We start from the raw sequence: 144,179 nt of genomic DNA, 5'->3' as shown, positions 1-144,179 counted from the left end.
GAAAATTTCTTAAGTATTATAAAACTATTCTTAGCCAATCTAACATTTAATATTCTCAGTTATTGTTTTTCTTTATAGTGAGTAAGCACTGGAAATGTGTAAGGCATAAACCTAGTTATTAACAGGTTCAAAATATTTGTCCATTAAAGCCTGGTTTTGTGGCACTTGAAGAATTCATTAGAATATACAGAATCCAGTAAAAACAGATGGGAGTTAATACAGATTTGGAGAAGACTTAAGCCAGGAAAAAGAAGATATTAATCACTGAGTATCATTTTAGGATGAAGAAACAGACAACAATTCCTTGTTTATGAGAACATTCTTCCAGTCATCTATTTCTGAGAAAGAACAGAGTTTTTACTAAATGATTTTCAAATATTTTGGTTATCCTGTAGGAAACCATTAATGAGCAAAGACGGTAAATTATAGTATCACCATCCTTCACTGATCTTCCAGACTGACTTTCAGTTGAGACAGATTTAATGTTTCCTTCTGTCATAGCTGAGAAGAGAATCCCTTGGCTCAGTCAGGAGACTCAAACATCTGATTCGCATCTTAAAGATGATAATATGAAAGACACACAGCTTGCCCTTACAGTTTCACTCACTCTTTATCTGAGCACTCCCCCAAGTTAGCTGATGTCTGATACAAAGAATAACTATGTTACATGATTTTCAGAGAAATAGATGCATTCAGATATGCAACCAACTGCAAAAAACAGGATTGTTATTTTCAACACCAACCTGAGTTCCTCAGTTTCTACATCCCTATTTAAAGATAATTGAAAATGACTTGATTTTCACAGGTTTCTGCACCTGTTCCTAAAATCGGTTTCAATGCGTTCATACTTTTGAAACTGCCAACAACAGGCAGGAATGAAAAAGATCCAGTTGTAAATAGTCTATTCCTTGAAGATGACACAATGGGAGAGAGCCTAAGATTTGTTACTGTATCACTATAAATGATTGTGTTTATCATAATTGATATGGAAAATATTTTCTCTAAAATTAATGACCAACAAAAATCCCAGAAAAATGCCCATGACAAGATCATTAACACTCCATCAAAAAAGTGAAATGCATATTGAGTGTTTGTGCTCTCTCACTGGTTTGAATCAAATAATTATGTGCCAGCATTCCCCTTGGTCCATGGCCGATACACAGAAAACAACTACCCTCATTCAAAATGGCAGAGTAGACTGGTGGAGATTCAGCATATGAGACGACAAAACCCTCTGAATTAGAATCAGCAGTCAGCTTTCAATGATTGCTGATGACTCTCCCGTATTACAGGCTACCTTTCCCCAAATGACAGTCAGGGGTGGTATCTTGCTAATATTCCTGAAGCTAGAATCTTACTGCTGTTTTGCACAGCAACATCAAGATGGATCCTGAAGTGAAGTCTAAAAAGATGCACTCTTTGTGCCACTGCTAAGTCCCACTGACTTCAGCATTATTTGAGTTAACCGGGAAAAACAAAACACAGAAGTAGAGAAAAATATGAATGATAGCTAATGGCATGGCAGTGGTGACTCCTGTTGCTATAAATCTTTCTGAAGTTTTTTTTCTTTCCTGTTAAACTTGTTGAATGAATATTAGCTTGTTAATTAAAAAACACCCACAAACCTCCATTAAGAGGGAGTGTGTGTACTTAATTCTAGGAATTATCAGTATACTCCCTTTTTACTAAACAACTCCATGCTCACACTGGAACCTGCAATCTGGCATTACAGAATCTTTTAAAAACAATGGCCAAAATAGAAATGGCCTATTTCTTTAAATCTGTAGGATCTCTCATACCTTATCTGCAACTTCCCAAGTGTATTTTGCATAGTTACCTTGGACTGCTCCCTTTGGAGGTGAGAAGAACTAAGGTACTTACATCAAAAAGAATTCAGCACTATTGTGGCCTTTCCAGAGTTTTTTACTGTACTGTTTAATAAAAGCTTAAATACCTTTTACATCTGGTTACTATGCTCAGGAAGCAGTATAAGAAGCTGGACCACACTCCTAAAGGCAAAGTACAAATATTTATTGGTGAGGTGAATGTAACAGCTATCTGTGTCATGTTTGGTAAGAAAGCAGATCCCTCTGCTTTGTAATGTTTTGGGTTTTTTTTAAAAAATGTTTCATCGTTCAAAATCATATGATTGGGTTGCTTTCTTGAGCTCCTTGATATCTTATATTGAGCCATGCCCTTACATGGAGAAAAACTGAGAAAGTCCGCTCAATTAAGTTAAGCTATGCTAACTGACAGCAGCAGATGGTATGTAGTATGTAGACCCATAGTTTATCTCCGTGTTGCACAACACAAATTATGACCTGGCTTCAACACAGCAAAAGACTAATGGTGAGTTAGCTGAGTTTTCAGCTGCTGGTTCTTTGTGGTCTCTCTTGGAATACTGCATGAAAAACACCTACAACATTTTTAACTTGTCATGGTATTAGCAATTTTCATGGGGTTTAACACTAAAGACTTAAGCGGAAACCATTATGGTGGCTTTGAACAGTAATAAATTCTGATGAAATATCTCCCACCCCTGCAGACTACCTTAATCTCTTTCAGGCATGTACTGGATAACCTCCAGGAAGATCAGCACTCTGCTGGAGTACTGGAAAAAGGGGGAAAAACCCGTGAATGATAGTCCAGCTGAGATAAAACTCACCAACTTTCTTTGAAAATTATCTTAGTACACAAACCAAATAAAAATATTTTAAATGCTGGCTTGTCAAAGTACCATGTGAAACAAATTTCCACTTTCTATGCCAAGGCATGAAAAGATTGTGATCAAGAATCACCCCACATTTGAATGGGCAACTTAATGCCACGCTCCATCAGAAGAAGGAAATCACAATTTCTTGTAATTGGGGGAAAAAGGAAAACAGCTTCTTTTAGCAGGAAATAAAAGAATCATACAGCTTTTCATTATTTTAATGCTACTAAACATCTACTCTTCTTTTAATGCTTTCAAATTATTTCTTCCCACAAAAGCCCCAACTCTCTTTTTATATTAGCACAGTAGCAAAGCTAACTCACTTCTTGTTGGGAACTACTTCTCTAGCAGAAACCTCAAACTGAAAATTTAGATACAGAAATGCTTTAAATTAGAAACTCATTTCTTACATATAGTGGAGAGATCCTGTAATAACTTAAAAAATCTGCAGAGCCAGCAACTAGACTGACAGAAATGGCTCTTGCACTTCCTACTGTTCATCTTGTCCCATTTGCTTCTTGTGAATAAACACCTCAATAAATTAGAAGACAGGACGATGAAGCTCAATATTAAAAATATATGCATTTTAGTAATGAAGTCAAGTCAGGCTTTTGCACATCATGATCAGAGAATACCAGCAGTACTATAAGGCAAGCAGTGCCATAAGGCAACATGCAGTACGATCAATGGCAGTATTCAATTTCATTATTTCCACAGTACATACTTTTTGTAAAGATATTCACACCACAGTGCATACCTTTTAGAAAGATATTCCCAAGATATTGGGCAGTAATGCTTGGATAACATCACAATGTCCATATTTTACCATCCTCAAACTCTGTCTGTGATATTTAGTTCATAAGCTTTCTATAGAATGCTTGCAGGTGAAGTAAGCTAGTCTTTACTGATAAAAATGTAGTTTGCTTATTTTAAGTCCAGTACAAAACCCATGAAGTCAAAGAAGTTCCTTCCAATAGACAAAGATGTCATGCTGGCAATTACTGGCTGAATTGTAAAAACATCTTTCAAATTATTCTCTTACAGAAATTCCACAAACCATTTACAAATACAAAAGCCAGCAGATGTGTTTTGTCTGCTATTTAGTACACCACATAAGGCTATGGTAGGTCTCCATTACTAAAGACTAACAAGTTAGTTTGGATCAAAGAAAAATGCTAAAACCCTAGCACTACCTGGACTGGGACTTTAAAATATGTATAATGCCAATTATTCTAATGCCACAAAGTTGAGTGAAAACCAGGTTTTGTTTCCAAACTTTCAAAGTTTGGTTAGCTGAAACGAACAAGCAAAAAATCACACTTCTCCACACTTTGGGATCTCAGTTGGAAGTGGAAGTATCAAATATCTGCAAAAGAGACTATCTCAGTGATATTTCTGACATGTCTGAAGCCAGTATACTCATGAAACACCCTGATGCAAGAATTCCAGAGCAAAAGGTTAGGAGTTCAAATAAGCAAACGTTTTTTCCCCTCCAACTTCGGAATTACAAGAACAACCAAAACTATTCTGTTGTTCTGTAAGCATTTTTCTCCTCTGTAGTTCAGAGTATTATAAACATAATAATAAAAAAGCAGCTAGAAGTGGCAAGTGGATGCAATGGGAGTGACTTATTTGCTGCAAATCACCAATGTTCTACAGCAAATATATACATAACATCAATAATTGCCATGTAACATCATGAATTCTTCTGAAAATTCTTTTCAACTTCAGTTATTGGATATATAAGGAGCATTCTGGTTAGCAATCTAACTTCTCTGTTAAATTAATTTGGGGAAATACACAATTTAACCACAGTTAGTGCTGTCGCGAATGAGTGGTTTAGAGGCCGCTTAAAGCACACTCATTCGCGACAAATGCCTACAACTTGTAATGCATTATTGCAGGTTTCCTGTCATTGATTACTGACATTTACATTTAAAAATACAAGAACACAGGAAATGTCATACTGGGTCAGACCCATGGTCCATCTTAGTCTGGGATCCTGAACAATCGCAAAAGGAGATGCTAACTAGAGAGAATACACAAGCCTGGTCTTTATCTAGAGTCATTCCTCTGTTCTCCAACAATCAAAATCTCCAGATTAGGGATGTTAAAGAGTACCTCCCTGCCTATTCTCTTTAGTGTCTGTTTATGGAGCAGATGTTCATGGATTTATCTAAGCCCTTTTGAATCCAGTGATACTGTCTCTGCAGTCTTTTGTGGCAACACATACCAAAATTAGCTATTGCCTTGTTAGAAAGGATTATCTGTCTTAAATGGATCTCCTGTTAGTTTCAACAAGTGCCTTCTAATTCTAACACTGCCATGTTAGCAGCTAATTAACATTTTGCATTCATCTTATCTACCACCTTCATGTCTTTGTAAACCTTGATGATAATCCTGTCCCGCCTTCTCTGTTTCAAACTGAACAGTCCTGTTTCAGTTGCTCTTCATAAGGCAGATGTTCTATCCCCATTATCATTTAAGTTGCCCTCCTATGAACCTTCTTTACCTCCACTATCTCCTCTCCTCAGAAATCAGAAGTACCAACAGTACTTAGCATGTGGGCACATCAGGGTTTTACATAATTAGGCTCTCTGTCCTGTTCTCAGTACCCTTCCTGATAATGCCAGCAATTTATCAGCTTTTTTTGGCTGCTGCTGCACACTGAAATGATGATTTCAGAGAACTTTCAATTATGACTATGGATTCTCTTTCTTTAGATGTAACTGCCAGTTCTGATGCAGCTTCATGTAAGCACTATTGAATGATCTTTAATTTACCATATTGCATTTTAAATGATACAGTTACTCAGGACTCGGAATTCCTCTGACTAGTATCCATGAACACACACTTGTGTAAGAAAGCCCATGCCAACTTTCTTAGTGCGTTGTACGTTTCAAGAATGACCTCTGTAGAAACTTGCAAATAACAATGCTGCAAAGCATACATTTTTATAATAATCTTTTTTTTTCTTGCATTACTTCTTGTGGCCCACCATAGTTCCAAAGAAATAATAATCAAAGAGAAACGACTGGAACAATAACCACTGTTTTCCTCCTACCATGACGGTAGCAGCCTCCATTAAGATGGCTGCTCTAGATACCTTAGCTCAGAAGAGCAAACTAAGCAATGTGTCCGAGGCCATCATTTTTTGTTGCACTCAAGAAAACTTGCTACAAATCATGTTAGAGTACTACACTTAGGCCCAACAAATCACGTCAAAGATGTAATTTCATGCTACGTGTATTGACATTCATGGATTCAATTGAGACTCCTAATGTTATTTGACTAGTTTTCCTGTGGTTGACTTTTATGGATAGCACATTTTCCCTCCAGTTTTGGCCCTGGCAGAAACTGGGTTGACTAAAACCACACAGAATTCCAAAATCGGTAGCCCAGGTACCCACATCAAAGTGGCAGTAATTATCATACTGGTGGTTCTGGCCATACATCAAAGCCAGACCTTCTACACTTTATCATTCCTAACAGTAAATTTAAACCTATTACATCTTCAGTAGCTTTAAGTCAGCACTTGTTAAACACTTACTGTTTACAGTCCTTCTGGTATTTCTTTCAAATTTCAGGACCTCCTGGATTCTTTATTAGCCTTCCAGTTATTTGATTCACTCACGTGTTCTCCTGGATGAATTTCAGACACCTCTGCACATTAGATGCAGTGGATACATCTTTAAATTATTCTACTGAAAACCAATTCTTTTGTTACTATTCATAAAATAGGATTTTCAAATAAATATAATTACATCACAGTCACTTTTAAGATGAGAACGTCCCTTTCTAATGTGCTCAAAAGTTACTCTTTATCCGCTGATTCCTTCTGGATTTGGCCACATGATAAGCTAAAGCCAGGGACCTTTTTTTAATGGGGACAGACAGAATATCGAGCAAACTTCACTCTACAAAATGGTTTAAGCCTTCATCTGAAGTCTCTAAGTTTGTCATGCATTAAGGCCCTGTAGAGAAATCTGGTGCAGTCCTAGACCATAATGCAACGAGATGGATGCACAGGAGAAAATTAAAAAATATAAACCATTCTTCACCTTCAATACCTAATGATAAGCACAACTGTTTGTAGGTTGGTGCCTTCAGGTGTCTAACTGCTGCCACCACCTTCTTTCTAATGAGCCACTGATAATACTTTGAAGGGATTTTTCTTTTGCTTTCCTATCCCTGGTAGTAACCAGACATACTTCAAGCTAATAGAAGGATTAGGTTGAATCTGAATATTTGGACTGGGTGGAAGATGCTCCCTAAAACCTATGTGTCCTGCTGATAAGGTTTAAATCATTTAACTAACTTGACTGCAGTTCCTGCAGTAACTTAAAAGAGCCCAGGAGCTCAGCAGGAACACTGAAGAAGCAGAGGTAGGCTGACAGACATGGTGGCGGATATTATACTGTTTCTTACCACCAACATAAGACCACCAGAGCAGTACAACAGACCCAAACAGAAGGGACAGAGCAAAATAAAATAAAGAAACAATTCTGAATCAATGCAAACATTTGAAAAAGACTTGGAATTAGTCTGTAAACATTCTAAAACAACAGACTGGGTTTGTTTGTTTTTCTAAATCAGTTCACCCTCTCCTGATTCATTTAAGACAAAAATGTCTTTGGAGGGTTACCTCTGCAGAAGTGTTTTGTACATCAGCCATACTGTGCATGCAACGTGGCAGGGCTCTGAGTGCACTAATAGGCCTTAATGGCCCTGACCAGTCTCTTCTGGGCCCATACTCACAAACTCTGCCCATTTTTCATTCAGAAGAACAGAAAATGGTACCTGGAACCAGCATTCTTTGTATTCACCTTCAGCAAGAGGTGAAGTGATTTAATAAGAAATTTGTCCCCATAGGCATCATCAAACTTTAAAAAATCCATTAATTAGTTCCTAGAAACTCCTGTGAAAGCTCTGCCTTCATTACCTGGATACCTGAATTTAGGTTCATTCTGAAAGGTTAACAATAAGTTAAGTAAAACTACCAAGAGAAACAATGGTAATAATGAACATAGCCCACAGTCCTCCTCGGCCTTTAAGACAATCAAAATAAAGTAAATTAAAAGCCAGTTTATATTTAATCACAAATGTCAGATATGTAAGTTGTTAGGAAAAAAGTTAGTAGGAGCCAGGTTCAAAGAAACTAACCAAACAAAAAACAAAAAAGAGGTTATTTTTTATGCTGGAAGTAGTAATTCTACACAACTCCTTGCCAAAGGATGTGAATGCAAAATGTTTTTTCATGGACTTAAAGGAAAACTGGATAAGTACTTGAGCGAAAGATCTGCTGCAGGTAACTAAACAGACAAGTCACATCAGGCTCACAAAATCCCCTGAGCTAAAAATTATTGGTAGCTGAAAAAGTATTAGAGGGATCACATATGTTCCTACTGTTCCTGTTGCTACTCTTCCCTAGTCGCTATCTTATAGCTGACAAAAACAAAATACTGTTGAAATAACTGCTTGTGTTGGAAGCAGAATACTAGACCAGATGGACCCTTTGCTCTGAACTGGTAAACTGTTCTCAGTACTTACTGAGTAAAACAAGGAAAAAAAATTGTAAGACACTTTCCCCTGATATCGAGTTTTCTTCTAATGACAGGTCTTCCTTCAAGAAACTCAACGATACACCCACAGAGATGCCAGTGCTTCCACATGTTTGGGTTTTTTAATTTTTTTTTTTTTTTTGTATGCTAAAGGTAAACCCATCTACCAATCATGCAATCTTTGAGAGAAAAACAAAGATGCATTCCTTTAAGACCACCTGTTTTAAACACAACTCCTCATGGATGGCCACACTCTAACCTAAGGACAACAGCTGGCCCAGTTTTGTGCTCCATACTGCAGCAGAAATGGTGCCTTCTGTGGCCCCGGCCCCTTTGCAAGACAGGTAGGCCACAGCCAGCTGCTTCTATTTGTTCTATCATTTTCACGAGTTACATGAGACAGAGATAGGAGGGGAGCCCAGCACAAAGCAGAAATAATAGTGTGTTTTGCGCCAAAAGGAAATGTGGGATAAGAACTATAATAAGACTGAAAGGGTAAGCAAAGAGTTTGCGGCTTAAAGCGGTGCGATGTGTCAGCGAGAGAACAGCAGCCTCGCTGGCACCGTTGCAGACCAGAGCCTTAATCTGTAAATCACTGTGCAGCCAACACGTCAAAAAAGTTTGGCCACCCCTGGTGTACAGGCATCAGGCAACAAAATAACCTACTGTGCTAACCTCCAGCGGATAACCCGTGCAAGCATGCAAAACACCCAGCAGTCCAAGCAAGAGGAAAAGTAAAACTGCCAAGGTCCAATTACTTTTAATCAAGAGGCCACAAGTGATGAGAGCCTGTCCTATAATCTTAAAGGAGAAAAAAGTCTCAAGAACAGTAGTCTGTAAATTTCCTCATCTCCATTTGGGAAAGCACTCTAGAATTTTTGGCACTAAGATGAGAAGTCAGTAGCAATTTAACTGAAATGTCAAATGTTACTGCCAAGTGTTGGTAGCTATTTCAAGGTATAAATCCAGGTTGCCCTGAAAACCTAAACTGCTACCTTCTTCCCCACTATCACCACTAGTATCTTACAGGAATCATTTAGTCACGCCAGAGAGGTTCAGATTTTTAAACAAAACTAGAGATTTGCAAATTTAAAAGTTCTTTCCTCCACTCCTGTAGCCAGGCCAAGTTATGTTCTCTGAATCATCACATCTGGAAGCGACACACAAGGTGGGGTGCAATCTCCTATGAGAACTAGTGAGTTGCCATGGTGAAGAACGCAGCATGCCTCATTAGGGCAAATGCCCTAAATCACACTGAGAGATAAATATTGCATAGAACCAGTCAAGATTTCTTTTTTCCTCCTCTCCTTTTTCCATGCCTCCCATAAATTTTGGTTTTCTAACTCAGAATATCCATGCACCTAAACAACAATTGCTCATGGAAATGTATCAGGCTTTCACCAGGAAGTTCCATCCTGGCCAGACAGAAATTTCCAGCCAAATCTAAGGTCAGAAACCTCGAATTTGCACTTAGCCTGGAGGCTATGGACTAAGACAGGACGTGGGACACACAGATTCAAATTTCTGCTTTATTTAATTTGAAGTAAGAACATAACTTAGATTTCTCAGAAGAACATACTAACTACTGGGACACCGAATCAGTCCTTCCTGACAAAATTATTTCACTTTTTTGGGAAAAAGCTAGTACTTATTAGGACACAGAAAAAGGAAACAAACTCTATGGTCTAGTAGCATGGGAACTTTCTTTGGTTGAAAGAACCCCAAACTGATGCTCATGTTTTCATTGAGAAAATGTCTCAAACTTGAGTGCCTATCATGTCAGAGACCTACTTAATAACTGGTTTGGTATGAATCACTCTCCTGTGTTCATTTACAATACATACTGAGAGCTCCTGTTTCTGTTTTGTACTATGAAAAACCTCCTAAATCTTTGAAATTATTAATAACAATGTTTCTGGATAATTTTAATATTGGATTGCTGAACCTGTCTACCAGCAAAAGCAATAGTAACTCCTATGCCTGCTAAAGAAAACAATCTTTGCAACCGGTTCACAAGTAAGGAAACAGAAAAAAACAAAGTGTGGAAATAGTGACACAAAATGGCAACCAATTTCCCCACTGGCCTCTCATGGGAAATCTTTATGAAACTTTATTTTAGCTCTGACAGTCTTTTCTCCGATATATACTTGCTAATCTTTATTAATGTACCTCTACTAACCTGAAGAGGCAATGACTTCAAGGAATCTAGAAAGATGGCTCTTTATTACATGATTTGCAAACAAAAAATGTAAATCTCCTACTGTGACTTATTCAGAGTTGTATTTTTTGTTGCCAGACATGTATTGGTTTCATTTGTGCCATTTACAGAAGTAAGTGCAAACCTTCAAGAGTCAGGCTAGAATTACTGAGGCTTAATTACTGAGATTACAGTAGTGCTGATTTGATTTCTGTTCTTAAAATAACCAATTTCCTGCTTAAGAAATGCTTTATAAAATGATAGCACTTATTCTTTGAGAACCTGTTTTCTGGATATTTACATGGGAATCCCTTAATCGGCTGATGAAGTAAACGTTCTAAAATTTGACCTTTTGAGAAACAAAGTAGTCCTATAGCCTGAGATCAAATAAGAGGAAGACACCCGCATTAGCTGCTCCATTTTATAAGGCTTCAATGTAAATGCAAATGTGTAGTTAAAAGAATTATCTTTCAGCATCACCAACCTCCAAATTTGTCCTTGTTACAGGCTTTTATTATGTTCCTTCCCAGGGGTGACTTGTTTTCTCTATTAACAGATGACTGCCTAGTGAAACGGCAAGGACAAATACAGTTCCACTTTTCACAGCAGTTCAGGAAAACGTAAACACCATTACACTAGCATAACAGGGCATCCAGTACTAATTTGTAAATGAGATGAGAATCTAACACACACTAAAAACCCAGTAGTCACAGATTTTAGGCTTTCTAAAACGTATGTGTCGTCAAGGTCACAGTAAGCACACAGCTGCCTCGCAGTGCTAGTATCCCAATAAATACTTTTAGAACTCTTTCTTTAAAAAAATTGAAAAGTTATTCTGTTCAAAGATAGCACATATTAATAATATTGAGTGAATGTAATTGCAATAGAACAGACTTTTTTTCCATGCCAACTGCCAAACATTTATTAAGTCAGGTTCATACTGGCATTAAAATGACTTTAAAAAATATAAAATAAATAATATTCTTTGAAAATTTTGTAACACCCCAACATTTTGGCTGGAATGCAAGTACCCATAAATGAGTCAGACTTTGTTTTCCCCCTTAGGAGATATTGCTTTAACTTAATTGACAACCGTAGCAGAAATTCCATGAGGATATGTCATTTTGCTTAATTTCAATATAAGAAAGGGATATTTTAAATTAAGGACCTGAGTTTTCAAATCATTTAACACATAGTGTTTTTATAAAAATTGACATTTCATAAAGGTCTTCTCACTGAGAACTCTACTTCATTGCAGTTAAGCACAGAACCAAAAATGTATTCTTCGTGCTTCATTTTTTCCGTCAAATTTGGAACAAAGATGTTGAACTATTCAAATTTCCTCTGGTACAAATGTCCTCTTTCTTGGTCACCTCTAAATGAATCTATTAATTAAATTAAAACACTGCCAGGCAGAAACTACCACTGACATTTATCTGGGCTTGGCTTGAACCATAAATCTTAAGCTAGACAGCTACCAACATAAGGTACTAATTCTCCAAAACTCCTATTTGAACACTGTTAAAGAGAACTATGAAGAAAAAAAAACTAGGAAATTGTTTTGTGTCCAAAGTTTATGACTGAGTCTAAATGGAGTCATTAAAGGGTTCTCTTGGCTACAGTTCTATTTCTTTTAGTAGCTGTGTCAGAATTCAGGCTCATATTTACTGGCTTGAACCAGCAGTTTTCATATCACTAGGCTTTATTTGTCTATACTATCAGCTACATCCACATGGGGCAGGGCTCCATTTGGGTTTACCACCTGTCTGTAACACATTTGTGCCTGTATACGTCTACCATTTCCCAAAGGACTGTAATGATATTAATGAAAGGGACTCTACTACATCGTAATAAAAGCTCTAGTAGGCCACTGGGGCCTTGTGTGGACAATACAATGGGGTATATAAAGGATTGCCTTGTAATGAGAATTTGGGCCTCTTCATCCTGGCCAGACTGCCATAGACAGCAACATTAGTGGGCAGCAATTTGCGTTGGACCCAATATACACATCCGCTTTCTGGAAATTGTCACACATCTCTGGCTAAACAAGAGTATCTCTCACAGGCTCTTTAACTAAGTTTCTAGTTCCTACAAAGTGGTCATACGGCTTTTGGATTGTTAGAGGAAAAATGGAAATCTGCAATAGTTGCACACCTGGGCACTGGTATCTCAAATACTGTACGCATTCTCATAGTCTGTTTCACGTTCCCCTAGCACACTAGGCCATTTGACCAAAACCAGCGCCAGTAGTAAAGATTCCTAGGGTACCATCATGTAGTCCAACGCCTCTGGAGGCAGTGGTCTAGCTGCAAAGGAAGTGCAGTCTACGAGGCTGAAGTTGTCTACATTGCCCCAGATAACTGCTACAGGTACTTAGGTAAAAACCTCGTAGGTCATCACGCCCTGAAGCATTGCTTCCTGCCAGTCTTTAGTCATTTCCTTCTCTCTCTCCCTCAGTCATTCACCTCTTACATTCTTTCCTTCTGTTCCAGCTGCCATAAGCAGTGGTCTTTTTCCTCTAGTTTCCCCTGAAAGAGACAGTTGCTTTCACCAAAGTTAAAGAATGCAACTGCCTCTTGGTCATCTGGGAAGGCTTGGCTGCACCTACTATGACTTAGTAGGTGTTTATGGTAGCATGAGCAAAACCCAACTTGTTTCTTCAGAGCTCTTGATCTTGCTTAATAATCTTTGGAAAATAAGGCAAGGCAGCTAACGATGCCAATTAGGTGTTGGTTATTTCCATACTGCTGCTAAGAGCAGAGTTTGGACTAATTCCCCATCACTGTGTACATTTCTCTCCCTTTTAAAGTGAGTCAGAGTATGATCCAACATGAAAACATTGTGGACATTTGCAGTTCAGACTAAATGACGGACGTTGATTTTTAATGGTGATCTTCTTCCATTGTTAATGCTTCTCTTCCCTCCACAGAGATTACTACAGAATGAATCATTCAGCCTCCTTATCCACAAACTTAAAATTCATGTGCCTTCCACCATTTTTTGTGTGTTTTTTTTTTAAAAATCAACTTTCAGGTTAAAACTTTCTCTTGAATACTTACTGCTTGAAAAGGCAAAAATCATATGCCATCTTACAAAAAGGCTATTGACTGCATTGCAGATATAGGATAAGCTTACTTAAAACAAGCCAGTGTGAGAACAGATAGCACTCCAAAAATGGCAGTAAAGGAATCAATGCAGGTTAATTTAGACATAACTCCAAGTAAAGCATCGTATTCAAGTTTGTCAAACATTCTATTCAGAAGAGCCATGTGAACTTTCATAGTGTAAGAAGCTGTTCTTAACACACAATTATTATAAAATACACAATCTTTGAAAATAAAGTTTTGATTAAAATTAATGTCTTGCTGGCTCTCAAGTCAGCTAGCTGCCTGAAAAAATGATACCTTTTGGGGCTATATTAGCTATATGGAAGCTTAGCTAAGAGACTGCAGCTAATTTCTATCCTGCTTTAATAACGGTTTAACAAAAGAAGTGCTTAGTTCCCACACTGCTTCTACAGTGAATATAGTCCAAACATTTCCCTCCCTGGGCCCTGTCTTTTTTTGCAAACACACAGCAGTGGCTACAAAGCATAAATCAAAGTGCAAGTTCTCTTCTGAGCTTGGCTGCTCAATGTGTTTTTTCATTGCTAGACCTGCCACTTTTGTTGCTCGTCCCCTTATTTAGGTTTTCCCCTATCTACCTTGACAAGATAGAAACAGAGTTTCTTTTATACCCCCGTATTAAACCAATAGGCCTAGTTGGTCTAATGGCAGCATGAGTCAGCAAACCCACCTTCATCTCTGGGTAGGGTCCTAAGAATACTTTGTATTCCTCAAATAATAATTTCTTTGTATTATTAAGCCAGTTTGATTGATTGCCCAGTGTTGATGCTCAGTATTTTATGGTATATTGTGTGGCCTGTCACAAAATCTGTTACTTGTCAACAAGTAGGCCACCAGCAGCAGCATGCCAAATGCTGTGGAATGACAAACGTAATTACAAATGGTATTCTGAAATGCATCTCACAGTTTCGATGTAGAGCAGGATTACTAGTTTATTCAGTATTCTTAGAATAGCAATAGATAGGCAGGGAAGGAATCTGGGAACATCTGAGTTCAACTCAGAATGTGAAAGGGAAGCCCGTTACAGTTTAGAATACTTATAATCACACTCTAAGATAATTCACGAATCAGCTGGCACATGTGTGGTAAGGCATTCCTAGAAGCACTGCATAGCTATCCATTAACATATGAATATGCTGAAATTCTGCGGAGGAAATAGTAGAGAGCAAGGGGAAAGGACTAAGGGTATATGGACAGTGGATGGAAAGCACACTGCTTTCAACTACTAGAAAGATGAAGCATATTACAGAAACAAATTGTGTGGGCAGACAAAGACATGATGAAGGAGAAGGAACATCAAGAGCACAAAAGGAGGGGCAATAAGAGGTCATAAAACCAAGCGAGTCAGATGCAGAGGTTCAAGCTATTGGGGAAACCCAGAGGAGCGACTGGAATGTGCTTAATATATTCCATGTGAATATACGTCTGCCAGCTCCCTTTCACCATCCTCTGTTCCCACAACCCACCACACTTCTCCTGTGGAAGAACCTGCTTTGAAAGGCCTCAGATGGAGGACTTCCCACACACCCTATGTGCGTCTTCCCACATACCGTATGCATAACTCACTTCACATATCTAGGGCCTCTTTACAGAAACTGGGATGAAGAAACAAAAATCTTTATTAAAAAAGAGGGAAAGTTGAACATATGTTTCAGTGAAGTCCACTAACTCCTGTAAACAAGTACTGTGTGTACTATTCCAAAAGTATTGTCCTATGAAAACCCTTAAATTAGAAATATCTGGAACGCAACAGTAACAGGATCTGTTCCCTCTGGCCCATATAATCCTTCCTAGCTTACACCACCCACTCAATTTAATGTTGCTCTGTCATAAAATTGGCAAAAGTATATGCAGAGGTCAAGATAATATATTGCTAGAAGATTGTTTGAATCACATTTCTTATTCAAAAGTCTCATTTCCTAATAAATATCCTAGTGATCTGTGGTTTTGACTCTTGCGTGTAGTTCTATGAATACTAGTAAGAAATTGTCAAGTGCACAGTGAAAACTGGGTGGGCAATAACGAGTGATAATAGATCTAATGGCAATCGGGAACTAGCTGGAGCACTCTTTTCATTCCTAGGTTTTCCTCATATTTGAGGTTTTAGAAGTGTAGATATTTTCAGTGTGTACATTGCTTTGGGTTGTTGGTAGGGGTCCATTAAAAAACTTGTGTTTTTTTCTGACCACCACCAACCACTGTTGTTCTCAGTGTTCTGCTGGCTGAGAGATGTGGTCCCAAAAGGGGAAGTGCACAGTGCTGTTGGGGTGGTCAGTCAGAGAGATAACGAAAGGTACTCCCAGAACAGCAGAAGCACATCATGGGGGATTGTTTCTGTTCACTAAAGATGATCAAATCCAGAACATGAATTTGATGGACTCTAGGTATCATTAGCCTCTTTTTTATTCTTTCTGAGCTGTCTCATTGAATCTAACTTGTTTTTCACAGTTCCTCTGCAATGTCTCAGTGGCAGTCATTATTACTTCATATGGCGGAAAATACCTGTATGTTAACATTATCTGCCATCCACAATGAAGAAATAAGTTGTCATGATACGCCATGGCTTTTCAACTACATGACCTGGGACAGCATCCAGCCAGCACAGAATCAACATTTAAGAGGTACATTGATATAATTAGAGACAAAAAGGAAGAGATCACCATGGTGTTACTTGAAAGCAAAACCAACCCATCAATCTCTCGTTAATGGATAATTTAACCCCTTGTCTCCAGCCAAATTTATAAGCCATGATTGTGGTCAATCTCATGATATTTTTTTTCACACACAGAAACAGTGCAGTATATAACCCATTATTTCCTGTAAACAATACCTTATTGATATGTCATTTCATTTTCATTGCTCTCTCAATCACAGCTAACTTGCCTTCTTTCCTAAGTGCTATTTTCAACCAGATCCCTCTTCAAAATTATGCAAACAGAATTCAGAGTTCTTGTCCAAACCAGTCATTATTGCAGATTTCTTTGACTGCTAAAGACTGAATTCAGTGATGGCGTGAAATAATTATTTTAGATTGCTGAGACATAGATCCTTTTTTTTGCCCAGTAGTTTGATACAAAACTACAAAATATTTTCATTAAAACTTAATAAACACAATATTGATTACACAACTAGATTTACAGTACACCATTTGAGGAAATCAGCATGTTCCTTAGAAAAAGCAAGGAAGACTGTAATTTGAATCATTTTCCTGTTACGTCACAGGTCTTGCATCAAAACCCTACTGGAATTAGTTGCCATGAACTGAACAAACATATAAAGAAAGGCATAGGGACTGGTCTTGCTCCTATTTAACCATAGCCACTTTTGAAAACTGATGGGTTGCACAAACGTGACAGTAAGCTGAAAATAGATTACTGAGTCAGTCATGCTCCCTGCAACATGCTGCAACGAAGGACAACAGTCTACGCAAGGACATATGCAGTCCTTTGAAGAACGCATTCTGGCAAGCTTCCAGCTACAGCTGCCTTTCCCTCTGAAAATCTCACCACTGCATGGCATTTCTTCTTTGTGCTTTTTTGGCAACCCTAGGCCCAATGTGTTGTAAAACTGCTGGCATGTCACTGATTTTAAATTGTTGTGTCAGCTCTATTTTTTGCATCATAGCAAATCATGTCGCAAAATAAGCACCAGTGAGATACAAGATATGTGGTCCTAGCACTTGAAGAATTATAAGCACATGGCCAATAAAAATAGAATTCCTCATATCAATATTTTTCATTGTAAAATTATTTACAATACATTGCAATTCTGCACAGACAATAGTGAGAGACAGTGGTTCCGTTTCAGTTATCTCTAAAACTGGGATATAGAGGTGAGCCGTTTGTACAAGCGATACACTTTAAATAATTATATTGAAATAGGCTGTTTCACAGTATCACAGTACAAATACCTCAAAACCAGACCAAATTTAAATTGTCCAAATTCCAAATCTAAATACTTCAGCATTACCTTAGAAGCCTGTTGTATTAAGCAAGTAAATATAGGCTTGATTTTAGTGACATCAGTGGAGCTACTCCCATCCTTACGTACATGCCTCATTAAATAGTCTTGGCCAGTGCTGAAGAGAGAACCTTGGGTATTTCTCCAGGAAGTATTAAAGCTAGTAGTTTTAATTCTGACCTTTGATACCTTTGGTTGAAATACAACTATTTGACAGAGTCACAGGAAAGGCTGAGGCTGTATACTGCAAAGAAGAGGAGGTACTTCTCTAGGCCTTCAATCTTTTATTACTCTTCAGTGTGGAAATCCATATAGTCCAGTGCCTGATGGATGAAATACTAGAAATAAAAGTATTATGGGATTTGTAAGTCATGTGTTTCTTTCCTATTTCTCCAAAACACGCATCCCTGTTTTATATTTGATTGTAAATATTTTGGGTAAAGAATATGTCTAGTACTTTGAAAAAAATTAGCATCCTACACGAAGAAGCAGAAGTGCATGCTATAATTCTTTAAAATAATAATCTGAACTCTTACTATTTTGCTAAGTATTCCGTGATACAAAACTCACAGTTCTTAGTGTGAATTTTGCTAAAGTCGGGAATTTAAAAAATAAACAAACTGAAAAGTACTTCAAGATTTAATTAAAAAGAAATAATTAATGATGAAACTGTAAAGTCTAAATCCTATAAAACCAAGCAAACTTCCATTAAATTCAGTAGTGGAGTAAAAATTAGATGAGCAGGCTTTACTAACACCTTAAAAACTAGTATTTTAAAATATATTTTCCTAGAGAAACACTATAGGGGAGTGCAGTAATCCAGGAGCTTCTGATTTCTGAGAGTATTTTTGCTTTACCTCTCAGTTGGCCTGCATGTAGAATTGCAACAATTCTATACTGCTGCTCTGTAAATGTTTTATAGCCTTTTTCAAAGAATTGTTTTATAGCAACAGAATATTACCTTAGAGCTGACAATTAGTAAAGCCCATTAGAGAGTATCTTACACCATGCCTGTCGTACCCTACTGCCCTTTTTTCCCCAAAAACAATTACTTTTCATATGCATAATGTATGTTTAAATGTTTTTTGGAGCATGACCAAGAAATTAATAAATGTGAACTCCATCTGGGCAAATTCCAGAACCAGAATCCTTCAAGTTGCTAACTGTTTCTCCTTCATGAAAGGCTAGATCCTGCTCTTTTTTCAGCTCTGAGACTTGTTTGATGAAAAACAAATGGACATTGAAACACTTTTATCTCACATGCTCCTGTTATTTGGAGAAAGTCAGCAAAGGATGAGAGGTGCTGGAATGGCAAAATGGCCTTTATAAATTGAATCCAGTATATTACTTTCTTCTTTGAAACTCAGTGGTGTATTGCTTGCTTTTTTCTTAAATTAAATAGATGTATGGGCATTAGTTTGAGTGAAATCATTCCCCAGTACAAAATAAATTTGCATAATCCATGACATAATCTACATGATGGCTGTAGAATGGCATTCTGCTTTTCTCTTTTATACTTAAAATCAGTGGTGGAGCTACAGGCAAAGAAAAAGTGATCACTGGATTCAGCAGCCAGGATTTAGACAAGACAGTATAATTTCACTCCCTATCTGTCTTCTGAGATGGAAAAACAGGCATGAAATGAGAAACAAACTGAAAACTAATAGGATGACTATGTCTTCCTACAGGATGAAAAGATAGTACAAAGGCTAGAAAAGGTGCATAGCCACATGGGCAAAGATTGCAGATCCAAGAATATGAAGATGGAAATTTGAAAAAAGAGTACCTTTATTTTCCTAAGAAAGTTTAAAAAAATATTGTTTGGACAAATATTCATTCTCCAACTAAGTCTGGTTGTGAGAAATTAAATTATAATCCTGATTCAGCAAACTTGTTAACTTTGAACATGTGTGCAAGTTATTCAGCAACATTTACTAAATATGTGATTAACTTAATATAAGAAGATTAGAATTAAACCTCATGCAAGTTAAGGGGGGACACTATGATTCTTGACAAAGGCTAACTGATTAAATTGGCAACATATCAATATGCAGAAACAAAAACAAAAAACCCACCATGATTACGTCACGGATGGAAAATTTTGCCAAGCAATGACACCTTAATTAGTACCACTGTCAGCTGCAAAAGGTCATCTATTTTCAACTGCAATAGCAGCATTGTACAAATTATGGTTGGCAGACTGGTATCTCCTCAATCAAAATAAAACATAAAGTGATCCTTATTGGACCAACTGCAGCTGTCCAATCATAATAAACAAAATTCCTTAGTTGATTTCTTTTTCTCAATCTATGTTTTCTTCACCTTTTCCAAAAATTAAATGGATAGAACAGAGATGAAGGAAAAGACATTTTAGGCTGATTTGTGTGTGTGTTGGATTATCTGAGATACACAGATAAATCTGGGTGTTAGCCTGAAAATTGAGCAGTGTCAATTTCAAAATAAATAATGTTAATGGCATTTTCAGGATCAGCTTTTTTTTTTCATGTTCATTGCCAAAGCATTTAGAGTACCCTGTTGTACTCATAACATAATGTGGGAGGTGAAGAGAGTTACCTCTACACATCTGTAGTTTCTAGAGAACCTATTGCATGTTGCTGTAGAGCACTGAATGCAAAAATTAACATAATTAACCTCAATGCTGCTATAATGCAAAAGAGCACATTAAGCAAGGCACTTAAAATAATGGAATTAGTAATTAAATACTGAGTTTGAAATGTTTACAGTAATTGGCCTAAGGAAATGCTGTAGAAAGAGCAAATAAAGTGTGTTTTTTCCAAACCAAATCTGTTTGGGTTAAAAACTGAAAGCCTTAGTAACACGATAGCAATTTACTCCACAAGTCCCATAAATTTACCTGAAGAAAATACAACCCAACCATGACATGTCATCAATAGGCTTAAGTTTAAACACAGTAACAATATCATAGTTTCTCACTGGAAGGATCATTGCATGCTAAAGTTACGAACAGATGAAAAAGCTTTGAAGGTGTAGTACGCAAGTGCACTTTTTTTTATCATGAAACAAATTATGGGTGTGCACAGTTAGTTCCTGTGTCACAGATCAATACCAGTAATTTTCAACTAATTTCATGTGACTTTCACTTCTCAAACTGCTCTATCAATTATTACATGTATTTGCCTAATTTTACTCATGGGTGATTTGTGTAAATCTAAGAAAAACACCTAAGCTATTACACAATGTGAGGTATCAGACTCAAACAGTATCTATTAAACACAGTGTTTACATTCTACAACATTCAGTATACGTTCAGTACCGAATGTACAACAAAATACAAAAAATCCTGCCTTTAACGTCTCAGATCAGCAGAACATGATCTGGTCTAGTGTAATCCAGTAAGTGATAACAATAAACCTTTGATACCCATTAAAAATGTGTTATTACATTATGAATGGCATTCACCTCACCTAACTCTAATAACTGCATCTAGACTAAATTTACAAGCTAAACTCCATTTCTAGTAGATTCAGAGAGATGGGCACTTACACAGGATGACTTATCCTACCTCAATTTAAGATCTTAGATAAGACTATGATTAAACTTAAAACACAGGCAAAATTTTCCTTCAATCCACAAAGGCCTGACCCCAACTTAAGCAGAATGAAATCAGTGTAATTGAGAATAGAAAGAATGCCTATGGAGTATTTGCTGGTTTTAAGAGTTTTTAAGTTATTCTGTACCTTATTTCAAGACACAGCCTCCAGTCACAGGTTGTCATTGTGGATCTCCTTTAGAGTGATTTAATAAACTTTTACTTATTATTCACAGCTAAGAAGTAATGACTAAATTAATTTCATAGCAGATCTCCCTTTAAACCTCTCAGGCAGAGAGAAGTTTTATTGCAGATCTTAGTTTAATCCTCCTTCTCAGAAGCTACTGGGTTTTATGCTCTTTGATCTTTTCCTCAGCATCATCTTCCCAGTAGTCCTGTGTCTAGCACCCTTAATGGGTGAGCCTCAAGTGTTCTTAAAGTCCTTTCCTGCAGCCTCCAATACAGATCAGTAAAATTTCCCAGTGGGTAGCAACTCTGTATTCTGCCATTTCTCAACCAAATGCTGGCAGTCAGTCAAATACTGATTCCATGGTGATTCCTAGCAACCAGCTGGGCCTTTATGGAAGCTTTTGATGATAAATACCAACCACAAGTTTCATTTTCCACAATCCTATATATAAAAATATGATTAACTCACCACTTTACCTAATAGTTTTCTCACTTTGCTTTCTAATGTACATTCGTTCAGTTGCCAGATGCTCAGCAATGTATTGGCCAAGTAGCTGCACGTCAGTAACAAGGTTTGATAAAGATTAGTCAGAACTCAGAAAAGAAGTATGATATAGTGAAAAGAACCTAAAATCATGATTCAGCAGACTTACATTCTAATCCTAGCTCTATACCTGATTCGCTAGATGGCCCTTGTTTCTTGGCTCCCTCTTCCACAGTTTGTCTAGAGCATAAGTTCTGTACCATGCTTTAAACAGAAAACACTGATTTACCTGGCTTTTCAACTTTTCTACTGTTTCCAAGTTTGCATCCAAAATGGCATAGTGTAAACAGGTCACAAATGAGTGGTACAAGCTACAAAATGAGGCAGTAGTCATTGGAAGAGATTGGTACTGTCACAATTGATCTTATTGCCCGAAAGGAAGGAAATTTTTCAAAGGGAAGCTGCTAGAGAAAGAACGATCAAGGTGAGGTAATTCCATAGGACTGATTAAGCCAGTGGAAAGAGTGCTGCACTAAATGTATTTCTCCATATATTCATCAAATTCCACAAACACAGACTTCTCAGGGTTAGGTAATGTCTGTTTAAGCCAATGGTTCTCAGTCATTTTAGATGTGCAACATACTTCAAATAAGCTTAAAATGCTAAGGCATCATTTTCCTGATTTAACAGTCTTCCATCAGAAAGAATCTTATTTAAAAGCAAATGCCTTCTCTAACTTCCAGAAAGGCTGTAGGAAAAGCTACAAAAACACATATGAAGTAAATGGATTTATGTTTCAGTCTGATATGTCTGTTGATCTTCTCCATACAAAAGACTCTTTTCATCCTAGTGAGTCAGGAACTGCTCCCAAAAAATCCACAATTTCTTCTGCATGGAGATCTCCCAGAAGCTTCTGCTATTTGTTGCACAGCATTTTAATAACTTATTTTCTTGCTTATATTTTTTCAATTAAAATTTATATTTACACTGAAATTATGAAAATGAACATTTTTATCTGTTTTCAGAGACAACAATCTTCATTAAATATTATTTCATTTTTCTCTGAAATATACTGCTGAAAAAAGATCCAGTTAAACAAAATTTGAAGATAACTAATAATCTCTATTGATGAAAGTGCGCAAAGAAAGACAAAAAATCTTATATTTCAATTGCTGTTGTCCTCATGAGGGAGAAAATATTGGTGATACAACCCCTTAGGTGGTTTCAGAAAAGCTGACTCTTAGGAGGCTTTTTACAGTATTGTTTAATTCCACAATGACAAAATAAGCAATTGTTAAAATGTGAGAGAAGTTTTAGGGGAAAAAAGATAAATTCCACAATTACCTCTAGATCCTGCTCCTGTAAATGTTTGTAAGTTTAATATATTTACATCTATAAAATTTTTCTTTATACCAACCACAATAAGTGTATTTGCGAAACAACTTCATTGGCCTGACGGAAGCTGAAGTCACCGTGGAGGTGATGCTAGATGTTTGGGAGGGAAAAACAAGATTCCATTGCACTTGAGCATGACCTAGTGGCTGGTTCATTGAGTGGCATTTATGGTAGAAACAGAAAAGACTACTTGTCTGCTCTCCAAGCGTCAGGGTAATTAATGTGCATGCAGCTGCTCATTGAGGATTGGATAAAGAGAAAAAATAGTGGCCTGGAATGAGGTGTGTAGATGAAAGACCCACACTCCCACACAAATAAGCCAGTTGGGACTCATGTGCCTGGTACTTGGACCCACCAAATACACTCTATTTTGTGACTAAACAAATGTTCTAACAGATTTGCACGGAGGATCAAAATCTGTAAACTTTCTCATTCTTTCCCAAGTATTTAGTATAAAGCCTATTTGAACTATATAAAGGCTTAATGGGCTAAAAACATAGACTTAGTAGCACACAGTTAGTATCGCTATTAAACCAGAGGTTGATATTTTTTATATTCTGTATTTAAATTGTATATGATTCCAGTTAGACAACAAGTGAAAACTCTGCTGGTAAAATAAATGGTAAAAGAGTATATAATCTATATTGTTTACATGTTCAAATCATATCTATAGTTTCTCCAGAAAGACTGTATACTTATTCTTTAGACCTATGAAACCTAAGTTAGCCAAACTGTTATTTAACTTGAGTACCCTGGATAAACTATCTGGTATATGAAGCAACTGACATCTGTGCCTAGTCAAGCTTTATTGATGCTACTTACATCATAAAAATTTAATGTGATTGCCTTCAATTTGGAAAACATTAGTTTGTCTTAACCATGAAATATCCCATCCATAGTATAGTCTACACGTTCAAGGCAACAAAATACAAAGCTGTTTGACCTGTACCAGCCAAACCAAAATGCTAAATGGAAGTATGTATTATGTTTTCATTACTAATTTTTAGCTAAATCCCTTGAAATGTAAAACAAACTCACATTACTGAAGCTGAAACAACTTTAATACTGCTGTGTCAACAGAATCTGAATGCCTGTTGATGATGACTGACAGATAAAGATAGGTATTTCCAACATAAAATGTTGTAAGCCCCCCCATCCTCTTTACCCATGTCCTACGACATCAAACAGGCTTCTGTACCTCTTCATTTTAGTGGTCAAAACATTTAGACTTCCAATCATTAAAAAAATTACTTACATGGGCATTACATCGAGCTACTTAATCGCCCCAGCTACTCCTTGACAGTCATTCAACCACAAAACATTTACCTTGCTATCCAGATCTGATCCACAATGAAGATGAAAATCTCTGATCTACACTTTCATTCATTCTGCTGTCTTCTCCCTTAATAAATCCAGAGCATTCAAAAACGGAATAAATTTAATGGTTCAGTCACACTTGTCTATGTTTCAGCAAGATATAGCTTGCCCTCATGTTGACCCTTAGTTCAAAAACTCACAAGCAAAGGGAGTAGGTATATAATTCTGCTTGTAAATCATTAAAGCCTGGACCTACTACTTTGACTGTGAGCTCAGATTTTAGTCTCAGAATTTTCTTGCAGGCTGCCAGAAAACACTTCATATTAAAGCAGAAAATATACAATTATAGTGATTGCTATATTCCTTTCTGAGTAAACATGTGTCACTTTAAGAAGGACAGAACACATTTGGAGTGAGTAAATATATTCCGAAAAGAACTAAAATAACATTGTCTTTGGTCCTGATTCCTGAATGGGACATACTGAAAAGTCTGGAAAAAAAAATCATGCACTATGTCATCTCCTGTTTAACTAATGAAAAATTATTCTTAGTTGAGATAATTCTTCATAACACCACCCTACAGAGTTCATAAGTCAAATTTATATGCAGCCTTTTTGGATGAGCAAACTGCACAAGGCTACTTACTGTACACAGGCTGCAAATACGTCAACCAAGGGAAAGGCAAGCCTACTGCACAAAGCCACATATGAAAGAGGAGAAACCTCCACAACAGGAAGTTGTGGAGCTGCCTGTGGGGTGGAAAGCACATGGAACTAAGCTCCTTGCCACCCACACACTCAAATTTTACTGGAGCCAGGTACAATATCTTGTATGATTTCCTTCTGTTTCAGTGCTTCAGTAACTTTCCTGCACAGGCCTGCATGCATAAAGGACCTACTCTGTTAATTTGCTTAGGGGGTGAAGAGAAAGTGAAGAACATTTTGTGGTAAGGAATAATGCCTTACTTTCCCTTCCCTCCCTCCCTCCCTCCCTCCCTCCCTCCCTCGTTCCCCAACTATCATTTTGTTTTAGTTGGATTTGTTATAATGAAATGGCCAATATTCTTCTGCACAGAACATCCACAGCTATGTAATCATCAGGAGTCTCCAAGTTTCATATGAACAGAATTAGATTGAACCAGCAAATCCATCTCACAAAACGAAGCCCTGGGTACCTGTAGTGACAGACGTATACTGACATTTAGTCATTACGTAGCTGTTTTTAACACATACACCTGTGTTACCCGTATTTTTGCCCAGTACCTCCAGATGTTAAAGTATACACTAATTTGCTCTTTGAACCCACACTTAATTTGCAGTTGGTGGCAGGAATTAAAGCCCACACTGTGCTTTTGCTTGTGCTGGACCCCCACATCTGCAGTAAGAACAGCCTTTCAACACCTTTTTCACACTTCTTACCAGAAGACATACAGGTTCTTCTGCAGTAGAGCTAAATAACTGCAAAAGAATCCTAGCGTGTCCACACAAAACCGAAGAGTTGTGTGGACTGCACAAATAAGAAGAGCATATCAGTGCTTTTGTCTAAATGGATGAGGCCCAGCTAACTTGTTCTATAGACCCCTCACAACTGATACTTGAGCAAGTGCTTAGCTAGGCAACTATTGATGGCTTTTTGCTGTAAAAAGACAGTAGGAAAAGAAAGAGGATGAGAAGAAAGCAACCACAAGTGAGCAAAGAACTCTGATTCATGAATGAGAAAACACTGATCTTGGCAGAGTTACAAAAGTAATATTTTCACTAGAATGAACTGTTCTCAAACAATTTCTCCAATATGTTAGATACAAATAAGTTCTTCTTCAGTATTAGGCATGCATGTCTTCTCTTTCCACCTCTTTTTTTCAGTTCCAAACCCAAATTTATTGTGGCCAAAAGTCCTCAAAAAAATCCCAGTCTCTGTTTGTATTTTAGCTGTGTTTCTCTCTCATGGTATACCAGAGCAATGACGCAGTATGGGATCTCGTTCCAGAACAATATTTCTTTTTCTCTATCCTTCTCTTTTAATAGTCCCTTGCCATAGAGAAACTACTAGCATTTAGTGAGTTTCTATGCCAGTAGTACTCGGTTTTGGAAATGAATGAGATTTTCTTTGTCTCTCAATGATATTAGTAACTCAAAGAAATACTAATGCTTTGACAAACTCATAGTAACCAATAACATGTTATGGATTACTTAAACCACAAGTGAAACATAACTGCCTGTGGGAGGAAATGTGGCAATTGTTAAACAGTGGTTAGCTTCAGAAACACTTTTAAAGTTTAGACAAGAAGCAAAGTAAGGAACCAAACCTAACTGAAACTAAAAAGGAGATGCAGACAGGCGAATCAAACCTGGAGCTTGGCCACAATTAATCCCCCTGCTTTTGTAGATACAGTTTAATAACTGCACATGATGAACACCACCAGTTTACAGTTCTGATGAAATCCAAATCAGCTGCTATCTAAAAGGATGCAATTCCAGCCGTTTTTCAGTGGGAAACTGAATACAGTCTTCTAATTGCAAAAGCACTGTATTAGGGGACTGACTTTGCTATCGATTCAGATGAGAGACCTGAAATCAGCACTGCTGCTCACAAGGGCAGCCTGGGGGGATCTCCACTTTAAACACAGATTTTGTGTGTGAAAATTACGTACTATTTCTTCATCGCCCTGGGAAGACAGTGGCATTAGCAGCAAACAGCTTTCTGCTGGATATCATGAGTGTGGATTCCGATTTCATCTTGGGGTAAGGACAGGGCTAGTGGGGAAGTGCTCTTCCTCTACTGCTTTCGCTACATCTTCCCCGCCAAGGCATTACTAGAAACTGAACTCAAGTTGCATTAAGGTCTAGCACTGCAGACAGGGTTCAAATTATTTTGTTATAAGGGAAAGCAATAGCTTTATCCTCCCTCCCCAGAATGACAGTACTTACTGTTACAATATAAAATACGTAACTTAGAAAGCTAGCAATAAATAAACCCAGTAGTTTAATTTTACGTGCTCAAAAGAGCTGAGCTGACATCCCTGGCCTAGTGTTGTTTTGTGTTATGCCACCTTACAAACAGCTTTGTTTTAATACTAAGATTTTTGTTAGTTGAAACTCTAAACAAACCATTGCATTACTTGTTTTAGCATTTTTTACTATGGGTAAGCTTTCTACAATGTTTAAAAAATGGGTTAAATCCTGACACTGATAAAATTCTAAATATCAGAATTATGACACTGAAAACTTGCACTCTTCTGAGATCACACAGAACCATCTGAATTAGTTTCCTGATTTCCAGATTTCTGAGATTCTTAGACGTTCCATAAAGCATGAACTTTTACTGAGTATGAATCTTATAGTGTCCTAAAAAGTATGACAAGAAATTGGTTATAACCCATTATATTAAACTGACTGCCAAAGCCTCTTTTCAGTGGATGTAATTCCTATTTATTACTTGAAAAAGTTAGAAGCTAGAGAAAAGCCTTAAAACATCTCTTGAAAGAAGACAATATTTCTAAAAATATTTTAGTATAGTATAGTGTTGTGAACACTTGGTTTTCATTGCAACTTCAATTCAGCTCTGTCCCTATCTTTATCCATATCAATATTATCTTTAACATGGAAAAAACTGGTGTGTGATGTTTTTGCAAGAAAATGACATGTTTCAGCCATGGAAAGTTCATAGATTTAAGCCCCAATTATGTAAATGATTTGGAGCAAGAAAATCCTTACTCCAAAATACTCTGTGAAGTAACAGTGAGACTTTGTGTTTGAACGATGGTCTGTCACATCATGGATCTAAAGTAAATTTTTGAAGCTTTAAGAGATTTGAAGAGAACAGGGCATGGTTATGGAAACATATGGCTATTAGAAAAACAGATGAAAATAGGACTAATGAGCTACTACACACATACAACTTGAGCATTTTTGTTTGTTTTTTTACATAGGTATAAGTCTTTTAAATATATTTATCTGAACAGTGTCAGGAAGTAAAACCTGGCAGAGGACAGTTTTGGTGGCAGTGACTTCAGCACTGGGAGATTAACTGAAAGGAGTAAAAGGTCAGAGAAAAAATCTGAGTGGATTAACAATGCAAAGGAATGCACAGTATGAAAATAGGGTTTTAGATAAAGATGTCTGCTTGTCTGTCAGTGAATTTACATTGTACCTATCACCATAAGATCCCCAATGCTGGAAAACTCAGAGGTAAAAAATGAAAAAGAAAATATTGCCTGCTGTGCCTCTGAGATAGCACTACATCATCCGTATAACTACCAGTTGAGATTATGAGCTCTTTACATCGACTAATGAGGAAATGACTGCATGTTCTAATTGAAAACCATTATTGTCAGATCCATAAAGTATGGGTTCTCAGAATTTTGGCTAAAGTCTCACAATGTTGTATACCAGCGATCTACCACATATTTTCCTGGCTACGTAGTACCAAAACAAATGGTAATACTTTACATCACAGTAATTTAGCATTTTGCATTGCTGAACAATAAACATAGGATAGAAAGTATGTAATACATTCAAAAAGGAGTTTTGTTTGTCTAGCTTCCATAGTATATTTAAGACAGGAATCTCACTGGAAATTTCTGAAGAGTAATAGTATCACTATGCACAGGAAGAGCATGTGAAACATGAGTAAATTTAATGAAGCAGAAAAACGCACACAAAAACCGACAGATTCAAGAAAATATCTTATTTGTCATGTAAAGCTAATTAATCACTTCCTGCCATTTCATATGCAAACCCCTCTGATATTGCAAATCCACTCAAGCAGCATCTTGGATTAAAATCATATTTTCCTATGTATGAAGTAAAACACACTGCATAGCACAGCACCATGTGCCAAGTCTATATTATTATCCATAGATCAGAATGCCCAACCTTTCGCCTGCTGTCTTATACAGTGTTCAGTTGGACAAAGTTCATTCCTGGCATCCCTTTTTGGCAATGGGCCAGGGAGGATCCTAAGTCAAATTGTTATTTTGGATCTATTTCTAGTTATGCGATGGAATAGGCACCAAGGCACACTCAGAAAATGCAATGGCTAGCTTGTACTTGCTCCTTAGAAGTTACCGCAAAATCACTAAGAAAGAGATGAGGTGAAAGCTATTTACATAAATTATTCTGATACTGGGAGTCAAAGTTTGGTCATTTAGGAGACTAGTGAGACTCTCCAGGGACTTTCTGAAGTATACACCCTATCAGCTTTTGAGAAATGTCTAACATACTGCTCATGTAACACCAGGACAGCAATGTTCAACTCCTTCCAACTAGTAACAGAAAAGACTGGAGACCGTAGCCCTAGACTATACATACAAATGTAGGAATAAAAGTTCTCATTCAGAAGCTCTTTGGAACAAAAGAAACACTTTGACAAATGTAATAAAGACAGCAAAAGTATTCCAGTTTCAGTCCTTTATTTCTCTCTCTCTCTCCACGTGTCTACATCCCAGAAGATTTTTTAATTACCAGCCTTTAAAGTCTGAATGTTTGTCGGCTCTCTTGCACTGAAGTTGTTCCACCTTGCACTAACATTTAAATATTTATTGAAGTGAGAAAAATGCTTCTACAATCCTAGAGACTATGGGCAACTCAACAAGTAAATGATTCCAGTCCTACCATGCCAACGATTGTGTCAGTCCTCAGGCCCTGCAAGCAGGACAGAGGGCGCAATGCCTATTTTACAAATCCTAATGGGATGTTAGCATGAGCAACATAGCTATTTATTTAGGACAGTCAAGACTAAGGCAATTCTAGACTTGAACAGAGCACATACTCAGAAGATTTTAGAAGGGAAAATTCAAGTGGCTATGGGCATTACATACTGTCAGCAGTAGCAAAAGCTAAGGGTTTTGCTTATAGAAACTTCACACCTAGTTAAGAAAACCGAGCTGCTAACACTGTAAGACCGTAAGAAAATAAATTTTACTGGGTCAGAGAATGGTCCACCTAGCCCACTGTTCTGTTTTCAACAATGGCAGTCGCAGGTGGTATTTTGGAAGAGTACTCAAGCCTGGCCCTTGTCTACAGGTACCTTCTTTTAAGGTCTTATTTTAATGACATTGTCAATATTGCATGCTGTTGCTACCCATGCTTATTTATTAACTATCAAGAAGTTTGAAAGAAACCATACACGATTATAAAACACAGATCAATTTGCAAAATAAAGCAAAAGGATTTCTCTAGGTGTTTCCATTGAAACTTAGTGTGAGCAAAAATTAGCCTTCTAAATACAAATATTAAAAATACAACCAAAGATTGATCTGATAACACATATTTGAAAAGCAGCTATGTTAATAGTTTAATAAATTCTGGGTCATAAATACATATTTAGGTTCTGAATAAATAAATCAAAACATCAATTTACATCAGTATTTGAACACTGCTCATCAGCATTTTAATATGTGGCTTCCATTTTACAAATGCTGCTAAAATACAATGGAATTTCAGATGCTCTCCACATTGACTTAACTCATCTGTTATGGAAATCAATTGGGAATTCTTTTGAATGTCCCACTTACAAGAGAACAATTTCACCAACCCATCCTTGTCTCCAAAAGCCAGAGTTCCAGTGCAGTAGCTTGCTGTTACGATTTAAATATTTCCATGAAACCAAATGTCAGAGGATTTTCTGACAGTAGAATATGTAGTGAAAATTAAAAACATGTTATAAAGAGACTGAATTACTGTATAATTAGGATTTGCAAGAAGGCAGCTTGCAGGCTAGTCAGCATTTTAAAGATGCAGAAATAATAAATAATGGGATTGTTCATGTAATCGCTTCCCAATAAATACAAGTCCGTTAACACAGATCCCATTGACATGGATCCAACATTTTATGACTTTTCTAAATCAATATTTCTTAGTCTGTGATTCCATTTGCCTTATCAAAAAACAGTAGAATGTGAAAATAGTCTATCAAGGTGAAGTGTTAAAACAGTATGAAATGAACAGAATACTGCGGAACTTCCTGCTGCACAGAGTAACAAGTGCAGGTGGCTAAGCATGGAGGTATAGAACATTTTTCAACTAATTCTCATTATATATTAATATAAACCACTCACTTTTATGTTCTACCTCTGTAAAATACAGATGCACTTTTCCTGGTCTGATCATGCAAGTACAAACTCAGTGAGCTCATCTGAATCAAAAACCTGGAGTTAAAGAATACTATATGCTACATGGTGTAACATATAGAAACGCTTCAGGCTTCCTCACTATTTTTTGAGTTGCCTTCTCCCCCGAGAATCTTTGTCTACCTCAGTGGTGGTTTTCACTCAGCTGAACTGTAGCAAGATGATATTTTAGGCAGTGCTAACTGCCTAACTGTTAGGTTAGCGGTTGGACTCAATGATCTTAAAGGTCTTTTCCAACATAAATGATTCTATGATTTGTTTGATCTGACTTATCTCACTATCTTGCTGTTGGCAATGAACCAGGATCATCCTTAAGAAGCTGGTAACAAATGGATTCATTAAATGTTTTAAGTTTTATTTCTAAGTCTGCACTTTAATAAATTAAAGTTCTAGTGGAATTGTAGGAAGGGAAAATAATGATCAAAGTTTACAAATATAAATTGACTTCCTATTTTAACTTGGCTAAGGAGTAGAGCCCACCCTCACACCTTTGCTTCGTTTATGTGGACAACGGTTGTCAGTCAATGCAGTGCAACTATATAGGAACTTAACTTATTGCTGATATAAACTATCGAATAATGTTTTGTCACTAGAATAAAAAGTGATATACGTGGGGTACTCCAGGGATGAACTGACTGCAAATTCTAAAAAGTAATGACTTCCTTGAAAATGCTCCTGTAATTTCAGTGAACATAAGCCTTGGAACAATTTTAAAATCACTGTAGTACAATTCTAACTTTTTTTTCCCAAGCATAAGTTTATACATAAGAAAAAATAATTACCAGTTCTCATGCTCTTACACATTAAAAATAGACAAGAATTATGGTTATTATTTCATTGCACAGATTTTAACTGATGGGGCTGATGTTCGGGTGAGTAATTTGAACATATTATTATGTGTAGCACTTTGCTTTTAAAATATGGAAAGAAATGAAAAGCATAGAAGACCTTAATCCTGCCATTTTATTAAGGCCATGAAATATCACAAAAATTACGACTGCAAGCTGTTGCAGAAGTGGGCCGTAAAATCCTGTCATCTCACCATACTACTTACCACACATCTCAGGAGATGCATGATATTGACAATAACCTGTCCCTAGCAGTACAACCTCCTCATATCACATCTTCCTCCAGAGCAATGTCTGACCAAGTGCAATTGCTATTTCTTTCTGTGAGGTGATTTGGAATTACATAATCCTATGTGAAGCCACAGGAGTAAATAGGAGTGTTTGCATTAAAAGGTTCATGTACTGAATGTATTAATCACAGAATTCAAGGGAGTTTTATAAATCAAACTCCTAAACCGTGCCATGTATGTCTCTTAGGGACGTTGTAAAGCTGGCCACTTTTGTCTATCTATCTGTCTCTGACAAGTAAGCAGCAACTTGTCACTTTGTAGGCCTAGAACCTTATCTGTTATCATTCTTCACACCCAGGACCATTACCATATTGACCATGGCTGTATCTGTTGAAGCAGCATGTTCCTATGACTATTCTTACTGTGTCTGGCATTTCAGACAATATTTCATCAAATGATATTTATAATGCACTTATATCAGATATGTATGTAGCAACCATGTAAATATAACTAATTTTCTTTGTTTCTTCCAACTTTAATTCTTCTTACTTCTTGAGCTACTAAATCCCTTTAACAGTTTATAGGAGTAATCATAGAATCATAGAATCATAGAATAGTTTGAGTTGGAAGGGACGTTTAAAGGTCCTCTAGTCCAACCCTCCTGCCGTGGGCAGGGACGTCTTCAACTAGATCAGGTTGCTCAGAGCCCCGTCCAACCTGACCTTGAATGTTTCCAGGGATGGGGCATCTACCACCTCTCTGGGCAACCTGTGCCAGTGTTTCACCACTCTCATCGTAAAAAATGTCTTCCTTCTATCTAGTCTGCATCTACCCTCTTTTAGTTTAAAACCATTTCCCCCTTGTCCTGTTGCAACAGGCCCTGCTAAAAAGTTCATACACATCATATACAGGATCTGTTTTTTACAGGATCTGTTGGTAACCATGTGGTCGATAGATCAAAATTGTAAGCAAAACTTGCACTTCGCAAGCAAGCAAATGTGCAGGTACATAGTGCTATTAAAATAGCGTTGTGCAAACATGACAATATATAACAAAGCACATAGCAGAAAAACACAGTGTCCAGCCAGAGCCAAGAAACACTTAAAGTACTCTGAAATACCTACCTTAAGTACTTTTACATGGACCACCCATTTAAATATTTCACACATGTTTTTGAAAAGGGGTTGGTGGAGAATCAAAGGAAAATTATTCTAACTATTAACTGTCAGATAACAGGAAAGAAATTATTCTAACTATTAACTGTCATGAACAGCAATACACTTTTGAAAGATGAGCGAGGAAAGGAAGAAGAAGCTACAATAAGTCCACATTGCAAACTGAAAGCAGCATGGATGTAGCATTTTCTCTTGCTACTGAGCAATGAAGAACAAGAATTTCTGCATCTTCTGGACCTTTCTGAGGATCAGAACAAGAAGAACAGAGCACCTGAGCTGTGTGCTTTTCCTCATTTGCATGTATTCTTTCAAGTTACCTGTTACATTACTGATCTGTGAGCAGTAAAGAGGAGGTAAACCTTGTTTCATCTCCTTGACATGACGAAAGCCAATACAATATGCATATATGATCAGTAAAAGATATTCAGACCTATAAAATTGTGCTGACACAAGGAAACAAAATGTAAAGTTTCATTTTTAAAAATACTTTCCTACTAACATTCAATGCTTTCACAACTTGCTTCTAAAAACAACAGTATTTATCAGGAACACCAAGAACCCTTTTTCTGCAGTGGTCATCCATTAGATAAACTGATAGAAAAGTTGGAACGATTTATTACCAACGTCACCTTGATATTTAGTCAGAGTGACATCATACTTTTAATAACATTTTCCTTCAGTTCCAAACTCCAATTATTCATTATAAAGGCATTCCAACAGAGATTAGCATCACACTCCATATCAATTGCTAATCTAAAGACTGCTTGACAGTGATTGGCTCAGTATTTCAAAATTCTTCTTAATAGCGGATACTAAACATACTGAGGTCATGTTTTTTTTTTCTACAAGATAATTATTCATAGAGTATCTCCTTTATCAACAGAAGGAAACAGATGAAAAGAGTTATGCAAGTTGGTAAATATTAATGGATTTACGCTTCTAATTATATTTATGTCTCTCCAGAAGTGTTTCATTATGAAAAAATTACTAAAATTTGGTGTAGTAGAGCCCTCCATCTCCTAGTACCATGTATCCTGGTTAAGATTGACAATTTTGCAGAACTATTTTTAAGTAATTTTCTGTCTCCCCAAAGAATCAGTTGTCAGTGATGAATTCAATACCCAAAATTAAGTGTTTGTTTTAATGTAAAAGTTATTTCATCTCTAATTTTCATATTTTGTTATGTCTTTTTAGCTGCCAAATTTATAACAAAGTGATAAATAGAGCCTCCTAAGGGATTTATTTCAATTAAGCTTGGCTTCAGGGTGGTCCTTATTTCAGTCAAAACTAGAAAATTGATGCTTGATTTCTAAAGCAAAAGCCACACCAAGCTGCACAAAAATAATTCATTCTAACATTTTCCAGAGTTTCACTGATGTGCGTTCATGGTATGTTCCACATTTTATTAATTGTTTATGTATTTTAGTACTGTATTTCCAACAGTCTATAAAAAATCTTTAAACGTGGCTATAAGAAATAGTACAGCTGACATATCCTTTAATTTTTCTTCTAACATAAATTCTTTCAATGATACTTCTTCCAAGCTAATATGACTTTTTTTCAAAAATAAGCTATTACAGAATAGTATAAAACATTCAAACCATTAATGTAAATACAATGAGAATAAACCATCAAAACTTTTTTCAGTCAAGTATCACCAGGAAAAGAACAAGCATAAGGAATCAAACTAGAAAATTTAAGACATCAGAATACAGGAAATATGCTTTAGTGTTTAAATGCAAATGAATATTAGAAGATTTTTCCAGCTTATCTTAAAATGCAACATTACATTTCATGAAGATTTTTTTGAGCAAACGTCATCGGTTTCACGTGAGTTGTGATGTTTCTAAACACCTTATTTACATCCTATTTGTTATAGAGGTAGATATCAAAAGTTACCCTCCCCACTTCCTTCCAGTACAATATTTACAAATTTGTTGAATGTTTTCCTCTCACCAGAAAACATCAATATAATAAAAATTACATTTGGTTGGCCTCTCCATTCACAATTGCATTGCAAGTGTATTGATAACAGTTGAGACATACTAATACCTCTTCTGTCAAGTAAACATGTTTAATAATCTCAGCCATTAAATTTGCAAATGAGTCTCACTTGTCACCTGCAACCATGTGGTGCAGGAAATCCATCTTAAAATATAAATTTGTACTTCTTTAAGAAATAGTAAAGTCACTTCTTCCCCAAAACAAAGAACACTAACTTGCCACATGGATTTCTTCCATGTTTTGATACATATAGCATATGTTGCTGAACTCTACCCTTCATCTACTCTGGTAGGTCTGTATATATTTTTTATTTGAATGTTTGAAGTTGCATGTATACTTCTATTTGAGCTCAGAGGTTGTACATTCTTTTGGGCCAACTTTTCTAATATGAATTAAAGATGTTCAGCACTTTCAGAAAACTGTTCCTAGCTCCCTCATAGACAGCTCCAAAATGCTAGCAGATACAAAGAGGCTAAGACAATAGCAACAAAATTATAATTTACACAAAGAACCATTCCTATGGCCGTATATAGCTGGTTCATAGCTTTAGCAGATCATAGAAAATACTCAGCAAAGTTGCAGAAATATGTTTGAAGATATACATAGGCATATATTGTGTATGTACTTATTTTGGACATAAAATATATTTGCTTTTTGGCAGTTGTGTCTCTGGCTATCAATTCATAGCTTAATGCTACACTGACTGGCACAATTACTGTACACCCTGGGGGAGGGGGAAAGCAATTTCAGTCTCCTGCATAACTAATCCGTACACATCCAGAGGTGACTTTCAGAAGTAACAGTGGCTCCCATGTAGGTCACAGAACATAACAAAACAAAGTGGCCATTTCTGTTCCTGTGATGACATCCCTTCATTCTTTGTGATAAAGCAGTTTAATTCTATAGCTTTATTATTCTGCTTCCTTTGAAGAATTGTATGGGCTTCAGCAGGAGGCTTGACAACATGATCAAAGTTAAGGTGATCAAAATCTTTTTTCTCTTTTTCTCTTAATGCTTTTAGATTAAATTTGTTGAGGTTAGCACCATGTTGCATGCTGGAAACACCTGGGTACAAATGCTCCTGTTTGGACTAAAGACTAAAACCGTATGAGTACAATCAGATAATTACGCTGCTGAATGTCAACATTATTGGAAACAACTGATTTTACTTCCAACTCACCATCCACACAAGTACATGTTGTATTTCAAAGAAATCACGTTCTTTGCGTTTAACTAACTCTGAACAAAATAAGCCCTTTACGGTTTTTAATTCCCATCTCAGAGCCCAGCCTAATAGGACTGAAGTCAATTTTGCTAGTCATCAGCTTAACTGGGAGAAGTATTATGTCTAAAATATGACTTAAAATATTTTTCACGCCCTAGTTCCAAATAAACCATATGGGATGTTCAACTCTAGGATAAATACATCAGAAGCAGACAAAACCCCAAACATACTACAGATAACTGCAAAGAAGGAGAGCAACATTCTTTTGGTACTTTCAGTGAGTGTGCCAGAAACATTGGTCAAGCACATTAGTTTTTACTTACAAGTGTTTCTGTTCCAACATTTAACAGGGATGAGCCAGTCATGAATGGCTGTAGTGAGCTTCCTTCTTACTTCGGTTCCCAGCGTTGCTGCACTGTGTGTTATGAGATATTAACAGTTGGCAGAGTTACAAGGTCACCTCACCCAGCCCTTGTTCATTCAGAATTGTTTTCTCCCTTTCACTTATACTCTGTCATGAGTAGACTGAAGCACTAGGATTTCTCCTAATTCCTATGGAAATTTATTCTATAGGCTCCTAGGAAGCATTTTATTTTCTCCTTGATATATTCAGCTTTCATGCATTCTGTTCTATCAGACATTGTCACATTAACTTTCTGTTCATTCTTCTTAAAATTCTGCTCATCATTACGGCATTGTGTGTTATGATTAACTTCTATGTTTAATTGTTAATTTTGCTGAAAGCACTACAAAACGTTTTCTCTAACTATATGCCCATGTTTTAAGATAGTTAGTTTGCATGACATGCAAATTCTACTGAATGCAACCACATTAGGATTCTCTCTCTTGATGATCAGGGTGTTAGGTGTTAGGGAAGCAGGTAGGCATAACTCTCTACGTGTATCTCTTTACATGTATAGCCTAGAACAAGAGTGTTGATGTTACGAACTCTACCAAGTATCTTCCTCATCAATATCCCAGACTGCATAAAACCAGTTACAACTGCTTGCTATATTGGAGAGGTAATGGGCTGTCCTGCGTCTTAGGTCACTGTGCCTAAAATACCATAACCGAAAAGTATCCTGGATTCTAATTGTACAGTTAGGATTTCAGCAGAATACTGATTTATGTACTTAGACCGCCTTTCAAGATAAGACAGTAGGCCATTTCTTAACTGCCCTGTTTTCTCCACCCACAATTTATTTCCCACTCTTCCAGTTCCAAGATGAATCAGCACCAGAGTCTGATTCCCAGGCTGTTTCACTCGTCAACTCAGAGAGTCATAGCCCACCACTACTTCTTAGCAGAGCCATGGACACTCTTTCTTCTCCCTAACCCTTCTTTACATCTGTACAACGCACAGTTCTTATATACATCCTTGTCCTGCTCTGGTTTCTGCTGTTCATTCCCTGTAGTAATTCCATATGAACTGGGGAATTAGGCAGTGAGCTCTGAGAGGAAACAAGCAGATCTCTGGTGTACATGGACCCATTCTCCTAAGAGGTTTCTTGAAATAAACGTCCTAATACACAAACTCCTAAGAACATCCTCCACAAACACCACTGATAAGATGACCAAAATGAAGGTCTGTATAGGAGTCTGTACAATAACAAAGACAGCAAACTGAGAGTGGTCACTTCATAGCCAAGTAAGCCACTTTGCTGATTACTCCAGGTCACAAAAGTCATGTAGGAGAGCCAAATATTTAGGGCCAGCTAGTCCAGTTAATTACACACTGTATGGCAATCATCAGAAAGGTCAAGGACTTCAAAAGGTGTCATAGGAACTTACGCTCCTTGGCCAGGTGCCATAGGACATAGTACACTAGAAAGGAGTAAATAGCATAGCCTGATTGGAATGAAGTAACTGCCTTTGAACCAGAAATTTGCAGCGCTGTATAAAGCCCACTGTGATGACTAGAACCCAGAAATGAGACTCTTCATACCACAGACTGCATAAGAAAAAGATTGAGGCTATAAATCTGGGGGTTTCCCATGTTTTATATGCCTTCTCTCTCAGGTAACAACAGAAATATCTGCAAAACAACATGGGTGTAGGTAGCCTCATAGTTTGGCCTATTTTATGTAATCCAAAAAGATGTAAGTTAACAAATAATGACAGCTTCCTCGGTATGACCATTGTCTCCTCCCATTCATTTTCAGAAAAGTAAGTGTTTAGCAGCTTATAGTGAAGAATAGTTCTGGTGGATGATATGTTCAGACTATGCTCAGGATAAGCCACAGAAGCTACCGACTAGTAAAATGTGCCTAAGAAATGATACCACTATGCATAACACATTTTTGCTACCTGAGAGCAGATAAATAGGGTAGCAGAATAGTTGGAAATGTCTGCTGCCTGGAGAGCACTAACAAAGATGTCAGCTATTAGAGAACTGTCCTTGGCTCAAGCATATCTCAAGGCTGGGCTGGAACAGATTGTACACAGATCCCAGAAACTTGACGCAGGTATGTAAAATAGAGGTTGGTATCAGAGATAGTAATTATATTCATACTGTATGTCCACTATCATCTGATGAAGGCACAGCTGGGATTAATGGAGTTTTCTAATACTTATTCAGGTCCTGCTACATGTCCACACCATCCTCAACATGTTGCCTTTCCTGAAAATTCTTGTACGGTCAGTTTTCAGTTTTCAGTTTTCCAAATCCCCAAGAACTTGATTTGTTCCTCTTGCTATTTACCAGCTTTTTAAATTCTCAAAGTATCTACAGGCCATGGATTGGTCAATGGACTGATAGGCTGTGCAGTTAAAGAAGCCAGTGGACCAAGGGCAATACTCATCAAAGACTTGGATGGAGGTGGCTAAAGGCATCACAGAACTGAGGGTGGGCCTGTTCCACAACTAAGCATTGCATAGCCTCAGTCTGCTCAGTAATTCTTTTCAATTCAAGCCTCCCCCATGGGGCTGAGAAAGCTGGAGTAGGTGGCCTGCTGGTCCTCTGCCAAGCTTGTTTCCCCAGCTCCTCCGAATGTCCAGACATAACTAAGGGAAAACATACTGGCTAACTTACCAAGTCTGCTTTCCCCTATACCATTCACCCACTGACCCTCCCTGTCCCATACCTCTAACCTCAGTTTAGTTGCTCTTGTATCCAGTCTCACAGTCAGTCTTACCACCCCACTTGTCCCTTGCATCGTCCCCCCGATGTCCCTGATAAATCTGTCGCTATTTCCCAGTCTATCCCATCTCTCCTAACACATACCTTCTGTGCCTCTGCTCAAACTGTCTGCTAACCCAAAGGCCTGGATGAGCATGAGGGAATAATGGCTTTTATACTGGTGGGCAAGCCTTGTTCCCAGTTTGGGAGCCTTGGTTCTGATCTTCCTGGGTGGGCTAGTCATGACCCTGTCTTGACAAGAATTAAGGACTTTCCACATGGGTTGGGCAATATTTAGGCACGCGGCATGAGGGAAATGAATCAAAACAGGGATGGGTGGAGGACAGAAGGCTAAGTTGGCAGGAGAGAATCGTATGAATGTAAGAAAAGCAACTTAGAAGGCCAGAGAACTTTATAAATCTAATTCTGGATGGCTATCTGACTTAGATGAGTTGTGCATCCTTGGGAGGTGGGGTTAAGGAAAAGAGGAGAAAAGAAGGCAGATGACATGGACAGCAAGACTTAGCTACTGACCTTCACCTAACCAGCTAAATGAGAAAGAGAATCCTAATATTAATTTCAAGAATCTTTGCCAGGAAAACAAATTACTCACCCAGCTATTTTGAAAACATATAAATATATGAAATATGAATATATGAAATATATGAAATATGAAAATATATAATCTTATCTTTTAAAACATTTCTGTAGCCTAGTCTCTTTCCTGTACTCTCCAAGGTTTCTGGAGATTTGGTGCTTAGAAGTAAGCTGCAGCTTTCCAGGATAAATAAATACTATAATCTCCCTACATCCATGAAGATACATTCAATGTATAAATTAACTATTTGTGATAACATTCACATTGCATTCATCTCAGCAAGTACTTCCATTACAACCAAGGAACTAATTTTAAACTTAAGTATCAGTGAAAAGCAAAATTAAGCATTTGCATCAGAAATTGGAATTTAAGAGAATTACAGCATGTGTTTGACCAGGACACAGTAGTAATACTGTATAAGTTTTCTGACCACTAGTAGCCAAATAAAATAAACTTTTAAAATATTTTTTCAAACAGTATATTATACTCCATATTTTTGAAATGTTTTGTTAATAGTTTCAGTTTCACATAACTATATTTAAGATTATTTCACTGGTTTATGGATATTCAGTGAAGATTTTTTTCCTTGGCAAACTTCTCACTACTATTTTTCTTTTAGCCATTCAATTTGAATCATGTTAGCATCAAACAGGAATTGATTCATCTTACACTGAAAACATGATAGTTTTTCTATGGACTCTTAAGAGAACTGGGTTAGGCTCACAGAGGAGACATATTCCCTCTTCACTCCATGATACAGTTTATAAACTTCAAAACTGAATTTTCTGTTTCCTACAAGCACTCCCACTGATTATGCAGTACCCATTTACAACTTGTTAGTTCATTTTTTATTTCTCCATCCTCTCTAGAGCATGCTGTTCATCACAATTCAGGCACAGTTTCACAACTAGTTTATTTCACAATCCACGTCCACGTTGCCACCAAAAGGGAAAGTTCTCCCTATTTCCTTAAGCCCTTGGCCCCTCCTTTGTGCCAGCACTGGATTGCTGGGATCAGATGGATTGACTCTATTCAGCTGAAAACTACCAAAATTAATTAATTAGTTTTCAGGCAGATCAGCTCTCTGATCCAACCAATTACACAGCTGTATGAATGTTGGTGTCAGCAGAAGAAAGGCATTATAACCCATTGCCTGGAGCAGAAAAGTGGTGGGACAGTAGCAGAATAGACTTAAACTGGTTTACACCAATTGTGAAACTGCAGCCTTAAAATCACATGTAACTTCACTGAACATACTGATCACCATCTTCCTCAATAAAGGGGATAATAAATAAAATGGGAGTGAACACTGATCCAAACAAAAGAGCACTTTGAATACTAAATAGTCAATTAAATAGTTGTTAACGTGACAGGGCAAATCTGTACAAACTAGATACTAACATATGACTTTATGAAGCACTATATCACTTGTTTATTAAAACGCATACTATTCTATATTTATCTTTACTTTAGGATCTTACTGAAAAAGGGACCTTTTAGATTAATTTTTGGTCCTCAGTTATTTTTTCTGCTTCACAAACATTAACATTTATACCTTCTTATTAATACTTACCTAAAATGCCAAGATTGCCCTTTCATCACACAATGAAAATGTTAAACAAATTTTATCCTCGTCTTATGTCAAGTCAATTCCCTTAAAAATAATTGTTACTGTTACTATACACATACCAGCTATATCTTTTAAAAAAAAAATTGGATATTGTTTTGATCAATCCAATAATAACTCATATATTCATGAACAAGTTTCATCTACCTCCTCACTGTTCATACGTTTTGCTTTATTTGTTTCCATAATTTTTAGCCCCACTGAAGATCCTAACAAGCAAACATAAACGTTGCATATGTGAAACAAGAAAGACATACCAAGTAATGTAATTGACTAGGATACATGGCAGTAATTTTCTAGAAATATACAATTCATATCTGTTGAAACTATTTTGCTTCTAAAAGAAAAAAATAGGTTCAAACCCTCTTTTTTATCCCTTTCATCTTAACTATACGATGCTCGATACAGCATTTCCTGGGATTCACTACTGGCTGTTGCTAATGACCCTCAGCTCAGCTCTGGACCATCAATTTTAGCCAATCAATAATTTTAAGTCAGCACTGCAAAATGTTATTGCAGAGCTCTGTTGAAAAATCAAAGTGAGTTTTCTCAAAGAATATTGTCAGCTATTATACACTACTAGGGACAAGTTTGTCCCAATATACTGATGCGATTAAGAAATCACTAGCTTCCTTCTCTCAAATACCATATTCCTAGCTATTCCAGCAGGAACTTTGTCGTGTTTATTCCACCCATGGATCCTCTAGACCACACTACCTAAAATACTTGAAATCACAAAACTACTTTACTGTGACATCCTTCCACTCTACCTAATTCCTGTACAGACCCATAATACCAGCATATTGCAATCAGGAATTAAAAAAAAAAGCCAAGCAAAAAAAAACAGAAAAGAGTCAGGTATTCTGGCTGTAGTTTTTCCATTTCACCTTAAAATGCCAGAAGTCATTTGTCACTCTTACTGAATTACCTCATATACATTCAAAGTCCGCCAAGTCCTTTTCACTATTATTTCCATCAACCTTTTGATGTGATGACTAATCTGCTGCAGAACTACATGATGTAACACAATGGTTAAAAATAGTAAGGAGTATCTTTGCTTTCTTTTATTGCCAGTCATTTCTAGAGTTCTTCATGCCCTCACATAACTTTCTGTCCTTATAAAATAAAATTTTAAGCAGCTTTATGTCCTTCAGTAACACTTCTAAGTCAATTTTTTGCTCACACTATATTGTATATATATGAATGCATATGTATAATTATACACTCAAAAAATTTAAAAGAGTATTAAGACTACAACTTTAAGCACTGAAAAGTTAGGAAATACTGGAATTAGTGTTGTTGGTGCAACCCTACTTAAAATGTTACGAGTGACAGAGGCCTTACAAAAATCTCTGAAAAAATGAATAATTCTGCCTTTGGACAAGGATTTGAAATGTCTGCAATAAGTAGGGCTTGGGGCCATGCATGATAAGGGCAAAGCAATATATTTAATAGCTGCTCATTAAGTGCATCCTGCGTGAGGTAGGAATTCTGTGGAAAAATAGTGTAATCTCATAATTAAATGTAAACATATGAGGGACCACGTTTACTCCATCAAAACCTCCCAGGCTTTTTCTCCTTCCTTCTCCCTATCCATTATCGCAGCTCTGCTATCCCCACAGTCCATCCCTCTCTTGTTCTTGTCCCAATTCATTCCTTTTATTTATATGTGTTTGCCTTTTTCCCCTCTGCATTCCACAAAGGCAACTCCTCCTCTATGTTTCTATGGGGGTAACAAACAGCACGTGCAAAACAGATTCCCTGATCTGTTCCAGTGACTAGACCTAGATCCAATCCAGTTTAAAACTGCAGGAACGTAGGTGTACAAAGCAAGAGTTCGGTTCAAGGTTATTATATCTAAAGAACATAACTGAAAACTTGATTTTGTCATAGGTTGAGCTGAGCAACTTCAGTAATATGCAATACTATCAGCTTGCCTACAACAGCAGAAGTCATGCCTTAGTATGAGTTTGTCTGTTCTGAGCACTGTCGAACAAAATGTGCGAGGTCATGTAATTAAACGTGGTGCATACATAAAAGCTCGTATCAAGCTGCACAGGTCATGCTAATATATTAAATCCTTTTATCTGATTGCTGAACTTGACAACACTAACAGTGTTCTTTTAATACAGGTGGTGTGTGTATGTGCCTGTGTTTGTATGTGATTTATTTTACAATAAAATTGAATTTGATCTATGCCCTTGATATACAGGTTTGACTCTCTTCTGACACTGCTTTACACTGCAAAACTACTTTGATTTCAGTGAAGTTATTTCTGATGCATATTAATCTGACAGTAAATTATTGCTTTCTTTTCATACAGATAAATACCCACACACATACATCAGGTTTTATACATGCAGTCATATATGTACCTGCATACTCAAACATTATAACAAAGAGAGTATACAAAGCAATTTATGTCCACTATGTTTTGTGTATGGCCATGTTTGACTACATTTGTTCTATTGTGTTTTCTGGAATATTATCCTACCAAGATTCTATTCAACCTTTCTGCCAGAAAATTTCAGTTTAGCACTAAACCAAAAGCTAAACTAAGGCAATAAACTAAACTTACCCCGTATTCCCGGAGGGGGTCCAACAAAAAAAGAACATAAAAGCTGCTTGTTCAGCTGTGGCACTCCTCTTTTAAAGCTATTGTATGACTGCCTTTATTTCAATGACACATGCTGCCTGTCAGAAGGTGATAGTCTCTGTCATATTTATTAAAAGCCATTTTGGTACTAAGCAGCCTTAAGTAGCTAACTAAAGACTGTGATATAAATCATGTATGACATTATAAGACATGAAAAATCGTTCTCAAAGTAGTTACCAACCGGTGACCCTACCACACAATATTTTTAGCAACACAAAATGAGCAGAAAAATATTGACTTACAGGCAGGAGCTTCAAAACTTTTGAATGTCAAAAGCCATCCTTCCCAGGAGTTGAATTTGATTTTGCCTCTCTTTGATAACTAAAAAGGTATAGAATCTGGCAAGCAAGAAGCTTTCTGCTAGCTATGCCTTTTGAGGGACTCATGAGAATTGTTTTATCTAACAGTTTCTGCATCTGATTAACTCTGTTTCTTAAAGTGTTCCCGACTGCTGATCAAAACGTGCAATAAATTATGCTTTGTTTTAAAGTACTTATTTACTATGCCTTTTCTGGAGGTGATCTTCTAATGCATTTTTTTTTACACAGCAATAAAGTAATATTTAAGGCTGGTATGCCACCGCTAATTTACATCACAGAAAAGTCTGTACAAAAGACTGGAGTGCAGAGATGTCCAAGCTCACTTTAAGCCAGCTATAAGATATCCTGCTGTATGGCCATGGAGGAACGTATCAGCTTATTTTCTTCGGAAAACTTCCATGTTTCCCCAGCAAGATTTCTTCCAGTGGTTGAACTTTCTTATTTACACAGATATTTGGGTACACCTACGTTGTACTGAATGTGCAGGTTACATTTACACATCTCTTGCTCTGCCTGAATTTAACAAGACTTCTTGAGTTGGCAGCACTTGCCACGTTGCTGCTACTATAAACTTGAAAAGTGGATTCCTTTTTCCCTTGGAGATACCTAGTATGCAATCCTGATATCTGGATCACATACACAATTAATGTTTATAAACACACTAAGTGTTACTTTTCCCCTACTGTACCTAACACTGGTGCATTACTGGGTTATCACTATTAAAATTGGGGCAGTTTTCTCACATCTCTTCCTCTGAACAGTAAAATACAAGGCCATGTCTTTTATTTTGTAGTGTCCCTTTAACAGTATAATGCAGAATATTTTATGAGGCTAAATATTAAACATGATTGTGTTCATAAGAAAGCTGAACAATTGCTTTGTAAAGAAAGGAAAAGTTGGTTTTGGCTGCATAAGAAAACAGCAGGTGAAGAAGAGACTCTGTAGAAGTCCTCCTTACAATACTTACAGTAAAGCAAACTTGCTGCTATGTGGCTTGACTGTATGACAGAACAGAAAGACCTGATCTCCGCTTGGCTAAAGGAGGAGGATATGAAGAAAGTCAAGGAGGGCTGATAGGGGTAGTGCAGAGGTTGAAGTGAAGTCCTAAAACAAGCTGTTGCAGAACTTGAAATGAATATAAACCACCAGAATCAAACAGCTGTGAGACACAGTGCTGCTTATTTCTCCCTGCAAGGAGGTAGATAGCAATTTTCAACACATATTGAAGTATAGAGATATTAGATCTTCAAATTATGCAGAAAGAAAATAGATGGGTCTAAGGAAAAAAAGAGATCAAAGCTTAATGTACTGTCTGTACTACCTAACAGTTTTCATATTAAATTCCATTTATTATTATTCCTAAAGACTCCATTATCATTAGACTAAAGAGCTCAATTTCTGTAAGGCAATCAGAAGCACCCTCCTATTAATAACCCGAGTATTTTGTGGGTAAGAACTTGGAATTTTAAACCTGGACAAGAAATTACTTGAATGACTGCTGCTGCCAACTGTTTTGCTTCATGCTATTTCTTGACATTGTAGCTGAGTGGCAAATAGTTCGTTTCCTGTGAAACTTTGAAATCTCAGAAATATTTCTTCCCCACATTAGAATTAACCCCAGAAGTTTCAATGTTTTGCCACATAAAAGCAAGGAAGAGAGACTCCAGAACAGCAAAACCGCATCGTTGTCAGTGCCTTTATTTTAAAGTCAGAGCAGGGATTTGAAACTTAGCCTTCTGCAACCCAGTCACAGTGCCCCCTTCATTTTTTGTATTTTTCATTCATTTTTTTCTTTCTTCTTCATTCCTAGTAAAAGTGTTCATGAATTAGCATTTCCAGCAAAAAAAAAAAAAAAAAAAATCATCTTATCACTCCCTACAGCTTTCAGAGAAACAAAGAGGAAAAATAGCCAGGCATTTTGCTTGCTCTTACTGCACCAAGCAAAAACAGGTATGTCAAGAAACATAATCATTTGCTTGATAAAAATATATTTATTTTAAGCAACCTGAGAATATTAATCTAATCAGTTCTAAGGTGTGAGTATAAGGATACAAACCATTCTGTTGAATAAAATATTCAAATAAATCAACATACTATTAACAACTATTCCAAATATTCTAGATTAAACTGGAAGTCAAGAAATCAGGCTAACATTATTAGCCAGAGAATTTTCACCACTCATATGAATTTAAATTATTTAAGCCAGTTTCAACATTTGAAGAACTTTTCTACTCTCAAGGGAAATATTAAACGTATACGTCAGTAATTCACAGATTGCTGCTGCTGCTAGTCATCAAAATCTGGCTTGAATTCCATCCAGTTAAAATTTCTCTTCAAATCAAGAGTGTTTAATTCACTAAAAATATCTCAAAATCAAACAGAGAATAAATAATCTTATTAATGACAGACAATCTAAAATGATACCTTTCCTTTAGGACCTGAGAAAGGGAGGTACCTGATTATCTAAATTATCTGGAGAGAGAACTCTGAGCTAATTCATATGGTAGTAATGAGCACATAGCTTTCATATGACTTCCTGAACCATTTGCACACTGAGCTGACTGAACCTGGAGTCTAGAGAGCAAAGAATATGACACTATAGGAGAAAGGAAATAGTCCAAGCAAAAGGAGGTAATAATAAACATTTGGATGCAATTTACATGGGTGTGAGGAAAAAAACAGGGTCATACGGTGGCAAAGAGTTCAGTAATCTTCATTTCCCACCCTTCATACATTTTAGGGCTACTGTAATGCTGTACTGTTCCCAGAAGAAACGGAAGATGAGGTAGTGGTCTTGCCATTGCAGCCTGCGTTAGGCAGGGCTCTTGTTTGTTGTCTCTTCTTGAATGACAGTTTGGTTTCAGAATGGCCAGCAGAAGATGTCAGTTGTTAATTTGTCCTTTCATTATCCCCAGCTACTAATCCGATAGGCAGGGACTTGCTCTTCTGTTCTCTCCGAAATTCTTTCGTACCATTCCTCAATAAACCTAGCTATCAAAGATAGCTTTCAGAACAGTTGCCAACCATGGAAGGGATTAACAAATCATTTAAGTGCTACATGGCTCTCTTGAGGAAAGAGGGGCTTTATACTCAAGATCTAATACATTCTCTGCAGATGCTGAAGCTGACCACACTATGAATCGCCAAAGAGTTTTCAAGGAATGCAAAGTGGTCCCATTGCTATGTAAGAATTAATTTACAGTTGTATTTATTGAACAGCAGGGTAAGTCATTCCTTTTTGATTTCTTTCCTGAAATGAGACCAAGTGTCAGCTAGTATTTAGTGGAACTATGCTACTTTTACACCAGATGGAGAGCTGGCCTGACAACCTTTATTTCATACTGAGAGTCAGATACACATGTTAAAAACTCCCACTGATGGTTTTTTTTCCTCAGAAAAAAGTTTTTTTTCTAGAAACTCTTGTTCTACAGATGGATCTGGAACTTTCTGTAATGTTAGGCAAATAATGCTGTCTCTAGGAGTCTTCTAAACCTCTGTGTGATTACACACTTTGATTTTATGGATTTAACCCCATTTCTCTACAAGAACCAATAAAGAAGCTTAATTATACACTTCTTCTCGTGTTAAAAAATTCTTATAGCTGTTTCACTGAGAGGGTCTTCAACCTTCCTTCACTGAAGAAAGGACTTAAAATTCGGCAGGATGCTTTTCACTGTCACTATGCAGTCTCACCCTGTTTGGACAAGCTATAAACTTCTGACAAAAATCAAGAGTTTGCACGTGCTCGATGAAAGCTTGTTAGAGGGTATCAACATTCTTTACGGAGTCTGTTTTTACATTTTGTCTTCCAGAACTGAACAGAGCTTTTCCTTGCAACAGCTCCTCATGGCTGCCAGAAACAATTATGGCACCGGGCACTGGAACAGAAAAGAGGCAAACAGTCTTCCTGTGTTCTCAATGTTCCTCTTGTTATACACACAGCTCAGAGAAAGAATCACTTGGGTTGGAAGACGCCGTGCCCATAAAAAAGTGAGTGAAAAGTGGGTGGGAAGACCTGACAGGAAAAAAAGGCCTACCAGAAAATATTGCTGGCTGTGTGAGAGATGCTAATGGATAAGAGCAGAAGGGGCAAACCGGTGGGAAAAGTGTGCAAAAAATTAATTAGTGCTGCTAATTACAACTTAGTACTACTAAGTACAACTACTTCCCACAAGAACCTGGAATAGGACACACAGTTCTCAATTTTTAAGGTTCCTCTGCTGTAGGTATACAGTTGGGAAAGTCACTGCTAAACTGCATGCATCTTCTCCATGCTGTGGCCAACCCACAAAAGAGATGATAGCTTATGGCTGTTGCCAAATACTTCATTTGGAGACATGCAAGAGTCTGTGCTACAGGTCTGTAAAATCTCTATTTAATATCAATGTAGCAGTCTGTGCAGCTCCACCTAATGACAATTTTGTTTACTGTATCCTAGCTTGTAAGATAGGATGGTACATTAAAATCTGGATAAAATATGATCCATGCTGCAAAGTCTTATTCAAAATTTAGAACATATCAGTATTACGTTCACCTGCGCTATCTTTAATTGCTTCCTGCATGCATAATGATTCTATTTCTTTTTTTTTACGTGAATATATTCTGTCCTGGATCCCTACTCCATTCAATAGTCAGGAAGTACAGTTTTTAGGGAATGATTACGGCTTAGGCTTTGAATAAGGATGTCGTCATTAGACTTCTGCCTCGTTTGCTCCAGAAGGCAGACAGTGCCCTGGAAGGATCAAGCAAAATCAAAGATGGGTCTCCTCTTCCAAATGTGAATTTGAAAGTCTGTGTTGAGCTGAATAGGAGGAGATCCAGAGCGAAGGATCAGTGCTATAGCCCTTGAGGGAGTAGAGTGTGTCAAGAGAAAGGTGAGGGAAGAGAAAGGGAGGTCTCACTAATGCAATGGAAGGCTGCTTTATTGGAACTGTGTTCTACCTCTGAAGTCTGCCAGAAGACCCGAATTCTTACAACAGCAGCGTAAGTCAAGAAGAGCTCTATTTTTCACACTTCGAGCTCTACAAGCAGCTCCAAACCATATGAACAATCAGGCCTGAAGTCTCCTACATACTGAGGATTAGGCATTTTTGACAAAACAGGGTTTGCTCTCTCAGCATTTCAAGTACACAGATATTTCTGTGGGGGCATAGAAAGCAGCTCATTTCACAAAATAAATTATTTCTTGCTTGCAGGGAACTCATTTAATATAGCAATAATTGCATAGAAAATCCCACATGGAAATTAGTTACTCAAAGCAGGGTTTGGCTAGAGGTCACAAACAAAGCAAAAGGGGAAAACATTGATTATGCAACCACGAAGCTATGCTGTGTTGTCAACTCAATTGAGGTATATTTAACTGGAGCAACACAGTACCATATACGGATAGACAAGCTTGCTCTGAATGACAGACACTGCTCCCTCTGGGCCAAAACACCCTACTGCTCAATAGGGCTATGAAGATAAAAGATTCCTGAATTAATTAAAATGAACTTTTTGTCCAGAATTTATTGATATTCCTGTAAATAACAGGTGCATGCCAGGAACTAGGATGTAGAACTACAGGAACCCAAAAGGACTAAAACATCCCTAGCTCCCATGTCAGTTCAGAAGTAGCCAAGAGAATAGTGTCCTCAAATACTATTGCTTTTCTGGGAAGCAGATGAACCCTTAACTCTTTGCCCTCCACTATAATCTGCTGCCCCAGAACATAAAACTGCAATATGTTTTGCTTACACCTTGAATAACTTTGGAGATCAGTATGGATTACAATTCTGTCTCTTTTGGGGAGCTGCAATTACATGTCACTTCCTCACAGGAGTTACACTTGAAAAGCACAACCAGCAACTGATTTAGTAACCCATGTTACTCAGACAGGATTAAATTCTGCTTATTGCAGAGAGTCCTGAATTCACAGAATGTTAAACTTATGAAGGACTGTCTTCATGTCCGAGGATCAGATTCTTAAGGTCTAGTCTGCGTAAAAGTTGCTTACATGGCTCTTGGCTCAACTGAGGGACCACAAACGTTGTATACTATCGAGCCACTCAACATAATCTGAAGAGAATATTTCCTTCAGTGCAGCTGCAAAATACCATAAATAGGCATTCCCTCTGCTTCCTTACAAAGAACAAAAACTCAGACTTGGCTCAGTAAAATATCTGCTTCACTTGGGGGAGAGAATCCCCTTAACTTCTTTCCTACAACTATGACTATGCAACAGAATCAATATAAAAAAAAAAGGCAAATCTAAAGAATGAGTCCACATTTTGCTCATCTTCTCTTGTCTTCATTTATATCTGTAAAAAAGATTACAACGCCATGCTGGAGTAATTTTCAGTCCCTATATACCCTCAAAGACAAGTTAATGCACAGCAAGGAAGGGGACAGAATAGCATGGAAATCCAAGGGCTGTTGTAACCATTCTCTGTCCTACTTGCCCCAATCACTTTATGGCTTGGAAGCTAAGGAAGTTTTTTTTCTTTTCTGTCAAGTGGCTGTTGACTTGAACAGATTAACTTGTCATGCAAATTGTTTAGGTATATACATTATAGCAATAAGGGACATACGTGTACGGTTCAATCAGATACTGAGACAATTTATGCCTATTGCAACTGACAAGACTGGAGATTGAGTGCCCATAACCATTCATAGTACAGTACTGCCTGTTCTTTTTCCCTTATTGTCTCTAAATTGCTATAAAAATTAATCATTCGCATGTTAAAATAACACTACTGTAATGAACCTCTAATATGCAATCTCTTCCCAGATAAAGTGTTCCTTTTTTTTTAATAAAGAAAACATTTTCATCTATTTTATCTTTCTCTTCCTTGAGACAATAGTTGACAATTGACATATAAAACATTTCTTACTCTTCATTCTTATGTATAAACTCCATGGACACAATGACCATAGGCTACAGTATTTCATATTGTCTTCCTTTCTATCTGTCTTTGTCTGTAAGTTGGCTTTTCATAGAGTCATAGAATGGTTTGGGTTCGTAGGGACCTTTTAAAGAACACCTAGGCCAACTCCTCCTGCCATGGGCAGGGACATCTTCAACTAGATCAGGTTGCTCAAAGCCCCGACCAACCTAACCTTGAACACTTTCAAGGATGGGGCATCCACGACTTCTCTGAGCAACCTATTCCAGTGTCTCACCACCCTCATGGTAAGTAATTTCTTCTTTATATCCAAACTAAATCTACCCTCTTTCAGTTTAAAACCATTACCCCTTGTCCTGTCACTGCAGGCCCTGGTAAAAAGTCTCTCTCTGTCTTTCTTATAATCCCCCTTAAAGCATTGAAAGGCCTCTATAAGATCTCACTAGAGCCTTCTCTTCTATGAGCTGAACAACCCCAACTCTCTCAGCCTTTCTTCATAGGAGACGTGTTCTAGCCCTTTGAAAATTTTTGCAGCCCTCCTCTGGACCCACTCTAACAGGTCCATGTCCTTCTTCTACTGAGGACTCCAGAACTGGATGCAGTACTCCAGGTGTGGTCTCATGAGAGTGGAGTAGAAGGAGAGAGTCACTTCCCTCGACCTACTGGCCATGCTTCTCTTTATGCAGCCCAGGATACAATCGACTTTCTGGGCTGCACGTGCACATTGCCGGCTCATATCTCATTTTTCATCCACCAGTATCCCCAAGTCCTTCTCTTCGGGGCTGCTCTCAATCAGTTCATCATTCAGTCCGTACTGATACTGGGGACTGGTTTTGTTAAACTTCATGAGGTTCATACGGGCCCAACCATCAAGTATGACAAGGTCCCTCTGGAGGGCATCCTTTCCCTCCAGCATATGAACTGCACCACTCAGCTTGGTGTCATCCACAAACTTGCTGAGGGCGCACTCAATCCCCCTATCTATATCATTAATGAAGATATTAAACAGTATTGGTCTCAGTACAGACCCTTGAGGGACACCACTCGTTGCTGGTTTCCATTTGGACATTGAGCCATTGACTGTAACTCTCTGGATGCAGCCAGCCAATTCCTTATCCATCTAATAGTCCATCCATCAAATCCATATCTCTCCAATTTAGAGGCAAAACTGTTGGGAGGGACCATGTCAAAGGCCTTACAGAAGTCCAGATAGATGACATAGATAGCTCTTCCCTTGTCCACTGATGCAGTCACTCCATCATTGAAGGCCACAGGATTAGTCACACACAATTTGCCCTTGGTGAAGATTTGCCCTTGGTGAAGCCATGTTGGCCATCTCTAATCTAATTTCTGTAAAATGTTGCATACCTTATTGATGTTTTAGTTAAGGATATGCTTCTTTCACCTTAATTTAACAAAACTCATGGTACTCAGATGTGTGATACCATTTCCTAGCATAATACTTCCAAGAAATGTGACTTTCAAGCAGAAAAATGTTCTGGCCACAAAAGTTATGCTACCCAATTATTCACTGTGCTGGGAAACTATAGAGGATTCATTGGTATTACTATCAGCAAGCAATATATTGTTATAATGGACACCACCTAATTATAATCTTTGATAGCCAATGAAGGTGACTAGCATTTTGGAAATGCTGACAAAGCTACTAAAATGATCTTTTATTTTGGAAATTGAGTCCTTGCACATATTGCAATTGAAAAGCTTGTGACATTTTTATAGGACTGTTATTCCAGTCATGCCAGTGACTGCCTAGATTCTGCCTGTGGCTGTGATTTCACTAAATCAGGGTAACAACTCTGGGAATAAATTTCTATTAGAAAACATGAATACAAGTAGCAAAATCTAGACAAAAAGTTTTGATACTATCACCAATAAAATGTAAAATTCTTGACAAACCACTGTCCAATGGGTATCTGACCTAAATTCCTGTAGCTGAGCACCTTCTGCCATCCAAACAAGGAAGAATTTAATCAGTAGGAACCATATTCTCTTTCAAACCCACTGGCTTCCTAGCACTTCATTGTCTTATCCAGAAAGTTTTGCATCCTGCTTGAAATTACTTTAATGAATAGTGTGTGTCTGGTACCCTCAGTAAGCCGGTTCTGCTGCCGTTTCCACCACTCCTGTTTTTTCCGTCTTATGTAACAGAATAATCGCTGCTTGTTCTCAGTTCTGTGTTACTTTTTCTGTTTTTCAACCTGCTTCAAATACTTGATGCAGGTCTTTATTGCCTCTGATTCACCATCTTTTCATACTTCGTGTATGACTGCATAATTTCCTCATCTTATTTCTATATTTATTTCTTTCACTAGCCTCTCCTTGTCCTCCAGTGCCATTTCTTTCTCCATGAACGTTTCCGGAGAAATGCACCCTACAACTGTTTAATAAGTATATTTAATAACTATGTTTTGCCTCTACTTAAGCTTTATCTATTTTTAAGCATGCTGTCACATAGTCCTTCTACAACATTGCTGACTGTAATTTTCAAGTAAAATTCAGTTTCACTAATGAATAATTAGCCATAAATAATCAGGCTTTTTTGTTGCTGTTCCTGTTTGATGCTTCAATTCAATTATTTATTCCTGAACAAAAGTTTTCACTGAAAGTTAGCCTATGTCTTAATTCCTTCGGTTGTTGTCTTCCCTTCCTTTTTTCTGTCATCATCAGTCATCTCCCAGATGTAAGACGACATTCAGGAAGAGAAAGGAAAACAAAGAGGGGTGTAGGATAGTGCAGTAAAGTGAACAGAGCAGAAAGAAAAGAGAAAAGACAGACTGAAGGATATGGGCAGAAAATTGGGGAGGTGGGAGGAACACCAAAGGAAGACAGGGGTAAATCAGTGTGAAAAAAAGAGTTTAGCATGATAGGAGAAAAGAAGGAAAAGGAAAGAAAGACTTGGGGAAAACACCATGGCTATAGATAGCATAAAGAGTAGACAATAAGAAAGAACAGACAAAGAGGAGACAGAAAACAAAGGAGATTAATCAAGACCAAAAAAAAGCCCTGGGGAGATGATCTGTATCAGAAATAAGGGGTGTTTTTAACCAAAATTGGAGATGCACAGTATAATGGGGAACACTACAGACCAGAGTAGAGGGCCTAGGACAATAAACAGAAGAAACATTTTAAAATAAATGAGCACAGAGTGAATAGAGCGGTTGTGCTGCTGTACACTCTAAACAGGAAAGGGGTTATAAGTTATGAACATTAATCTGGTGTTTCTCTACAATTTAAAAGGTAGAGCAGGATGCTAAAAGGCATTAGCGTAAAACTAAGATGTATTATGGTGGGTTTTTTTCTACTATATGCTCTTTGATAACTCTACGTGCTACAGTATATTGAATAAGGATTCTAGAACTAGCAGAGCTCTGCTGTCATCACACAATGATATATGGTAACAGTAAATGTACATTTGGGTATACTGCTCCTGATTGCTTATTTCAGCCTTTTGCCAAGCTTTAGTCTGCCCCATTCCTGCTAAACATTATAAATATTTTTAATGGAAATGGAATACACATCAAAAGATGTGATATTATTGTTTTATGAGGCACTGGTTAGACCTCATGCTTAGTTGGGCTCATTTTGCTCCAGAAAGCTACATTTTGCTATTATTGTACAACATAATGGAGTACATGGGATAAATTCAGCTTTTGAGATAATTTCTTATGAGGAATTGCATGTTGGCAGATGCACTGATTTCAAGTGAGGCACCCAGGTGCATCTGAAGGTAGAATATTCTCCAACAAAAAGAAAAAGTGCAAAGTAGCCAAATGAAATCCTTTGAAATTATATTGTCAATTTGACAAAATATACTTGGTTGTTATGGTGCTTTCAATGCACTGTGCTTGGTTACTATCATTATGCTCATCTTGTGTAAGGGAAAAAGATATAGTGACTTGACAGAGGGCACTTATGGAAATCACATGAAAAGCCAGCAATGATACCATGAATTATTATTAACATCAGCTCGGCTGAAGTTGATATTAAAATTCTAATTAGCTCCAACTCTCCTGGGGCTTAAGCACAGTTTTCCTGTCACTCTGTCTATTAATTTATCAATTTAACCAGGAAAAACAACAGTGGCCTCGCTTTTTAAGGGACAGGTGCTAGCTTCCACTTGTAGCATCCTCTTTGAAGATTGTTTTGAAAGGACAACTAGCCCCTCTAGACACCTGGCTGTGCTCGGAAAAAGGGATGTCTAGTGCCAATCTCTTTTTCTGGGTGGACATGGCACAACAGTTGGACTTTAAGCATGGTTATGTATCTGAGCAATAGGTAACATTTGCTTGTGAGGGCAATGCATGCCCTTACAGGCATTTCCAGCTCCTCCTTGGCAAATGCAGCAGGCCAGATGGAACTGTTCCTTGGGCTGCCAGTTGGACCACCCTGTTTGTACCAAACAGGATTTTAAAAAACCCAAGGGGATGGAAAAAGTCTGAAAATTAGCAACTAAAAATAAACAGGAAATGAAGGCAGAACTGTTTCACATGAAGTGCCATAAGTACATGAAATAGAATTGTCCAGTTAAAATTATCAAAATGATGAATTTAAGTAAAAACACTGGGCATAGTGAAAATAATGCCAGGGCAGAAGGGAAAGGAAGAGTTATATTTAAAGAAAAAAACCTAAACAACCACAGCTACAACAACGCTATCACTAGAACCATACATGGATATCTTCAATGTGAGGTAAAGGAATGTGTCCAGAAGTATGGGATTTTGAAGGTCTGAAACATGTTAACTTTAACAAGGTTCCTGTAACCTCCTTTGGAATTTCTTATTTGTTGCAGCAGCTATGGTCTGTAGCTTGAAATTTTTTTCCCTTTAAGTAATACAATTGAGGTATTAAGACTCATGCCAAGTACATAATGGAAGTTTGTATTCTATCATTTGTACTGCAGAAGCATAAGCGATTAGATAGGAGAAAGTTACTGCATAATAACAACAACAACAACACTTTACTAAGTTATCCAGGATCAGTTCTTAAGATTTAATGCAGAGGTTTTTTTCCAGATGGATATAAGATGCTGTTGGTCTGTGAGGACACATTATTTTCAATATACATTATTTAATGGAAACATAATGCCAAAGAGAAATAGCACCACCTACAATTTGATAGTACTGTTTAAAGCTGGAAAAGTCAGAAGAATCTCTCAAAAAATACAGGGCACAATCCTCTACTAAGGATCTACTTATTACTTATCTACTAAGATAAAACCTAGATGATCTACACATGACCTTTTCCTTCTGCAGGTTCTGTTACTGCAAAGAGCTATGAAACTGCTTTCTGACCATTCCATTTAACACTCATACCAACAGAATGTAATACAGAAAATAAAGTATAAACAGACATTATTTACACAATGTATCATGTATGCTAATGTTGAGGTATTGAGTAAAATACTGCAATATGCAATTCCTTTTGGTATTTCACTCATCTGAGACCTTGAGACAGTAAAGGCTGTTTTTTCTAATTTTGGGAGTTTTACAAAAATGCGGGCACTGGAGCACTTTCGTTATTTAAACAGTTCCCCAAAAAATTTAAACACAGTGAAGCACAATCAAGCCTTATCAGATAGATTATTAAGTAGGACTTGCTAGGATACTTGAACTGCTAACCAAAACAACATACGCAGCACATGTTTGTGCAGCAGAGTGGGAGCCTTAAAAAGTCTTGCTGTTCTGCAAGGTGAATTCCACTGAGTAACACTTGGTTCTGCGGAGGGTGGGCAGGGGAGTGAAACAACAACAACAACAAAACAAAAACAAAAAAGAGATATTTCTTTCCTGCATATGGACATATGGAATGCGAAGCATCCAGGACAACAAACTAGAGAAGTATCACTTCAGAGTTCTTTGGATTTGGTGAACTTTCCCTACAGTTAGGGCCAGCAACACAGTCAGAATCTTAGGTATTTCCATAGCACCTCTAAGTCAGCACTTTTTTAGGTGGCTGTCTCTGAAGTGGCACCATAGAAATGATCTCTCAGTGATTGTGCTTGTGTACCAAGCTCTTAAGTTTGCAGGTGAAACAGCACTAGGTTTCTTTTTTTTTTAAGTCCCAGTGCTGTAAGTATAATCTGAACATGATATTATATTTTTCTGGTGCACTCTGCCTTACTAGTACTAAAAATATTTCTGCATTTGGAATTTAAAGTAACAAGGACAAGACAGTAATTCAATACAAGAGAGGCTGGATAGCAAAGAGGACATCATAAGACCATCTAAGATGGTGGGTAGAAACTGCATCCTGCTTTAGCTAGCAGGCCACCTTCCTTTCTTTTGTTACTAAAGTGTCACTACACTTTAGTATTCTAAAATTATAATGCACAAGATAGAGCACAAGTCATTCTGTTGTTGTTTCGTGGGTATGTCTTTTTGCCTTTCAAAGAAAACAACACAGAAGGGTCTTTACAGAAAAACCTCGGGGCAGATTCTTAGGTAGTAGAAATTATCATAACTGAAATCAACAGAGACATGACAGTTTCAAACAGCTGATGAGCCTCCTCTTCTCTTTTACGAGTGGGTCTTGAATGTGGCCAGAAAAGGATCACAAAAGTCCCATCACAGAATTTCCATGCCTCAGACATCAAGGACAAAAATCTGCCTCCACTACAGGTTTTAGCAAATGTGCTACTGGTTTTAATGAAGCTCAGCTATTTTTATTTCTTTAATTGTTAGAGCATGGACACTTCAAAAGCTCAGAATTTTTCAATTTTTCTGTAACTTAGAAATTTTCAATCTCTTAGAGAAGTAATGGGCTATGTTTTCTCTTCCCAAATTCAAAATTTACATTAAGACCTAGACAACCAATAAGTGAATGAATCAACCTATTAATTTAACATTTTCTTTTTGATTTTTTTTTTCTAACATGCCATCTTTACTCATTTACTTAGAATTATTCATAGGACAAAACCAGGAAATCGCCATTCTGAATATTATCTGTAGCTCAGAGTTCACACCAGAGTTCAACAAGTCTTAATTACTACCTACAGATATTTAATTTAATAATGAAGGAAGCATGCATTTTCTCCATATACAACACTACTCTAATAAATGTTCCTTCTACAATCTCTATACTTTCATAGTTTCTTTAAAATTCACTCTAATATCACTCCATAGACTACTGTAATATGAATTAGATGACAAAATCAAATGTAGATTGCCAGGGCAACATGTAAATACATATAAAATACACAAGGAAAATTAACTTCCAAGGGGCTTAAAAGAAAAGACTAGAGATATATTAAACTAACTTAAATAATAAAGGTTCTTAAAATAATTGTATTCAGCTTTCTTTTTCATTATGTGTCTCATTCCAGTATCATCACTGTAGTCAGTAAATTTCCAAAAGCCAGGTGATTCAGACACTGTTTTACCCATGCCACCATGTGAAAATAAAATTAATTTTGATGCATATTGTACCAGAAACTCAATATAGATTCTGCAAATAGTGTTCTGTAGCAATACCCGTATTTTTTAGCATCGACTAAAGTTTTTTAGTGAAAACTAATTACCCATTCTCAGTATGAAACATCGATGGAGTTGGCGGTAGAATCATACTTGGGTTGCAGCACTCCTCGCCATCTCAGCCAAAATTCACACAGCCAAGGGTGTTGGCTACCTGTAAAACAGTGATATCATCATTTCCAATTGTCTCCTTTCTAAAGATATGTCAACAAAATCATAGTATCAACCAATACGGCTCTTTGCAAAGCTGTATTTCCATAAGCAAAGCAAATTCAAGAAACTGCAACTCCAGAGTATTTACATGTTTTGAAAATGTAAAACTAAAACTATGAAAATGAAAGAATTTTTATCATTCACTCGAATAGGAATATTTGAGTATTCATGCGCTTCTGACACATATTGATCCAACTGAACTTCAGTTCTTTTCCATCAGGTTAATAATAAATATTCCACAATGTTTATGAATATGCAGACTCATAAAGCATTAAACCTATATGGCAAAGCATAAGATCTCTCCATTTTTGTTGCTTTATGTTAAAAGTTATTCAAAGCACTTGATACCAATGAAAAATGCATGTTTATCACATACAATAATTTAATAATATAAACTGCAGTGCTACAGTTCTTTTCTAGTTTGTGGATTGCCATACACAATGACTGTATCTTACTTGCCAAATGAAGCAATGAAACATTACTCTCATTTAAACACTATAGAAAGCTCCAGCACAGCCTGGTTAAATAATTTACCGAGAAGATCTTAGGTAGTTTGGGAATAGAGGAAAATTTTCCTATTATAAACAGCACTTAGCACTTATGAAGTGTTTTGCATTTTCACAATACTCCTCAAGCATGTAAATATTGTGTGCATTGTAGAAGTAAGGTCACTGAAATGGACATCTTTCTCTAAGAAAGATTTAAAAATAAATGTTTTCTCAAATAAGAATCAGAATACATTGCAATAGTTTATGTTTCAGAGCTAACCAGAAACCATGGCTTCCTCGATTGTTCAAAAGTTAAGTGGTACGTGAACCAATTTTATTGTCCTATCAATGCATTAATTCCATATTAATGTAATATTAATAAGTAAAAAAATAAACATAAGTATGTAAGTAAACAGATATTGTATACTTAGCTAGCTAACATCTTCGCACTCATAAGAAAAAAAGTATCAAGCTGTTGTAATGCTGAAGTTCAGGCCCAGGCTAGAAGGATGTACATAGTGAGGGGACGACCAAGAGAGAACTGATAAATTTAGGGGAACCTGTTCAATGGGCTCTAGATCAAGCCACAATGGAGAGGATAAAACATATCTGAAAGAACCTTGATTTCCTTATTCACTTTTCCTTCTCTATTTTATAATTAATTGTTTTCCATTACTTTTTTTCTGTTTTTCAGTTAATTCTCCTTTTATTCATAAATTTTTATTTTCTTCAAATAAAAGGATCTTTACTTAGCTCTACCCATCAATGGGTGAATTGCTGCCTACTTTGAGAAAGGATGTAAAAATGATAATTAACCCATTTAAATGTTACATCTTTTCAGAACTCCACTTCATCCTAACGGCTGTAGGTAGGTGAATCTCAAGATACAGTGTGGAAATCTATTTGATAAATCTCTAAATTAAGAATCAGTAAGAACAAAGAGAAGCACAGGACTGTTTCCCCATCCATCAAGCTATTTTTCTAGAAGTTTCCTATTTGCATCCTGTATGACTCCCTCCCCGTAGGAAACCAGAAAGATAAATAACTCATAATTACTAAGTTACCTGCTTGAAATTACATTTTTAACATCATGTTAAAAATGATTATTAAAACTTTTTAAAACTCTGTCTCCTACCCCAAAATATTTAGAATTATTACCTGTCCACTCAACCAGCTCCGTCAAAACAATTTAATTCTGCAGACTTCCAGACTAGTTCATTGATTTCTTGGTACAACAGCACTCTCAGGGAACATACAGCTGTCACTTAGAAGTGTTTCCCAAAGTTTTGTCTGTACAGATTACCTACTCCTGAGAAATACAAGTGCCCTTGATGTTAAAGTTCAAACCCTTTGGAAAGCCATGCTCGGTGGAGCGATACACAAGCCTCCCAGAAGAACTGAACATTCGGTATGAGGTTATACAAAAAAACGTAGGTCCAGAGAGAACAGCCCACACAGTCCCTCTGCTCCTTCAAGCTGCCAGAGGCACAAGGTTCAAATGTCCTCAGGGCCTTCCTCCATTACATATATTCAGACAAGTTTATCATAAACAGTTCCACTGAAAGTACAGTGCTAGCATCTCAGACTTTATATTAGGAAAAAATTACTGCTGGAACAAAGTATTCCTTTGTGAACAACCAACTGACCCTTGAGTTTCCAAAAAATGTTGAATGGCAGGAGAAACTCATTTGACTCCCACCCATACTTGACTGATCTGCTAGCAAAATTCAACAACTAGTCCATGATATACATATTGTCCTGCAAACAATGTATTTCCATATTAAAAATCATTAAATATCATTATTCCAGTGGATGGGTCTGAAAAATTGATCCCGATTATCATCCTTTACGGGAGTCAACACTTAATCCATTGATCGCTATATTGTATCTGAGTGGTGACCTATACCTACTAATCTTGTCCCAGACATAGAAAGTAGTCTGTAACTTTGTATCATCCCTGGAACGCTATGATTCCTGTTTTAAATAACCATTTAGGCCCTATTCTAAAAAATTACATAGGGAGTAGGAAAGGTTAAAGTGCTGGAATCATGACCATTTTAAATCATGTTTTTGCCAGAATCAGAACTGAACCTCTGCAGTAAGGGTTAAGTGCAGTCTGTTTACCTCATTCAAACAACATTTAGTCTGCAGTGGCCATTCCTTGGGAAATTAGGGATTCCCTCACATCTGTAACAAATTACGTGGAACAGTACAGCTCATCCTTAAAGTTCATTTGATAGTGATTGTAATACATGCCTTAAGGTTAGGATGGAGTGCTTAACTCAATCACTTGATTATACACAGAATTTCAAATGCTGTAGAAGCCAGGCTGCATACAAAAGTTCTGGGATTGAGGACAGTTCACCTGGAAATCAGGGCCGTTATTGTTCATATCTCACCACAGGCAGACCACATTCATGGAGAGAATACTACTACCTAACCGGGAAACATACAATAGACTAGAAGAAGTTTTCTATTAGAGCTGTCCAGGAACAGATGGTTCCAACGTCTACTATTGTGTCTCCTTATCCTGGGTTATTTATTTATTTTTTAAAATATGGTTCAGCCTTAAGTTCAGTCAAAGTTCATCTGGCATCCACATCAGTTTACATCTTTGTCCAAGGATCTTCTTTGTTCATACATCTTACAGTCAAATGAAAGAAATTATTCACACATTGCCACCTGTGTGTGAACCCACCACCTACTTAGATTTATTTCTCACCAAAGTTAATGGACTCTTCATCTGAAGGTTAAGAAGAACGTACATGGTCCAATCTGTCTTTGAAGACCACATTCCTGGCAAAATAGTATCAGCCTGCAGAACCAGGGAGGCCCAAAACCTGACGGTTCGACAGTGCTCCACGCAGACAAAGTAGCTTTCTGACCACATCCTAAACTCCTAGCCAAACTGGTGTCTACATTCCATTTTAATTACAGTGAAGTTGAGCACCGTTTTTTAGTTAAAGGTTGACTATTGTAAATAATCTAAGATCCACATGCTTGAAATTTGCTGTGCAATCATGGGCGTGTGAGGGAGGGCGAGTAGGCCAAACTCAGCCACTTCAACGATGGGTTCCCAAAGAACAGCCTCTGTAAGAATTAGCTGTTTACAAAATCACCTGCTTCTTCCAACTTTTTCTTTGCATGGCTGGGACTCAGACTGTAGCTTTAATCCTCTCCAGACTGATCTCATTCGGTCAGGATTTAGGCTGCTAACACAATGATCCCAATGCCCCTTCAGGGAAGCAAGACAGAAAAAGTTACTAAGGGTAAAATTTGTAACTGCAGGTCATTTGTAACTAGAGGCTAAACGGACACTTCAAAAAGATGGCACTCTGCATGCATTACACTGGCGCAGAGAAGAGAGCCTAGAAGTGCGCGTGAGCCTGCAGAAGCATGTGTGATGCCAGAAACGTGAGGCAGCTTTCGGCACCGTTCTGAAGTCATTTAACACAGGCCAAAACGACTGATTTTGAGCATGCTGTTAGCATGTGTCTGAGAATGATTGTTAGGTACACTGGTACTTCCCTCCATATGCCAGGGTACTTGGTAGTTCTGAGAACAATGTGTCGAGGAGCGTATATATTTGAGATGAACTCCCTACTGAAAGATAAATTATGCTACTGAATTAGATACAACTTTCTGAAAGCTGCATTACACATATGAATTAGACACATGCTGTTCTAGGAAAATAGATGACAATGGTTGCTGACTCCATCATTATTTTCCACCTGTGGGAGAAAAGTTTGGAAGGTAGCCTCAAATAGCACAGTTAATAGAGCATATATGCTCTATATGCAGCAATGCTGTACATGGTGCCTTAGCATGTCTTATATGAAAGCTACTATGAAGGCTTTCCCCAAGTTCCCATATCAAATATGAATTGACTCACACTGATTTATGTAACAGAGTGAAATGCACATGCACTGCATCAACACAGAGAAAATCCATGGAATCCTATCTGACATCCCAGTCATTGGGCAGCTCAGAGCAGAGCTTCATGACCGCTTAAGTTTTAACACTGCCGGGCTACAATTTCCATCCTCACACTTAGCAGGCAACACAGAATACTAGGCACAAATATTTAGGCCTGTTATTTAGTTCTGGCATGCACAATATCACTTATTCAGAAAGACCTTTATCCCTTTGGTAACTATTACAGGCATTTCAGAGGTTCCTTGATATGATATCTTACAGAAATTGTTCCTACAGCAAGTTAAGGATACTTCAAACACCGGAGCAAGGGATAGCATACACGTGGCGGGTAAACTTCAGTAGGCAGTGGGATTACTACAGTCCCTAGTAAGAAAGAAAGATTTTCCCACAGCAGCTTCCTTTGTCTCTTTGTAACACACATAAATAGAGACCCGCTGTTGAGGTGAATTACAGCAGATAGTGAAAGCATGCAGACCATTGGCAAGAGGGCCTCTTGAGTCGTCATTCCCTCACAAAATGGTTTGCTTTATCTGCCTTCTAGTTAGCCTAGCCTATGTTGCAAAATTGAACACATGTAATTAAAGGTTTGTGTTAGCAGCTGACGTGATGTGCTAAAATAATCTGTAGTTCATATTCCCTGATGGGCCAATCAAGTGGAGTTAACATCAGTCCAATACTGCTTTTGTACCCGGACAGGACTCAGGTTTTTTTGAAGTCATGTTTAGAGAGTAGACGCATTAGTTTACAGTCCCAAATGGTCCAGGTGGCTTCAGCTGGTTTAGAGGATTTCTAAGAGCCATGGGGAACTCTGTGGTAAAGACATACCCTAAAAACCTGTCTGTGACTGTCTGGGCACCTATTTTCCCATTAAAAAAGTCCTAACAAGTCCTATTCATTCATGTTATACCAGCTTTCACACCTCGTATTTGTGGTATGCAAAGACAAGCAACATGTTATTCTCAACCCCATGAAATGATGTGGGCTATAGTATATGGTGGATAGAACCAAACAGAAATGTTCTGACCAAACTGAAAAAATTCTGTTACATCACAAACAGAAATATAAGGAAAAATATAATGGTTTTATAAACTTCTGACTAACCACAAGATGCTTTAATGAAACCATTCCAGCAGTTTTCCTCCTTCATTACCAGAGGAGCTGCTACAGCGCATGGACTTGCAGAGTTCACAGCTGTGGGGAACTCCTGCCATAAAGACTGTCCCCAAGTCAGGGTTTTCTGATATTCCAGTTCTCTGCCTTGAAGCCACAGGAACCCTAGCCCCAGTGATGCAGCAGAGCGCCAGAAAAAACTCTCAACTTCATTTCTAATGGGACTCTCAGGACAGTTGGGCTTTCACCCAAAAAAAGCCAGAAGCACAGGAGCCCAGACTGCCAAACCTTGAGATTCCTGCCCAAGTCCTCATTCCAAATTTCCAGATTCCTGGGTCTCTGTCCATTTAGCTGACAGAAAACAGAGAGATGGGACCTTTAAGTTTCAGGAGCCACAGCTGAGGCAGAAGCCTCAGAGCTTGGACTCTCAAGTTTGGTTTTGTTTCAAAGTAATTTAAACGAACTATCTGATTACTTTAGAAAGATTTTTCTACTTTTCTTTCTAAATGAAACGTACAAAATTCAAAATTAAAGGCTTTTTTCTAGAATTGAATCTGGAAATGGAACTCTAATTTTGAGCATCTACAGTGGAGAATCCATGATCGAGTGTTTCTCGCTGGTCTATGACATAGAGTGACCCCAACAACAACACAGAATCATAGAATATCTCAAGTTGGAAGGGACCCATAAGGATCATCGAGTCCAACTCCCTGCTCCTCGCAGGACTACCTAAAACTAAGAAATAAAGTAGAATCATTGGCTTCACAGCACGTCCCACAGTTTAGGGAGAGTGCTTAAAATAACAAGTATAATGTTACAATGGACTCAGTGAAAAGTGTAATGGTGATGAGATATGGAGAGATTCCACCCTCATTTCATCTGACAAGGAAATGGTTCTGAAAAAAAGCTTTTTTTCCTCTTAACAAAATAAATGGCAAGACAAAAGTGTATTTCAGAAGTTCAACCCAAATGCCAGGTAAAACAAAAGCAGAGCCACTCTCCAAGAGCCACTCTTCACCTGCTTCACCTAGTGAAGTGTCCCTGACACAGAGGGGTGATCTTCCTGTACTAGTATCTTAAATACCATAATTTCTCAGATGCAGACCAAGGTGAGTATTGGTTTGTCTCCTAGCCTGCTCCAACACTGCAACATTCCTCCTCATGGCATGCCAGGTATTTGCCACCAGCGTGAAAGGATGGAATTTAGCCCTGATATCACTTCTCATAAGCATGGGCTTAGCTGTAAAAGTGAGGTAACGGCATGTGAAGTTGTTCTATGAATGACAAGAACATGTAAAGATGTGCCGTCAGACAACATCTGTTGGGAGTTTAGGAATAATTCAATGCTACTGTTTGCTTCCATCAAACCTGATGCCATGAGATCACTTTGCCCAGCTTTTGCTCCTATCTGCAAACCCATATGATAACTACATTTCCCAAAACTGACACTAGCTGCTACACATAACTACACATTTCCTCTTCTGTTCAAACTACTGAGGAATTCACTAACTTTAAACCTTAAAGCAGGTTTCTTGGCGCAATTAAATTCCCTTGCAAAATATGTATGGCTGTCTGAGAACAAACACAAAATAATCTGAGAAATAATAAGTTCAAGTGCATACCACAATAACCTTACACTCTTCGAAGGGTATTCTGACACATTTAATTCACATGATACAGGTACCATGACATATCACAATATAGATAATAATATAGATAATGAAGGTAATGGCATAAATCAGCACAGCCTGCTCATCTCCTAGGCAAAACTAAAAGAAAATCTAGCTACATTCAAACACTGTAGCAGCAATAGCTTCCTTTTTTAAAACTTTCTAACCCTTTCACACATAATTGCATTGTAACCCAAAGATTCTCATCCACATCCTACATACTCTGAACAAATTACAGAATTTATTCAGCTCATGGCATTACCATGTTTAATCATTTCTAGTAATGAGCTTCGTATGACAGAATCCAGGTTGCCTTAAAAAACTGATGTGTTTATTAATCATATTTCCTATGTATATATTTTTACTTCATAAGTATTCTCTTATCTCTGTTTATCACAGGCTGGAAGTCACCTGAAGTTGACACTCAACTGGCATATACTAATATTGACCTTAACTTTGCATTATTAAAAAGGCTTATAAATAAAATCCTGTATCAACCAGCTTGAAAAAAACACTTTGTTAAAGAAGCCATCGTGTACTTTTAAAGTGTGGAAAGGAATATAAGATTAAATCAGGTCGTCTTGCACAAAACCCCAAGAATCAGCAATTTCTATTCAGAGGCTTTAAAGGACATTCAACCTTCTTCAAGTCTTGCTTACACATCTTTATATCACTCTATCACTACAGAGCTTGAAGTTTTGAGCACTTTATATTATACAAGGTCAACAGTACATTCCACAGAATTTCTGGGAAATGTCTCCATCATAGATCTGTATAAAATTTCTGTGTAGAAACTGACCTTCACAAACTGTCAGCTCTTTCTTAGTTTGGCAACTTGATCTAAATCCCATTTCGGGAAATCATTCTCTATTTAATTAATACACCTCAAACTCACCTCCTCTGAAAACTGGTACAGGTATACATGGAAACGGATATTTATGCAGGCAGCACTTGAAGGAGGAAGAAAGGTTATTTACTAATAGCTGTATTACTTTGATCATATAGATTTATATTCCTCACTTCCTCTCTCCTTCAGCGAGACAGGAACTGCGAGGACCGGGCCACAACTGCTCAACAGAAACTTTCACTGAACATTTGTTTTTTCAAGAGGGTATCTGCCCCACAGTCACTTCTTTCCACTGAGTTCCAGTTTCCCACTCCAGTAAGGGAGATGCAGGGCAGAAGTATGCAATCTACTTGAAAAGTATGAGCACCTGCCTACACAGGGAAAGAGACATACAGACCGCCAGCTGTGTCCTTTTGCCACTACAATTCTGCCAGTGTAACCCTCTGTAAGGAGTCTGCTTGGGAATAAAAGTGACTTTATTCTGATACCGTTATTCTGCTTTATACCAGAATGACTTTTATTTCAGAATAATCTAGGTAATAATCCAGAGTAATAAAAATGGCATAGCTGTTGTAGTACAACTACATTGCTACAGTTCTGCCAGTCGGGTTGCTCATGGAACAAGTTCACAAATTGCAAAGCAGTACTTTTTTCTAAAATTACAAAGCAAGGATGCTGTATCACCAGTGCTGTTGATATCCTAAGGGTGCCATCCTTATTTCACTCATCAACATGAGTGCTGGGGCCCGTGCTGTACCAGAGGCCTCCCTCGTTCATGTTGATGTAGCTCAAGCCTTGGTTGGGAACGTTTTCAGCCAAATGAGAGTCAGTGGTAAGACAAGTGGTGGTCATGAGTTTAGGAACCACTAGCCTTCAAGAAATGCACTTAAAGGGAGAGGAAACAGTCTTTATGTCTACTCAGTGATTTATCTGATATACTATTTGTCCATGCCAAATTCCTATTTAGTTCAGTGCGGACTGTTTAAGGATGAGAGTTCAAACGTAAATCTGAAGAGACTAATTTTCTTTGGTTAAAAATAACTGTGAGGAGAACAGTAACAGGCCCTAGTTGCTTTAAAAACAACGCTACTGCGCACCAGGAACTCCATGCAATACTTCTTTCCCTTTCTCCCTCCTAAGGGGGCTTTTTGGGCGCAAGCCATTTCTTCCTCTATTTCAGGGATTAGCAGCAAGTCCCTGGTAAATAGACCTCGGGGCTCCATTTGTCCAGCTGTCCTTTACCCCCAAGTCAGTGGCTGTAGCTGCACCCTCACTACAGTTGCCTCTGAGGACTTCCACTCCTTCCTCTCCCCCACGGGAAGAAGCTAACACCGCCTCGCTATGCTCTAGCTCTGTCTTCCCACCTGCCGGGCTCTGTAGCACCTCCTCCCCAGGGACCTTGGCCTCTACTCTGGGCTGGCATCTTTCTCCTTCCCAAATTCACTTCACCTCTGCTCACACTGGGTTGGCCTTTCCCTTGCCAGCTGGCGCCTGGTCTCCCAGGTGCTTTCTTGCTACCAAGTGCCAGATACTCGCTTCATCCCACTCTTCCCACATACAGGTCTCCCGTTCTCAGCACACCAGGAGGACACTCACCCCTCTACACCCCGCTCCCTCCTACCATTAGCAACGGCCGCCATGTCAACTGCCACCATTACCAACTGGTCGTACTTTGAACTGGGTGAGCACGGTCAGAAGGAAGGTGCGAGCGTCATTGCGCTGACAGACGCCAAGGAGTCAGCCCGCTGCACCTTCGGTGGAAGTAACGATGCCGGAGCTCTGCTAAAAAGCCACCGGGAGCTGACGGCACCTCCCACCGCTCTCCCCTGTGGCCGTCGATGCCTGTCCCGCGCGTCTGGAACCTTCCCTGGCATCTGGGGGCGAGTCGGGGGGCCAACAGGCGGGCGCGGCCAAGCAGACCCAGGGCAGCAGCTCCGCCGGGCTGGCCAAACGCCGGCTGCGCCACGCCGAGGGGGCTCTTCCGCGGGCCGGGCACCTCGGCCGTCAAGGGAGCAGGACCCACCTACAGCGCTCGCCTTCCGCCGGGCACCGACGCGGCTCCACCGGTTCCCGCCGAGACAGGGCCGGCCGGGAGGGGGAAGGCGCCCGCCCCCTCCGCCGGCCCTCAGGGAGCCCCGGCTCCCGTTTCACCGGGGAGGGGCGGCGGGGGGAGGCAAGACGGAGGCGGCGAGGGGCGCGGCGACCCCCGGGCCGCCGCCAGCAGACGGCTACAGGGCGGGGCGCCGCCGCGTGCCCCGCGCCTCGCCGCGCCCCTGCGGCTCGCGCCGGGCGCGGCCCCGCGCCGCTCCCGCCCGGCCGCTCGCGCGCGGGCCGGGGGGCGAGGCCGGGCGCGGCGCCGCCGCTTCCCGCCGGGCCCCCGCGGCGGCGCGGGCGGCGCGCGCGGCCGGTGCCGCCGGGTGACGTGCAGGGCGCGCGGTGGCAGCACCTCCCCGCGCGCGGCTTAAAAAGAAGAAGAAAAGAGGGAGCGAAACATGAGAGCCCTAGTGAGCCGCAGCCGCCGCCGGCAGCAGCGGAGGGGGCATCGCCCGGCCCGGCCGCCGCCGCCGCCGTCCCACCTCGGGGACACCCTTCCTATGGGACGACAAGTGAAGGGCTGCCGCCGCCCGCTGCCCGGCCCGCCCCGAGCCTCGGCGCCTCGGCGCGGCAGCGGCAGCTGCTAAACCTGTGCCACTTGCACAACTTCGCCGGCTCCGAGCATCCTCCCGCCGAGCCGGGGCTCGGGGGCTCGTTCCCCCGTTCCTGCCTTTTCGCGTCCGCCTTTTCGGAAGCGGGGGTGACCGAAGTGCTTTTCCTCCGTAGGCTTTTTAATTGCTACCGTTACTATTCTCCTCCAGACTTTCCCCTTCTGGGGGAGGGAGGTGGTTTCCTGATCTGAAGTGCAAAGAAAAGTCAGTGGGATTCCCCTCCTTCTCCCCCCACCCCCCCTTTTTTGGGTGCATTCACACGCTCCCTCAGGCATGATGCTCAAGATGCTGCCGTTTAAGCTGCTGCTGGTGGCCGTGGTTCTGTGCTTCTTCGAGGGGGATGCCAAGTTTGGGGAGAGCGGCGCCCGGAGGAGAAGGTGCCTCAACGGGACCCCGCCGAGGCGGCTGAAGAAGCGCGACCGGCGGGTGCTGTCCCCGGAGGCCCCGGGCGGCGGGGAGGCGATGTGCCGCGGCCTCTACCCCCGCCTGTCCTGCTGCTCCCGCGCTGACGCGCAGGGGCTGCTGCACGCCGAGGCGAAGGTAGGCACCACCTAAGGCTGCTTTGGGGCTCCGGGGGAGGTTTTTGGCTTTTCTTCTTTTTCGCGTGCTGCCCGCGCACCAGCCGCTAACCTGCTGCGTTCCCGTGCGGGGGGACGCAGCGGCGGGGGGCGACCGTTTCTGCCTGGGAGGTGAGGGCGAAGCAGAAACGTGACACCGGTGCTGATTTATTTCCTCGGGAGTCGCGGGGAGCCCGGCTGCGGACCCGCTGCCCCGGAGGGGACGGGCGCTCCGCGGGGAGAGCGCTTTGCTAGCCGGCGGGTGTGCGTGGAAGTTACTTTCTGTCCGCAGCGCCAGAGTTTCTGGCGGTGGCTGCGGCCCCGGCCCCCGGCCCCGGCCTCCTCCCGGAGCGCCGCGGTGGCTCGGTGCAGCGGGGCCGGGCCGCCCGCAGGTACCGCTGCCCGGGCGCGGCTGCGGGGAAAGGTGGAGGAGCTGGAGGGGCTTTGGCTGCCGTCCGGGCGCTGGCAGCGGCGGGGCTGAGCATTCGTTGGCGGTGGTTTCCGGTTTGTTTTTGTGGGGTGAAAAATCTTGTCCCATTTGCTCCACATGGTTAGTCAGGAAGGTTTTTGGATAGTTGATGGTGCCGCTGTACCAAAACTTTGTGATCTCCGGCCTCCTCGGGGCCCGTGTATTACGATTAGGTGTACCAGCTGCAAAAGACCCCCGAAGTTTCCGCTATAGGACCCTGGTCTAGCAGTTCTCGCTCGTGACTGGCTTCTCACACAAGGTGCCGTGAGATAGTCTTCCTTTTCACATCACCTGGCAGCCTCTCTGCCCAATTTCAAGCTGCGGTCATGTGAAGGGAAGCACCTCCTCTGCTCACCGATTTCTTAAAATTGTCAGTTGTCTGCATCCTGTAGCAAGTTAAAATCTGCTTAGATTTTCAAACGCGTGGGTACCTAACCCTGCAGGACCGCGTTTGATAAGCTCTGCTGGGATGACCAGTCTTGCATCCAGGCGTACGCACAGGGAGGGAAGCTGCTGCATAATGTCATTAAGAATCACTGCACGTGAAATAAACAATCAGGTGTCTTTTTATTTTTTCTTTTCTTTTTTTTTTTTTCCTTTTTTATCCTGGTTTAGGTTTAATTAAGAATTCCTCAGTTACAACTCTGTAGTTGTCAAGGTCTGAGAGACTCTTGGAAAACTTGTGTTTCAGTCTTGCTGGCCCAAGCATAATAAAAAAAAATACCCAGCCTGAATCGAATTTTTATGCTCAGTTCACGGTAGATTTCACTCCATTCTCATGTAAACAGCTTCTACGAATCAACATATGTGTCTGGGTGGTATCTCTCACTTTGTTTTGTAACAAAAAGCCATATTGCATCATTTAATTTGCTCAAGTCATGCAAATAGGAAAAAATCAATAGGACAAAAAGGGGTCGACTTATCCTCCTCCCCACTAAACTGCTGCCCACACACAGAGTCCTGTTGCTTATGGCAAAAGAATAACAACAACACCATTGTGTTTGTTAGTTGGTTCACTAATGGGTGAAACTGGAGAACATCATTCTCCTTCAGTCCCCAGCTCTGTCCAAATGTTCATGCCTTTTGAGGGAGCATTTGTCCTACCCCCTCTATTCCCAGATGAGTGAGAACTGTCTTACTGCAGGTTTTCAGCTGCAGATCTCTCTTTATTCATACCATATGCAGCAGCAGTTTGAGATTCAAGGCAGATATATTTCTTCATGTTGTCTAGAGACAGTGTCATTAAGCTCCTGTGTGATAATTGAATTAAACTATAAACTAACCACACACAGATAACCTGAAAGATCTAGCTGGGAAAAAGAAGAAAAAAAAAAAAGAAGAATAAGGACTGGAAAATATGTCCTTAATTCACCCTGTTTGCAATGTCTCGGTGGCATATATGCTACTGAGATTATTCAATGCTCGGAGACCCTTGTAGTAATTGGCTGAATGCAGTAAATTGGAAGTTGACTTTTGGTTAGTTTTCAATCTCCAGGCAGTTGAAGGGTTTATTCTCTTCTTACTATTCCTTGAAAATATCTTTTAATTCCCTTTGGGTTTTTTTTTTTACTAACTGATATAAATGTGAGGAATTGACCGTATATGCCACAGTAGCTATTTCTGAGCTGTTGAACCTGTTTTTTAAAATATAAATTACACTTTTTAAGGAATATTATTTTACAGAGTTTTAAAATCAGACTGGTTTTCACCAAAGATTAATATTTATGAAACTCGCAAATCTGCTTTATCATATCAATATATGTTTAGAATAAATGTCAAAATATATGTCATTTATACTTGACAGAATGAGGTAGTCATTCCATAAAAGACATGGCAAACTATCATGGAATACATTTGAACGGAACTTTTCTAAAAGCACATTTTTTAAACTGTGTTCTACTACAGTTCCAAAACCAGCTTTTTTAAACTCCATCATATATCTACACAATGGAGTGGCTATGACATTAACAGAAATCTGAACGCTAGCTTCTTTTAAAAAAAAAAAAAGAATTGAGCATGCTCAGTAGACATTTTCATAAGAGCTTCTTGGTTAAGATGCTGGGTCTTTGAGAATTTTTGACCAAATTATTGATCTGTGTTTATAATGAAAATACTACCATTGCCTGCGGTTTTGGGAACAAAAATGGAGCTACCATAATGAGCAGATACAACATTGCACTGGCTCAAGTAAGATTTTTGAATCCTGTTGTTGACATTTAACTCTTTGTCGTCTAGTTTTCTGCAATATCCCCTTGTTTATGAAGGGCTACTACATCCCAGTCAAACATTGTAATACCAGTTTTTTCTAAAAGTTCGCTTACAGCCCAACAGGCAAAGAAGTTCTCTCTACCTTGGATGGTTTCACAGCCAACGCTGTCAAGGAATGGGTGAAAAGTAATTGTTTTCAAGTGTGCCCTTTTACAATCATTTGTTTGCTCTGGCTCTTTCACGAACAAAGGCTATTGTTGAACACATCCAACTAAACAAATAACTCATCTTGGGGTCCCTTTAACAGCTGCCTTAGTACAATGATCTATTTACATATTACCCTAAAATTGAAACCGAACTCTTTAATGACATAATCCAGCACTATAATACAGAAGAAGCATATGTTCAACCCAACAGCTGAACAATCTCGTAAGCGTATGATTTTTAGATATAAATGCTTGTATATCAAATACGGCTTAATGCAATGACTTATTTCACTGTTTTTTTTTTCCTCTTAACATCAAAATTATACTGCCTTTCTCAAACTAGATATGACAGAGTACACAAAACAGATGACAATATTCAACATAAAGAATTTCTGTCTATTGTGTCATCTTCTGTTTCTTCTTCTTTGCACTATTCTTTTTGTTGATAAACCAATTTAGTATGCTATGCTTTCCTGTGCATTCCAGGATTTATCTTACCGTTAGTCTACCCGTTTTACTTTCATGTGGCTAGAGATTAAAGGATGATCTTACAGATGTTGTAAATTAGTCAGCAGCAGGCATAATCGTTATTAGGCATGTTGCAATAAATGTTTGGAAGTTTTACATATTTTCCAGAGCACAGTTAGTTTAAACCACTGCAGTTTGATGGTTTCACATACGACTTTAAAAATTGAAGCAGGAAATTAGTTTACATTTCTTCAAAAGACCAAAGCCATTGTCAACTTTAAGGTCATTTTCAAAGTAGAGATCCAACAGAAAAAAGCTTCATTCAAATAAGTATTTCAGCTTTCGCTTAAAACTGGTTTAATATACTCCAGGATAAATACATTATCGATTTACTGAAATTCAGAATAGAACAGTTGTCCTATCTCCCAGACAGGACAGAGTTATACATCAGACCTCACACAAAGCAAATGTTACCACCCTATTTTGCTTGAGCATTCTAAAAGTTAAATAACATTGTACTTGATTTTCAGATAATTGATTGACTTTCATTCCTTAATCTTCCGATTAGCTATTATATGACCAAGATTCATTCCAGAAATGACATGAGGGGGTGAATTCCTGTGGTTAATTCCTGGATAGCAGCTGCTCAGGGGGATTAGGATCCTTTTGTCTTAACTTTGAGGACTGAAATGTTGGCAAGCATTACTTCTCCTGTATCACCAGGCAACGTCAATTACGTTTTCCACAAAAAACAGTAAATTAGCTTTGCTATCCTGTAATTTTTTTTTCTTTCCCCTGTTCTGGAGTCTCCCAGTAGAAGTACAATTTTCTATCTGCATTACTGTGGCGTTAATTCAATAAACACACTGAGTATTTACCTAGTAATACCTCATGTTTACTTGTACTTCTAAACACACCATCATACTGCTACCACAAGAAAGCCTACTGCCTGAGATCAACTCCCTGATGAAAACATCTGAGACTTTTGCAAAGCAGGTGATACTACTGAATGTAGGCAAGTACCTTGAAGAGTCTGTAGTCACGGTGCACTTTCCTTTGGTGGAAACGCCAAAATAGGTCATTTCATCCTTACTTTAAGAGAGCTCCCAGCTTCTTGGTGACATAATGTTCTTAAAAAGTACCATTTATGGATAGTGCTTTTGATTATCCCCTGTTGGCTTCAGACTTGGTTTATTTGGCAGACATGACTTGACTGAGTTATACAGGCCACTTCCCATCAGAACCACAGCAACGCAAAGTACCAAGGTCAGGATGCCATCATCCCTTAAGAAAGTCCGGCTAAAGCAGAAGATTGCCTCAGCAGTGCGGATTACTGCAAGCATATAAAGTCTGTTCTCTACTACCTGGATTGCAATCCCAGCCAGTATGAAGTTCAAAGTTTCAGCTATTATGTATTTTGGTGATAGTTTATTGTAGTTATCATGATATTTTTAGTTCTTGTCTTCAAGGCATTTTTCCCTAGATCTACCATATCTAGAACAACATCAGAAACTCAAGAAAGAAGGCTAAGGTTAATAGTTGTGCTGCTATGGCCCAACTGAGCAATCTAGCAAAAAGAATCAGCTTTTTCAGGAGAGAAGGGGCTGGGGCTGTGGAAAGAATTCCCCAAAGAATTCAGGGCCAATGCAAACCTGTTGCCATACATGCAACATGCAATTAGTTGATTACTGTCTTCAAGGTTTAAACAAAAAACAAAAAACAACCAAATCCTTTCCAAAAGAAGATGTGAGACAATTATATTCCCAAGCAGGGTCTGAAGAGAGATAATAAACCATACGTGGCAGATGTTAGTCACATTACTTAGCTGCAGGTGCTATGAAGCCGAGGATAGGCTGAGAACAGATAGTCTAAAGAACAGAACATTTAATGCATTTAATGATCCTGGCAAATCTGGAAGAATTCATTTTGAAGCCAATAGCAGCTCTTCCAGAATAAGGGTAGAAGCCAAATGGTGTTCTTCTAATCAGTGGTCCAACTTACGCCACTAAACTTTAGTACGCATTTCAGATGGCCTTTTGACAATATATGTATGATAAGACTAAATTTTCCTGGAAAGAGTTTGTCTTCTAAATTAAGGTTCCTTTAAGTAGGATTTTGTGTAACTGTACAGGCCATGTATTGTGTAATATTTTGAATACCTATCTGTTTAAAACAATGGAGAGTGCATTTCTCTCAAGTGTTTGAGGTTTATGTAATTATGATCCGTAAATAAAATGCTGAGTTCAGAACTGTGTTATCAAAGTACTGCATCCTAGAAGACAGCCAACCTATGAGACAGCATCCTCAATCATATCAAGAGTCTTCATGCATTGAATAACTTATTGTATCAAAAGTAATTTAGATAATTCCCTTCAATGTTATGTTGCAAGGGAATGACATTGGAAAGTCCTTCTACAAATTAACTCAGAGATATGAACTATAGCAAAACTGTGTCAATGTTTTCAAATGCGCTATTTACAAATATTTACAATTTTTACAGAAAACAAATATTTACCGCATTAATATTTCTTAATATAAGTGTCTTACAGTCTTTGTTTATAACTGCGTTAAACAAATTGCAGAAAGAACCTGAGCTTTGTTTTTGCATTGGATCAGATTCAGTCCCTCTCAACTGAGAACACATTTCCCACTACCCACCATTGGGATGAATGATCAAAAAACAATCCATGTGGTTAACAATAGATTAACAAAGTGCACTGCATTCAAAGACTAATAAAGACGACTATGCTGTTTTCCATTATTTTTCATGATTTGATGACATTGCGCTCCTTAGGCTCCTGTGTTTACTTAAACACATCATCAATCGTGGTTTCGTGCTTCTTCAAGTACTATGCATAATATATGCTTTTTTTTCAGGACAAAGTTACAGTTTCAATATTGAGACAAACAAGATCTTACGAACAAATTCTACTTTTTCACTTACAAAAAGAAATGTCTGAAAACACACAGCTTTTCCCACCTCCAAGTAGTTTGCATTAGAGAGGGCAAAAAGCAGAGCAGCATTTAAAGCATTAAGGCACTTGCTGAACTCCACATTTCAGTAGCCGGACTGCAGTATCGTTCAAGATACACCTATTTAACAAATACCTAGATATGGTTTTCCTGATGTGTTTTGATGGTAGAATTTTAATTTTTAGTCTCTAAATACTTGAATAGGTCACCTTACAAGTTAGGTTTTTAAGTGTTTCTCGGAAGAGAAGTGGGTAGAAGGCCTGCTGCTGTAGCTCCTCCTTATGTAAATGATCCCTCTAGTTCAGAGATTGCCTATGTGATGAAGAGATTGCAGGCATGAGTCCATAAAATAACTTGAGTACTATTATTCTTATCTGAGAAAGAGAAGCAAGCGCTTAAAATCTCACTGTACTAATGACACATTGCACGTTTCATAGTAATAATTTTTGCACTTCCAAAACGGTGACGTGAAACATCATGCATTTATACTAACTGTATTGGTTCCACTAGCATTATTTATTACATTAGATCATGCAATCTTTTTTTGTGTAAAATGGGGAAACAGGTCATATGTTTATTTGTCTCTGGTTTGTGGCTTGCAGATACTTTCTGTTACCAACAACACAGAATGTGCGAAGCTACTGGAGGAAATCAAATGTGCACACTGCTCACCTCATGCTCAGAACCTATTCCATTCACCTGAGAAAGGGGAAACACCTGAGAAAGAACTAACTCTTCCCTACCTGTGCAAAGACTATTGTAAAGAATTCTATTATACTTGCAGAGGTCACATACCAGGTAAAACCTATAACAAAATATGGGGCTAAAGGATGTCTGTTTTGAAATGTTGATATTGCCTGAGCGGTTATAGATCCAGCTCTTCACTAGGTAAAATCCCCATTGATATCCAGGGGATTTTGCCCAAGCAAAGACAGAATATCTCAGGGCCTTCACAGCGGATCTTATGTAGTGCGGTAAATATTCTGAGCGCTTTCTTGCCACCCTCCTATTAAACTCCCCAGGAAACACAGGATTGTTGTCAAAGGGACCTGAAACTATTACCTTTGCTGAAATATTAGCGTGTTCATTCAAATCATGTAAACAAGCAGTTGGCCGTCCAAAAGGCTATTCTAAATTATAGATAGCTTTAAAATGCAAGAAATAAAGGATGCTGGCTGTTTGCTGTAGACTCTAAAAGCTGATGAGTAAAGTGTTTTTTCTGGTTTTGTTACCCTAGAAACTGATGTTTTTTCCACAGGGTTTAAAGCCCATTGAAATCAAAGGGAGCTATTCGATAGACTTTTGTGATCTTTGAATCACTTCCAACATGCTGTTAACAACCAAATTCTTAACTAACCTAACACTTCCTCTCTGTAGTCAGTAGAGTTAGCTGGACATAACCAAAACCAGAATTTGACCTGTGTTGTCTAAGGCAGTCACCAAATGTGTGCTATCACTTATAATTATATCAACAAAATAACCACAGAAGATGGTTCTTTTAGAAACACTGTCTTAATACACTATTATATTAAATAACATCTTTGGTATTCTCAATAGTAAATTATTTATATGTTTAAGACTGTCATTTTTAAACTATGCTTTTTTCCCTGTCCAAACACTACTTATAAATAATGCCACACAGGAGAAAATAATTAAACTGGTTAAGATTTTTTTTCGCTAGCACACAGACTGGAAAAAAGAGTTGATAATGATATGAAAAATGAATTTGTGAATAGTCATTTTTGACATATGAACACAGCTTTTTAACATAATATAAACATATTTGAGTAAAGGGGATAGTTTAAGTGGATGAGATTTGGAGAAGGGTTTTTTAATTGCATGTGTACAGTGTGTACTTGTTTTCTCTGAAATCCCAAGAGTGCAGGGATTTTTTGCAGCATTCTTTTATTGACTTGAGAAAACATTTTGAATTGACTTACTTTTTCCCTTTACTGTTCTTTAACATGTATCTCAACCCATTCAAATATGAAAATATTATTATTGCCTTTATAAACTAAGAGATGTTTCTAAGGCTTTCTTAAACCAGCTGTTTCTTGCTCTTTATCACATTCCCCAAAGCAAAGCAGAATAGATCACAGTTGCCAAGACTGCCTGCTGAACAGCGATAACAGATTAGATATTCTAAATGTTTGGCCCATATAAGAAGTCAGCACAGAGACTTTTTTTGACATTAGTTTGTAGCTAGTGCAAATGGTTAGCATATTCTGCAGAGCAAGTCCCTCGTAGTTGTTTTGCGAAATTCTGTGTTTCTGAGGAAACAATTTGTTTAACTGGAAAAAGTGAAAGAGGGAAAAGGGAGAAAGAAGGAGGAGGCAGAGGAAGGGAGAGAGAATGAGAAAGGGCTGAGCAGCACAGGAGCTATAGCCGCAGGAACCTCACTCCTCAGATCAACATATGTGGTGACGAATGACAAATTTATTTTTCTACAAAGTTTGTGTATATGTAAAACTGCTGAAGTGCATCAAGATGTCAAGTGCTTTTTGTGACCACCCAGGTTGCCTTGAAAGATAACCAGATGAAAGCATAACTTTAGCACTGGACAGAGCACTGTGCTTTGCAGGAAAAGAGCTTACATACTTTAGCGTCAGTTAAAATAGGATTTTTCCTACATCAATCAGATGCTAATAATCATTCTAAATACTTGTTCTGAAAGTGGGTTGTACTAACAAAAAGTTAGTGCATACTTACATCCACCAACAGGGTTAATTTGGTGACTTGACTGGTACATATGGTTGTTGATACCTATACTAGGATTTCCTGAAGGTATTAATTAAGACTCAGGTCCCTCTTTTTGAGAAGGCGGCCTGTAGGATTTTAATATAGTTAATAGTCTTATACATTCTAAAATATAAATAATTAAAATAACAACTTATTTGGGTTTTCTATTTTACTTGTGAGATCTGTATGTCCATGATAATATTTATTGCAAAAGAAAGAAAAAAAATAGAAAGTGTGGAAGCTATGTTTTCAGCTTAGCCTTAAACAAAGAGTTGGAAATTAACAGGCCCCCAAACCCAAGGTCTCTGGCAATGATTCACTGTGCATTTGTTAAAAAGTCAAATAATTACTCTTCCTCCATTAGGGAGTGCTAATTGTTTCTGAACACCAATACAAAGGAGTTTAAGGGAATTGCTGACTACAAAAATAATTTTATCCCTTAAGTCCTGCACAAACAAGAAATATTATTAGCGATTTAAGATAGCAAGCATCTTTTCTGGAATTGAAATTTTAGCGGTACATATTAACCAAGAAGACTGAGAAATTGTACATCAGTTTTTTTCATGAGTTAGCTCCAGAAATTAATTTATTGTTCTGTCTCTTTTTGCAAAGATGAAAACTCTAGCAGATCCTTGGTTAACTCTTTTGAAGACAGCAGTTTGCCCACCAGTTATGACTGTATCAGAACTTCCATTGACTTCTTTAGGAATATCCAAAGAAAAAGTGGACCCGATTCTTTATTCAAACAGAATAATAACAATAGCTGTTAGGATTGTACGGGCATGTTAATGCAGGAGGGTGTAATGTTTCACAAAGCCTATGAGATCAGAACTTCCCTGCTTCATCCCAGGTGACTGTTCTCATTATTTCTCATCTGATCTTTACTGAAGCCTCAGTTTAAGTGATTACTGATGAAGACACTGGAGTTAAGTGACTTAATGAAGTATCTTCAGTCAATATGAATTTTAAGTTTTCCAAGGTCGAAAGAGAAGACTGTCTAATATTTATTGTTAATATAGCTAGTAAAGAAAGGCACAGCTGATTCTGCCTTTAGGCGTGAGCAGAAACTCGATCCATGCCAGTGGAAGTGACATATTCTAAGGAACAAACCTGTGCCACAGCCACACTGCGTTCTGCCATCCAAGGACATCGGACAGATTTTGAACTATGTGCTCTCCATTATTTTCCTTTGAAGAAATGGGTTCCAGATGATTGTGGGTGAATTCAGATCCAGGCCTAGATCTGAATCCAGGCATTACCAGAACAGATGCTTCCTATGAATTTTTTAACTCCAAACAGGGGCACCCCAGCCCAAAATGCTGGAAATCAAAGAAATTCTGCAACCCACACAACACTTTCAGAAGTTCTAACATAGTCGACTAATAGTTACAGTCAACATCGTCAACCTGCAAAAAAATAGTAGTGGCTCATAACGTTGCTACTGCTAACAAAAGCATCAAGGGGATTAACGCTGGCACTGCCTGTGTGCAGGTATGTGCAATGTGTGAGTATGAGAAGAGGGCCACTAGTCACTTGAAAACCAATAGGAAATGACGTGAGCTACCACTGGACTTAATACATTTTGAAACAATCAGTCTGGAATCACCTTTTTGATTTAGTTTTCACTGAGAGTTGAGAAGAGAGAGGAGAATGTGTTTTTTGTGAACAAATTCACATCTAGCTGTCAAAAGTGCAAGTCAGAAAAAAAATCAAACCAGGAAAATGCTTCTTTTACACAATACTGAACTGTATGCTCAAGGTCATAGCAAAAATAAAGCAGGTGAGCCCGATTTCCAGGTGCTCTCCAAGCCAGTGTAAGTCTACTCATATGAGTGGATGATCTTCTGTGCAATGCAAACAAGGAAGGGAGTGAATAGGAACTTGACTTGCTGTAAAGACCGGGACAAATGCTACCACAACATTTGAGTTGTATATCAAAGAGAAGAGGCAGGGGTATGGGTAAGCAGGGAATCCAGCGAAGTGGAATTTGGTGAAGGTAGGATGGGAAGGAAGATACAGTGTGAGGAATAACTGACCGCAAATACGAGTGGAGAGAGGAGGTGAGGATCAGCTGAGAGCAGAAGTTTTCCATTGAAAAGGCTTGAAATCATGCACCTTATTCCCACAGTTTTTTATAAAGGCGAACACAGAAAGCCTTCGCTGTAACTGCCTTAACTGAAAAGTCTGTAGTTTGTTTCTTGTTTGGAAGACAGAAAGTTTTAAAAGCATAGAAATGCAAGCCTGTGCAAAATCTGACATGTACAACGTTTAAACATTATGTTTAATCTTCCTTTGTGATTTCAGTTTTCTTTGTTAACATGGGCACTGCTCTGTCAACACATACGCAGCTGGTAGGAAATCTGTAATGATATGTATGAGTCTTTTAAAACAAAGTAATAAGTACAGAAATTCCCACAGAACCAAAAGTTGCAGTCCTTATTAGGCATAGGACGGTGACAGAGCTGTATTTGAATAAACTCAGACTGAGGAAAATGATCTTTCTTTTTTTTTCTCCAAACAATTCTAGTGCTTAGGGGCACTTGTCAGGGACCATTCTTCTGGACACTGTACAAACACTGAACAAAATGGCAAACTCTACACTAAAGACCTTACAATCTAAGCACGATAAAGAAAACATTAAATGGCTACAAGCGGATAGGAGAGTAGAAGCAAATGTTTTTCTGACTGTCTTTAGTGAAGCTGTTAGTATGTTGAATCTAGCATATATAACACAAGCAGATTTCTTTTTTTGTAAATTACTGTGTTTTTTATAGAACAAAATTCCATCCCTAATACACAGGTGAAACTGTATTTAGAGAGGTTACATTCCTTCCACTAATGCAACGTATTAGCAATTTACTGACTGATTTTCATAGTTTAATTCAAACCCCATTTTTACGAGCATTTCTAAGGAAAATGGAACATAAGTCTTATCCCTTTTTGGAACCTGCTGATGGGCTTGCTAAGTAGCAAAAGGGACTGCAATACGACATGTACTTAAGTGCATGATAAAATATTTCATAAGGAAAAGGGATTAGTCTTACATATAAGAAACAGCATCGCATAAGGCATTAGTCAAGTGAGTTTGCATCTGATTGTTATTTGAAATGAACATGTACAGAGTAAACAATATGATCATGATATGTTCTTAGTTTTTCTGACTAAAGGTAACATTCAAGCCAAAAGTAGTTTATCTTTAGTAAATAGTAGATGGTACACTTGAAAAATTCTAGAAATTCTTAGATGTTGGACACCTCTAATTTGCTATTACGTTTTCTTGAATGACCCACTGTGCCTAGAGAAATAAATTATTAAAGACAAACCCGTGTATTCTTAAGTCAAATAATTCAACAGCAAGATTTTAGATTACCTTTGATTTTGGCATTATTTCTACAAGCCTTGGAATACTACTCCGTGATTATATCAGAGTTCCTCTTCAGTTGTTCCACTTGAAATTATATCTCCCATTTTCTCCAAATAACTACTATAAATTAAAACCAGCTCCTCAGAGATGATATTTACTGAAGCTCCAAATCATGGTAATTAAACTTTTACACCACAACACACTACCATGTGTTTCCAGATATTATTTTATAGAAACCAAAGGCAGGCTTTGTCGTGTTATTTTTCCAATATTTTTAAAGGAAGATGCATATGAAAAGAAGTATAGTTGGGTGGGAAAGGCTTTCCACTCCACAAAAATTCTGGGATCTAAAAAATTTTCCTATTCCACATAAGGAAGAAATTGAACTCTTTCGAAATTTTCCATGAAGAAAGCCACAGAGAGACCACCCCAGGATAGCTAATAAAGTCGTTGTTAGGACATTTACTTGGGAAATGGGAGACTTAGGGTCAAACTCTTGCCTGACAGATGAGAGGCACTGACCCGAATATTCCTCTTCCTAATGAAACACCCTAATTACAAGACATTGGAGTATAGTGATACGAGGTTTGCTGTCTGGTTTTCTCTTTTTCATTTAGACCAGAAGTTTGAGTTTGGACCAGAAACATCATGTTAACTAAAATTTTGTCGAAACTGATAATGTTTCTGAAAAAGCTGTGCTTTTAAGAAATTGGCATTTTCCAATGAAACACAGCTGTCCCTGGTCAGCTCTTATTGTATGTTGTAAGCCAGAGGTTTTATGGCCAAGATCTATGGATTATTCTGCATTATTCACAAGTGGTAAAGCCATGCATAAATTAGGCCTCTAATTCCAATTAAGTGCTAATTCTGTGTGTCCTATGAGTTATGTCCTGGACCATAGTACATCCTAACACAGTATGCCAATAATGCAAAGAGGAATGAAGGTAACTTAAAACATATTATCTTAACAATGTTTTAGTAAAATAGTACATGTATAACTGGCCAAATTCTCTCTTCTTTTAATACTAATGATTAAAACTGGATAGAAATGACTAGAAATAGGTTTGTGGACAGAAATAGATATTTTTGCTGTCATTAAACATAGCGTAATATCAGTAGTGACAGGGTTTTTCCTCAAAGGCTCTCATTTTACCAACTTCTTGTTTCCCTGGGTCTTTGAACTCCTTCCCATTTTAACCTAAAACCTAAAGATCACCTTTCATCCAAGCCAGCTTAAAGCCAGCTCCAATGCAGCATGAGACATATCCCCCTTTTCAGGGGATGGGTGCTGAGGAAGTAGACCTCGCGATGGGACACTGTGTTCACCCACTCTAATGCTGGGAGTCAGCCAGAGGCCAACTGCATGTCAACACGGTCCCGTTTTCAGCAGTACTTCTCGCTTTCTGAGACAACTAATTATTCACCTTTCCGACTGATGTCCTTTGCTGCCAGCTTTCCACAAAGTCTTTACTGCATGTCTTTTACCGAAGTCTTTACTGAAATTTTTACTACAACAAGCCACTTAAAAAAAAAAAAAAGTTAAATGAAAGCTGCTGAAGGTATTTTACAGCAGATACTACACCTGATTAATAAGGTTAAAATGAGGGAAAAGTGTATCACAGCCTCAACTCTGAACTTTGTCTCTTAATTTTTTAATGAGTGAACTGTAGTGTCATTTTGAATGAATTAGTATTTTTATGTAAGCACACTGAAAATAAGGTTTAATACAAATACAGATGAATAAACTATAAAAGGTAATACTCAGTTTATATTTATTCAGAGGCCTTTTTTGCAGATAGCACTTTGTTTAAAATTACTTCTTCTTCCACTCAATATATAATCTATTTAAAGATTAGTTTAACAGCACAAAACTGCAGACATGACAACACACTAAATATTTGTATGCTCTTTTGCATTTTTAAGGTTTTCTCCAAACTACAGCTGATGAGTTTTGCTTTTACTATGCAAGAAAAGATGGTGGTGTATGCTTTCCAGATTTTCCAAGAAAACAAGTGCGAGGGCCAGCTTCTAACTCCCTGGACCACATGGAAGAATATGACAAAGAGGAAGAGATCAGCAGGTTCATAAAGATAAATGCTGTTTAATCTGAAAAAAAAACCCTAGCAAAGCCTGTGGTTTTCACAGTGAAACAGCTCAGTGTGTGCTTATGCTCAGCAGCTGTGTTTTCCAGATGTTACTTTCTTTTGCTGCTGCTAGCGTACGTCAAAAGAGAAAGTTACATTAGCTTCAATATTTCAGTACCATTTGATATTTGCGCTGCTGAAAAGGCGTTAGAATCCTGGTTTGATCCATCCTGTGGATCTTGGTTATGGTCCGGCCTGTGGATCATACATAGTTCTAGGAAGTCATTTCTACCTGAATTTAATATTACCAAACAACTACAATAAGTTTATTAGCAAAATATTTATTTCATGATTTTCAATTTATTTCATTCATGTATTTTGCTTTGTGAAAACAATTAAATTAGATTGTCCCATCATAAAGTCATTATTTTAAAATGGGTTTTAGAAGCCAAATTTTGTCAAATTGCTGGAATTTACTGTGTTATTTTATGGTAGAAATTTTGTATTTATAAATTGTTCTCTTTTTTTACCAAATTTTTTCTCTTTCTTGTATACAAACCAAATTTTGCTCAAGTGAAGTTCAAATTGATTTTCAGTATTATCTGCTTGCATACATTCAAGGAAATAATTTATTCTGGATTGTATAACTGTGTTTTTAACATCACTGCAGAACAATCATTTTATTTTTTAGGGACATTGTTGTGTCATGGTTACGAAAAAGAAGAAATTTCTTACTATTTTTTTAAATTTTTTTAGAAAACACAAGCACAACTGCTTCTGTATTCAGGAGGTTGTGAGTGGACTAAGGCAGCCTGTTGGAGCAGTACATTGTGGGGATGGATCCCATCGCCTCTTTATTCTTGAGAAAGAAGGATATGTGAAGATTTTCAGTCCTGAAGGAGACATACTCAAGGAACCTTTTTTGGATATACACAAGCTTGTTCAAAGTGGAATAAAGGTTGGATTTTTTACTTATCTCTACCTGTTTATATTTTAGCCTGTATATGGGGGAAAAGGGAAGAAACGTTTTTCAGAAATTATTTTAATTCAAATAATAAAAAAGAAGAGTAATGACAACAGACACTGCAGTTCTATCTGGCAAAGAAGTTAAAACTTCCTTGTTTCACGAAGGGAAAACATAGCATCTTATAACTGTCATCACATTTTTCTCCTTCCCTTCATTTTTTCCTCACTTTAAATTCAGAAGAAACTATCCAGCACCAGCATCCCACAGCATTATCTTTGTATTTTCATCCTTTGGGCTCATTTCCATCCCACTGAATTCAGCCGAGTTTTGCTGTGATTCCAGTGGGAGCAAGTTTGGCTCAGGGCCTCCCCTGACCTGCGGGTCAACGCCCCGGGAGCCGGACACAGGAGGGGGCCTGGGAGTGCTCAGGGACCCCCGGGAGAGGGGCAGTGGTGCTCATTCCCTCTTGGCTCAACCTCAAATACGGCACAAGCTGCCCTCGGTGGGAGGCTGCTTTAAAAAGGCATATATTTGAGATGCACGTAAAAAGTGATTGACCCTCTAAATGCAGACATGCGGGCGGGTTGGTGCAACAGCTTTCATTGTGTTTAATGGGAAGACTTTCATGCTCAGGGGAGGGAATGGTGAATGGGCAGTGATGGGAATACATTGGAGGGTGGAGGTAAGAAATTATGTCTAGGTATGGGGTAAGTACTAATGGAAAACTCGTAAGTCTATTGGGGGATATTTTACTTTGGAAATGTCGTAAGTGTTGTTCCATGTTGACTTCTTGTCACATTTTAGAGTGGTAATGCAAGTAAAATCCACATACATAAAGCAAACTTAAATTGTAATCAGATTTTGCCTAGAAGAGTCAGGACTATATATCATAAAGCCTTCACGGATGAAAGATATATTGACATACTCTTGACAGAGTAATCTTAAATAATTGTGACAAACTATATCGATTTAAAATGCATAGCACATGCTAACTAATCATTTTGTGTTTCAGCTATAAGGGCAATAAGCCAATTAAGATAGTCTTTTCTGAGAGGAAATCTCAGAGGTTTTTGGTTTGTGTTGAAAGAGAGAGAGAAATGTAATATATTACACCTTTTTCAGGAAAAGAACCAATTAATATGATTTTGTGATTTCCTGAACACTTCCCTTTCTGCCTCTGTAGGTAACCATTATGTTCAAGATACCAAAACAGAAGGGATTATCAGAGGTATTTCTGAACATCAATCTGAGGCTGTTTCATATTTCTTAACCGAAAATTCTGATAGTTTGTACTTGTGAAAAACTGACACTGAAACTTTCCACAGAACTGCTATCGGTCCCAAACAAACCTTCCTCAAGGAAACTTTTACAGATGGAACTTACAGGCAAGGCTAAATGGAAAACTGATTTTCCATGCTTCTGAATAGGCAATAGCCTGCTTGATAAGACTCTCAACAGCTACCTTCAGATTCAGATTCAACTTTTAGTTCTGTTTTAAATCAGTGACCTGATCTTTTTAGTCTTTACTACCCTAACCATCATATAATACTCTAAACTGGATCTGTTTCAACTATAACATTTTGTGTAAATGATTTGATGTTCTCTAAGCTAGAAAGTCTAATTCAATTCCCTGAGATAACAGTCCAGTGACTGAGGATAATTGTATTGCAGTGTTTAATGCAGGCTGGCAAGAACGGAGGCTTTATGTACGTCACAGGTAAGGAGAAAGGGAATGTGCCTAGAAGCAAAACTCCAGCTCTTAAATAGAAAGGGGAAAGAATTTGAGGAATGAGTACATTATATAAAATAATAAATCAATAGAATAGAACAAAACCCACATAATCCAAATGGTAGTTTTAAAACAAGGGTTCTTAAACATTTTTATGTTTATCCCCCGCAGCCTGATTCCTATAATCATTGTCCATGGTTCTTTACCTACAAGGATGCAAGATCACTGTGACAACAGTAGCAATTATTCCATCAAAATAGACTACTTGAAGGGTATTTGATTTTACTTACCTGTTATACACTTTAAAACAAGAAATCAGTAATGGAGAATACTACAGGGATAGGCAATTTTCCAGCAGACAGCGCAGATAGTGTACAGCCAGCAATTGAAAAAGCCCCACTATCTAAAATACTGCATCCACATGCAAAGTGCGAGAATCGCTGAATGTGTCCTCTGTGCTTACTCAAGAAACGCTTGTAGTGTCATGTAGATGAATTATATCTATACGTTTTGCTTGATGTGCCTGATTCTTCTCATATAGTGGTGTAAGTGAAAAAGTAAAATGAAATCAATTAATTTTCAGTTGTTCCTGATCAAACTTAGGCCCATATATTCTAGTGGAGTGTTTTGCCAAGGTTACACGTTGCCTTTTTTGAGTCCTCTGTTCATTTACACAGATTCATAGATGTTAACCCAAACATCTAGTCAATTCCTGTATAACATCATCCACAGAATGTTATTCTTGAATTAACATAGAGACTCTTCATTGAAGTAAACAAAAACTGTTCCCCTCTTTTCCAACCTTGGAGCAATGGTAGCAAGAAAAGGCAACCAATTATTTTTCCCTAAAAATAAGTGTAAAAATTTTCTCTCTTACACCCAAGTGTCTGAAAATAGCAGTTTCTCTTAATTTTTTGTCTCTATCTGAAACACTTTACTCTAGTGACAACAGTAAAAATATTTTTTCAAACTTTTATAGATACATGTTGTATCCAGTAAATAATAATAATAATAATTATGTAGCTGTGGTTGAATGAAAGGTAATTTAAGTTGATGCCTCTGAAAAGCATTTTGGACAGCTATCCCAATAAGATATTTTTCATGTTGATAGATGGAGTAAAATAGTGGTGGTTGATTTTCTTTTCTTTTTCTAATGTAAAGAGGAAATTTAGGAGTGATAAAATCATTATATTGTCACAAAGCAGCATATCTGTTGCATGATGATTTTCCAAAGAATATACTTAAAACTATCTTAAGGCTGATAACCAAGAAAGAGAAACGACATATTTCCTTCATAAAAATAATCCTGGACTGTAGTTCTGATCTCACTAACATCATTTTGCCCAACTCAGCACTGGTAGTCAGGTAAGGAGGAAAACAATATACAAAAACAGAGGAAGAGAGGTGACTGCATTGTATAGCAATCAGCCATGATACCCTCCTAAAAAGATGCTGTTTTGTTCCTCTAATGGAACTAATCGTCCCCTGAAATTAATTTGGAGCCCCTAACATTGCTGTAAGTGAGCTTGTAGGGTTTCTTCACTGGTCCTGCTAACCTAAGCACATAAATAGGATTATCTGAAGTTGCTTCTTGTCGGTCACTCCTGTGAAGATCTGTGGATATAAATGGAAATTAAGTAAGAAGAGTGGTACAACCTGATGCATGTGTTTTATTGGTCCATTGGCTTTTAATGTTCATTGAAGTCATTGAGGTCTCTGCTTGAATATTCTTGCTGCAGTAAAATCTATTGACAGTTATGTGATTTAATTTTAAGGCGTTCAAATGAAAGAGAAGAAGTGATAATTTTATATGCTACCCGTACCTCAAAAGGAATTAGCACAAGCATGTAGAAGCATTTCATAACAGAGAGAGATGCCATGAATGGATGATGGTAGCTTGTGCTTCCTAGAGGCCCTACTCAAGAGAAAATTAGATGCAGGATTCCTGAAGATTTAAAAAAAAAAAAAAAAAAGCTCTGAAGAGCTTAAGAAACAATTTTTCTCTGCACATCTCCCAATTTCTAATCCTTTTTGACAGCACAGTTAGCAGGAATGCTTTTTAGATCTTCCATTTTTCAACTTAGTTGTTGGAAGCCATGAATGGATCTTAATGAAGAAGTTGCTAATTCAACTGTGGTCCTCTCGAATGTATTTTATGTCACACTGGCTACATAAGTATTGTAGTATGTGCGGATGGATTGGGCACTTGGCCAAGTCCCTCCTGTCACCCTTAGCCTTTTCTTCCCTATCTCAAGAATGTGGTGAAAAGAAGGAAGCTGTGCACCTCAGTCTTGCCCCGAAGTTGAGTAAGGACATGAGTGAGACATGCACCTGTAATTCGAAGCTAGGACGTGCACCTTGGCTCAACTATTTAGGAATATATAGCCCAGTATAGTGCAGAAAATACTGATTCCATCACCTGTGCCCATTAATATTACAAAGTACCCTGAGTATGTGGCATGTATGTAGAAGAAAAGAATAAGCATTTACCAGAAAAAAACCCTAAAAGTCTGCTTCCCTGTTCTGGTGATTTACTGCTCCGTTATGTTGTGGTGAAGAGAGCTTACTTACAGAGCAACATTTTCCTTCAAAGTTATGTAGCAAGACAATTTTTTAATGAAAATATTAGTACCCATTTTTTCTTTCAGACTAATTTTCACTATCATTATTTTCTTTTTGTTTTAAACTATTGCCAAGTAGAAGAGAGGTGGAAAGTTTGAATGAGAAGCAATTGAACTAATAATGGTAACACTTCGATTTCACTGGTGTTTAAGAAGACCTTAACCAATTATCAAGAAAACATAGTCCTGTATGTATCTGAATCTATTGTCAAAAAGTTAGGCAAAATAATTAAATGCTTTAAAAGTATCAGGCAAATATGATTTTATCCCATAATGCACTCAGCAGAAAAAAAAAAAGGATCAAAACATTCTAAATACTTTAATTTAATGATTTCTTGAGATGTAGCAGTGCTGAATATGTTATTATTACAAAATCAGTCACCTTGTACTCAAGATTGTATCTAACAGAGAAAAATGCTGAATGCTCTAGCAGTTCTCCAAATTTCTTTACTCCTGTGACTGTATTTTATCTTACTAACTGTATTATTTCCTAAGATTTGGAAACCTTTAGATTAGTAGCAGCCACCATAAACTGTTAGCACAACCTATTACATCAATTTTCACTCACTGTCTTGTCTCCTGAGCCCAAAACCATGTACTGGTCTAAAATATATTGGTCTAAAATATATTGTTCGGAAAGGAAGGCATCAAGGTATGATTTGGCAACAACAAAAAAGGAAGAGCCTACCACTTCTCTCGGGAGTTAAATGCTACAATCACCTTTCAAAATAACTTTCTGAAAAGCTAAGTAGCTCTAGGGCTGCAACTGTTAGTCCTTAAATCATTTTTGCTGTCCTCCCCTACCATCATTCAACTTCCCAACATCCTTTTAAAATGAAGGACCTCAGAACTGTACAAAGTAGCCAGGTTTACATCTCACTACTGCCAATGGTAAAATCAAGTCCCTGTAGTTACATGGTAGTTTTCTACTTATAAATCCACTGACTGAATTAGCTCTTTAGGTATGGAATTGCAGTTGGGCTTCATGTTCAGTTGCTTGTAATCTCTGATCCTTAACTTATTTTCAATTTACTGCTACTTTTTTTGATTGTGACCAAGCTCTGGTGTAGCTCTGGTGTGTATCTGCTGACTACAGGGTCATAAATTATGCAGCCAGCAAGAATGGCTGCATTCTGTTGCACTTTGCTTCACACAGTGCCTACAGTAGAAACTGCTACAAAATGGGTATCCTTAAAACTGCCGTTATGGAATTACCACTTGCTCTTGTGTAGAGATCTCTTTTTTTTTCTTTTTTTTTTTTTTTTGAGCTAGTAATAAAATGTTCTTAGTACATCTCATGGGAATACTGTGATAAAGGCCAAAGCCTCTGAGGAAGGAAAGGGCAGGGCAGGGGAGGGAAGGGAAGGGAAAAGGGACAGAAAATCTCAATGAAATGGTATCGGAGATCACTGTTAAGAATATATAAGTTGGACTCCTTGACATCTGTCACCTTCTTCTCTACTCTAAGACTATGGTTTTCCTTGTCAGAAACACTTAAATTTTAGCAGAAACTTCCCCTAAATTCTATGCCATAATCACCTTTTTATTTCATCTTACTTTCAAATTAATCAGTAAGACCAGTTTATAAGTTTTTTTTAATTCCCAAAGTTTTTTAAATGCAATATTCCTATATAATTCCCTGTAAATATTTTAACAGCCAATTCTCTTTGCAGTGAAAAAATATAGAAATATCTGACAACAATTATTTTAAGTGTATGCTCAGCAAATTTCCAAGTAATATTCTTAAGAAGAATTAAAAGTTAGATATATTCCTTAATGTATGTTGGTTAGTTTTTATATCAGAACACAAGTACTTTCAGTCCTGCAAAGTCATATTCATGAGTAATCCAGTGATTCAGGTAGGAATCTTCTGTGATGCCATGAAGAGTGCCGTGGAACATAGCAATTCTTATATTCAGTACAAGACTATGAAAGTAGACTGTCAGGTATTAAATATGCTAACTATGCTGCTACGAGCCAATTACTCCAGAGCTTCTCAAGGTCAAATGAGCACCGTGTCACCATAGGCACCTTTTTGCAGGAATGCAGGATTAGTAGTGAAACTTCTACTCTGCCTTCATGTTTGTATCACGACATAACATTTAATCACATGAATACCTATTACTCAGATCATTCAATATAAAATAAAATAAAAAAATTGAAAAAAATACCACTATCTCCAGCACTGGCACAGCACATTTTAAGGAGCTTACAATAGGCTGTGCAGCCTTTGCAGAGAAGTGCTGCTACAGAAAACTACAATAAACCAGTGATAAAGTCTATTTAAAACTTAGTGAGTGAATAGAATCAGATTGTTTGTGTTATTTGCTGAATTGTATGCTCAGTTCTATCACTGATAAAACTTCTCACATATTCCTCTTGACATTCACTGTCCATCGATACCTGCAGGATTTATGTTACTGACAAAAGACCCACAATTCACACAGTTCACGTTAATCGTTCCATCCAAGTCCAGTAATTTCAATGAATTTGTTTTCCTCTGAATTCTTACACGGATGAGGGTGAAATCAATGAACCTTTCTTGAACAACTTCTTTGCCTTGACATCACAGAGCAAGCTAGGCTGTCCTCCACTAAGCAAAGGTTATCTCCTGCTCTCTGCTCCCTAGAAAGCCAAACTTATAGCGGCTACTAAATGTGTGACCCAAACAGGGGATTATTTTGATGCATGGAGAGAAAGGGGAGCAGTGGAAGCATGTACTTCTCTCCAGGCTTTAGGACTGGAAGGAGAATTGGGAGATCCTATCTAAATTTCTTCCTTCTTCAACCTAATGGGCCTGCAACTCTTCAGAGTTACTCAGAAACATTGTCTATGAAAACTCCGGAAGTAAACCCTCTTTGTTCTAGCAGACCTAGCTTTCATCTGTCTATGAAGAACAGGGATAGTCTTCTAAAATAACAATGTTAGAGTATAGAATATAAATATGACATATATCCTATTATGAACAGTGTAAGATTTCATTTTCTTTTCATTCTACAATTAATTCCACTGATGCTGAGTAAAAATTCTGTTTGCTGTCTTGCTCCTGTACTTCTAAGAAAGACTAATTAAATGGTAAGTCCATTTAGGATATGTGTGTAGGCCCAGGCAGAGTGGCAAGGGAAATAAAATTATTGGCATATAACAGCGATATGTTTTGGAGTGTTCTTTGGTGTCCTGGAACTCCTCTTTCAGAGTATGAAAGGGGAGACTCTAGGATGTCTTTGGTGAGAAGCTGAAATGCTATGTTGTCTATGTTGTTGCAAAAATGACAAGACAACCAATATACACTTCAACTTTCCACTGGAGACTGCAGAGAGGGAAGTGATGAAGACTATTCTTCAGCACAGGACTTATATGTGAAGTCATGTGGGGTCACAGGACACAGGGGTTTCCCACTCATTCAAGAGGTCAGAAGAGCTCCAGTCAGACTTGTAGCACAACAGACGTTATTTCCAAGGCCACACCTCACCTGTGACCTGCCCACTACGAGTCACAATTAATTGGTTTTAAATGTCTTGATGTAATTGGGGCAGAAAACTAAGAAAGAAATAATGGTTAAGGTGTGCAAATGGCCAAATGTGAAAGTACAGGACATTTTAAAGATCAACCAAGTAGAATGTCCTTGTTTGTAATGACCTTAAACATTAATGATACAGACACAATGCACACAGCACAACAGCCTGCATAAGAATTCAACCTTCGCCATGAAAAGGAAGATTTATTTCTTTATTAGTGATAAGTTCTTTATGATATTTGAGAGGGTGATAACACTTTTGTGAGGACTTAATATACTTCAACTGTATTCAGAAACTGTAAAATACAATCAGTGTTTTAACCGAGGACTATATAATGACAGTGAAATGTGCCTGGATTTCCCATTAAATCTTTGCAGATTTTGGTTCTAATCCTAATAGGGGCACAACAGTCCTTTGAAAGAGGCTGTATCTTGCCACCATATAGCTCTGTTGCTTGCACAGAAAATAAAGATTCTTACAATTCTGAAAAGCATGTGCCAAAAGCTCTGGAGACCTCCATTTTTGTGTGAGAGACTGGACTAGATAACCATACCCAAGCTAGCAATTGTGGAACAGTGCAGTGACTCTCAGGTTGTAAGCTGACCAGATGAAGAATTGCCAGTTTATTCTAAGGAAATTTGAATCAACAAAACATAATCGTTTCTGTTGATTTTGGGTAGCGTGTCTTAGATTTGAGGAGCTGAGAGGGGAAAGAAGATAATACTTTATCATTTTACATGCACATGTGTAGGTTTTAATGTTCTGTGTTTCCTTGAGAGGAATCCCATGGTGCCAATTAACCTAACTTATTCCAAAACAATTCTCTGTTTGGAAAGAATAATTTTCATTGTGGGTGTTCCATGAAATTGTATGCCTCATACCCTGTTATTACTGAGATGTGTGCAGTGCAATTGAGAATGCCAGTTTCTTTTCCATGCACTGTATAGATTATAGCTGTATCCCACACACAGTGCTAGATAATCCCTACTTTAATTTTGTTATGTGTACAAATCCTTTTTGAACATTTAGCGGTTTTAAAAATGTAAAAATCCATCATCTTCTGAAACTGCATTTGTTAAAACGAAAAGCTGAATTTAGAAGTGATCAAAACCAATGAATAACATGGTAATTATCTAATTAAAAGGAAATTATTGCGTTTGCTGAAATATAACAGGCAGATCATGATATCCAACACAAAATGGCAAAGAAGGAATAAAGTTACGCAGAAAATTCCATGGTTTTTAGCCAACACAGTTTCAACCACATGTTTTTCTTTAATGGGAGGAGGTTTAACAGTCCACTAAGGCTCCAAGATTCGTCATCCCTTTAAGCTCTTGGACACCCCAAAATCTATAATGAGGTCCTAGAATACTTCAGGGAACCCATGAAGTACTGGAGCTCTCAAAAACAGTACCATGTTCTTGAGACTTCTGTGTACTTTCCTGTCTATCATAGCTATATGATTTCCTCTGGTGTTATATCCCTTATACTATGCCATACAGAAAAATGGGTCATGTCTTTGTCTTGAAAGAGATTAAAAATTGAGTAACATATATACTTTCATAGTTAATACAGCCTAACTGCTATTCCTATATATACTTCCCCCAGATGCCACAGAACAATTCTTCTCTATATCCTCTTAGACACATTTTCTCACAAGCTCTTAAGTCCTATTCCTTAGACAGGATCAGCAAGTTGGATTGAGGGAGGAACACTTCCTCCAACAGAGCACTGGTATATTATCATGTTTTCCACCAATTTTATCCCCTTTGCAGTTAAAATTGGACAAATGATCTGCCCCTAATTTAATGGTTTATATATAATTTTAGTTTTAAAAACCAGTCAGAACTAATTTTTCCCATTACTGAAAAAAAAACCCTCCAAAAGATGAAACCACTTAGTAGCTGACACTTATTTTTGTTCACTGTCAGGGTCTGCCTGCATTCTCATATTGCTGGAATTTTTAAAGAAATTATTCCATAAATCTCAATAAAGTAATATTCTCTCTTAGATTTAATTTGGAAAATGGAATATACAATCTGTGGGAGAGAGGTCTGCAAAATACTTTCAACCATTTGTTTTTAATTTACAGCAGATACTTTTTAAAACCTTGATCTATCTTCACTGGCATTGAATCGCAATCCCTACAGCTGAATTGCAACAACTTTAATTTATGTAATAATTATTTTTATGCTAACTGAATGCCTTGAAAAGAAATAAAAGAGAGAGTAAATCACCAAAAACTTTTATATTTTTGACATTCCTAAAAATTCTGTGAATCTCTATCAGCTAGATTCTCAATCACAGCCCAGAGACAACATACCAGAAGTGCTAGTAGATGAATGGATCTGAGTCACACTGTAGTGTGAAGGAGAAGAGAATTTTTTTTATATCAAACTACACAAGAAAAGTACTTACTTAAACTTGAAGTATCCATATCATTTTTTGGAAGTGTGATCAGTTTTCATGAGGTATCACATTAGAAGGAAGTTAGGTCCTCTCAGGACATCATTTCAAGCTCTTCCTTAAAGAAAACACATACCTTTCCATTACAAACTGAATGCTTAATTGTGACTAATGAATGCAAAACAATATTGTACACCTCATAGGAGCCTAGTTGAAGATGTTACTAAGCACTATTGACTCCCCTTTTCAAGTATCAGACAATGTTTAGGTACGTTAATGCATGCACTAAACCTTGAAAACTTTAAAGATCTAGTCAAATAAACAGAATTTCAGATTAGAAGAAAGGCAATTCAAAATGTTGACAGCTTCCATTACTGCTATTTTCTTCCCCCATAATTGCCTTATAGGATATGACAGGACAATATTATCAGGACACTATTGCTACAGTGACTTTTTAAGGGAAAAAGCAAGAAGTCAGTCGTCTCATCTAACAAGCATGTATGTGCATGTGTAAATAAGTCAGTAAGATCAAATAAAACTTAACAAGCCACCTATGAGATTACTCAAATTTGCCCCTGCAGTTACTTACAGATCACAGCCCTGCCAAATACAGAGAAGTTCCAAATGTCATGTCAAATGTTTGAAGCAACAGACAAATCCAAAAGTAGAGAATATTAGGGAGCTGCCTAATAGAAACTAGCCTCTGTCAGGTTTTACCCCTTCCACCATGTTGCCCCTCACTGGGACAAATCAAAACTATTTCACAGACAGGAGGCATGTTTCTCCAAAGGCCTGTGGGGCTGGGAAGGCTACAGATAAAATTGGGTCAAACCCTTTATTTACAAATGCTTGGTAAAAAAATGTGTAATCGATTACTTAATTTAAAAGTAATTTCAGTTCTTGAAGCAGAAGCATTCAAAGCCGTGTTTTTGCTGTAGTTTAATGAGTCAGTATTTTGCAACTCGCAACATTTTGCACTTCTTGTAGAGATACATTCTCCTTACAAATTATATGGACCTTTTAATAATGTCACTTTTGAAACAATATGTTAAATACATATATGGCAAATAAAAGAACAAAAGGAACATAGTTCAAGACAATTCATATAATCCGCTATTTTGTATAAAACTTATGTACATTTTATCAATGTGTGTATATTTTATTATATTTGACTATCTGCATAAATATTTCAACTTCCAGGAGTGAGTATTCTAAGGAAAAAACAGTGGCAAATGACTAAGGGAGATGAACTTAATTAGCTACTTACTAACTAGTAACTTCTGAAATCACTTTATATGAATGGTCAAAAAAAACCCCAAACAAAATGCATGAAAGAAACTACTACTCTACTCTCAATCTGAGCAGTGCTAAATTTATCTTTTAATAAGGCCTGAGAATTCCTACCTTTGTTCAATAAAACAAAAATGTACCTTCAACAACTGGTGAACAGTTTAGACGGTGAAATGAAACATAATGAACTAGAATCCTTAGTACTGAATTTGTCTTCTTTGATTTTCTTAAGTGCTATAATTCATCAAAATACCAATTACAGATGTTTTTATAGAAAATGAAGAGAATATCTTATTCATGTGTTTGGTGTACTAGATGTGCAGTGAAGGAGAGGTTTTTGGAAAAAAACAGCTTCAAAAATGAAGCACCGGATTTCAAAACAGACTCTGCAATGTACCAATTTGGTTAGCAAATGTATATTATCTCTTAGCAGTAACCAGTAATAAAATAGAAAGTGCAAAGGGTATTGCTTGTATTATAGTATCACTCTGTCTGGAGTATTTAGAGAAGCTCCCGAGGCTGGACTGCATAAAGCTTACACTTCTTCCATTATGTTTCCTTGTCTTCTGTGTTAATTCTGCCCATTTGCAAAAAGGTAGAATAGTGTTTTCTTAATGCTGTCCTCAACTACACAATTCTTCATTTGATCAAAAACTAGTGGAATTAGGATTTGTGTTTAACTGATTAAAGGTCTGAGTCCATGATACTCTGTGTTTCAGTTCTAGCTGTTGGAAACTTTATCGTCTTAATTTTGAGACTGAACATACACTGTGTTGTTCTAATTGCACTGGCTTTTTGAAAAGAACTTTGTACTGGATTCAGCCAAGTTAAAGGGTTTCCAAGATCATGGTCTTGGCTCAGGATAAATGGAGCCAATGAGCTAAACAAATTCCTGCTTTCTTGGTTCTTGTAGTACGAGAAAAATGGAAAGAGCAGAATACTTTTACTGCTTTATACAAGTGAAACAATCCTGGAAACTGCAAAAATATAAGTTAACTCTGTTTATGTCAGCAAGACACACTATTTCAGAAATTATTTTTAGCTTTCTTTCGAAATGTGAACCACAAATTATGACATTAATGAAGCAAACATTTCTCACTTGGCAAATTTAAGAAAAAGTTAGATTTAAGAGTAATCACTTTGGGATTTAAAATAATAAAGAAATTTAGTCTAGTACAGACAAATATTAGTGTTCTTATAACATGTAATAGTAACAGCTTGCACTATGCTGAACGAGGATACACATATCTATATTTGTTTCAACTTCTGTTAACTGAGAATGCTTTTCTAATGAGCTAGATTTTAAAATTGGGATTGAAATAAATGAGTAATGGAAAAAAAAAATAAAAGGGACTTCTAATCAGGAAAACAGTGTACATTCTTTCAAAGTCATGTTTATAAGTTCAGAGAAGCAGTGGATCTAGTTCAAAGACAAACCATATTTCAATCTGCTTTTCAAAACTACCATATAGTTAATTACTAAAGTTTGTTTTCAGCTGAATCTTAGCTTAACGACAACTGATTACTTGAGATACATTACTGTACATCATAATGTGCTTTTACTTGTAAGGTGTCACAGTTTCTATTTACTACAGGTCACAAAATCATTAATTTACGTTTGGGTTTTAGGTGGTTTTTTTTTTTATAACGTGAAGAACCAAATGCTGTTTCAATGGGCTTAGGCTTTCAAGCCATGGGAGAACCAGTAATTTGCATTTGCTGATGTTAAATAACCATAGGATATTTAACCTGCAAGAATTCATGCTGCACAAACATGAATTTCAACACGCGCAGAGTTAGATGTGTAACTGACCTCCTGAACATACAGTTTGATTCACGCACAGAGAAGGAATATTTGCATTTGGAAAACTCCATGTGGTTTCACTGACAATTAAGCCCTTTAGACTTTAGGCACTCTTAAAAGTGCATTGAATAAACAAGTATTTCCTGGTGACTTTTTCATGTACATCACAGGCACATATTTCTAAGCCCTCTCACTATGATACTGGAATAGTGTGTAGACACCAAAGACAATCATTTGTTACAAGAATTCTGGAATACTGGAAGGGCGAATCTAGTCTTGATGCAGGTCTTGAGTGAAATATATGAGTTGATTCAGGAAGTTAACGTGGTTGAGCCACTAAATAAAAGTGACCATAATATAATTAAGTTCAACATCCTCCCATGGGATCCTACTGTGAGGTAATAATATTACAGTACTTTTCAAAAAAGGAAGATTTTTATATTGAGGAAGTTAGAAATAGCCTGAAGGGGAAAGTTAGGAAATTAAAATCCGTAGAAGCAGCATGGAGGTTCTTTAAAAGTACCTTATTAGACTCAGAGAAAGTATGTATATACTGGAACAATTAGGAATCAAGAAGGTGAGAAATATAGCAAGGTACGAGGGAATGTTCAGGCCCCCAAAAAATAATAATCCTATAATAAAATGGAAATCCAACTCAAGTGACACTAATAGAGCAGAATATAAATTCAGAACACCAGAGTAAGGGTTATATCCTGCCATTGTTTCACTGGCAAAGTAAGTAGGAGTTTCCCATAAACATTTATGGTAGAACAACATTCTGAGGTTTGAGAGGAAATTTAAAGAACAAATAGGGAAAAATACAGAGAAGTTTTTAATACATTGTGATAAAAGAATAACTTCCTCAAGCTAGGTGATGGTCTTTGGCAGAGGCTGGTTAGCTAGACCAATAGAGTATAAAAGCAAAAGATACAGCTTGATTTCTTTGCATAAGAGAGACTGGGAAAGACACATCCTATAGTTGGTGTTTAACATTTTCCGTTTCTCCGCCTGTAGGCTAAGGAAAAAAAAAGAGAGGGAGAAGAGAAATCATGGAAAGCACCAGCATAAATTGCCCTAAAAATAAGTGCTCTAAAGGAACTGAAAACTGGAGTAGTTGAGATAATAAAGTTGTACTATTTATTTTTATGAAATTTAATTATTATCTGTGAGCCTGGCTATAAAAGGGCTCTGAAGGTCATCTTGCAAATTACAGAGAAGTGAGAACCTAGAAAAATCCTAGGTGAGAAAAATCAAGATATTTGTAAAATTAGGTCAAAAAAGCATCTTGTATAAGTGTTAATTTGCTGCCACAAACAGAATTCTGTCAAAGAATTAGTAAGATAATGAAGAAAAAATAGTTTACGTTTCTAGAAGCTTTTATACAGTGTCTCTGAAGAAAGTAGTATGAGAGATTGCTAGTCATAAAAAAAAAAGCCGTTGTGGTTCAGACTGCACTCAGGGAAGAACTGCTCTATACCAGTGCCTCTGGACATACCTCCAGTATCTGCTAAATTAGGAGATGAAAAACAAATAGAAGAAATAAATTACCAATATTTTGAAAATAATTTTAAAATGTGTAATCTAGTATTGCTTCTAGAAAATCAGCTGTTACTTTGAAGAGTTCATGATAACTAAGTGGCAGAATGTACTGGTGATACAAGATTAGAGTACATTGGTAGGAAGTCTAGAGAAATTTTCTAAATATAGGTAATGAAATGGCATACTAAATTCAATGTAATGTACCTCAGGAAGAATATTTAAACACACAAAGAGCTCTCACCTTATTCTATTCTGTCCTGAAAAATATTTAAGAAGTATCAGTGACAAATCCAAGTAGCTATCCAACTAGAAAAAGGCAGGTATTAAGCAGTATCTAAAAGAGGTTTGAAATACTTTGGTGAACGAACAGTGTCACTATATAACCCAGCAGCATCCTCTGGAGTTCAGCAAGAGACAATTGGCGTAAATAGTGTTGAAAAGGGTTTTGTTTGGTGGCATTTAAAAAATGTATTTAATTTGGAAAAAAATAAGATCTAGCAGAAATAGGTGAAGTAATAAATTTCAGAGAAGGCAATATTGCCTTTTCATTCTTTTTTTTCTTTGATGAAGTTTTTTAACAAATTGAATTGTCACACATAAAAGGAATGACATTTGAGCAACATAATCACTTGTCTGTTGCATGCTGCTGCTTTGATGGTTTTGATTCAACACCAATTAATGAAGGATTCGCCTGTAGCTTTCCTACTACTATAATTTATTATCCAATTGTTTACAAAAATGACAGCAGCCATGTAGCTTTCCTGATAGGGAATAGGGTCATATGTCAATAAAACTGGGGGCAGGTAGGTCCTAGCTCTGCTGGTGTTATAGTCTATACAACTATCACCTTTAATCTTTGCTTCAGATTCCTTGTCCAGAAATATCCTAGTGTTAATTTTGTTTCTTTCTTTTCTGTGTGGAGCAGAACCAAGACATCTCAAAATTATCTTTTATGTGAAACTCTAAATATGCTGCAAAGCTAGGTGACATGGGAACTCATTTAGGCTATATCAGACTCACATGTAAAGTCTCCTTTATATCAGGGCTGGATGCAATAGTAAGCAGTTCCAAGGCTATCAACAGTGACTAAGGGTTGTCAAGGTATACTTCCGGGGACAGTTATAAAATTGTAAAATATTGGACACAATATACAATAAGACAGACTAATTTCAGAGAAGCAGCTCCAAAGGCACATATAAAGTCAATGGTACTTGCTCATAAAGAAACCTGCTGTGCTGCTGTGTGTAATTAAATATTGTTTGGTAAAAGAGACTCGCTGCTCTATATAGATGATCAGGGATGTTATTCAGGATATGCAAGTTGCAGATTGTAGTCCCTGCCATGAATCAAGTGCAGAATTTCTCTTCTGATTTTAAGGAAACTGTTGTTTGGAAACCTTCTCAGGTCAAGACTAGAAATTCTAGTAAAAACAGAAAAAGAAAATGAGAGAAAGTCCATAACAACATAACGAGTAGCTTTATAGGTTAGACCTTTACATGGGATGTGTGAATTGATTTTTTTACTGATCAGGATTTTCAAACAATAACTGCCACAGAAATGTTTTGCCAAAAATTCTAGACTAACATTAGTGATGCAATTCTCTGTATTCGTTGCCACACTTAACTGCCCCACTTGCTGAACAAGCTCCCGAAACCTTCTCTTCTCCAGGCTGAACAAGCCCCACTCTCTTGGCCTCTCCAGACAGGGCAAGTGCTCCAGTCCCCAACCACCCTTCACTGAACTCACTCTGGTGTATCGATATCATTCTGGTACGGAGGGGCCTATAAAACCAGGCGCAGTATTCTAGATGCAGCCTCGTGAGTGCAGAGTAAAGGGAGGATGATCACTTGCTCTGCCGGCTGTGCTCTTGTTAATACAGCCCAGGATGCTGTTGGTCTTCTCTGCTGCCAGGGCACACTGCTGGCTCGTGTTCCGTTTGCTGTTTACCGAGACCCCAAAGCCCCTTTCAGCAGAGCTGTCCCCAGCCAGTTGGTCTGCTGCCCGCATTGTTGCAAATGTAGTAGGATTTGGAAAAGAAAAAGTCTACAGTAATCTATATCTGTAGTTCCAATTCATTCCTTCTGACTGTGGCTATCCAGCCAGAGGTAGTTCTTCCCCAACTCAATGAAGATCAAGTTTTTTCATTAAAACCTTAATCTAGATATAGCCTCCCCTGAGATATCTTTCTTATCCTTCTGTCCCCCTTCCCACCATAAAACCCATCCAGTTGCTTTAACCACTGTAAGGTATAGAGCTTCGTATCAGGCTGGCTCCTCTCTCTCTTAGGAATTTTTTAAATTTCCCAAAAAACAATATTCAAATGAGATTTGCAAGTGTACAGACATGCACAACACTTCAGAAAAAACAGATGCTGTCACGCTGTTGACTTAATGGCTGTGAACTGTACATGTGCATAGAAGGGTGTGAAAGAAGCCTCACCACTAACAGCATTTCCATTGAAGAGCATCTTTTAAGGGGTTGATTTTCAGAACTCTTAATCACTGCTGTAACCAGATACTGAGACTTGAATATTTATTATATACATAAGGCATTAAATACTTATTGTGATTTATAGCTTGGGTTAGGATGTTATTTTTAAATAAGCCATATAAAGTACCTTCAATCCTGTCCATTCAGACACTCATGAGGCAGACTCCAAAATCATGAAATTGGCTTAAAAGCCAATTTGCTTAAAAAATCTATTTGGAAGCAGAGGGAGTGGAAATTCACTGCCTCCTTACTTTTTAGCTTGATTTGTGTCCTCAAACTTCTTCCTGCAATCATGAAGTCTAAAGGTTTCAAATTAAAAAGCTGAAAACCTACTGCAATGTTTTATTCTACTAATTTCAGCTTTCAGTACACCCCTTATACTTTGCAAGGCTTGTAATATAATTGCAAGCATTGGCTACACTACATACTAAGATGTGTACACACATCTATGTAGCTGAAAATTCCACAACATAATGAAATATTAGTTGTAATTAACAAGAGACTGGATTGCTGAGGTTCTGTGGCATGCCTTCAAAAGTTTGAGTCCACATTCCTTCCATACAGTCAGCTCTGACGAAGTTCATAAGGCCTTCATGCAGTGAGACTGTGGGAAGAGCCCATATAAGCAGAGAATAGGGGAACCTGCTGGTTTGCTGGAGAATATCTGTTTTCTTTTAATCTTCATATGAGAAAGGGCAATTTTCATATTACACTTATTACGTTTCGTGTGTCCCTGGGAGATTTTCCTCTATCAGTTCCAAGAACAATTGCAAGGAAACATTTGTGAGTTTATGAATTTGTAGAGGAAGTGAATTTACCACTTTTTAACTATGTTTAAGCAGTTATATTTGTATTCTTCAGATATAACAAATTGTGTATAGCCTGTCACTTTTTTCAGTAGTTAGTGTTCTTTTTCTCCTAAGGGAATATGGTTTTCGTAGCTCAGTGAGGCTCTGCTAATTATTACATACCTCTTATTTCTAAAGAAGAAATTATGTTTATGTTAGCTATTTTCCTTTCAGGAAATGTTCCATTCAGTACTTAAGTATAGATTGTAAATGGGTGAATTCCTTATTCCTTTTTTTGGGAGGGAGGGTAATAGAAAATTTTGGCATTTATCAAGGAATAATGAGTCAGTGTATCACAACATTCTGACAACTCTAGTCATTTTTTTCTACTTTGAATTTGAGTAACTGTCACATTTAGCTAATGTCCATTCAAATGCAGAAGTCACCATGTGTAAATAATGACACTATTTAAAACAGATGCCCAAGTCTTCCAACAGCAACAAAAAAATCAGGAATAATGAATAATATTTACTTAAGTTTCAAGTTTATATTAAGTAATGCAATGTATTATCTGAAAAAGTTATCAGGGTTCTTAGGATTAAATTGGTCCAAATCATCTGTATACTGCATATCTTTGAAAGATGACTAGTAATGAAAGATATAATTCCAGTTGATAATTTCATTGAAAATGAACCGAATTGGTACATATTCGTCGAGATCAAAAGTATGTTAAGGACAAAGACGCTGATGAACCAGTCATGCTGTGGAGCAGAAGAGCAAAGATGGTTTGGGGAAGGCAATGGGGATCATGTCTCACTACCATCTCTCCTACTCCTTTGCTCCTTTCTGGGAGTGGAGAGATGGCTCAGACATCATTGGCCTACACCTGGGAAGGACACAGTAGGCAAGAGACAGAAAAAGCAAGACTCTGTATTCCACAAGTGGAACAAGACTTGTTTCATGTGAAATACAACTTTCTCATCTTCTACATATATTATTAGCATATGCTATTGCATAAAATTGCGATAATATTGTGGTACTGACATAACTCCTGTCACTAATAGAGAGCAATAATGAAATTCAATTACCATTTAAAAAATTGGAGAAAACTCTAGAATGAAAAGAAAAAGGAAGATGAAAGGCAGTGGCTGGCCATTCTATATGCAGAAATTATTACCTAATAGACAGTATTCTAATTAACGTAAATATAAAACTAAGGTTTTCAAATGTGAGTTCGTGCTTGTGGTCAACCTGAGACTAGTTTTGAGGAAATACTGATCGTTCTTTCTGTGATTCCTATACAATTTTTAGCTGTTTTGAAAACAAGGAATCCTTAAAAATTCCTTAAAAACAAGGAATCACTTTTAGAAATGTCCTTTAATGCTTAATATCTCAAAGCAGAAGTAACAAAAAATGAGTCCATGGCTATTCTGAAACATTTTTTAAAGTTTGAGTGATTCTAAGAAGCCTTTGCAGGTCAATCTATGATAAATGGGCATATATCACATGGAAGGGAATATTGTTTCCTGAGTAAAACAATTACGATGATGTTTATTGCTTTTTAAAGAAAGCATCACTGAAAAGCATGGTTCCTTTTTTCATGTGAGCACTCAGACTCAGGACAGAAACACATTTTTTACAAATTGCTACTGTTGTACTTCTATCATTCCTGTCCTGTTTGGGTTTTTTTTGTTTTGTTTTGTTTTGTTTTGTTTCAAACAAGTTACAAAGATGGCTTAACTTCAGAGAGATTTTCTTAATGGAATCCATTCCACCCAGAAGGTGTTCTCTCTAACAAATGGGAAACATCACTAAATTTAACCCAAAGTCTGAGCAATGGAAAGCTACATAGATGATGTCAGACATTACAAATATTATTTGTACTTGCTAGTTTACTTCAAGGGAAATTATGAGAATGACATCATAATGATGACTGACTAATTTTTATTAGTGTTTTCTCTCTGAAACTCTAGACTTACAGTTATAAAGAAAAACAGCTTTTAAACTGCCATGCCTGTTATTCTTTTCTAACACTTTGTGATTTTCTTATTTGTAAAAGATATTAATATTTAAAAATACCATAGATACTATCAGCTCTTATTCTAGTCATTTGACATGTCAAATATTTTTTGTCCAAAAGAAAAAAAAAAATCTTATTTAATGCTCATAAAAGATAGGAAATGATCACATCTTCTTTAAAATTAATTGCTGCTTAGGTTGGCCTATGAACCTATAAACTCTGCTGGAACAGTTGTAGCCAAATTTCTTTACAACAGTTTCTTACTATGGAAATGAATTATGCTGATGAAGGGGTGATGACCAGCTTAGGAATAGCGATATGTTTCTTCAGTCAGCAAAGGCAAATCACAAGGTGCCACAACTTCAGAAACATCCAAAATCCGCAGAACCAGTATAACTCTATTTTACAGCAAAAAACGCAGCAATCCAGGGTTGCACAAGTACTTTTTGCAAAGGTTTATTGGGTAATTTTGCTGAGGACTTCTTACCGAGAAGTACTGTATCAGCTCCAGCTCTGAAGGGCTGCTCAGGCATTGTATGTTATCTTCAGAGCTGGAGATGGCAGTAGCCAAGGAGACCAATAGAACAATATCTCCCACAGCAAGGCAAGAAACATTTTTCAAGCCCAAAGGGCATCCCTACAGGAATACTGTGAGAGTCTTCAAGGGACGATTCAAGTCAGTAGAGACTCCATAACTAAAACCTGATGGGCGGCACAGCAACCCAAAGGCTGTCTCTTGTGGAGAATTCCCCTCCCTATTTTTAGGAACTTACCACCGCCAGAATGCATTCTCAGGTTCTTTACTGAGGAACAAGATTAGGCCACAATACCAGGTAGAGACAAATCTCCATGACCGTATTAGTATCTTTCTCCAAATGCTATTGTCCCATTCAGCACTGTGTTTATATTTGACCTCAAAGGCAACGGAATTATCAAAGGGTTTATGGTTGAGCACGTTCATAGGTGTTTCATGTAGTAGGACTTCTGTTTATCTATGAAGATTTGTTTTCCTGAGAAATGAATATTTATGGTGTCAAAGTGCTTACACACATTAGGGTACTTAAATACTGTGCCCTAATGGAGCCTTTGTATTCATGCATTATTTTAATATGCAAAATACAGAGATGAATTTAGCATCAATAATCACTGCCAGACCCGTGTATTCGGCTCCGACTCCTGGCGTAAAATGATGCATTTGCGGTCTCAACTCCCATGTAAATCTACATAAGTATATGGGTTAAGTGTGCAAAGGCAAGGTTGAAAATGTGACTCCTCTGGCCGAGTTCAAACCCTACTGGTAAAGCAGCTCTAGTGATTTGAGAAATTACCCCCTCTCAGTCTTTTTGTCATTCTCTTGCCCCAGCCAAGGCTGAGTAACTGTATAACTGCTCCCATTTCATTTAAGTGCAAAGGAAATGAAGTGCAGCAAATAACTAAGGGGTGGTACCTTCATATAGTGCTACAAATTTTTACTTCCGGAGAATCCAACAACATCTTGGGTAAATGATACGTATGTGAGTTCAAAGATATTCCGAAACAAGAGGTCTAGACAGTATCAATGGCATCACTCATCTCAACCCTGAAAGAATGTTAGTTCTGAAACTGATTTGCAGAGCTCTTCTAAAGAGAGTTACACCACCATGTAATAGGCCTATATGACAAAGAATGCTCCCCTAATCAACCCCATTTGCAAATGATTTTCAGGATAAAAATGAATAAATGATCTGTAATAGATAATAAACAGCTAATCATTACATCACTCATACCACATCAATTAATACAGATACATTTATTAAATCTCTTTTATATATGACATATTAGAGCATTCTATTTTATCAAGGATTCAAAGGGATTAGACTTTAATTTGTTATTTTAGTATACTATACCTTTAAATTGTTGACTTATAAATTGTATAAATAGAAACATTATAAATCTCTTAAAAAATGTACCATAAATTTTTTATGTATGACCTTTAAGTAACAGCAGTCTGTTGCATAACTCTGCGGGGGAAGTCACATGGTGGAAACCTCATATTTCCTTAAATTTATGGTTGTTTCTTGGTGGTCTAAAAGACTTTTTTTTTTTTTTTAAGTTCCCTTTCAAAGTCGTAATCTTAGTAAATTGTTTAATGTTTGGTCTAATGCAGGTCAATGTAAGTTCTTATTTAGATTTATAATAGGAAATATATAACGTCAGATACCAATGAAGCCTGGCTAATAAAGTCAAGGATACCAGTGTTATGTTTCATTATAATGATGTGAAGATAATGCCTTTAGCTGCATAACCACCACATTAGCTACAGACCATAAAAAAACCTTTATGAAATCTCAGGGTTAGATTCATTAAGAGAAAAGTCTCCATTTTTTCCAGTAATTTTTTTCCCCCTCAATTAGAAGCATTTTTGATTGATAAACTCCCTCATCACCATTGTATCAGATCTCATTTACTGACACCAAAAGTCATGTAAACTCTGAAGTGGAGAGAATCAGCTGCCTCATGGTATCCTGTTTTGCACTAGGAAAAAAATCAGTGGAGTTTGGGCACTTGCCTAAATACTTGCTGAATTAGGGCCTTATGAAACAAAATTTTATATTAAGATAATTATCATTGCCATTAGAGGAAATGTTACTCTTTCCTACTCCAAAGGAGTTTGGTTTATACTCAGAACCGTGTTATCAGCATCAACAGAAAAGGTCTGCTTCAAGTTAAAACATGCAAGTGAATACAAGTTGCGTGAACAAGAAGAAATTATTAGTGGTTTTCCACCTCCACCGAAATCCTCAGGATCCAAAACAGGAATTTACAACACTTGGCGGAATAAAAATTAAACCCCACTCAGAAATGTCAATATTTAAAATACGTAGTACAACCATAATTTAATAAGTTCTTTAAAAAACACAGGCACATACATGAAATGCACATTTTTCAAAACCCTTTTTCCCCAACATTGGAATTGAATGTTGTAGGCATAACAATATTAACTTATTCTATACTATAAAATAAATTCTTTTAGGTAATTCAAACACCATTTATTTAAGCCTTAAGATATGCAAATCAAGCATGTGCGCACTGTTTATATCCACTCATGTTCCGCTTTTGGGACTACAAAAAAGAATTAAATTTGATGAGAATTTAAACTACGGGGACAAGGAAATCTGTGTTCACCTAAACGCTGGATGCATGTGTACGTTTATATGTGTATATAGTGAGTATATGCATAACACATAAGCATAAACAGCTTGGAAAACTCAAGCCTTGCACAGTCATAAATTCTCACCTGAAAGGCAGATGTGCACATTCCACAGTAGATGAAAAGGATGGCAATGCTTTGTGTACAGCCTAGCAAAGGATGAACAAATGTAACACAATTCTATAATGAAGCTGAAAGAGGTACTAATAATTCATTTTCAAAGAACAAGGAATTGATTTACCATCAAGTCATATATTCATAGTCTACTAGCTAGCAAGCACAGAACTCCATCCTGATGATCTGCTCAAACTTGCAGTTGCAATGGACTCTGTAATGGGCTGCTCTTCATACCTCTAGCCTGCCTGCTTCTTCAGATAGCCCATGTCAACCTGAATGTAATGCATCAATCAAAGATATGCGATGGTGTGCCATTAGTGTATTAATAACATTTGATTCAACAGACTTTGATCATCCTGTCCAAAGATCTCAGGTGCTATGCATGTTCAATGCATACTAAAAAAGAATGGAAAATAAAAGCATTAAAATGGCCACTTTAATTTTCCATATTTTTTTGCATTGTGCCTTCTGGGTAAGCACTAAAACAATTAATACATGTTAAATAAATGTCTCCAGCAGTGTTTAACAGTGATAAGAATAATTCTGTTCAGGTATGTCAAAAATCTGCTGAAAAACAAAAGAAGACCAAGATACAATAACAGACAGTTTACTGTCATCGTATGAGCATTGCTCAGTTAAGGAACAGGTAATTTGTATGATGAGTGTCTTTGAACCTGGAACAGGGTTAATCCAGGATCTTGACAGACATGAAAGACTAGCAAACCTTTTATCTTCTCAATAATTTTCTTTAAAAAGAGCATTTAGAGCCTGAACTTAGAGAAAGGACGCTAGTACTAAAGGCTAGTCTGGAGAAGAAGTCAAATGTGCACCAAAAAGAGAGCCTGGAACTTTTTCCTGTCCATGCAAGGCATTCATTAGCCTCACAAATATCAGAAAAATCAGCACTGCTGGGGCTTTCACAAGTAGATGAGGGTGTCAAGGGAGAGGCAAAAATCCATCCCGCAGGCAGCGAGTCTCAGGAACCTCAGAATGCTGGCAATGGCTTCGTTAGAAACCAGAAAGCCTTCCTATGCCAAGAGCAGACACTAAAATCTCAGACAGTTAATGCAAGAACAGGATAGAGAGGAGTGAGAATATTCTGAGATTTTGAAAACATACTCTTACCAAGTGTGGACTGAAAGGTTCTCAGGAAGGGCCAAATGAAATATTCCATTCCAGTGTTGACATTCTTTTAAGTAAAACTAATTTTTAAACTGAAAACAACTCACTGAAATAATCCAAATTCCCAATTTTACAAATATTAGAACTGGATGTTTCAACAATTTCAAAACTATTTTATTTTTTCCCCAAAATACAACATGGGTCACAAGCAAACCTCCCTTTCTATCAGGGAACGCAGTAGCTTAGACAAATCAGCATTTTCAAATACTGTCTTTATTCAGAAAGCTCCTGGCCATTTATACTGACGACATTTTTCATAGTAATTTACTGGTTGTCTTAGGACAAATGAATTCTGAAGTTCTAAGTCTGCATCAGCTATTGACGCACACAAACATATTCCTCTAATTATTCCATATGCATGCAATGCCTCACCCTATTTCATTTTTATAACTGTGCATGCTTAACGCATTCCTTCTTTGCAATGTCCAAAACTATCTTTGCATTCTCAACAAGAAACATATTTCTCATTCACACATCTTGGGCCAAACCCAGATGGTATTAGTTTCCTACAAGGGTATTTCCTGTATGTCTGAATTGTCAACACGGCTGTGGACTGCCATCATTCTCCTCTTATATACAGATTCTAGTCATGAAGAGCAAACCGTATATCCTCCACCACCCTGGTTTTTCCACTTGGCACATTTCATAAAAATATTCATGTCTCTCTTCAAATTATTACTATTTTTTCACTATTTTAGTTGAGAGGTAAAGATCAAGCACAAAAATGCTTGATTATTTTAGCTTCCTCTGGTGTTCGCAAAATGTCTGTGGAAAAATCTGGATTTCTCTGGATTTATTTACTCGTTGTTTTCAGGTAGCTGGCAAATTACATATTTTTTTTTAAGACTTACTGAAAGACCTCAAATTATTTGATTACTTGAGTCAGTATTTGAAATCCAAGCTGTTGCTTAACTGCAGCAGCGCAGATAAGTTGCACGCTAGCCTTTCTGCCCTCGGGCTGCACAGCTCCTGAGGCACGGTGAGGCTGAAGGGATTGGCAAAGTACCAGTGAGAAAAACACTTGGGCAGTATCAGAGAATTCAAACGCTTTTTTCTTCCCAGCTCCCATTTGGTGATTTTTCAGAAACGTGAGGATGCTGGTGCTTAAATATATTTCTGACCCAGGTACAAAACATGATGCACGTGCACAGTTTTTGTTGAAAAAAATGCAATAATAGCATTTTCTGTTTTTTCTAGCTGCCTTTGTATCAGGACTCCAACAAGTGCAGTCCTTATATTTCAAACAGTTTAGTTTTGGGTAACAAATACACTTCCAGTGCTTAAAGTGGAAGCTTAAAACTCAGTAGCAGATGCTGGACCTCTAAATTGATTTTCTGTTTCCATTTGTGCCAATAAGACAAGACTGTGTACTGTTTGGAACAACTGAATGGACAAAGAACATAGGTATAAGCAACTTTAAAATTGGAGTAAATAGACATAACATAGTTGTCTAGCCTTCATCCAGTAGATCTGTTGTATGTCTCCTCATAAAATGTTGAAGAATACTTACAGAACTTCTAAGAATACAAATTCTGATTTTACCTATTACGTTTAGCATAATCATCTACTGAGAAAACCAGCAACATATGCAACCAGCATTTGCTTTGAACATACGACACATCATTATCGAAACTATGCTGAATGCTGATGCTAAATATAGGCTGAAATATTCCTCTCCATGCATCCAGATTTCAGAGTCCAAAAGTTCTTCGGATATTAGGGAACAGAATAGCATTTGCTTTATCTCTAGAATTTGCACACATGTTCTTCAGCAACTGAAAAACGGTGATGTGTTCCCATCTTTCAGTGCCTGCAGGCAAGCCTCAGACTCTACGTGGTGGCTCTGCCTTCAGGAGAGAATCCCAGACAAGATGATAGGTGGAATATAAGCATCAATTACAGTTAACCTTTCATACGCTTCCTGTCTCTGTCCTGTGTTTTTATGTCACCTGAACTTCTATCCTTCAAATTGTCTCCTACTCCCCTACCAAAAACCAGATAATATGATTTTCCAGTTTCTTAAATTAAGAAGAAAAGGCGATTTGAAATATCTTGCAGAAAACGCTTTACAACCTTTGCTAAGTACCTTCAGAGCCTTAATGACTAAAGCTAGAAATCTGCTAAAGAAATAACCTTCAGTGAAGAATACCTGTATATTTTACAGTGAAGATCAGTATCATTTTGATAAGCCACTGAACTCACTCTTCTTTTAAAACAGTGACAGAGCCAGGCTCATAAGGATCACAGGTCCTTAATTAGGTCTTTAATTTAATCTAGGTTATGATGCAAACGTAAGTGATTACCATAGTAATGCTTGGGGAAGAAACACAAACGGTGTGGACTGAATGAAGCGCCTCTAGTCTTTTATTACCCTCCGGCAAAAGGTGGCCTGTTTAAGGTGTGCATTTTTTTTTTTTTTTGCAAGATGCAGACTGCTAGCAACTTACTTTTAGCACTTGCTGAGCAAGTTTTAATATCCATTAGTATACAGACATTAGTAAAGACATGGGGACCAATCTAAGTGGAAATCTGTAGCTTTTTTCCTTCAAGCTGGGTGAGGTTTGCTGCTTTCTCCCCCCGCCCCACAATATTTAAATACATAGATCATGTGAATGTTACATTCCCCTCGCAACCAGAAAAAGCAAGTATCTGCTTTAATAGACAACAGTTCACTACTGAGAGCCAAGGGAGAAAGGCAGAATTGTGGGTAAGACAGAGTAATGTCATCAGGGCATCTTTCCATTTGCATCTCTCTTTTTTGAAACAAGTTATTTTTTAATGCCTACAATTAGACAGATCAACATTTCTGGTTTTAATTTAATGCAGAGAGTATGATAATTACTGTTATTCTGTTCTGAATTATATCCCTAAATTTCCATATAAAGTGGTCACGGTAAAACAGCATGAATTTGTTTTCAATTATCGGAGTATAGAATTTGTTGTAGGTTGGTTCATTTTACATAAGCACTGTCAAATTTGCTATGTGTCACCATACATCCTCCTTTTTCCCTCTCTCAGCACAAAAAAAGAGTCTTACAGTTCATTTTAAAGTGCTGTAGTCTTTTTTCTGGACATTTATGAAAAGTCTTAATTTAGCAGCCCAGGGAGATCTTTGCACCATAGTAAGATTTTTATTTTTCCATAGCGTATTTTTATCTTTAGCAATGACAAAAGCACCAGTGATTGGCTGAAATGTCATGCCATATAAAAGCAACTTATATATTGAATTATAATTCTTAAACTCTTTTGACAACTCCCTGCCATTAGATCTGTATTTTAATCGAAAAGAAAAATTTTAGGAAACATGCTACTGAAAAATAAAGACAAGTTTTATATACATAGTCAAGGAATGAGAGCATGAGAAAACCAGAGTAGCTGTTTGAGAGGACCACGGTCAAATTAGAGCATTGGTCGAACAGTAAATCACTAATAAGATTAATTTCTATTGTTTATGTGTTTACAGAAAAATAATGTTAGATAGCATTAAAATAGGGTCTAAGTTAAGAAAAAAATCATTCTTGATTGGAAGAGGTTTTGGTGAATGAAAAAGGGATAATTAGTCTCTTGTCATCATGTCATGTATTTGTGAATGTTAATGTAATGTAGTCTGTTCTCTTTGGGATATCATCTGAGCCAATTTTATTGGACTGCCCACTGAAAGAGAGTTGTAAAATTTGCATTTATCACAGAAATGGCGTGGAAAGGTGGGTAAAGCTTAAAAGCAACAGAAAGAAGGAGAAAAAATACAAAGGTCATCAGGTCTATTCTCCCTATTAATGAAGGATTTTCATGGTCAGTAAATTTCTTAGCACTTACTGCATTCTCGTTCACTTGAAGGAAGCTTTCTCGCTTTCCTAGAAGGCTAATTCTACAACACAATAGACCTCAAACCAATGCAGCTGAAAGCTGTCAGGAGAAGACAGTCTATAGTGGAAGAATGCCGAAGAGGAAAAACGTAGGAGAGCAGATATGCCAAATAAATAAATAAATAAATAAATTCCAGAAAGTGGAGGCGTGCCAAGGAAATAAGAAGCAGCATGCTTATTTTTTACCTTCCCTTAGTGGCCTCCGCTGGTGAACCACTCACTGAATTACTGGTGGAATGTAAAGCTTCCTTGCAAATAAATCCAGCTGGGGACAGAGGTGGAATCACCACCTGTGTTCCCAGAGGATGAATGCTGCTTACAGCTCAAGAGGCCTCTGTGGTGCAGGGAAGTGTGTAATTCACACCTTCTTGAGCCAGCTTTACTGAATGCAATAATCATCTGGTCTTTATTTGAATCTCCCTCTTCCGGGACTGATTTCCACTGTCTTCTGTTATTCCAATTCTCCTAAAGTAGTGCAGTACATAAAGTTTCTCAGTCCAGATGCAGACCTCACATGGGCTCATGGCCACCTCCTTGCAAGCACACTCACAGTCGTATGTCACTCTGCCCAAAACCTCTCAATTATTGGCTGGCTCTTGGCAGCCCCAAGGCTTTTAGCTGCTTCTAACCAATAATTGCGAGAGTTGTCAAAGCACGATTCATGTCTTACTGGAAGAGTGTGAAGGAGGCAAGCTGTGGGTTTGTGTTGGGTTGGTATCTGCATTTAAAAGTTTCATATACTTTCTTTAGGAGGACGGGAAGAAAGAATTGTATTATCAGGGGACGAGGATTGTCATTTGGATTAAACTAAAGACTTGCCCAGCAGAACAGCAAAATCTGGAGTTGAGGAATTAAAAAAAATAAGTACAGAGGACTAGGACTAGAGGTGAAAGGTCCTGCATTTAGTGACTGGTATCTTCAAAGGACTATGAAGGTAAGGAAAAGAAAAAATGATCGAGGCCATGTCAAAATTTTGTCTTCGCTGCAACAGAAGTAAGAAGAAAAAAAGAATTAGGTTTTAAGTTCCAGTGCTATCTTTAGATCTCAAACCATTTTTATTTATTTCTGTTCAAGTTATGGCTACTCCAGAGTTCTTTTGCTGAAAAACTATGCTGCATAATAAATATGTGTGTGTAATTCCTATGAACAGGTATTTTGACTTTTCCCCAAGTGCAGAGAAGCCCCATTCAAAATCCATGCAGAACTGGTCTTATGAATCACCTTCTTACTACCTTTTGATGGGTCTGACTTTTGGACCCACTGGGCACTAAAGAGTGGGGCGTCATTACTTTATTGTGAGTTCAGTTGTCCTGTAAAAAATTGAGCATTTAAATATCACTGCAAACATCAGAGCAGACAACTTTGTGATGGGTGCACTTTGGCCATCAATGATTTTCAGCCAAATCCTGCCCTGCACCTAACTGAACAAAAACCACCTCTAACTTCAGTAGGATTTGTGCTTAAATTCCAGCTAAGAGTATGGCCCTCTAAGTATTTTTCCTGTATAAATTTAATTGTAAAGCGTTCCATTCTAAAGTTATTTTTGAATGAAGTATTAAAATAGTGCATTTGTTAAAATGGGTAAAATATTGAAAATGTTTAAAAAAAATCCTTTATAAATGAAAAAAAAGAAGCTTTGCGGCACAACAGCAAAAAGGAAATGCTTTGGAGATAGGGTCTAGTATGCATACTATACTGAGCCATGACATCAGTGTAATTATTTTTCCCTAAGGTAAATGTCTTATGTTACAAATTCTTCCCTTGCCAGAGGCCTCAGGCCCCACAGATGTTCAGACAGCAAAGCACTTGAGTTCTCATCACCCAAGAGGTCTATAGGAGCTCTATTCCTATACCATACCTACAGCCCAATCAGTTTCTATTTTTTTCGTTCTGTATTTGTTGTCCCTTTCACCTGTCAGAGGCACTTCCCCCTTGTGTTTCTCAAAATAGTCGATGCAGCTTTGAAAGGCAAGGTATGCCCTTGCAGCAGACCTTTTGCTGGTTTCTACTTCTGCTGTAGTCAAGTTTCTATCCTGTGCTGGGGCCAAATTTCCAAAATATGTCGATTAAGCAAATACTTCCCGCTGAGAAAAATACCTGACGTTGATCTTCAGCCCTACAGTAAGATCCAGTAAAGGAAGGTTCAAATAAGCAGAAATTCTTTTGGGATCTCATAATAAGAAATCCCTTTCTGAAGAGTTCATATGGTACTGCCTGATAAGAGATTTTAGATATTCCATGACCCCTTCCCGCATGTTATTTACAAATGAAACTCCTTAAGATCAAACACATAGTAATGCATATTAGTTATGGTATTTATTACATAGGAAATAAACGAAATTACGGGTGATCATACTACCTCAACCAGTTACCCAGCATTTGCTCTATAATAATAGATGAAAACAAATTATATAAAGACATTACATTAAATATTTTAAGTCACAAATGACTGTTGAATATATGTATTTTAAGCACAACTCCTTTTAAAAAAAGTTGCTACTTGTTTCCAACATGAGAGCGGGATTGTCCAGATGCAAAAGCTGTTAAGTATAAATACCACTGTTTTATATAAGTGAGTGAATTGTGAAATCAATTTTAAATGAAAATTCAGAATCTGCTACCTATATTGTTTATATTAAGCCACACAGAGTAATGGAAATAAATAGTCATGTCTGGTTTTGCTTATTAAAATTAATTATTATTAAAGTTATGTAATTAAGGGTCGTGCTTACAATATGATCTATTTTAAATGAAATAGTTAACAATACCAGTTAAGGCATTCCCATGTATTTCTCTATATTTACTATAGGAAATAATATATTGACGTAATGAAATGGCAGCATGTCTTAAAAATAACTGCAGCATATGTTTCTGTATTATAGAAAAAGTATAATACCTTAATAATATAATAATACTTCTGTATAGAATATCAGAGATATACCAGAGTATATGTGGAAACACATAGATTGAAAGTAAACCCCACTTCTAAGGAGTGCTTACGTGAAAATAGCACCTGTCTATAAAAATCCAGTATTCACGTGCAACAATTACTCCTCTTGGTGTTAGTCAAAATACAAAGTGGATCGTGTTCTGCAGTTGTTTCAGATTTTTACAAGTGTAAATATATTATAACAGAAATTACAATGCAAAAAGCAATATTAAAAATATACTTCAGTTGAGAACACTTACTGGTGTAATATACTTTTAGAACTGACATAATGTACCTAACCAACCATTTAAAAGTGAAACATAAAGAAACACTTTAAGTTTTATGCATACAATTAATCTTTACTTGGCTTTGTACTGACTTAAGATAATATAATTCTGATTAAATTATTTTCATGCTTGTGGTCCTAAACTAGACCAAACTGGTTTTTAAAGGAATGTTCTTCCTTTCACAGAACTCCTTAGCTGAAGCTTATAATCTGGCCCAAGGAAAATCAGTTTTGAAACAAGTGTAGTATTGGTGCAAAACATGCAATTACTGCGAGCAGAAGATAGGAGCGTTCAACCTAAAGAGCTGCACAGCCAGACATCGAAGTGTGAGCTTCCAGGTTTAGTTACGATAGAGATTCACATTGGCCCCAGTCCACAGTATGTTTGGGTAATTAACACTCATTTCAGCCAACCATCATTCTTTGTCTTCAACAGACATCCCAACGGAATACAAAGATTTGTCTCATTCTTCTTGCCCTTCCTTATAAAACTGACAAATGTTAATGGTTATTCCATCAAATTGTGTAGTGCAGAATCTCATACAAGCTACTATGTCATTTACAGTTTGTTGGTGCTGGTTTCATCTAAGGGGAAACTTAAAAAGAAAAGGATGTCAAGAAGTTATTAAGCTGCCAAGAGAAAGATACAGATATTTGACACATGGTATCTACATGACAAGACTGTAAAGCCTGGGATGCTAGTTTCACAGTAGACATCAAAAGTCTACTAAAAAATAAAAGTGAGGATTATTCTACACGGAAAATCTGAAATTTTGAAATTTGGTACACAATTATTCAGTTTGACAGTACCAAAATGACTGCTCGTAAGCCATTTTGCTGCATATCTCTCAATATACCCCACAACATAAAAGACATAACACTACAGAAAACCATATACTTTCTGGCACCATAGAGATAATTTCAAAAGCTATGGAAGTTGTGGCAGTGATTTAACTGGAAACAACAGGTTTGCCAGTTAGAGATAAAGCTGAAAGTACACATGAACAATTGTTTTCCAAAACCAGAAAAAAAAAGTATGGAAAAACTCAGTTGGATTTTTAGTTGACCATAAGCCAACTAATGGCTTGATGCTGCACTGATTTCAGTATCTTAGAGGGATATTCCCAAATTTGTTATTAAATGCAAGAGTAAATAGACTTTTTAGAACACAGTGTGTCTGGCTCACTTTGAAAAACAGAAAGCAGCGTGACTTTTCAGTAAGCAACAGATACATTCTACAAACAAAGTAAGTAATATATTGCAGTCTAATAGAATCATGCAAGACAGCAATTAGTAGAAATACTGGCCTGATCCTATGAATAAAACATGCCATACTTACTACCTTGCAGGTCCTGTGTTTCATTCATTTGTCAAATTCTTGCTTCATGTGTACTTTTTTAAAAGCTTTTAATTTAATTTTCACCTGTTTATGCTTTCAACAACTTCACTTTCACACTGAGACTGCTCCCATGACATCAAGTGCTAAATAAAATCTTCAGCTTCGTAACAGAAAGATCTTTTCTTACTAATACTTTCAATAACTCACCTTGAATGGCAGGCCTAGTGTGACTCATTGACATTCCTGGGCCCTTAAATGAGTTGAACTCATCTCTCAGGAGAAGAAATAGGACTGTCTTTGTCTGGGCACAACAGATAGAATCATTCATCAGGAATCTTTGAAATATGCCTTACTGTTCCCAAAACAACTGATTTGCCTCCCTTTGCTTCAGACTTTATCAGAGCAACGTGGTCAAAACTCTTAGAAACTCATACAATAATATCTACAATCAGCTCAGACTCAGCTGCAGAATTATTTTTGGCTCATAAAGGAGAAAGAGCTAGATTACCAGTCCCTTCATCCATGATGACTGCAACTGATTTGGCAGCTCTAACTAGACTTTCTAAACTAACCTCTCTGATAACCCCCTGAAACTAAATTTTTCTAGCAAACAAACTAGCAAATTTTGGCTGCCTCTAAATTAGCAGGATCCAGATTTCATTGTACAAATCTCTTTGTATGGAAATCTCTTGACCTATTTACATCTCCATTTCTGACTCAGTTTTCTCTTTGGTGGTTGTGATTAAAAAGGAAGTATGGCAATCATGTTGAATTAAAATAAATTAAAGCTGTGCACTTTCCCAATTAGGCCTTTTGTGGGATGTCTTTCAACAGGAAGACAGGCCTATCCATCACTCTGAATTGCAAATACATTTTAAAAGCTTCATTCTCTCTTATAATTCAAAATTTCATAATTAGTTATCATGGGTGTGGTTAGAGTTGCAAAACGTCTCCTTAGGGGTGCAGAGCTGGAGCACTTGAATCTACAACAGAGTCACTAGTTTGAAAGGCTGGCAAACCCTGAGTTAAACTCCAAAACAACTATCAGCTTGTGAATAATCACATATATGAATTGAATTTGAATTGTTAACTATGTATTCTGTTTATTTCTATGCCTCAGCTTCTCTCCCCTATATTACCTCAAGAGCAACAAATGCATCTAAGTTTTATTCTTCATTTATACAAATAAAACTTTAAGCACAGTAATATTACATACATTTTTAGAAGCCAAAGAGAAAATTGCCTCCTATTTAAGTACACAGGGTATTTGCATTGTCACAGTACATTACACGGGTTTGATGCTTAACATATAACTCTACTAATCTTAGTGGCAAACATAGTAACAAAAGAAAGTTGTTCGGAGATTTTTCTATTTTTATTTTAAAAAATAACAAAAACCTTTCCATTGAAGGACCACATGTAAAACTATGGTTTCTCTGCACAGAGACCAAGGCTGCTTATTACCTACAGTATACTAGCTATGATGAACAGACCACCATAGTTGTGACAACTGATGTTGCTGCCTCCAGGGTAAAACAAAGGTTTACATATTACACAAGCAATTTAACTGTTTTCTAAACATATTGCCAAGACAGTGGGAGTTGGCAGCCAGCACTGTGTTTTAGGTTTTGGATACTTGGATTAGAAGTGACTGCTGATTATAGACCTTTTTATTTGTCTTCTACGAATTACAAGCAACCTAGTAACCCAGCAAAGAATCCTTCACAGCACTTAAACTTGTCTTCAAGGCTTCCCAAAGATTACATACACAAATCACTCCACAAAAGTGGCGTAAGAGACTTGTGCATAGATAACTACATAAGACAATTGTCTTGTTCTAACTCTTAAAGAGTTCCCCAAAGTGAAATGTTTTATAATCCTTTTTGTGCAGTAGTCAGGAAAGAAATAAAAGAGTTTGGGCAAAGATTATCCACAAGAAAGAAACTTTTTTTTTGGGTTCCAGCTGAAACACAATAAAGAACATAATTAACTTCACAATTCTTTGTGTTTTTCATTTGACTGCAGGGAGGAGATGAAAGAGGACTGTTAAGCCTTGCATTCCATCCCAATTACAAGAAAAATGGAAAGCTGTATGTGTCTTATACCACCAACCAAGAACGGTGGGCTATTGGACCTCATGACCACATCCTTAGGGTCGTAGAATACACAGTATCCAGGTATCAGTAGAAGTTTAAAATTCACAAATTCTGCATTTCTCAGCAACCTTTTCATTTTAGTATTTCCCATTTCCAAAATGAACTATCAGATTTACAATGTGTATACTTGGGCACTTGCAGAAAAATTATTGCTGATTTTATTTCAAACAGTAGTTTTGGAACGCCAGTAAGTACACTGGTTTATTCTTTTTAAGACCTTTTTTAGTTATTCTGTCATTTTTTAATTATAGTTATTTCCTACTTATTGTGTATAGGCAGCAAAATATTTTTTTGTGAATGCTGGAAAATTGAAATTTCTCAGAAATAATTGTTTGACATTTTTCCACCAAGTTACAACATCCATCTTAAAGTATAATTTGAATGACTCAAGTTTATTTTTAGAAAGAAGAACAATGATAGTGAACTGTGAAAACTATGTTCATATCTTTATATTGCAGGAAAAATCCACACCAAGTTGATATGAGAACAGCAAGAGTGTTTTTAGAAGTAGCAGAACTACATCGAAAACACCTAGGAGGACAGCTTCTGTTTGGCCCAGATGGTTTCCTATACATTTTTCTTGGAGATGGCATGATCACTCTGGATGATATGGAGGAGATGGATGGTTTAAGGTACAAAAACTACCAATGGATAGACTTCTATTAGGATAGACGACTATTATTGTCTTCTGGTTTTGCACAGTATTTGGCATCAGAATCAAAAGTGATCAGCAGTTGTCAGGACAAATCTTACTCCCCCTTCCTTTACTACATAATCCCACTATTTTCAGTGCCTGGGCTTAGCAAACTGCTGATTTTCAGAACAGTCTTACTGCTTAAATACATCTTCTTGTAGTTGTGTGCTATCAAACCATTTAAATATTGGAGCCCTCACCAGTAGATGCAATTGTATTTAAGCACAGGTTAGACTTCTTTTTTCCAAACTACTATTCTAGCAACAAGACAACTTTATTGAGCAAACATTCTAAAAAAGTGTCTGCAAACACATACCAGAGTCAATAACAACTCTGTATCACTTACAGTCTAGAGAACATACGAAGCAATCCTACTTTGGTTCTACCTATACAATTTTCTCAACCTGCTTTTCCCCTCTGTTTCATTATGCTCTGTTAGAGTTGCAACATTTGCCTTAATTTAGAGGAAGTGTGGTACTGAGTCTTTACAGACCAAGGAGTTGCTATGCTCAAAGGCCTCTGGCTCAGCAGAATAGCAGATGCTCCTGCCCTTTGCAGTGAGAAGATATGTAAAACCAAGACCAGAGAGCAATTCTAATACTTGATTTTAAATTAATGTAAAACAAGGGGAGACTGAAACAGATTAATGATGAAGAAAGACAGAAAGGAATCCATTTAAATATCGCATCTATTCATGTTTGTAAAAAGAGTTTTGATGCTCTTCTACTCCTATATTCTTGTCCTTCTCCCTTCCTCCCTCACAATCATGAGTGTCAGGCAAACCATTTTACTCTGTCCCGTTTCATGTAACAAGAAAGTTCTGATTCTTTACCAAGAATACCAACATCTCCATTCAACCAATACAATTACTTTCTTTTTTTTTTAATTAATGTAAAATTAATCTTTGGATTGTACTGTGACTAGAAAACATTGAATTCAAGAGTAGGATTCAAAGTGTTAGCAAAAAGCATTATGTGACTACATAGTGATTATATCCATAGTTACTCTAGAGGAGATACAGTATGAAAGAGTTAATAGCCTTATGTTTGAAGCCATAAAACAATGTTGATGTATGGAAAGTTGCTCTTATCATCAAGTTGCTTACCAACAGCATGGTCAGAGGCATTCTAGTATGCACATAACAAGGCAACATATTGGCCAAACTGAATCTTTGATAGGTCCTGCTACTATTCTTTGGACTGGCATGTACCATAAAACCAATCTAAATGTGATTATTCAGTAAAGTGGGTGGTTTATTTTGCTGGTTCACTGTAGTATTATATGGATTAAATCTACCAGTAAAATACTTTTAAAAAACAATTCTTTTATCCTCCAACTTTCTCAGTGATTTTACAGGTTCTGTATTGCGCCTCGACGTAAATACTGACCTGTGCAATGTCCCTTATTCCATACCACGGAGCAACCCACATTTTAATAGCACAAACCAACCTCCTGAGATTTTTGCACATGGACTCCACAATCCAGGCCGGTAAGTAAGTTACAATTAAACTGACTTACTCTGGAGCAGAAACTGTTTTCAACCAGAAATCTTTTATACAGTGGGGTAACAAAATTTTAATAATAAAGGCACTCCTGAACTTTTTAAAACTTCCACTCCTCCACCTCCACACATATGTCACAGTTAGAAACAAATGTACATTGACAAAGGGGAAGGAGAAGAGAATGCACAACTATCACAAGTCAAGACTGAAATGACAGAAACCAAGTACAGGATTTTTGTTTTTAATGAATAATAAAATTATTACCTTTATGAAAGAAGAGAACTTAAAGCAGAGAGTTGGTAAAGTACAGTTGAGATGGGAATCTGAGAAATTAGAGCAGTAGAATCCTGATTGAGAAAAAGAGGCACATGGAAAACAAATGAGAACATCTGGTGATATCTAAACAATAACAAGGAGGAGAACAATGCTTTAACTAAACAAGACATAATTCAGCAAATGAGGTGGGTGGTAGTACTAAAGTGACATTTAAAGTCATGGTTTGAAAAAATCAGAAAGTCAAGTTGTTCAGATAAGGAGTTGATTCTTAGACTTTTTAACAGTCCAAAATTCCTACACCATGTAAGTCAACTCATTTAGCTTGGTTAAAACACTATTCATTTCAGGTGCTGTTGAGCAGAGTACATTTTATCACTAGGAAAAAATAGTTTTACTTCACATTATATAAAAAATGGTGCAGGGATGGGAAAGGTATATTATCTCTTGTATACAAATCTGACACACTTCTCAGATATTTTGGCTCAGTATGAAATAGGTCCCTCAAATGAGTAGGCACCACAAGAAACAATAATCCTTCAAAATGCGATGCTTTGTACTATTGATAGATGAGCTCATCTATCTCATGGATTTTCTTGTATTTTTTGTTTTACAGATGTGCTGTGGACCGCCACCCAACAGATGTAAACATCAATTTAACTATACTTTGCTCAGATTCAAATGGGAAGAACAGATCTTCAGCAAGAATCTTACAAATAATAAAGGGTAAAGACTATGGTAAGTTCCAGCCAGGGTAAAGCTACTGGGAACAGTCGGTTTCTATGTCCATGGAATAGTAAGTAGAAAGCAGAAAAAAATAGATAAAGGACTGTATAGCCATGATAGATAACTTACTGCATAGACATGATAGGTAACCTACAAAAGATAGAACTTACAAAAAGTATGGTACAAGCAGATAAAAGATGCAAGACAAAACAAAATTAAATGAGTCAACTTTGTTCTTGTTGGTGTAGAATATCATGTAAATAAGATTTAAGAAATATACCAGTTGCTAGTCTGTCAAAGATCTCACTGTTGCTGCATATGATGGCTCATAAAGAAAAGATTTTGGAATATCGGGAAGTGATGAAAATGTATTCTTAGCCATTCACAAATAACCTTTTAAGATACAGAATGGAAACCTCAAGTAATGTGCCTCCTATAATGGAAAAAGTGAGACAGACAACAACAGACCACAACCAAACAGGGAAATGACTGAGCTCTGTTTAAATGTTACTAGAAATGAAAAAATTAGAAAAATGCACTATGCTACTACTTCATAATAAATGACTAGTTTAGATTAGATTGCAAAAAGGTAAACGTACTCAATTAGAGACTTAAAATTTTAAAGTGTTTCATGTGCTCTCTGAATCAGTATGATTGTCAGTCACAATTTTAGTTTAATGTTTACCTCTGATACTCACTAAGATTGCTTGCTAGTTCAGGCAAGCCAGGTGACAGTTACTCTGGGCTATCATCTACCTTGGTTGACCATTTAGCAGCTTGTAAATTCATGGTGGTAAAAGGTGATAAATGCCAAAGGTGTGTAAAGGCATCAAGAACTGGTCTATCTCCTGGAACGTAGCATTTTCTGATTTTATTCACATCCCTAGTTCTTCCACCTGTACTCTACTTAAAAGCAAAGCAGCTGTGCTGGCTAGTACAATAGTACACAATGGTGTAATGCAATTGTTCTACTTCAGTTATTGCATGTATTTTCTGTGTTCATTTTATAAAAGCCAAACCAAAGAATAATATTTGGTAAACCACTGCTCCAATGGAATTTTGACTGCATCTTTATTGCAGAGTAAACTAAACAATATTGTGTCTATCCAGAACAGCTTGCCAATATTAATACTAGGCTGTGGGTCAATTGCTTCAATAAAAAGAGTTCATCATCCTTTTCTCCCACATAAAATTTCAGCTCTTGCTCTTGTAGAATAATCTGGGAAATTCATTTATCAAAGACTTGCAGATAAACCTCCAATTAAAAAAAAAAGTTCCTATAAAACAAAAAGGTCTATTGGCTGTGGTTTTAATTTAAAATTACGCAGTTAGCATGTCAAGTTGAACCTACTTTTACCCTAAGCAGTATTTGATTGCATGAATAGGAACATTTACACTGAAACTTCCTTGAAGACATTATTTGATATGACTAAACTCTGCAGTTGTGTAAAAAAAGGAAAAAAGTATGTGTAGGAACTGCAACTACAACAGCAGCATAAAATAAATTACCACAAGAAGCTACGGCTAGCAATACTAGTATTTTATGGGACGTAACACACATATGGTGTTTAAAACTGTGATTTTGAAAGAGTTTCTCAACCATTGAATGGCTTTGAAAACAAGTTCTGCTGAAAATCACTGGTATTTTCTGCTTTTAGATACTGGAAAGACTTTACAGTGAAGGGGGTTTAATTGTATTCCTGAAGTTCAAGAGATCCATTCTGCAGACTGTGTTGACACTTAAAAGTTAATAGCAGTAATCACATCAACTTCAATGAAAGTCCAGCCTAATCCTTATACAGTTTTATTCTCCCAGCCTGTGCACATGGAAGAAAGCAATTATAGCCTCTCCTGTCTAAATCCCTAACCGATTGTTTCACAAACAGCTTTTGTTGTAATTTTCTGATTTTTATAATGTTTCATTTCTGGCAACACATCTTGAATTCTGAGGAATGTTTAAATGGAATTAACCTCTTTTCTTGAAGTAATAACATTTTCATAAACGTGAATCAAAATATGAAACTGCATATGATCTAATGCTATGGTAGTTCCTTTTTAGAAAGTGAGCCTTCACTTTTAGAATTCAAACCATTCAGCAGTGGATCCTTGGTTGGTGGATTTGTCTATCGAGGCTGCCAGTCTGAAAGACTCTATGGAAGTTATGTATTTGGAGACCGCAATGGGTAGGTTTCTTATAATTCACTCTTAAACAAAAATGCGTATAAGGTATATTTAGTTATTGAGCTTCCTGTATAAAGGAACACCAACAGTCTTGTATATTGTGTCACTTTGCCAATTTAGCGGTGTGACAATGCAGATCAAATTCTAGATTTGGAAATAAAATAGCACAGCATTCTAATGAATGGTGACATATGTAACATACCTGATCCTTGGAAAAAAGTACAGACAAAGACACTCACATCACGGCACTCTTAAGATTTTAGTTCTGCAAACACTTACATGCATCGTTTACATTATGATGGGAATAAATGTTAATCATGGAACTGTCTCCCAAACAGGTCTAACTGGTAAGACATTGACAACTTTTGGGATTTTATGGAAACATCACTGATGGGGCAAAATGAATGTTTTTTTAATGAACAGGCATAGTTTTCCCATGCCAAATAGCTCAGTATTCACAAATGGTTATATAGTATAGCTTGAAACCAATTTTGCAATGTTTGAATGACAGGAAGGGAAATGCTGTGCTTTTTAAGCATCTGAAAAATAACAGGCAGGAAATCATATGATGATGAACCGCATAGATGTATCTATGGAGCTACTTGCAGCAAGTGTTTACTTATTTATCTGGACAGTGAAAACTCTCAATTCAAAATGTAATATAACAATTTGCTTTATGTGTTTTTGAATATAGAAATTTTTTAACACTGCAACAGAATCCTGCAACCAAACAGTGGCAAGAGAAACCCCTCTGTGTTGGCAACACTGGTTCATGTAGAGGTTTCTTTTCAGGCCCTGTCTTGGGATTTGGTGAAGACGAATTAGGTAAATAGAAAAAAAATATATGTTATTAAATCATAAGCCTTATCGGTAATGCCTGCTGAACTATTCAAAATTATAGTAAATGTTTAAAAAGAAGAAATCTAAAGGCTATCTTTCCTTTGCCAAAGCTGTCTACGCTGCTCTCAGCTACACCTCAGAAGCCTTGAAAGAAGAACCAAGAAGAGAATGGGTTGTTGGAAGGGGCGAAGTTCCTTACTCTCTCTCACATTCTGTGAACTGTGTCACTTACTATGACACGATGTGTCATATACTTGCTTTTATTCCCAACATTACAGACTTAAAGGGCAAAGATATTGCATGAGCAGACCAATCCCCCTCTTCTCCCTTCCTCCCCAATTTTATTTTTTTTAACCAATTCTACACAATATGAAACAAAAAACGTTTGTGATAAAGTATCTTTCACATTTCAGCATCAATTTGGGGAAAGTGCTTATTTAAATTTTCAAATAGTAATGATTCTGTTGTATTTCAGTAATGAGTGTTTCTTCCGAAGTTTTTTTAATCTCACCTTGCAAATACAGCTAGATCACAAAAGTCATGTATTTGACATCTTAGGAAAGGAGAACTAATTTGTTACATTGGTTTTTTTAACAGGTGAGATTTACATACTATCCAGCAGTAAAAGTATGACACAGCCTCACAGTGGAAAACTCTACAAGATCATTGACCCAAAAAGGTGAGCATCGTATTTCTCACTAAGATCAGTCTTTCCTTCAACAGGTTAAAAAACAAAAGGTACATGTAGTTCTTTCCATGTAGCTGAATTATGCAATACTGACATTCAATAAGAAGGGAAATTCTCAGTGCAGGGGGCTTCCTAAAAGCAAATGTACCATCAACAGTAAGCAGAATAGATACACTAAAAGTAATCACTGTCTCATAGAAAGTGCATGTCAGAACAACAGAGGTGTAACCAACACTAACTTCCGGAAACTTTTACTCTTCAACGTTATGCTACATGCTGCCCACTTTCCCACCTAGATTCACGTTGTTTGCATGTTTTCATCGAAGTGTAGACATATTTAATGTGGAACCATATGGACCAGTACAGGTAAAAGATGCTCCTGGTAGTTCTGAAGCCAAATGACTTGTAGGTACCACAGAGGTTACGCAGCATCAATGGAAGGCAGATGCTGGAATTCTCCCCAGCGCTACTGCTTCCTTACCTGCCACCGCGGTGGGACAGTGCACAACGGGAGCTGGCTCAACAGGTTAGTACTGGCTGACAATACCTACTCTGTATACTGAAAAGCTACTACAGAAGATAACGTGACAGTACTAGCTAGCAGACAAGCCATCCCCGGTCAGTTCCAGTCTCACTTCCCCAATTTCAGTTTTGCCATAATCTCTGAGAGGCAAATTCAGTCTTTCCCAAACATCTCTTCTGGAGATACCACCAACGGAGAAGAATACAGAGGACTGAATCCTCAGTGGGTGTGAATTGTCACTGCTTATTAGTTTTCAACATCCGTCCATACACCTGCATTTACTTGTCTCTCCCTAGGGAAGTTTGGAGCACCAAGGAAGGAAACCTTCTGTCCTTGGACTGTGTGCCAAAAATACACTAAATTCTTTAACAGTTCTTAAAGCACTGTTTCCAAAAGGCTTATAAATCCCACTCAAATTATTTATACGACACAGAATTAATATGATTGGTTTTATTATTTAGACTAATTTACCAGTTGTAAAATGAGGACAAATGAAAATTATCAAACCAGAGTTTCTTGAGATGTGATCACTTTCAGGTTCTTTGCAGAGTAGCTAGTGCTATGAAAATATTAGGGAATCTGGAAAGACTGCAAAAAGCCATTCCCCAACGTGACCCAGGAGCCCCAGCAACAGTAAGAGAAGATGACTAGCAGATACTCACTTTAGCTGGAGAAATACCATTTTCTTCATGACGGACCTTGCTGCTCTATCAGACCAAGTCTGTGGCATGTAAAGGTAGCACTTCCACCCTGCATAAAGCATCAGCAATTAACACAACATGAAATGGCCAACAGAAATGAAGTTTGTCGTATTAATTACTTTGACCGCATCATACCCTGCAAAAGCAACTGCCTGTTTGTTCAGCATCTACTTCAGCATGTTTCCCCATTAGCATCACATACAGTTAGGCTTGCATTTTTGGTTTTGCTGTTTACTGTTTAAGAGACGAATTTATTTTCTTGTCAGAATTTAAATTCTAAAAATTGTTATTGCGACAACAAGTTAATTCAATAATAAAATCATTAAATTGGATGCACACTGTACTGTAAGTTACAGTAGAGTTTCAGTGTTTTATTATTACACTATCCCAAACCTATAGCAAATAATTTGGAAGCAGATGTTACTGCAGGTTAGTGCAGTCTGTCAGTCAAGGTTATTATGTATGTTTTATTTATGCTTTCTGGTATTAAAAACATTTTTTTAGAACAAAACTTGCCATTCTTACTGGGATTGTTTAGTCTGTTGGTGTATGGTTTTAAGTGAATTTTACACCCTAAATCCACTATTAGTATCTAATTACATGGGGCTGCCTTGTTTGACCTCGGCTTTTTGTTCTTGTTACCTCTTCCAGTAGGGTGGTCTTCAGCTGACATACCTGAAAGGCCAGACCTCCCATTGCTGCATTCACGGTTGGCTGTTTTCATGTATGGAAAAGGGTCAAGACTGTGTTTGGTTACTGGTGAAAGTAACCAGAAAACTATAAAATACTTTTGTAAATTGGCACACAGCTGAAATTAAACAGACTGTGGCAAAGGGATATAGTTTTTGGTAACACTTTTTAGAAACATGGGACAATTTTCATTCAGGCAAAGTTTTAGTTTTGTTGTTTTTCAATCTCACCCCACTGCAGGCTTTTAAGTGAAAGATAGAGTTACTTCCACAAAAGAGCATTGCAGCTCTATTTACCATTTCATGCTAATTTCACATTACACATGTAAACAATTTAAAAATTCCATGGCTTTGGCAAATGTTCATATAAAACTTTATTAACAAAATATTGTTATTCACATGATAATTTTTTTTGCATGCTAATATTTTGTTGCTCCTTTTAATGTCTTCCCCATGGTATGCGCCATACAAATACATCAAATATAGGTGTAAACCCTAGCACAGTAAGCTTTCTGGGACACAAAATAAAGATGCTGCAGGTTGGCTATGAGCATCAGGTATAAATAAAGTCATCAAAGTATTGATTTGTCACATCTTAGAAATTCATTACTTACTAACAAAACCCTGTGAGGGTGGCCCCTGGAAGACTCATCAATTTGCAGAGAGAGCCTTCCACGCATGGGGCAGTGTAAAAGAACAAAATTATCATTCTTTGTGGTAGCCCCTTGCTGGAAATTAATAACTTCATGCAAAAACCAGTAGTCTTCTGCAAGCTTATGAAATTATTCTTTTATTCTAAATAACGTTACATGAAGATGCAGGATTTGGTTTCTTTTGATCTTTGTAGAAAGTTACTGCATAATCAAAGTTGTTCTCAAACATAACCGTGACCCTGATTTCCTTGTCTCAAATATAGCTTAAGAAAGAAAACTACTACTTAGATATTGCTAGCAGCAGAAAAAAATTCAAAAGAAGTGGGCGGGTTAAAACATTAGAAGATCAGAGGATGAGGGTAATCCAGAGAACCCTTTGCGTTAGTCTTCAATAATCAGCAATGGGAAAGTCCTATCCTAAAACAGTCCTTCACATGTAATAAAAATGAGGTGTTAAACTGAGGTGATGTATGACAAATTGATAAATATAATCAACACAGAGATTCTGAATCCCTCCATCATCAAGGCAGTTTGAAAAATAGAATTCAAGGTACCACAGGACACTTTTGTTCAGTTCCTCCAAATACTTCATGTCAATAACTAAATAGCCTCTCATCAAAAGCACAGAATTAAATAATCCTCTTTGTAACAAGGTTGTTATAATGACACATTAGTACTTGAGAGCTCTTACACAATGAAGATAAATCAGAAACAGAAAAGTTAAAAATGAATATAAAACCCAAGTATGTGAGGTGCTGCAAAATACACATATACTACCTATTACCAAAATCAAGTAGAGTGAAGAGTTTAAGTAATAGCATATTTAGCTTTGAAATTGGAGGAGATGTGGGAAACCCTAAGAATTACAAACACGTAAAACCAGCATTAGGTAAATTAGTTAAAATAGCAGAAAAAAAAGAAGAATTTCTTAAGTTAAAACTGTGTCTCTGAAAAATATAGCCATTCTTTGATGGTTATAAAAAAATGTTATCACAAGTAAACTACTTTCCAGGGTTAGGAACTAATGAGAAAATATAGGGAGAGAGACTTATATACTTCTCAACTAAAAAGGGTTAGTCAGATGTCCTGAAGACCAGTGCAAATACTAACATTTTATAAATTGTCTTTCTGACCAAAAAATAAAAACTTTTTATTTTCTATTTTTCTACTTTCTGTTTTATAATTTTTTCTGTCTCTCTTTCTGTTTCTACAGATACATACTAATATCAATCACAAAAATATTGATGAATGCATAGGAAAAGTAACTAGGTAAAACAGTGATGTAGAAAATGTGTATAGGTCCAAATATTCCAGTTAGTCAATAACAGAAAAGAAAAAGTAATAATTTTCTAGAATGATGAGAGGAGAAAATCAGCTGTAGGCAATATTAAAAATGCATATTTAAATAAGAAATATCTGTTGATAGGTTCATATCAGCTGTTATTAAAACATTATTACCAGCTGTTCTTTGAAAACCATAGACAAGGACAGAGCAAGAAGTAAGAAAATAAACTTTGGAAGATGGCAGAACAGCCATAATGTGGCTTTGTAAGTCTTCTTTTAAAATATTTCTATTATGATCACTTTTATCTCTAAGCAAATTATAGATAAAATGAAAGAGATTCAGAGAAGAGTACTCAAACTGATGGACAATGCAGAAGATTTCCATTTAAAAGATGCGACTAAACACAGAAAAGTTTATAGGGCAGTCACGCAGTGCTGTATCCCCTGTGAAGTTTTAACTGTTTGCCACTGCTGATGCCATGATTCCAAAGGGGATGAATAATTCTTTTGACCAGGATGGCTCAAGGGCAGAGCTTAAGTAAGCGTCCTTGCACACGTAAGATTTCCTCTTCCTCTCCTTATAACACCTTATAGATCTGGATTTCAATATGTTTCGCATCAACAGCCAGAATAGTTGCTTTCCGTTGGATTGAAACTTGAACTTGATTCAAACCATCTCACTCCTCTGTCATGCCCCTCCAGAGTATGTAATTCCACTTATCATCCCTTCCATCATCACCTTCTGGGATTTCCGCTATCGGAGAGTATTTCCAAACAGACTGATTTCAAACACTAAGGGACAGTATCTAGGTCATACCTCATTTTGACATTGTTCGGGCTCTTTACAAAAACACTGGTGATTTTATTTTTTAGTATGAGTCGAGAGTGTTTGATGGTGTGATAGAAGAATAGCATTTATGAAAGCGGAGCCCTCTTGAAGACTTTAATTACTATGGAAATGAAAATTCGAAAACATACGGTATTAGACTAATCTGCATCAAGATACTCAGTTCTGATGGGTTATAGATATACTCTGAAGCTACTACTGGAAACTCTCTGTAGAATGAGCCAATTTTGTTGGTGAATGCTCTCACCAACCCAGGTGGGCCATATGATTTCTTTCTGTTCAGAAAGTTACTATCCCTTAAGTCATTTGAGGGAATGGAAAGCCAGAATTAATGTCTAATTATGTTTAGTTTAGCCGGAGCATGCAAAATTCTTATCTCATTTACCAACCCACATGCAGTTACTATTCCCATAAGAGACACTAAAGAGAAATTAGAGCTTTTTGCGAATACCAGTCTAGAGAGTTTCACTTTACAGAAGTACTTCACAAAAACTCCTTTGTAACCACGATGGAAAAACCTAAGGATTTTTTTCAATCACATCACAGCTCATTGACTGTAAAAGTTTTTGTTTTGGTTTGGGATTTTTTTCCCCTTTTTTTTAGTCTTTCTAGCATTGGCTATTAAGGAGTTCTCACTTTTTATCGCTTTATAAGGAAAAAACAGCTCAGTTTATCTTTTGCTTATTTTCTGGAGCCTGCAGGAAGCCTCTGCCATCCTAAAGAAAGTCATACATAATAGAGCAGCTTTAGCCCAGTAAGCCAGTCTTTCCCAATTCATCAGTCAAAGTGTTATGCAAGTGGCCCCCTAAATTGATAAATTCCCACAGTGCCTGTTGACCCAGCTGCCAAGTGCTCATGCAGCAGGTGTTGTTTTCATGACCACCCTGACAGTAATACAAACTGTTTAGCAGTTGCATTGACCTCTTAGCTATTAACATTGATACAGGCTTCACTAGGGACTAGTTTTCAAACATGACAGAATTTCTTAAGACTAGAGGTCATGAACAAGTATACCATATAAGAATAAATTTGATATGCTGCTGAGTTTAAATCTTAAAAGCCGTGAGTTTTTTCCACATTATTCCCATGTAGTAAATCTGGAGACAAGTAACGAGCTTTTGGCATCTCTCCCAGGACTAAAGGTATACTTTTTAATTTTAGAAGCTGTACCTGAAGAGATGCTATATTTATTCTATGACAAGTAGTAAATCTAGTCTATGACAAGTAGTGAAACAAAATTATTTTTTCTTGACATTTTCCCTTATAAAGGAAAAAACCCAAACAACTAATGCACAAATTTTGGTGATATACTTAAATGCCATTCTAATACCTAATATCTTGTGTGCAGTTCATTGAAGCATAACATTCTTTCCAAATATTTTGTACCACAATCAGGATTTCTACAGCCGTGTCTCTTGTTCGAATGTGAACATCCAGGAATTTTTTCTGGGTTTTTTCTCGCTTCTGTGGGAAAGTAGAGATTTTTGATATTGTGTCAAAGGCACGATGGAGGAATTGTTTTCTATTCAGTACCATTGTATTACTGCCGAATTTGACCCTCCAATTGCATTGATTTATGTTTGTCTGAGTTACAGGCTAGCGCATATAGCAACTAAATCACTCTGTGTGTTTAGTGGAACTGTGAAGAGATGCACTAAAGAAAGCACAAAACCCTAAGCAGTTCCAGGATGAGTTTTAATCTATGAAAGCATGTTTGACTTTTATATGCCTCTAAACTAACTGTAGAGGCTACTTTCTTACACTAGCTACAGTAATGCAGCAAAAATGATTTTACATATCGTACAGTCAAGAATTCCCAGCTCACTGCACACGTCAGCAAAGGGACCCAGCGAGGGCCCCAGCCCCCAGTACAACTTTTTCTCCATGTTCCATACATTTAGAGCTGTTACACGGTTTCATGAAAGCATGTTTTAACAAGCAAGATATACTGTACTGTACTGTATATATGAACAGCTCTTTAAGATAACTAGAATTCTACAGACCATATAAATAGTCATTATCAGCTACATATTTGGCTGACTTTCTGCGGACCAAATAGTGCTTACTGTAAGAGTAATCAAGCTGTACCCTTTAGAGTTTTATAGATTGAGGGAGGCAAGGAAAAAAATTCTCTCCAGCCCACAGTGTGGCTCCATCTATTCCACTCCATTTTCCACGTCAAGAGACACAGCGAAGCACTAGTTTTATAAACAAAATCACAGGCTTGTCTAAGTGCTGGAAAGATCGAGTCCCAACAGTCAGTTTCAGGACTTATGTTATCTTTGTGAGATTCAGTTCAGCTTACGCTGAGCCTGAAAATTTCCACCCCTTTAAAGCCTTAAGAATGCAAAGTGTAAGTACTGTGGGGCAGAGACTTTCTCTCGATAACGGCATTCAAATCCTGAGAAAGAAGTGTGGCTTTTCCCACAGTACAACTAAGGAAAACCAGTAATTCTTCTCACACACACAAGAAGGATTCTGCTGCAGCTGCATTTGTATTCCTCTTCTCCTAAGGCACTCTGCCAACCAGAATTTTTTCCATCTTTGTTTCTACTCCACCCCACCATTAATAAATATTATCCGGGGCTGATGAGTGCAAGTTATTGATTGATGGTAGAATAAAAGGCAAGGTTATATTCACAAGTACCAAGAGCACTAGAAAACTTGAAATCATAAAAGGGACCGGCCATGCTTTGCTGGATACAAAAAAGCATGATTTCTGCCTCCCTAATTAAATACAAATAAAAAAAGAACCATATATTCCAGGACTATCATAGATAAATACTTTACCTCTATTAATAAAATAAGTCATTATCTTCACAAATAAAATACCTCTGTGACTTATAAGGTCATTCTTTGCTAAAGATATGCCACTGGAGCTCTTTTCCAAGAGATACTGCAGGAGCCTGAGGTTATGCTTCCTGCCAAACACAGTACTGTACTTGTGTGGGAGCAAGAAAAAGAGGAGACTGCCATTTAAAGTAACTTGAAAGAAATGGGCTTTAACAGAGACAGATGAAGAAAGAATGTTGTCTCCTATGCTGTTGGCTATAAAGAAATCAACTCAAATTTAGATTTTTTTTTTCCAGAGGTAGGAATTAGAACACAAATCTTTTTATTTTAAATCTGAACAAGTCTCTGCTGAAAATCATACTATTTTGTAGAACTGTTTCCAAAACAGCCTTGCCTGTGAATCTTGCATATAATTTTTAAGTATAGGAACTTTCTTAACCAGATCATATGTAATACACTCATTACTACAGAACTGGAATTCCTTACAGGTCAAAAAAAAAAAGCATTATATTTAAAAGACAGCTGTGGAAATATGTAAACACAAAACCTGAAAGGGTTTCAAATATGCTGCACGAAAGGTGTCAAAACATGTTTCAAAGCCCCTAAATAATACACGACCTTAATTCTGATTCTCAGAAGTGCTTTTGAAATCAGAGTTGGTGCTAAACTAAAGATGCATCTACAGATTCTTTCTGTCTTTCACATCTTTGGGGAACCAGTTCTTCTGTATGGATGTTTAAATAATCATGGTAGCAATTAAGACTGAGCAGAGAAAGTGCTATGGTGAAACAAACCAGTGAGCCTGTACTCTATTACTCTGTTTCAAAGAAAAATGCAAGAAACCCTGTAATGTACCATTAACAAGCTGCATGCCAAAATGGGGGATGGGGGGGAATGTAAGCCCAGTCAGCTAGTGAGGGACTTCTATGACATTAGGTATGAGTGCTTATTTTTCTTAAAAATGATTTTTACCCTATCTAATATTACTTTGAATGGCCCCATTGTGCATGGAAATATCTTTTTAAAATCCTACTAGAACATGAGCTTCATTGATATCTTAGAAGCCATGAGTTCAACTAGTTGATTTTATTTTTTTAGCTTAATTTTTTCCCTTGATATTTCTTCTGATGTTGAAATGGGAGATAAACAAGAATGCCCAATTTTCCTCCTCTTTTTTTCTGCCACTGTTTTCCACACCTCCATCATACCCTTTCCTTCTCAGACTCCAAAGACTATCCTTTTCTCCACACACAGGAGTATCAATCTAGGATTTTAATATTTGACAGGGTAATCAGTGCACAAGTTGCTATTCCAGCTATTTGCATATAATTGGGGTTTTAATACTGATGTCAGTATCATGAACAATGTTATTTTCTATTCTATTCTGTCTCATACAATTTTGTTTTGGTTTGTTTGGATTCTAGCTAGACATGTAGCCAAGGCTTCTCTGAGCAATCCACAAAACTATTAGAATCTTTGTCCTGCAAATTTCAAGCTTAGGAATGTATGGCAGTAGTTCAAATTATTTCCTTGAGAATGAATAATTTTGTATTTGTCACTAATTAACTTAATTTGCCATTATGCTCCCATTCAATTACTTGTTTAGATCTCTTGGGAGACCCTGACATTCTTTTCTCAACTTATTCCTGTGCAATCAAACGCACAGCAGAGACAAAGCACAGTACCTGTACTGGGAACCTGTAGCCTTGTGATGATCCTGTCAGTCTCTAGCTGCTGAACTCAGTCAGCAAATAAAATAAGTGGTCAGCATGATGACATACAGCTAAATTAAAAAAAAAAACAATAAACATCTAAAAAAGCGTTGGAGGTCGTATCAACAGTTAGGGCATGCTTAAGTTAAAACACTTAAGTGTTTTACACACTTAACTCTACAGAAAGAACACTACAGTTCCTTCTTTGTTAAGGAAGATAATGCTGTGCTTTTGTAAATAAAAAGAGCTACTTGACATCCAAAATATTTTGTAGAGACTGACAGAAAAAATTGCATTATGTAAGACTCGACACCAAGAAGCCCAACCAAAAAAACAGTATCAGAAATATTTTAAGTCAGCTGAACTAGAATTTCCTTCGTGCGTACATTTCACAGAATCAGCCACAGAATGGCTGAGGCTTGAAGGGATCTCTGGAGGGCACATGGTCCAGCCCCCCTGCTCAAGCAGGGCCACCTGCAGCCAGTTGCCCAGGACCGCGTCCAGACAGCTTCTGAACACCTCCAAGGATGGAGACTCTGCAACCTCTCTGGGCAACCTTTGCCAGTGCTTGGTCACCCTCATAGTGAAAAAGTCTTTCCTGATGTTCAGATGCTTAAATAAATATGCAGAATGCATAATCCAAATACAATTTTACGAAAATATGGAAATAAAAAATCTGCAATGTCAAACTGAATTTATAGACAGAGGTACTACTTTTGCAAAATTATTATGCATGTCATAATGTGTGACATAAAACTTGCTGCTCAGATTACTCTTCCCAGCATACAATCAGAAATATAAATCAGCTAGAAAAGCAAAAAGACACCATCAGATCCTGGATTGAATTATATGCCTATTTGCGCTCTCTGAAGAAAAGCCACACAATTAGTAGAATTTAGCATGTCTAATAATGATATTATCTAGAGACATATGCTACCTGCAATAAGCTCTTCAGCAAGCTGGTTTTGCCAGGTTCAAGCTTCAAGAATTCTCAAGGACTATTACTTAATCTTGCAGAAGATCTCTGAAGGCAGTTATGTGAAAGAATAGCAAATCATACTGTATTTTTCTGTAGTGTAACATATCATCTCTATGTTTACTGGTGTTTTTGAGAAAAAAAGCAATCCCCTTAGAACACAGATTTCTCCCACTGATAATACCATGAAAGAGAATCAGGCCGTTAATAAAAAACCAAAGTTTTCTCCTTGACCCCGACTTTTAACTATCTGCTTGGTTCGTGTATTTTTATTCAGGCCTTTAGTCCCTGAAGAATGCAAAAGAACAGCTCAGTCTGCACAGATACTGACATCTGAATGCTCAAGGCATTGTCGGAATGGGCACTGCACTCCCACAGGAAAATGCTGCTGTAATCAAGGCTGGGAAGGAGAGTTCTGCAGAACTGGTTTGTATATAGATTCATAGCAACAAGTGAAAAAAGCAGTGACATGTCATAATTTGCTTTTAATTATTTGCTGAGAGAAATTTTCAATATATGTCATTGACCATCAGTTCTAAGACAACATTAAAGAAATACTGATCTCATGAATTGTAGGAAAACAATAAGTCTTTAGAGGAGGTGCAACAGTTAAAACATCTAATGCAATGTGAACCATTACAGAATGCAATTAATAGCATAAATATGACAGACAACAGTATTCTTATTTTTTCACCAAGACTGTAAAATGAAAGGAAATGCAATCAATACATGTTCTGTGTTTGGACATTCAGCTTCCACCTGCAGTATTATCATTGTCAGTGTCAAACAGGAGTACCTTGTCAGAAAAGATGATAAATCAGACCTGCAGGTCGCTATTGCATATTTTGCACTTCGCTAATTTAATGCAAATACTTTAGTTTTGATACATTCTTACTTTTGATCCTACAAAATAAAATGGCTCCAGTTTGTTAAAGAGAATTCTATGTACAACTTATCACAAAGCTGCTAATAATCAGAACGTTATTGTAATCCATTATTAATCGCAGTGCTTTTACTAAGTCCTATCTTGTTGCCGTAGCTTATCTTTTAAAAGTCACTTGACAAAAGTGACTGTGACCAAACTAGATATTGGGTATGCCACCACAGAGGTGAGACGAATGAACTTGGAATGCCACAGCTGTGCTACCACTGTCTCACAGAGGCTGTGGTTATGTCTGAGCTGTATAACTCTGGCCTACGCAGATCTTCCAGAGCAAGCCTGGGTACCAGGAGGTGTTATTAGTGCACAGCACAGTTCTGACTGAGTGTGTTTGCTCAGCGAGTTTGACCAGATGCCTACACAAAGAAATAAAGTTAACATAATGGCAGTAGAACTCAAAAGAGGAAAAGAATCACAGAGTAAGACAAAGCAAGGATCACATGATGGACCAGGGATAATTCAGGTTGGAAGGGCACTCAGGAGCGCCCTGCTGAAGCAGGGTCAGCTACAAGGTCCTTATAGCCTGGAGTGTAAATTTCAGCAACCTCTGAGTTTTTAGTGATGAGCAGGAGTGACTTTGGAATGAACTGAAATGAAATGAATGAAATCACTAATGATATATCTTACCAGCTAGATTCATGAGCTGATCATCATACAGCCGTGCAACAAAAGCAGGTTGGAGAAATGGATGAGATAATGTGGCCAAATAGCCCAACTTCAATTGTCCTCACTTGACAGTCAAAGATTTCCTACATTTAGAGAATGAGGCCCATTCTACAGCCCTTGTCCAAGGGGAACTTAAAGTAAAAAACATCTCCAGTGTGAACATAAATGGGTCTTGAATAATCTGTTTTGTTTAAAAAATTACAGCTCTATAATAGATAATGTGATAGACACAATATCCAAGAAAGCTACAGAAAATACGTAGACTAAGGATCTTTCTTCCCTGTATCCCATGCAGCACTTAACAGATGTGTTCTAAGTTGGACCTCAAGCCACTATTATAATTTAAATAAGAAAAATTACCTTCTGAGCATCAGTTTCCTCCTAGGATAATTAAGAAACTCATTAATAAAATCAAGAAACCTGTTTTTATATAGTGTATTATAAATCTCTGTAAATCAGTATTATAGCTTTATTATAACAGATAACATTAAATAGCAAAATGTCTGCAAAAAGAAAGATACATTATATTTATCAGAGTGCAGTGACTCTACCCCAGAAGAAAATACTTCCACAACTAAAGGTATTGATTGTTAGTTTTGCTAACACTGGCTACAATTTAAAATAGCATTTATATTTGAAAAACTTAAGCAAGCTGATTAACCTAGAACTCTATAGGTAAATCGTCAGGCATCTGCTAAAGAGAGAGGGAAAAACTTTAAAACTTAACTAACTGATAAAACCTGCCGAAAAAATACTCTGGTTCTTTTTTTTTCTAAAGGGAATTCAATTTTGTTCCAAACGTAAGTGATTCAAGAGTCAAAGGAGTACATCTCTGTGGTCAATTGTAGTCTGCTCTGCTAAGGAAAGCGTGTAGCGCAGAAGTCTGCACGTACAAAGGAGTTTACGTGAGATTCAGTACTTGCTAGCTTGGAGATGGCCAGGTGCCAACTGGCACCTGTCTCACCAACCTCAGGACTTTTTTGGGTTGCCAGCATAAGAAATGGGATGAGGTAGACCACCGTTTAAAGATCTAGATGTGCTGTATGTCTTGTTTTCAAATGGTAAGACATTTGGAGCCTGAAGTCTTTTCAGATGGGTCTTCTATGCACTCCAAAATCAAGCACGAATATGGGAATTGGACATTTTCAAAAATCTGCTATTTGAGTTTCACAGTCTGTCCTGGGTGATGTCCTCTCAGACGTACAAAATTACTTCCTCCCCCTAATATTCTAAAACTTTAAAAACTATGGTTTCAAAACTTCTAATATTTCGTCCTTTCTATTTTGTTTTTAATTATGTGCTTTATCATTATAAGTTTAGAAAAGCTTTCAATGAATGTGTACTGTATCTTTTCGGTTTGTGGTGTTCTAAACAAATTAGAAAATCACTGTTTTTTCACCCACAGCAAAATGTGACCCAGCCTGTCGACATGGAGGTGTCTGTGTAAGGCCTAATAAATGCTTGTGTAAAAAAGGCTATCTCGGCCCCCAGTGTGAACAAGTGGATAGAAACATCCGAAGAGTGACAAGGGCAGGTATTCTTGATCAGATCCTAGACATGACATCCTATTTGCTGGATCTAACCAGCTATATTGTATAGTTTCTGGGACTGTTTGGAAACTACACTTTCAACGGGCATTTGTTTTGAATCCTGTCATTTTTAAAAGACTGTTATCCTGCAACAAATACCGGTGATTTGATTTACTTTATTAATTTAAGTATAATATCCACAAATGTGCAGATAAATTCTTTGTATGTGTGTAAATATTTCTGTACATCTCCACAGATGTACCGATATCCAATACGTGCACACATACACATGCACGCACTATCACAAACACGGTTTTACATCTAGTGGAATTTTTTTATATATTTATTTCTTCATGAGAAATAGTTTACAAAGTAATTCCACTGTAAACCACATTTTCATCAAAGGACTTTTGTGATGTCTTAATGGATTCTTTGACATCCCAGAAATCTCGTGTCTGTACCTATCTGATTATAGCAATAAGAGAGCAGTTTTGAAACGTTGCTGTATAAACTGCTGGACTTAATAAAATCCAGTTGTAACAGTTTCTAAGGTGAACTGAACTACATCATGAGACAATATTTCAGAACTCCTTAATGCATTCCTATCTAGGCAATTCATTGTAAGACTGTAACCTTCACCTTCATCAATGTAACTCTATTACAGAATGTTACGCATTTCTTTATCTAGCATAGATGCAAAAATCTGGTTATCGCAGCTTAATATCAAGATTGTTTCAAGTGTTTAATAATTAAATTATATTCGCATATTTCAAAACCAGTCATCCTAGAAGGTCTGCTTTTTATCATATATTTTATTTAACGATGGGCACTGGGTTCATGTTGCATATTTATATTATTTTATTTTATTTTTATAATATAGACATCACCTAGATGAAACAGCTTTACCATGTCCTGTAAAATACTAAAGTTACATTTTTCACCAACTTAATTGGAAAGACGGGGAAAGAGAGAGCAAACACACTCTTTAATGTGTTGTGGATCTAATCTAGAAATGTATCCTTGTGTCAACTTGTATTCATTTACGACAGATGAAAAAAACAACCGCCAACCAATCATAATAAAATTCCAGCATATGTTAAAAGTGTTCATAAAGTGATTTTCACTGTAACAGGACGGGCCAGATTATACACGAGTAGACTGCTGCCGATTTCACACTGAACGGAAAATCCCTGGACGAGAGCTCACATGAGCACATGTTGGCTCTGTAAGATGTCACTTGTACAAAACGTATAAGGATTCTCGCCAAATACGGTTCTAAATGTAATGTTCCTTGAAGAGCTAACATAAAATTGAGTCTTTGTAAATGTATCGATAAATATGGTGTACATGCTATAGTCAGGTTTTCTAAAGTATTAATAGCCTAATTAGATGTATCTTCGGAACTGGTGCCCGCTTATCTCCAGCTCTAGGGCATTGTTGGTAGTTTCTTTGCTCACTACTTACCGACTATTAGATTTCCTTTGCACTACCTGGCTTTTCTAAAATCTTGCCTATGAAAAGAAAGCAGAGTAGCCACAGTGTGCACATCCTATGGCTCTTATAAGCAGCTGCTCATGCGTCAACGATTTGCAACACTTTAGGCAATAAGATCTAAAAGACTTTAGCCATATTACTCTCCAGTAGCAAAATTACCTCTCCAGGGCAGTGACACGCAACGAATTTTCCTTTCTAGAAAGTTGTCAGTCTTCATTTACTAATTATTAAATCTGAAAGTACAGCATGGCTGATACTTGCATTTCTCTGTCTTACGCATTCCAGCTCAGAGGAACAGAAAATTACTTTTAACTTCCATATATGTTTGCCTGGGTTTCGAGTGACCTCATGCCAAATGGAAATTGGTTGAAAAATCTT

The 144,179-nt window shown here is 37.4% G+C and overlaps 1 protein-coding gene across 1 annotated transcript; it reads left to right on the top strand.

Annotated features, from left to right (window-relative positions):
* The first annotated feature begins 71,058 nt into the window (after window positions 1-71,058).
* HHIP (hedgehog interacting protein) lies at window positions 71,059-142,377 on the top strand. Its single transcript, XM_075150059.1, has 13 exons — window positions 71,059-71,325; window positions 78,269-78,464; window positions 85,693-85,849; window positions 86,610-86,811; window positions 121,960-122,111; window positions 122,549-122,722; window positions 124,130-124,273; window positions 125,176-125,297; window positions 127,345-127,468; window positions 128,161-128,291; window positions 128,904-128,985; window positions 139,450-139,598; window positions 142,184-142,377. The coding sequence occupies exons 1-13, from the start codon at window positions 71,059-71,061 to the stop codon at window positions 142,375-142,377; spliced, it is 2,094 nt and encodes a 697-aa protein (XP_075006160.1).
* The last annotated feature ends 1,802 nt before the right edge of the window (window positions 142,378-144,179 follow it).

Source organism: Calonectris borealis, chromosome 4 (genome assembly GCF_964195595.1).
Source record: "Calonectris borealis chromosome 4, bCalBor7.hap1.2, whole genome shotgun sequence".
NCBI lineage: Eukaryota > Metazoa > Chordata > Aves > Procellariiformes > Procellariidae > Calonectris > Calonectris borealis.
Note: the sequence above shows the minus strand (reverse complement) of the source record. Positions and strands in the feature narration are given on the sequence as shown.

Excerpts from the sequence above, each read along its gene's own strand:
- HHIP (XM_075150059.1), top strand. The coding sequence starts at position 71,059 with ATGATGCTCAAGATGCTGCCGTTTAAGCTGCTGCTGGTGGCCGTGGTT. Across the intron at positions 128,292-128,903 it reads ATTTGGTGAAGACGAATTAG|GTGAGATTTACATACTATCC; the intron begins GTAAATAGAAAA and ends TTTTTTTAACAG. Across the intron at positions 128,986-139,449 it reads AAGATCATTGACCCAAAAAG|GCCTTTAGTCCCTGAAGAAT; the intron begins GTGAGCATCGTA and ends ATTTTTATTCAG.